The 144179-nt window shown below is 38.7% G+C and overlaps 2 protein-coding genes across 11 annotated transcripts; both read left to right on the top strand.

Moving 5' to 3' along the window:
- Window positions 1-32030: 32030 nt before the first annotated feature.
- On the top strand, window positions 32031-119465 carry CHD9 (chromodomain helicase DNA binding protein 9). 8 transcript variants are annotated; one of them, XM_041458609.1, is made up of 42 exons: window positions 32031-32310; window positions 34103-34191; window positions 40135-40212; window positions 41942-42030; window positions 47512-49114; window positions 67576-67910; window positions 77026-77137; window positions 80314-80463; window positions 81604-81672; window positions 81760-81815; window positions 83097-83214; window positions 83733-83819; window positions 85157-85294; window positions 87455-87576; window positions 88772-89015; window positions 90102-90278; window positions 91120-91263; window positions 91367-91622; window positions 92453-92663; window positions 94653-94848; window positions 95591-95758; window positions 96335-96514; window positions 97814-97924; window positions 98596-98792; window positions 99575-99774; window positions 100240-100399; window positions 101328-101417; window positions 102212-102315; window positions 102437-102554; window positions 103228-103285; window positions 103645-103687; window positions 103846-104065; window positions 104186-104388; window positions 104619-105527; window positions 107664-107827; window positions 108753-109025; window positions 109780-109948; window positions 110874-111013; window positions 111486-111707; window positions 112490-112618; window positions 114607-114711; window positions 116007-119465. In XM_041458609.1, the coding sequence occupies exons 5-42, from the start codon at window positions 47678-47680 to the stop codon at window positions 116868-116870; spliced, it is 8679 nt and encodes a 2892-aa protein (XP_041314543.1). In that variant the 5' UTR covers window positions 32031-32310; window positions 34103-34191; window positions 40135-40212; window positions 41942-42030; window positions 47512-47677; the 3' UTR covers window positions 116871-119465. The 8 variants fall into 8 exon arrangements, with proteins under 8 accessions (XP_041314543.1, XP_041314545.1, XP_041314546.1 ...); XM_041458611.1 differs by lacking the exon at window positions 34103-34191 and having other exon boundaries at window positions 107667-107827; XM_041458612.1 differs by lacking the exon at window positions 34103-34191 and having other exon boundaries at window positions 109807-109948.
- Window positions 119466-122681: 3216 nt separating this feature from the next.
- RBL2 (RB transcriptional corepressor like 2) lies at window positions 122682-142797 on the top strand. 3 transcript variants are annotated; one of them, XM_041458650.1, is made up of 22 exons: window positions 122682-122779; window positions 124596-124726; window positions 125912-126112; window positions 126823-126887; window positions 130115-130243; window positions 131056-131216; window positions 131322-131386; window positions 132048-132234; window positions 132931-133097; window positions 133588-133697; window positions 134598-134701; window positions 135076-135213; window positions 135442-135606; window positions 136166-136277; window positions 136824-137093; window positions 137400-137671; window positions 138246-138422; window positions 138590-138661; window positions 139028-139142; window positions 140164-140366; window positions 140566-140730; window positions 141117-142797. In XM_041458650.1, exons 2-22 carry the CDS (start codon window positions 124605-124607, stop codon window positions 141285-141287), a joined length of 3171 nt encoding a protein of 1056 aa, XP_041314584.1. In that variant the 5' UTR covers window positions 122682-122779; window positions 124596-124604; the 3' UTR covers window positions 141288-142797. The 3 variants fall into 3 exon arrangements, with proteins under 3 accessions (XP_041314584.1, XP_041314582.1, XP_041314583.1); XM_041458648.1 differs by lacking the exon at window positions 122682-122779 and adding an exon at window positions 122803-123165; XM_041458649.1 differs by lacking the exon at window positions 122682-122779 and adding an exon at window positions 123023-123461.
- The last annotated feature ends 1382 nt before the right edge of the window (window positions 142798-144179 follow it).

Raw genomic sequence — 144179 nt, 5'->3', positions numbered from 1 at the left:
GCCCTTGAATAGAAAGGAGGACACAGATAAATCCAAATTGCCTGAAGCAACCATTTGCTGTGACCACAGAACTTAGTAGAGGTCTTGACTGTTTGGTCAGGAAAAAAAAAAAGTGACCAAAAAAAATAGAAATTAATTATAAAGGAATAGGAGCAAATTACACAAATTACTCCGATGAAAACAAGTTGTATAAAACAGACTGCCAAATTTCCAACAACTCACTTTTCAGGACTTTGAGGAAATATTTCTCCTTGGAACCGTCCAAGGTTATATCCATCAAGAAGCCAGGCCACTTTGATAAACTTGTTTAGTACATTAACTGTGGTACAATCAAGTGCAAACAGAACGTTCCCAGAAAATTCGTGATAAGAAATAATGGCTGTATGCAGAACTTAAAAGTGAGGTTTCAAATTACTGAAGTCCTGAAGACAAAAGCAAAACTAAAATCTGAAAGCTTCCAAAAACCACTAACAAAATAGGTGCATTATACAGAAGAACAATTTATTGCTCTCATCTTCCATCTGAGAAGAGGTTAAAGTTATTAAACACAAGCACAGAACCATCAGTGGGGAATTGGGCTGATATGAGAGGTACAGAGGTGTTCATTGAGATATGACTAACTTATCCAAAGCATCTTGGTTATAGGCCCTGAGGCTTATCTACTTTGCAAACCCACTGTGTCATCAGCTGCTTCTTTCCTTGAGTCCCTGACTACATTTTAAAAATCCTAAGTCACCTTTCTAAACACTTCTAGGACAATCAGAAGTAAAAGTTCAGGTACCACAGTTTTTCCTAAAAGTGAAAAATCACCTCTAGGATACGGGAAGGTAGTAGTACATTGCCATATAAAAGGATGAGGTGCTTGGGAGTGCAGTTTAGAAGCTCTGCTTGGGAGGTAGGACTGCAGCTCGCACAGTTCAACCTTCCCCTTGAAGCACAACTGCTCAACCAACTCAGCTGGCCTTCACCTTGTTGATAAACCCAAGGTTCCAAAGGTCCATATGCACCTAACTTTGCACAAAAGCATCATCAATGATGATTACCATGGCTATCTGATGAAATACAGATAGCCATGGTAATTGTTGGGAGTCTTTCAAATGCAGGGGCTCTGATCTTCAAAAGGCAGGACATCAGCCGAGATTAAGACTTGGGATGGGACTACACTGAAAATCAACTACAAACTTATTTAAAGCCCATCCTTAGACAACCCTTGTTTCTATCTACTGTAAGGTTCCTTTGGGGGAACAGAAAGTGATGAATTGCATGCACATGGGATGGCAGGGTGACACCTCAAGCTTCAGAGATTTTTGTTAAGGCTCATCTTCCATATGAAAGAGGCAACTGGAAGGGTCACTCATGAACTCAGTTGTCTCTCATCATTTCCTTCTGGAGCACAGGCAAGATTCAGGTACGGGAGAGGATGCCAAAAGCGCTCAAGAGAAAAGGATGCTGTCCTTCCTTGTCTAACCCTTAAAATTTTGCTACTTTACCTGCATTTGGACAACATAGGTCTAAATAAGCTGGAAATCACTGTTATTTAAAAAAAAAAAACCCAAACTCAAACAAGTCACATGCTTCGCTTTCCTGTATAGGGAAAAATACAGGAAGAAATATACAATTGTTTGTCACACTTTCCTACTGATGAAATTCTCTTCACAATAAATTGGATTAATAAAACTATGTCACACTAGAAAAGTCATCTCCACAATCAAATTCAAAAATAATGTATATATTACAACAAAATAAAAATCAGTGTGAATCAAGCTAAAGAAATTTTGCAGAATTCAGAACATAAGATCAAAACCAAGCCATCTATGCATAACTACTGATTTTCAATAAGAATGAAATAGCCTCATGGTGATTTCCACAACATTTACAAATGTTTGGGGATCCTGATGGGTGAAAATTATTATACAGAGACATTACTGCAATTTTGCATCTATTTCTATAGTATATGTATTTTAAATCCACATATTCTACAAAATTCAAATAAGATACATTCAGAGAGATGCTCCCTAATTTCATAACCTACTCCCACTAACAAGGATTAGCTCAGAATGGTTTGCAAGGTGTAATGCTGGATTGTTGGTCCTTTACGACATTTTTGTACACTGTTTGAAACTGCAGGCTCTGGCATTTTCTAAGAATTACAGGATCATCATCTTATGACAGATGCTTGCGAAACCTGCACTTAGTTTAGTCATTAAGTTCTTTGGCAACTGCAGCAGGAGAAAATGCACAAATTGCAACTAGAAATGCCCACTCAAGAAAATCAGTGCACAAGTCAGCCATGCATTCATGCACCATATTTCAAAGGCCAGATATAAAGTGGTGATTTGGCTTTGTCTAAGTGAGGCAGATGAAGTACTTGGGTCAAAATTAGTCATTCCTTAGGGAGGATTGCCTGTGTTGTCAGTGAAAGTTATGCTGGAACCAGCCAAAACCACCAGACTGCTATGAAAATAGGATGATCTCATACCAGCATTATGGTATGAAGAAGAGGATTACAGTTCACTCATTAACCCAAATTTCTCACTTTGAAGACTTAAATTCACCTGGATAAGATGCACCATCATTATTCCATTTGCCTTTGAATGCCCAGGAAAAGCACTGCCCAAAACTGCTAAAAGTTCCCTCCAGGTCTACAGGCAGCAGATAGTGACTTCTGTCAAAATCTCGAGTGAAGACACTTGACACAACCAGAAAATTTTCCAAACTCTCAGGAAACCTGGAGTTTTACATCAACCCCAATGCAGAAATAACCACAAGCACAACATTTGATTCTCCGAATTTCTTCAATTATTTTAAAAATATGCTCTTTGGCCAGAGCATACTATAATAGAGAGTCTATATTGATATTACTGATTTATATATGCTCCAGTCACTTGGTTTTTAATTGGAAAATTTGACTGTCACACAACTGTAATCTTTAGGTTTGGAGCAAAGAAACTTTGTTTATTAGAGAGTTTGTGACTTCTCTTCAATGTCGTCACCAATCAGAGACCTTACAAAAGTTTAAAATGAGAGTACTACACACCTATGTATATAATAATCTAGGTTAAAACTACTGCTCCTCTAGGGGTAGTTTACACAAAGTATTCTATTAATGTTCATATTAGAAAAAATATAAGGTGGTAAGTACTGCATTTTTTAAAATTATTATTCACACAAAAGTACACATAATTGACATTGACAGGCTGAATTACATGAGCATATCAATGAACAAAAAATGTAAAACATTAATTAACTTAATTCTAGCTTACTAGGAGTCCAGAAAAGGAAATGTATTGTAAATACAGCAGCATCATGTCTGATCATGCATGCATGACCTTAAGATGTTATTTTATCCACTTTAATACAAAGAATATTTCTCAAGATATTAAATAACATATATAAAAGAGTACTTAATTTATATTCTATTTATTTTTTTCATAACACATACATGTGATATATGAAACACGTGAATATGTACACATTCCATATAAATACTCTTTTTTATATATACCTGAATGGGCTGAAAAAAATAGCACAAAATGTTTACATGGTCATGCCTGAAACAAACTACAATGAAGCTGGGGGCAAGTGGGGTTGTCAAGTACTTTTGGAACCCTTACATAAAGTCTAGTCCACCATCCTGCTCCATCAAGGATATTTTATGGAGCAGATTTTTCCACCAGTTTCTTAATAAGCAACATGCAGGGATTACACCCAAAAATCATGCATATGGAAATCTCACACCGCACAAAAAAATAAGATTACCCCTGACCCCAATCCTAACAATGAAGGGCTGGCACAAATACTTCTACTGCTGAATTAAGTAAATGCTCCTCAAGCTGTACTAATACCTTACACTTTCACATTACTTTTCATCCCTGTCAAACTTTTGCACTTCTAGACCAATTCTTCTTCTTTGTGCTGTAGCATCATACAATTAAGATTAAGCATTTTCCATTAATTTTTTTTACTTCATGCTCTGACGTTACTATATTCACATAAAAGTAGCATAACATACTTGATTTATTCTTGGATGCTAGGGAATTTAAATACTTGAGATACTGGAAAGTTACTTTTGTTGTTAATTCTGGGATTCGATATTTAATATTGCACAAACTCAGTGCTTATACGATATGGATGGAATTGAATGGTTGTTTTCCCTCCACTTGTGCAAAAGAATACAACAGTCAAACAATTTAACCCATTTTACACACCTGTTACTTGTACACTACACTCATTTATCTAAAACAAAGCAATTAATTAATTAATTTGTAAAGAGCTGCTCTCTTATCTGGGGAGAAAGCATGAGAAGTGTAAGTCAATAGGCAGCAACACAGATTGATTCATGCAGTGCAGAAAAATACTTAAGTGTGAAAAAATGCCCTAACACTGGATCCACCCATTCTGGCATAAAATTCTGTAAAACCCTTTTTAAGCAATTGTTTAGGTATTCCACAGAATAGGGCAACACTTGAACAAGTTGTGTTTCCTGTGTACTACAAGCCATACTTATACATTTATGAGCATGTTGGTAGATACCATTCTTTATTAAGCTGGTGAAGTATCAAAAACATATATAGACAGGGCACAAAGTACTACAGGACAAAGAAAATACATTTTCATCACCAAAACTCCCAAAGTTACATTTATGGAGTTTTATTTAAATTAAACTATAAAATATATTCCATTCTGAAAAGTTAAATTGTCATCTTCAGCCAGTTTTTCATATCCTGACATTTTCTTCTATTGTTAAATTTTTCCAAGTGCGGTCTTATGTATCTTTAGCTAATTAGTAATATAACCTCAAAGGCAGCAGTGAATAGTTCTACCAACTATTACCATGAAAACATTTATTTTTATAGCTATAAAGACTTAAATATTGACTCAAAACAGTAACAGGCAGGAAGAGAAGTGATTACAAGCATACAATACTTTTCTATCTTTATCTTGTCATATTGAGGAAAAATTGTAAGAAATGTAAAAAACCTCTAAAGCTCTGAAGAGGTACAAGCTACATATGAAAATTGTAGCACATTGCATGGATCTTCAAGTTACAGGCAAATGTCTGCCTGATTCTCCTCAGAAAAGGTAAGGTTTTTAACAAAAGAACCTAGAAAAGGAGATCTGCAGAACAGCAAGTAGAGATGCATTACTTTACTGTTACTCTTTGAAATAATATTCTGTGAATAAAGACCCAATTTTACACAAGATTCTCCATCCACAAGAGATGTGGATGTTACAACAATATCCTAGATCTGATCCGTTGTTTATGCATGTTTATGATAAAACATAGAAGCAGAGTTATCAGTTTACATTCTCTGTAAACAGTGAATACTTAGTGCTTGGCCTTCACATCACCCACATTGCATTAGCATCCAGTCATTTACACAGTACAATTCAGAGGATTACATGTTACTAAACATATTCTATTTCACAATACTATATCAGCACTATATTACAAAGTGCAAATTTAAGTTGTATAAAATATCAGTATTCCTAAACACTGGGTTTAATGTAATTGTATTTTTTCTCAGTTAGGAGATGAGACAGCTCATCACTATATGGATCAGCTTACATAACATTAAAGAATCTGAAAGCTGTGACTCTTGAATTTGAAAATTACTAAAGTTTGAGAACCTGAAAATTTAACAGCTGCTAACTGCTGAAAAATTTAACAGCTGTTTATTAGACAGTTGTCATGCATCCATTTTAGAAGTTTTAATACACACTGACCTGAATTCAGTGTTGCATCAGTTAAATAGTTGCCTTGAAGTCTATCAAACAGCATCATGGGAAAGATTGGCCTGGAACAACTTCAAAACATTACAAAATAGCATTCTCCTACTCTATGTCATTTTTACTGTCTGTCAATTTTCTTCATATCATCATTTTAGTGCACATTTTTCTTCAATTATTACAACAAAAGCTCCTTTCAAGTCATATCAAGTGATTTTATTTTCTTCTTGCAGCAAGCAGCACTAACAGAAAGTAGCAGTGATACTAAACATTGTCTACAATTGTTATGGAAATATATTTATCTGCATCCTGTTGTCAAGGAAGCCAAAGATCAAGGCATACAAGCTACATGCAATAATTTATACTGATTTGAAAGAACATTTCAAGGAAACATTCAAATGTATAGCTCTATAAAAATCAGACTAGTTTCAAAGGCACTAGTTACCCAAGGCATGATTCTGAGAGAGTGGTATTTCAATCAATATTAAATTCATTACTTACATCCTCTAGGTTCTATTAATATCCACAGTACAAACAATTTAACAGCTCAGGCACTCTCAAACTTCTAGTACTTTTCTATCCTGGCATTAGACCAATTTTAGCAATGCTCCAAACTACAGAAAAGGACATTTGATGACATTCCACATTTGTTTCTTTTTAATAAGGCAAGGCTGTTACTTCTGTTGTTTTGCAGTTGACCAATTTTCTAAAGTGGCAAATGCATGTGCAAGTTTGATTCCCCGCAATATGGACCTGCTACTCTTTTCTAAGTTATGTTCAGTTTGTCCCATTTTTACTCTTCAAAAAAGGAACACTACCACTTTTTATGTGCTAACAATAAACACTTCCTTACAACAAAATAGTCTTTTTCAAGGTGTGAAACATGGTTTTACCAGTCTACATGCATAACCACTGTTCCTGGAGAAACACTGACTGCCACGTAGCATTTTATTTTAGAATCTTTATGCAGAGTAAAACATGATACAAATGTAGTTTTGTGAAATAATAATGCATCCATTCTGTTTCACCTGCTATTCAGGAAAAACTCCCAAGCATTAAGATTACTAAACCAACTTTAAGATTTAAAAAAACCTCACCAATGGTTACCTTTACTTCCTGTATTAAACGAACTCCTTAGGGCCACTAATAAAGTAGAAAATATTTAGTCTCTTCTATTATGACTATTATGTCATCATCCAAATGAGAAATTGGGGTATTACACAGACCTGCATTAGAAGGGCATTAGCACTTCAGTTAAGTCTACTCGTCACTGTGACTACATCTGATAACTGGAGAGCCATAATTAGCTGATCATAAGCTTACACCAAAGTAATTCTAGAACTGCTAATAGCAGTTGTAATTAATCAAATTGACAATGCCACAACTTCCACGCTCCACACAGGTGATCTGAAATTGTTTTGAATTGTATTGTAATATGAACCAAAAATGGAAGTGGTGATGGAATCACATCAGAGTCTGTTCAATCTTGCATTCCATAAAATGGTGCTATTGTCACAGTGCTGCTATGATGCAATACTGCTATGGCAGAAGGATTTAATCCTTTTCCTGTACCACAGTAACACAAGTTAATAATATATGCACAGTTCTAAGCTAACAGGATACTGAGAGAATAAGATATATTACCACATTTAAAAAGTTTGCAGTATTTTATAACAATTCTAGCTTGGATTTTTTTCCAAAGAAGTTCAACATACTAGCACTCAATTATACCTGTGCTAGGAAATTCCCTTCCCACAAAAAGCGGCCTAAACAATGACAGGAACACAGAGACTACAAATCTAAAAAAAATTCAATATATTCAATATTGGTTTTGTGCAAATCTGCTCAACAATGTTCTGGCAAAGAAGTGTAAAAGCAGCTCTACAAATAAAGAAACTTTAAAAACACCCCTCCCAGCTCAATTTAGTAAAGGAGTAGAAAAATGTTACTCATGACAAAACTACAGAATGGAAGCAGAATTATAATCCAGGTATGAGTAACAGGATTGTGTCTGATATTACACATACAGAAAAAATCTCTACGCTTACCAGTTGCATGTCATCCAAAAATCTGTCCTCAATTATTCAAATCAAAGCACTCTAAGGCCTTCTAGCCATATATTTTGACTTGCTCTATTTTTGGTTTTGTCTAGGCCACTATTATTAAGTCCATTAAGGTAAAGCAATCTCCTCATTGAGCAGACTTTCCCTTAAAATGTTAATAATAGTCATAAAAGTTTACTCAGAAACATGATATGCTTTTCATAACAACAATAAAAATTAAAATGCCAATCATACAAAAGTAATCCTTCACTTAATAAATGCTTCAAGTGCACAAAGACAGCAAAAATTAATTTTGGAGTGATCCATTCCTGAATTTAAATGGATATAATTATGTAATCATTAAGTTACTTAATGGATTTCATTAGGCTTATTTCTGGGTTTGATATAATTTTTCTTTCCAATTAACTCAACTGTTAAGATTAATTTTTTATTACTATAAAACAAAAATCAAAGCCAACATTTACACTACTTAGGTTCACAAAACCACACAGCACCCAAATCTATCTTTCTTCCTCAGTGTAAGTACAAATTCACCATATCCTTACAACAATAACAACACTTCCTACAAACTAACATTATTTTCATATTGTTTAAATGAAGCCTTATATTAAGCCATTCAACTACATTCATCTTATGGTTTAAGTGCACTTCAGTCACATCATTTAAATGCCTTGTTTTCAGATATGAAGACAATAGATGACATCTTAGGTTGTTGATACACCTGTAGCATTAATACCATAGAAAATGTAGCATGAAGCTGTCATACAATTCTCAGCAACACCACAAAATAGTGGGAATTTCATATATCCTGTCCTGATTTGAAAGAATCCTTACACATAAACAATGCACAGGTACAACATTACTTTAACAAAACATTACCTCTGCCACAGATAGGGAAAAATAAATTTCTGAACCATGTCATTTTCAATCTTCAGTAATTATTTTCCAACTAGGATTTATAAACCATCAGGATGATACAGGTAGTATTATAGAACAAGGAATGTGAGAGAAATACAAGGGAAATTATAATGAAACATCAATATCCACCATACAGTTGCATATGAATGCTAATCTCCAATTAAAATCCAAAAATCATCAGTGTATAACTTCTTAGAATTACAGAATATCCCAAGTTAGAAGGTACCCACACAGAACTCTGACTCCTGGGTCTGCAGAGCACGGCCCAAGAACCCCATGCTGTGCCTGAGTATTGCCCAAACACTTCCTGAACCCCAGCAGGTTTGGTGTATTAAGCTGTTTCCAAAATATTGGGTTGCACAATTTTAAAGATCAACTGGTTATTTCCAGCCCCCCTGTCCTGGGCAGGGACACTTTCCACTACACCAGGTTCCTCCAAGTCCCCTCCAGCATGGGCCTTGAGCACTTCCAGGGATGGGGCATTCACAGCTTCTCTGGGCAACCTGTGGGAGTGCCTCACCACACTCACAACACAGAATTTTTTTCCTAATATCTAACCTAAGCCAACTCCCTCTCATTTTAAGATCATCCCCCCTGTGGCCTGTCACTACCTGCCCTTGTGGAAAGTCCCTCCCCAGTTCTCTTAGAGAAGGTCTATAATAAGATCTTCTCAGAAATGTCTCTTCTCCAGGCTGAACAGCCCCAACTCTCTCAGCCTACCTGCAAAGGAAAGGTGCTTCAGCCCGCTGAACACTTAACAGAGAAGAGCAAAATCAATATAACAAAGGAGCCTGTCATATTCCAGTGCCAGATGTAACTATAGGCAGCTAATCAGTTCCCTTGTAGTAGGCACATAAATTGCCATATAATGGGAGGATGGGTGAGAGTTACCACCTACTTTGTTGGCTTATTCACTGACTCTTGCCAAGATTTACCAACTGTTCTTTTCAAGCAAGAAGTAAATATTGTATTTGGTTTGTATTTCAGCACAAATACTCACGTGCAAATGTATGCACACATACCAGAGGAATGCTGGGTTACTTACATTTGTTCACATTCTGTAGTAACATAAACAGCAATACTGTTGCATCAAAACAATCAGACTAAGGAATAAACTATATACCCTTTGCATTTTTCATATGAAATGAGAAAATAACAAAGTTTTGCTATGCATTTAACTGACATGTGCTATTATGTCCCCAAGTTCCTGCTGTCAAGAGAACCTATTCACTATTTATTTAATTCTCCAGGTAGTAGTTGAGAAATTACCGGAACATGACAATGAATTACAAATAGATGCTCAGTAATATAATGACAAGGATATTTCCTCTGCACTTAAGCGAAAATATAAACAACCTCAAGAACTCTGGAATCAAATAAGTACAAACAAGCTCTCACACTGCTGCCTCATTAAAGAGAGAGCTTTTAATTAGTACACAAATAATAAAGATTTTGTCTTAGCCTCTTGTTTTTGTGTCAGATTCCAAAAAATGACACCGATAAACTCTTAAGGTAGAAAATTTAGAACTGATATTTTGAAGAAAGGATAACAGCAGAAAAGAGAAAGAAATTGAAACATTCAAATCTAAATATGATCATACATTAATATTTAATACTGTTATTCCAAAAATCACTTTAAGTTCTTATGTAAAAGAACAATAGTCTTGTTCAGATTGTTCTTCTTCAGAACACCCTACTCAGCTCATTTTCACAGTTGTGGAGTAACTTAGAATATTTAACTGTAATTTCCAAGTATTCAGCTATTTCAAGACAGGCATAGTCACCTGATTCAGCCACAATTTTAAGACACAAGGCAGGAAATGGAAATCTGAAAAAAAAATCAAACATTCTATGCACAAGTCAGTCATCTGCAGGATATTTTATTTTTCTTCTCAACTGATTCAGGTATCAGAAGTCAGATCAAATGCAGTACAAAGATAATGAAGCCCTAGGCTGGAAAGAAAAAAAGAGTATGACAAATCTTTTGCAGGAGATTTAGCTCCCTCTGATGAACATTCAATAGAGCTACAGAGTGTGAGGAATTCCAGATCAATAAGCAGATTTGCTGCAGCAATTTAAAAAGAAAGAAGCTGGGGAAAGCATCAGCAGTAATAGTCTCCCTAAGCAGATGCCTACAGAGGTCATCTTTAGGAAGGACTGTAATGAGTTTACTCTTACTCCACCTAGCCTATCCATAGGGGTTGGCTACTAATGATTGTTTGGTCCTTTTGCAGCAGTTAGTGTCGTATGCCTCACTAGATTAGATAAATGAGATAATTAAGCATCACGGGGAAGAGCTTGCTAGTGATTAAAGCAGACATTGAACCAGTTTTCTATTTATTCCTCTTCTATACATTTCAGTTCTACCCAATTTACATCTGCAGTTGTGTAGTTGTGAATGATCAAATATCAATGGGCAATTTGCCTTCACCTCAAATTCTACATTTCTCACACACAAGAAATGTAACTAACTCCAGTGTATATGGCTTGGCAGATATCAGGTATCTGCTCAAATACTGGGCAGTAAAACTGATACTTGATGAGAAGGATACATATTTCTGAAGGATAAGAACACTCTAAAAAAACAAACAGGTAGCCATACACCTATAAGCTGTAATGGCTCAAGAGCATCACACACCAAACATATTCCCTTCAAGGCAGTAAGTTGTTATAGGTTCACAAAATTCTTTCCTTGTACATTCTTTTTGTCAGCTGAAACAGTTGGTAAGTCTCTTCTACACATGAAATGCAAGACTGTGGGTTTGAGTATATGACCAGGATGTTTTGTTCTCCGTGAAGAATGTATTATATGAAGTTAGGTGACAAGTTCATCACAGTGCCTGTAGAGGCTTTCCAGTTCATCACCCACTTGAAAGCACTGAACTAGTGTTAAGGAAACTCCCATGTCCAACCACCCAGAAGCCACTCTGGCAGTCACACTTGCTGGGATGAAGCCCCTGGCAGGAACACCACCCACATTCACACAGTCAGACCAGGTTTCCTTACCAGCTTGACCCCAGGATTCCTACAGCAGTCTCAGACATTCTATCCCTTTTAATAGTTTCATCTTGGTGTAATAACCAAATAAAATAAGAGCTGGTGTCTCTGAGGAAGGACTCTGAGCAAAGGAACATCTGAGCCCATATTTCCTCACAGTCTGAGTATTTGGTATGGAAATCTCTTCTGATTTCCAGAAATGTCTGTCTACATTCTGACTATTAGAAAATCTAAATGTAGAGGCTTACCAGTAGTTGCAGAACTCCTAAATTAAATTTCAATACTATCAAAATGAAAGTTTGCTTCAAAAAAGTATCCATTTAAAGCTTCAGAAACACTGAAAAGATTTTTAAATCCCTAACAGAATTACTAATTTTTATTTTTTCCCCCCACATGACCTCATTTAGCACAGCAGAAGACTACTTTTCCTCATCTATTAAGACTTCAATGAAATAATTCATTTACAGTTAACGGCCACAGTATTCACATTTAAACCTGAATATTAATTGACTGATAATGAGATGATAAAACTGCTTTTCTCTGCAGGTGCACCAATCAATTTCAATTAAACTGAAGGAGTATTTTTTCTTACTGCATCTACAGTTAAAAAATCATTTTATTTTCTAATAAAGTGCTTTACATTGATCTTCTGGAAAAGTATGGTTTCATTTTCACCTTTTTTGAATTATATTAGTTTCTGTTTGCATGGAAATTATTTCCCAATACTACTTTTCTCCAACTGGCAATTAGCTTCCATATGATTAGCTTTGCAGAATTCAAAAATCACTCCAAAAAGCTCTCTAACTTCTGTTAAACTTTCATATTATTGGCTGGAAATCTTAAACTTTTATAAAAGAGACACAAGCATCAGAATAATTTTTAAGCAAGTATTTCTCTTGGACTTCTCCATTTGACCAACAGTAAATAGTTGGTACAAGGTGCCTCCAAAACTACGATATTAAAGACTTTTGACAGTCATCAATAATAGAATCCAGCTTGCAGCAATTCAAAGTACTCATTATCTATCAAAAATTTTTAACACATGTTTGAGCAGAGCAATCAAATTTCACTCCAACAATATGATTTTCTTTCAAGTGCTAATAATTAAGAAGCAATAAAAAGAACACCCTATTCTGAACATGTTTTCAGATACCAGATTCACCATAGAGACCATGAAAATTTGGTACAGCTTGTTCAAAATCAGGAGACCACAAGAAGAATGAAAATTTGTGATACATGTAAAACACATAAAACTATAGGCATAAGTATTACTACAAACTTGGAGAAACTAAGGACAGAAGCTTGACCTCAACTCCTTTGAACTTCAGAGGTCTGACACCTCACTGGGCACAGGTGGATAACCAAGCTGCCACTCATGGTATGTGCAAACAACACTGATACTTGATTAAAAAAAGAAAATAAAAGTTTGATGCTCCAGTATGTGTAGATAGAGGGTCATTGATTATTAAGAATGCTCTGAAAGAGAAAAGCAATTTTTTTTTCACTGAACGAGAAGACATCTCCAGCATTCTCAGTGACTAAACTGACTAATCACGTGAATGTAACTGCTTCTGAAATTGGAAGCAATGTACAATTCTCCTGTGATCTTAGAAAACTTTTTAGAGCAGTAAAGACTGCACTTGCATGTTAGACACCAGAGTCCTAGATCTAAACTCTGGATCTTCAAGTGACTGCCATCCCAAATCTCTCGCCAAAACAAATACTTCATAACATAAAACTAGCTTTAGTTAAAACACTGAAATTAAACAACCAATAATGGTCAGTTCTAACATTGATTCTACCAGATGACTGAAGCCTGTCCAGATGGGATCTGATGTGAGCACTGTAGACAGCAGCCACCCCCGAACAAATGAAAGGGAAAAACTTGCAAACCAAGAAGTGGCATTCTTCTGATAATCATTGGGTAAGCAGTCTGACAGATAATGAAGGAGAGACAACACAAGAAGAAATGTTACTTACTTTTCTTTTTTAAAGAAAAGTAAGTAACATTTACTATGACAGCCTTTAAGTATACTTTTACATATACTTTGCGGGCAAAAAACAAATAGTCTCTAATTTGAGATCACTTCCACTAACTGCAGAACTGCATGATAAATACAGGAAACAACTTTCAGTTAGAAAATCTCCTTTACAGAATTTATTATGTTTCAAGTATTCTCAAGCTACGTGCATAAACTCATGAATAAACCATAGTTAATTTTTCACTGATCTAATTATTTCATTTGAAGAATTTAGTTTCTTTATGGTATGATCTAGCTATACCACACCTCTATTCATTGAAAAGTAATTATTTTTCCTAGTGCACTGTAAGAGACTGAAAAATGTTTAAACTAGAACAGATTTTAATTCTAGTATTTTCCATGACACACCCAAACTTACTTATCTCCATTTTATTAAGAATCATCATCTAAAGACAGCAAGCCTAAACTCATTACAATTGTGCATAAAGAATATTTTCTTCTCACATTTAAGTACACAGCAGTTTGAAACACTATAATAAAAATCTGACATCTCAAGCATTATTCTCAACTCTCCCCAGAGTGCCACCATCATATTTCTGTAAATCAAAAGTAGGTTTTTTTGTCCACTGAATAACAAAGGAAATGGTAAGCTCCAAAGTAACTGTAGTTTAGAGGTAACGTGTTTCCTCAAAGGTCTCCCAACAGGATTCTCTGCTGAGCCACTGACCTTATCTTTCACTATTGCTTAGCTCCAAATTTAAAAGTAATTTGTACCCTTTTGGAGTCGTAATTGACACAACATCAAAAACGATTTAAAGGAGCTCAACATATTGGAGTCACAGAAAAAGAAATCTGCCTCAGGATAGTCCCCGTGGCAGTGCTACAGGTGCCCAAAGGTGACCTACAGGCCCTGCTTCCACAAGAGCAACAATGACCACAGAAAAAGCTTGAGAACACAAGCACTGGGTGAAAGACTTAAAAGCCTTCAATTCAGAACAATGGCAAAAAATTAAATCAAAGCCTTGACAGTTAAATCTACCAATCTGAACGGCTGCATATTTTAAGGGAGCTATGCAAGGTTAGTGTTTGCATTCTTTCTTTCCTGCTGGCCCTCAGCAAGGATTCCCTAAGGTGGGACAGCTGTCAGTGCTGCAATTCCTTTTACAACACTGCCCTCCAGTGGGCTTTGCCGGCAGAGATGTTCTTAACCAGTAGCTTAAGTCCTTTGCTTCAGAGATTGACAGAACCACAGAACAGTGAAGAGACCCAGCAGGATCATCAGGTCCATGAAGGGCCCATATGGGGATGGAACCCACAACCTTGGCATCATTAGCACCACACTCAAACCAACTGAGCTCATCGCAGGGTCATTAGCACTTCTAGAAAAATGTAATAGGGCTCACTAAGTATGTTTGGAGGCACTAAGTGTCCTACTCCTAGGAGAGGAGAAGGATATGGACGTAAGATTTCACTTTATCTAACCCACCTTTCTTGGAATTTCAGTTAATTATAAAAAGTATTTTTAAGTGAAGATGGCAAGACTTAATTCCAAAAACTCCTACCACATGGATCTTGCCACCAATTTCAGAGTTCAACTGTTATTTATACTCAAAAGTAATTGCAAAAGAAACTGTTTCAGAGTCAGGGAATTAAAACATATAAATAAATGTATATTTTGGCTTTTGTTGTAAAACCAGTAATGTCCAAGATTTAGGGCCTCATTGATTTCTGTGAGATGACTTCAGATTCAGCACAAGTTCCCAGGAGGATATGTTGACAGCAAGGCTTCTCATAGGCTTCCTTCATATTCCTGCAGTGAATTCATCAGCTGAGATAGCAGATCTCACCAGTGTCTGTCAATGCAGATTTCCTTAAGATCCAATTCAAAACCTGCCTTTAGCTCCAGTGTCAGTAACACAAAGATCAATCCTTTCAAGCACAACATGCCAATAAACAAGTTGCTTACTTCATAGTTACAGTGTGTATTTGGAGCACATCAATATCCAATTTCAGCCTGTTCAGTCACATTCACTGTCCTTTATAGCATCAGCAGTTGTTTTTGTGCCAGGGTCTTAATTTTTTTCTTCTCCCTCAGGCTGGCCTCCAAGCTTCTGGACAGATTCCACAACTCTTGCGCTCTTACTGGTATTGCAGCCCATTTAGTCTTAAGCAGTAAATGAAAATATTTATCTTCTTTTGCAGATGCCTACAGATGGCTCCCTGCATTGCAGGAATGAAGAACAAGGAAAGGAACTCCAAGCTAAACAGCCTTCACTACTGAATTGTTAAGATCTAGTTTCTGTAACAACTCACTGATCCTGCTACTCAAACATCAGCTATTTAAGGGCCATGGTTTACTGCAGGTTGCAAAAGAAAAGTTTTGAGAGTAGGAAACTGTTTTTCAGTAATATTTTTTCCCAACAGAGTAACTCACAATTTCTTTGCCCAAGAAAGCTTATTTTAACTTTTAAATATTCTAAAGCTCTATACTAGGAAACAGTGTCTGAAAAAGGGGAAAATGAATGTTGTTAAATTAGCAAGCTTGTACACTCTTGTAAACATCTTCAGAATAATAATTTATACTGCTATATAATTAAAAGTTACTTTAAATGCACAGTAACACCTTCATTGTTTTGTTCCTGTTGTTTTAATGGCTTTGAGTCCAAGACTTTCAAGTTTCAATGCAATTTTTAATAGAACTCCTCGACCCATTCATGAGGGATAAATAATTTGCTCAATTCACTTATAAAACCAAATTTACTCATTTAAGTCACAAAATCAGTGTTTCATGGCAACTTCTTTAGGAAGAACCTGGGCTATTGGCATGTCTTTCTGTTGACAAATTAGACTCTCATTTTGACACAGCTGTGAAGCAACAGTAGTGTAGTGATCACTAACCCCATCACTAAGTAGATTATTTTCTTGGTTTAGCACATGCAACAACTTGTATTTTTCTCAAGGTAACTCAATGTTTTTGTTGTTACCAGCACCAAGAAAAAGCCTCAAGAATAGGGAGGCACGTTGCTTGAAACATTTGTCTCAGAAGTGAGAGAAGTCCACATGCCCAAACCCTCATTAAATATAAGCTTAAATCTTAGACTTAAGAAATGCAAAACAAAACAAATAAGTCAAACACACCCCCCCCCCAAAAAAAAAGGAAATTTCTCAACTCTGAAGTATCTTGAAGTTTTCAGTTGAAAACAAGCCTGAATATTAAAATATATACTTAAAACCCAGGCCTGTCAAATAGCACATCTCTACCAGATTCTAAACCGACAAGCTAACTTATAGTCTAACCCACAAGAAATCTTCTAGTGAGTGATACACAAAGAATTCAAAGGGACTGGCCCATACTGTCATTCATCCATACAAACTAGCTACAAGCCAGTAGCACCCTCAGGTACAAATGGACCTCCAGTGCTTGGTTTCCCATGAATAAAAGTCTCTTCTCCATTTTTTAAACAGTTAACTACAAAGGTGTATTCCTCAGAACTCTGTCCTAGAGAAGTACTCAACAATACCAGACCTCATAGCCATCCATATCTCCTGTGTGCTTCCACACACTAATTTAACTATGGAAGATCCTCCCTCCTGCACAGCCCTCAATCAGCAATGCATTGTAGCTGAGCTGCAACTCCCATAATATACCCAGGAGTCTAGAGAGGACAACCTCTGACAAACCTTGATCATTGTAGGAGACCCCCCTCTATCGAGTCCGAAAAGGATTTAGGAGGAAAGTTCCAGAACCCTTTCCATCCTAAGGCTAGAGCTAGTTTAATCTCTGACAATCAAAGGGCATGCAGAATACAGTTGTTCCAGAAGACAAAGAAACCAGCTGAATGCAAGTATGAGGATTAGGCAGAGAAGATCTATAGCTGTGCTGGAACATTTTGCCATTACTCTTTCACTGTTTTTAAACACAGTATGAGACCACATTTTCTCTTTCTAGTACACAAAGTGAATTTCAGCCAAATCCTCTAAACCAGGATGAGTTTCACCTCAGTTCAGCCATCTTGGCTATACTGGTAATACTGGAACATCCAGCCTAAGGGGCTTTTGGAGTGAGCTTGGTTTAAAATTACACGTAGTCATAAATGAGGTCCACACAATCTCAAGTGGAGCCTCCAGGATTTTGATCTGAACTGAATCAACCCAGCATGTCCCTTTTGAAAATACAAGACTGGATGAGGGAGGCATTCAAACTCTAAAGTAACACATGTGTAATTTTTGTTTTTATAAGAAAACCCCAGGAACACAATTTCACATTTCTGTGTTTCACCATTTGTATTCTTCATACACTTCAGTATCCTCCCTCCTTTTAATTCAGGTTGGTTTTAATAGTCAATATGGTCTTACTTGTAAGGACTACAGTCCAACAAAAACCTCAGCAGTTCCCTAAAGTGCAATACCCGGACAAGTACTAATTACTCTGGAGTTTTTACTGGTCTGAATTTTCAGAACACTGTCTCAAATCCTCCACTAGATGGTAGCTGAATACTATGATGATAGTGCAATATTATACAGTCTGTGATAGCCACAAGAGCCACACCTGATGACCATGACTTTTCAGGGTTAATCACGGTATCTTAGGTTAAATGTAAGACGTGCTCAGAGATGATATTATCTTAAATATTTAAGAGTAAGAGATGCCTTCAATTACACTATTCTGCTACTTAGGACTACTGTGGTCTCACAGCATTCTGCTTTTCGTTCAGTTTTGCGTTTGTCCACTACTGAAACCATGTTTGCCAGCCTTCAGGGTCAGGCATTTCCTTCAAATATCTATTTAACACATTTACTTCCTTCACCTGTTGAAAGACAATGCTTTTGTTTTCTGTAAGGCTCTTCATTAGATCCTTGAAAATGCTGAACAATTTCAAAGCTGATTTCTTCAAATTAGGAAATCATTCACCTGAAATACTAATGGCCTCTTTGTATTATTGGCCACTGACAATAAATAAAAAATCACTTTACAAAAGAATATTTGAAAATGGCTAGAGCTGTTATTGATTATACTTATATCCCATTCTCTAAGTTTCTGACCTCCCTCCACTCCAGACTGGCTACACACTGGTTTAGCACCTGGGCAATAGTCCAGGTACTGATGTGCTACAAACTCCAACAGTAACAACTTCTATTCAATTGCACAAAATTACTGTTCCCATAGCAACAACACTAGTTTTTTTCCATCCCATATTTCCTTTTCAAAGCTGGAAGTACATAACAGCCAGAAAAATGAGAAAGTATTTCCAACTTAACCATGCAGTAGTCCACTAATTTTTATTAGATACACAAAGACAGTTTTTGTAAATGAACTAAAAGACAACTTCTTTCCTTTGTCTACTTATTAGACAGATTATAACTTACCAAGTACTTTTACAGAAGCATGCTAAAAGCAGAACAAAAAAGTCCTCACTGAAACACATTATTCATTATATTGTGCTGTTGTAATTAAGTGGTTGTGTACCCTTTATTTCTCCTGACAGCAAGGGAGATCATCTAATTAATCTCATAACTAGTCCATCATCTCAAATATTTCAATGCTGCCAAGTAGACTCCATTTACAAAGCAATCTGATTTTGACTATGCTTCTCCCAGTTTGAATGGACAAGCTTCCATCTATCTCCCCTAAAACCAGAAGAACACCTTCTCTCAAACCTTTTGTAGCAAGTTCCATGCAAAGTCCAAAGATGAAAGTCAAATGCACTTCTAAACCAGGCAGGCCACAAGCATGGCACATTAGTTCAGCAGAGGAGTTCTAGGATTTGAAGAAGCCAAGGCACAGTGACTACTAAGCCAGTTAGTCATGAAGGGTCATCTGCATAAATTTCAGATATTCAAGCCGGTAATTGAAGAAACATTCCAAACTCTTAAAAGGAATTTTCCAGCACAATTTGTGAAAAGCATGCAGCACTTGAATAAATTATAATTTAAATGATAAAGTGATAACTGTACAAACAACACCCTGAGTCTAACTGAACAATTTTACTGTCATGACAAGAGAGAACAAAGGGGTTTGGGTCCCAATTTACTTAGGATAGACTGAGAAAATTTACAAGTAAGAGAGACCAGCCTAAGAAGTCATATAAGCACATGAATCTAAGCATTCCCAATACTCCTAGCACAGTTCTTCTGGAACAACTCTTCACAGCTTTAGCTAGATTCCATTTCAAATGGCCATAAAATGATTTATGTTCATGCTTTCTCTAGATCGTTTCTATTTTCATCCCAGCTTCTCACAGGAATTTTCTCTAATCAATTGCATATTTTTTACAGTGAAAAATTTAAACAAACTTTGAGACTTTAAAGACTTCTTCCTATTTTTTCATTAAAGAAGTACATATTTATTCAAGTAGCATAGAAACATTCTCCCAGAATCTTTTCATAAAGAGGTGAATTCACTCACATACAAGGTCCTCAGTCTAGCATTTATCATACCTAGCTAAAATGTGGAATTGCTTTGGCACTAACAGTAACTGAAAAGAAAACAATACTTGTTCAAACCAAATTATCTAACATTCATAGCAAGCCTCTACACCATAGTCAAACAGCTAAACTGAAAAAGTTTTTCTTCATTACCACAGGTAACAAAGTAGAAGGTTTTGCAGATATGACCCCTAAAAATACAGGAAAGCCAAATACAGTGTTTAAACATTTCAGGCTACTTCAATGAATCATACAGGAGCACATTATTGATTTCATGCTATGACTACAGTCCACAGTAAGATATTAGACCTACAATTGGTTTTGAGCAGGAAGACTCAACTTCTTATAGAAAATCCAGCAATCTTCAGTTTGAACCCCTGTGTGGAAAGATTTTGTATCACAAACAGCCACATCTTGCCACAGCAAGAAGATATGCTCAGTTTGTTTAGCACATCTGAAAAAGGTTTCCATAACATAAGAGCTGTCCTCTGCTCCAGTGACAATGTTTACCCAGCACTGCACACTGATGACAAGGCTCATTGACATATTCTGCAGATTCACTTTCTGTCATGCATTCAGCTAATGCTTTTACATGTGTTACCTCCTAGTGACCAGAGTTTGATAGCCAGCAGCCAGATCCACTGGTCAAGCATTTCCAGGCAGGAAGAAGAAACTAATTACATTGCAGGTACACAACCAAGATACTTATATTTTGGGTGTACTTCATATATTACTTCCTTCCCCACTACTGTGCTCTGCATTTTCAATGAAAATACAAAGGAAGTGTTAAAACTTCCAATGGCACACAGTATATACTTTCATCTCTGTATTTATCAGATCTTTTTCATTTGAATGGCTAAACAAGACTTGTAATATTCTCTATCTATATTATGCTTCTCTAAGAAGTTGTCTGCCTACCTCAGCTAAGTAACCTTAAAAGATTTTTTTAATGAAATTCATGTCAAGTATATATTAAGTGCCAAATAGCAATAGGAAAAGACACCATTTCCTAATTATTTTTCATTAGTAAATATAAAGGATTAATTTGGCAGTACACTCTTAAAGCAATGTCTACTTGCTATTTATTAACTTGTAAGAATAAAAAAGCACATACTGATGAGTGTTCTCTCAAGCTATCTTTGTGCCTCCATCCTAACGTGCTGCTCTGCTGCTGTCAAATACGCCTGTGTTTCTGTACATGAAGGAGAAGGAACCACGACAATCTGTTCTCTCTTTAAAAACACAATCTGTGTTTGGCTGGCTGAAAGAAAAAACAAGAAGTGAATATGTTACAGTACTTGAAAATTCCACTGAACTAAGTTTAAGAACTACGCTTTTAGAATTCCTAAGAGTTGTTGCTCTAAGATTCATGTGCAAGCTTTTTCAATATCAGTAAAAGGTCTACTGAATTGTTAAATGCCAAATTTCTGCCAATTACCATGTGATGGAGAAAGAAATAGCAAGCCTACAACATGAAATATGATAAAGATCCTGAGATTCTAAGCTTTTGTCTATTTGCCAAAGATGTTACCTAACTGGTGACATTGTTTGCTGTACATACACACACTTGGTCAGCTCACACTTAATATACCATTCTCTTTAAGACTATACAAAAGCCCTCCGTTTAATACATGCTATAAATCTCACAAGAATCCCATTCTGACAAGAAAGAATAAAAGTTCCACACATTCCAGCAAGATATGACAGACAGTAACAGCCTGACCCAGTACCTCAGGAATCAGAAACTGCAGAGCAAAACAAGGAGAAAGCCAGATGAAAAGCCAGTGCAGGTTTACTGCAGTCTAAAGCTTTATTTTTATGAGTTTCTAATCACTTACTTTCAAATCAGATCTTATCACTTACTTTCAAAGAAAAACAACAAAAACCCCAGGTCAGTCTATCTAGACATTCTTACTTAAGAATTATTGCTCTCCCTCTGTTTCAAAACTGCACCATAACAAGTCTGTCGCAATAGCTGTCTGCTCAAAATTCAAAATTGTGCCTACCTCTCACCAATCTGAAGTTCTTATTGTTTAAAACAAAAATTATCTTCCTTTTTGAGATCACCTTCAGAGCACTGTATAAAAACCAATTTTAATTTTTTTTTTAGCTAAATCTTGTCCTGAAGATCCCGAATTCATTCTGTCATCAGAAGCTTTCCTTTCTCCACTGAAACGCCTTACACTATTTCTTACTCATTTCTTGTAGTCATCTGTTTTTCTCATTGTACATTTGGGTGTTTCCTGTAGCTTTTATCAGATCCCTGCACCCCCTTCATAAACCTATAGTATATGTGCTTTTCAGAAGCATATAATAAATTACATAGAAGTATAGATTTTTTTTTTCCATGGCTTTTTATGGACCCATCAGCTATTTGCAATGTGCCTCCAAACCTGCCTTGTTTATTCAGTGACAGAGACTTTTACATAACCACGTTTGTGACTTTCTATGCCATTTAATGAGAAGTAATATCAGAAGAGAAGGAGCCATTATGGAAAATTGTAAACCCAGCTTGTTATAAGAATTTCTTCAGCAGGTAGACACTAAAAGCCCAACAATTTTTGAGTTGCCAGTCTTTCATATTTCCTCTGAGAAAAAACATCCTAAAACAAAAATTATTCAACAATTATTCCTAAATACAATAAATGTATAGATTAAATACCAGGAAAAAAAAAAGAAACAAAACCCCATGGTGCTTTACAGTTCATGCACTATTAGAATTATGTATTCACAACTTTGGCATGCAATCCAATACTTAATTTTGTTTTACTCAAAGCACAGAATTAAATACACACCAAAAAACAGTTTGCAGAATTAGAAACAATTCACCCACATCAACTAATTATTCTTCAGGAGTCAGACCTTGAGGCAAGAGAATGCTATCAAGTGTAAAGACAAACATGTTCCTCCAGCTGTTTGACATACTTATTGGACATAATAAACTTGATATGCTGGAGGCTATAATTAATCTTTACTAACTGAACACTCCTCTCATGATGACTTGCCTACTGAGCTGTCTAATGACACTTAAGACTTTGATAAGTAAATAAATTAGTTCATTATGGTCAGACAGTCTTCTCTTTTTGTTTGAATGAGATCACAGCTTTCTTTATCTTGCTTGTCTCACTCAGTCATCACCAGCTACAATACTCTGACCCTGTAGCTGACAAAGGGCATTCCATTCAACGCTCCCAACGCTAATTTCTGTATTACTTCCAATGCCTTAATTTCTGCTTAAAAACAAACAAACAAAAAAAAACCCAAAAAAACACCCCAAAACAAACCACCACAACCAAATTGGCAATCTATACTGGTAAGAGCTTTGTTTTAAAAACGGACTTGAAAATAACAATATTATTTCCTTTTCTGTTGCTAGATCTCATGGCTCACAATAACATGCACAAAAGTAGAGCTGCAGTGCCCTCTTGTGAGCAGTCAAATCTCATTTTTGCGGAAGTAGATTTAAAGATATTATGAGGTTTGGAAGAATTTGCACTACAAACTGCCTCTTCTGAAGGCGTGGCACTGTATATATACAGTTTATATATACATACACACATCTCCTCCATCTAACTGTTCTGAAACTGATAAAAGATGCTCACAGAAAAAAGCAAAATACAAGTATTTTTCTTTTTATTAAGTTCAGTAGAATTTAGGTTATTTATTTGTTCCTAACTTCCAAATAGGGGAAGCCAAAAACCAATTTCTTCAGAGCCGTAATCAAGGGGCACATTCTTATTAAGTGTTACTGGAAAAAAAAACCAGAAAACTCAACAAAATTTAAAAAACCAAACACCAAACCAACAACAAAAAACGTTAGAAAAAACCCCAGAGAAACAAAAAAAACCCCACCAAACCACAAAACCCCGTGCATGTGCGGACATCCACAATTCAAGTAGCCTTCCAATTTAGGCATCAAATAACTCAGCTGACAAGGACTGGAGGGAAAAGTAACTATTAGAGGAATTAAAAAAAAAAAAAAAGTAAAACAGTAAGTAGTAGGGAGAGCAAAAGCAATAAAGCAGCTAAGAAATCAAAACCAGTATAACCAAAATGCAATCCTAATTCCTGTATGTCTGTGGGGAGCCATTAGAAGATGGTGATGAAAGTCTATACAGGTTTTGCATACCTAGTTAGGTAGAACAAATATTTTAAGATCTCATTTTTTGTGAATAACAGAAGTTCACCAAGTCAGTTAAGGTCTACTAAGGTCAATTTTAGTAGTCCAAAGCACTACAAAATATAAGATCAGTTACAAATACCTCAGGAGTTACTAAAGTTTAAAGCAGCAATAGAAAACTAAACAAGTAACGCAGAAATAGTACCCAACATTGATTCTGTTGCCCAGGAATCACATTAGAATTAATTTTCTAAAAAGTGATGGCATGTTATCTCCTAGGCAATGTTTTGCTAAGACTCAAATTTCTCATTTCCTTGGCACAGATCTAGTTTTCTGTATGCAGTAATCTTCAATCATTGAGCAGACAACCACTAGTTGCACACTTAGGCTGCACATTACTGCTTCAGTGATGTTTCCACAGGTACCAGTTATAAAGGCCTTTAAGTTTCACTTCACCATATTCTTCCAGTTTGTGACTTGTAAAGAACTTTTACAGAAGGGAAGCTGAGCAAGAAATGCAAGTCAAAACATTTGCACCTCTTTAAAAGTTCATCTTACCATATTAACTAATCACTTGTAAGCAGATGTTAAATATTTGACTTCAGCCTAGAGAGTCAAGGTCCAAAGGAACTTCATTTGTTTAGGCCCAGATTCAAAGAACTATTTCAACTGAATTTAAGCAGATATGTCCAAATTACCACAAAACACCAACAAACAAAACCTCTCTTTTTAGGCTTGCTAAAATCCCTGGCAGGCAGACACATCTCTGTTCTGCCCTCACTGCCTCTTGGACAGTGTCAGTCCTGCAGATGGGCAGAGCAGTCACAGTCTGTTTGTGTGGCTCTTACAGTACTCAGGATTGCCCAAAGCACTTTAGCCAAAAGACTGCTGAATCCCACAGAGCTCACCTCGAATCAGTTCTCAGGAGAAGATCCTTTGGGGCACATGCACACAAACTTAGGTTCAGAAACCTTACAGTCAGTATCCTGCTGCAAACCCTATGGCAGGCACAGCAGTCCCACAGAGCCACTCTGGAGGTGCACTGCACAGACCAGTGAGATTCCTGGTCTAGGGCAGAGGATGCAAGTTAAAATATATGTGCTGCAGTAATCAAGTGCTCAGCTACACCATTCACAGAACTCAGTAACATTAGCAGTTACTGCATCATACCTCAGGAACTCACAAGACAACCTTTTGCACCAGCTGCATGGTACTGATCAAGCTTACAGTAATAAATTTCTTTTACACAGGTGCTGAACTACAATCTTTCATCTGCATGTATTCAGTTAAAAGCAAGGAGAAGAAAGTTCATTTTAGAAATGATTTGTATTATTGAAACCAAAAAAAGAATTTTTTTTTTCAAATTTGCCAGTTGAGTTTTAGTCTCAGTTAACAGTAGAGAATTATAAAAGAATTGAACTCATGAACTCGTTTTCAGTTTCATGATTACTTGGCTATTATCTCAGTGGAAATTTGAGGTTTACTTATTGAAGCCAACACTGACAAGAGACTTAATCATGGGTTTATAGTTTCACCACAAATTTTGTAAAGCAACAAATTATAACCCACGTTTTTCATCAAACAAAGACTTAACTTGTTGGCTTGGCATATTACATTATTTAGATTTATAAAACAAATTTCTCAATATGGTCAAGATACCACAGGAGATACCAGATTCCTAGAATGGGTTCAGATATTAGAAAACAAGCTTCAGGAAAGCACATCCTTGCCAGTCTTGTCTAGATCTGAGTGGCAGCCTTGTCATCCAGCATGTCACCTGACCCTACCCATATTCTTGTCACCTGCAAACCTCTCTAAGCAGCTAATAAAGCTGTTAAACAGAACTAGTTTGTATCCCTGGGGTATTTTTTCTGTTACCAGCATTTGTACAGAGTATTAAACACTCTCCCATGCCTGTTCATCCAATTTTCCATTTATCTGATTACTTAGCCATTCAGAGCATGAAATCCTAACTTGGACAGATGAATACTGCAAGACATGTGATGAAGAGCTTTACAAAAGCTGGGATAAGTGACATCTACTGCTGTCCTGTCATCCACAAAGGTAATTTTACCACGGAAGAACATACCGTATCCTAGAACTAGCTCTTTCATACAGATAAAGACATCTTTTAATGACATTTTACAGGCAGCTAAAAATTCAGCTTTAAAAGAAAATTAATATTCCAGTAGCTTCAGAACAAGCCCGCGTCAATGGGAAGGACCACAGGAGGGCAGCAGGACCTTTCTGCACGGAGGAACGAGTGGGTTGGGCACACCGGGCACAGACCATTGCTCGGCCATACTCGGCCTCCCTGTCACACACAAGTACTGAATTAAAATGCAACGTTTTAGGGATTTATTTCATATGCTGCTCACAGCTGATATATGGATACCCACTTTACATAAGACAGTATCTCCAGCTCAGTTTTCACCAGTGCTTAAATGAACTAATAACCAAGGGGAAGTTTTATGTTTTCCCTCAAGTTTAAGGGATTCCAATGTTGCCTAGTTTTACAGCTAGCTATGGACTGACTGAAAGCAGTCTCCAAGCTACAGCCCCACCCCAATCACCACAAACTGTGTGCCTGCACTATTCAACTATTCTGAAGTGTTGTGTGATCTAGTATTCAGAATTGGGTAATACACCGATATTCCCCCACACTTTACCAAACTTTTACTAGAGGCTTTTGTATGGAAAATCACACTATGACAAGCCAGTGTCCACAAGAGACAGAGGAGTCCTGTATCTTTATTCCAAAAAAGGGAGAGAGTCCAGTGGGGCCCATGCCCGCACAGTTTTCTCTCTCGAGGTTTCAGAGGGCGCACCCTCCTTTTACCCTAAACTCCCAGCCTCATGGTGCTCTCTTCCTTTTCCCACTGGCTGAGGTACTTGGAAGCTGTACAGCCTTCCCGAACCACCTACCCCATATTCACCCCTCAAACCTGTCATTTTACCTTAAAGTTCAGAAGTTGAGGCTTGCGCAGACCCAGCTTGTCTGTTTCAGGAGCCAGGCTGACTGGGCTCTGCAACGAACCTGCTGCTTGAAGTCAGTAGAGACTAAGTGAACAGACATGAACACCCATATCTGCACCCATCCAATTGCCTGTAAAGACATCGGCACACATCTTCCCTTTCACAGACTGTAGAAACAGCAAAAAAACCCACATTTCTACAGCTATAATTGATGTCTTTCTCTCCTGAAAACTTCCCCCTATTAAAACCACTCTACTGAAAACTGCAAGGAGGCCTCAGTGCTGCCTTATGGAGACCAGAGAGAATCTGGTGATGTGAGATCCAAGTGGTCATCAAAACCTTCAGCTGGGCTTAACTGGCTATTTTCTTCCTAACACAAGAGTCTAGAGGAGGTCCCTTCTTCTTTGAAAGTGATCTTTACAGACTACACTTCAAACCCCAACTCACAAATCTCAGCTTGCCTAGATTCACAAACTGATCTCAGCCTATCAAGATACAAACTTATGTTCTTTCTAAAGACAATGCAGAAAACCTTTGCTAAAAGTTTTAGCACCCTAAAAATATGGTTTAGATTTTTAGTTACCCTAAAAATATGGTTTATAAGTTTCTTAATGAAAAACATGATACGGTAGAAAAATAACTTTTCAGTAAGCTCAGTTTTAAAATGTTCTTCTTTCATGCCTCCTATTTCGTGACAGATTTCAGTACTATCATTAGGGTTTCATCAATTAACAATGTACTTGTGGCTGTCATTGTGGTAAGCAGACACAGATGTAGGTGTTTGAGGAAATAGCAACAAAAATAGTTTCAGAAATCAGCATTCTGATGCCTTAACTGCAGGTTTACTCAATTTACATCAGTAGTATCCAGCTGCCAGGTAAACTTTTAGGACATATTAAAAGTAGAATATTCTAGCTGCTTTCCATTTTATAAAACAGATTATTTGCACATTTAATTAGCAACCAGATCTTTATTTGTAGTTATTTATCACATTATGAAAGGTTTATATGCAGAATTCCAGCTTCTCTTTCTGATCCATATATCCTTGGATGCAATTGTTCTCAAGCACTGTGAAAGAATTAAATTTTGTTCTAATCTAAAAAGATTTATGATATCCTGGTTTACACCTGCCTCTGCTAGGACATGAGAGAAACCATCTGCTTCTGGGTACTTCCTTTGCATCTGCAGTGTTTCAGATGTGCAGGTGCACAGTATAGCTGCTCCCTGCAGGAGTTGCAATGCTCATTCCAGCTCACACAAACCCACAAACTGCCACATGACAGCACAACAAAACAAGCAGAGCTCCCCATTTGAACCTTAGGGGAACATGTGACTTTGAATATATTCACAGGCAAAATTATGTGAGCAGAGCCCCTCACCTTGCAGCGTTGTTAACAACTCCAGAAGCTACCTGGAGAAAGTGTTGAGTTCCCTGCTCATGCTGCAGAGGCACACACAGAACAGCCGAACACCTCAGCAAGGGCTTGTTTTGTGTGGCACTGCAGGTCTTCAGCTGCGTCCCAGATCCCAACCAGGCTTTTGGAGCACATCAGCAAGGACGGGGAGAGCTGCTCCAGCACAGCGATCTGTGCACTCACTGCTCTCTGCTTTCCCAAGACCCACAGGGTGGCTACAGGAGAAGGATCAAAGCAGTCACTGTGGCAACAGAGGAATCTCAGTTAAATGAGAACTTGATTGCTCTCTCCAGCTACCTGAAGGTTGTAGTCAGGTGGGGGGGAAGGTTTCTTCTCCTCAGTAACAAGCGATACCACAAGAGGAAATGGCCTCAAATTGTGCCAGAGAAGGTTTAGATCGGAGATAAGGAAAAGTTTGTTAACCAAGAGTGTTGTAAAGGATTGGAACAGGCTGCCCAGGGAAATGGTGGAGTCACCATTCCTGGAGAGATTTAAGGCATGCAGATGTGGCACTGAGGAACGTGGGCTGGTGGTGAGTTTGGCAGTGCTGGGGGAATGGTTGGACTGATCTTAGAGGTCATTTCCTACCTAAATGATTCAATGGGTCATTTGAGCCCTGACCTCAACACCTCTGCAGCAACTTCCATGGATTACCAAAGTAAAGGAAAGTACAGCACCTGATTTCCTCTGTTAAGAGTTTTTCTTGCAAAATTTTATTCCATGCTTACAGAAGGATAAAGGATGAGTGTCCTTGTTTTGAGTACAGAGGACCTCTCCCTCTACAGGCTACAATGGTTACAAGACACATATGGTAAATCCTAAGGCAGAATAAATCACTATAGTTCTGTGGGAACCAAGACAATTAAAAATGCATATGTTCTAAATCTGTGGTACATGAGACATCTGAAGAAATGCATTAAAAAAAAAAAAAGTGTGGAGGGACAAAGCATTCTTTCGCTTCTACCAAACCCAACATTTCAAAAGAGTGACCAACACACTGTGATCAAGACAATGCAATTACCTTGTGAAGCAGTGCTGCTGAGAAAATAAAGATACCATAAAATGTATAAAAGCTGTTCAAATTATGATTGCTTGAAAAGACAGTAGGATTTCAGGGTGGTGATGTAAAATATCAGAAGGTTTGATGGCAATAAAAATTAACACTGTGTAAAAGCCATCTCCAAAACTGATGAAACACAGACATGTTTATGAAAATGAAGCCTAAAGCAAAAATCACCCTTTAATTCTGTATATTTATGTCACCTATTTGTTTTCTAAATTCTAAAAGGATACATCCAAACATTAAGTGCTCGTGAGTTTCAATGGCCTTTTGAGCAGCAGAATAACCAGTCACATGATCCTATTTTTGGTCATTCATGTGATTTACGAGTCTAAGCTTGTGCTCTGAACGTATGACACTGCCATTCACACTATCCAGAGCTGAGAGCCCTTCACAGCGCTACACTGGTGTTGACAGCTTTATTAAGGAAGTACTACTACTGGCTGGCTAATTCTAATTAAAGGGTAAAGGCCAACTTTTTTTTGAAGTACTTGCTTATTTCTTTATCGGGGCTAGAGGAGCAGAGAAATCGAAGTTTTGATTTAGAAGCCATTAGGATTAAAAAAGCCCAACCAAACAAAAACACAATAGCTATATTTATTTTTTAAAGTTCTTTTCAATTGCTAGTGAGAGAAAGGGAAATTGGAAAGAAACAGTCCATAGGCCTGGCTAAAAGAAGAGAGCAAACACAGAAAGTTTAGTGTAAATATTAACAATAGTCTTCTGAATAGTCTGAGAGGAAGACTGGAGTTTTTGTGATTAAGGAATTGAGAGATAGGAAGAAAGATAAAGGTACAACATAAAGCTAAAACATTGAAGTAGCTTGCTTAAAGGCTTGTCTTCTAAACTAATGCTGAGTAAGACCCTGCCTTATGCTTGTAGCTACAGAATCTCAGTAGAGAAACTATTTAGAAATTCTGTACTCAATTAATGAATTATAATGCATAATTAAGCATATAAGATACACAACAAATCTGATACTTAATATAATTTGCCTTAAATAGTATCCTACCCATAGAAGCAACAGGTTGGAGAGAATCAGAAATATATCCCTTGTTCCCTGCTACCAAGGAATGGAAGACCTAGGGTGAGATTTCTGATTGCCTCTGTGCCTGTAGTCCTCACAGGCACAATATCCAAGTGTATGTAATTCTGACTGGGAATTTTCTTGTATTCCTGGAATTTTTAATTGAGTCTTTAGGTCAGCTCAGAAGAGTTATGTAACTGTTCACCTAAAGTGTTTTTTTTTTAACTTTTTTTTTCTCTACTTATTTGCCACAGTAGATAAAGCTATAGGCAAGACCCAAAAAGGTTTCTCACTTCAGCTGTGCTAGAAACTCCTTCCTCAAGCTTTTTGCTCTGCTGTCCTGCTACAGAGAAATGAGTCCTGTAACAGCTTTGTAGCATGACACTTCAAAAAGAAAAATTATTTCAGATAATATTGAAGTGTCTTTGGCAATCAACACTTGTGGTTTAATGGACTTCATCTTAATACGTTTGAACAAATATTATGTAAAAGAAAAGGCTTATAGTTAACTTTGTTGGAATGTATGTGCCCTGTCAGCACGTTCAAGAAATGTATTCCCAAGTGGCTTGGTACGTGTACCTGCTGCTACACTCGTCCTGCCTGGCATCAGCCTTTGCCTTTAACAGGCGGGAATTCCCCTTGCTCTCCCCACAAGGCCCCGGCTTTCAGCGGAAGACCTGGTGATGCCACCGCTGGGTCAGACGAACTGAGCTGCCAGCTCACGGGCTTTGCCTGGAGAGAGGGAGGGATAAAGAGCCTTGGCTAGCGAGCACCATGCCCGGTGCCGGTGTCAAACGCGCCCCGTGATTTCCTAGAGCGAAGGCAGCATTCCCGCTGCTGGGCGCGCTCCCACGGAGGCACGGCCGGGCCGCCCAGAGCGGCTGCGTGAGCGCCTCGCCAAAACGCGCCGGAGCGCCAAGTTTCCCTTTCCCAGGGAAAATCCCCGCTCCCTCCGCCCCCCGCCACCGCCCGGGGCCTGCCCCGCATCCCGGCCCGGCCTCCGCCGGAGCCTCCGGAGTAACCGCGCCCGGGATTGGCTTCTCCCGGCGCAGGGGCCATATTGGATGTGCCCAGCCCGCCGCACGCACCGCTTCGTCGGCTCCGCGCCGCCCGCCCCCGCCCCGCCAGGGCTGCCCCTCCCGCGGGGGCTGCGGCGGGAGGGCGAAGGTGTCTCGGGAAGGAAACTCGCACGCTCCCGGGTCCCCTCTCCGCCCCCCGCGCATCCCCGCCCCGCGCACGCCCCTTCCCGCGCCCCGTCCCCGCTCCGCCCGCCTCTTCCTCCCCTCACGCCGCTCCCTCCCTCCCTCCCTCGCCGAGCCGCCGTGTCAGCGCGCGGCGGCGGCCCCCGCGCGGGCGGCCAATCAGCGCGGGGGTGACAAATATGCAAATGCGCCCCCCAGCCCGTCCCCGCGGGTTCGCTGGGGCCGCTGGGGTCGCGGCGCGGAGCGAGTGAAACTTCGCCCCCCGCCCTGCTCCCCCCCCCGCGCGGGGCCCCTCCCGCGCAGCGCCCGCGGGGAGGAGCGGGGAGAGGCGCGGGGACAGCGCCGAGCACCGCCCGCGCCGCCCGCACCGCCCGCCGGCCTGCGACACCGCACGGTGAGTGCCGCCCTCGCCCGCCGGCTCCCGCGGGGGGGACACGGGGGGAATCCCCGCGGGGGGGAGGGGAAGCCGTCGCGCCCGCCCGCGGCCGCCCCGGCGCGGAGCTGTCACAGGCGTGGGGCATCGCCGCCTCCTGCCAGGCAGCGGCGGCGGCTCCGTAATGGCGAACCGGGCGGTGAGTACGTGCGGAGGGACGGGCAGGCCACGCTCCAGGTGCCGGAGACACCGGGCGGCCCCGCCGGCCCTGCCCGCCCCTGCTGCCGCCGGGGTCGGCGCGACGCGGCCTGCTCGGCACCCGGGCTCTCCCCGCCGCCGCCCCCGCCCGCTTCCGCCCCTCGCCGACACCGCCGGGCGCGGGGCTCCGCGCCGGCCCCTCGCACCTCGCCGGCGGAGGTGGGAGGAGGAAGGGGGGCGGCGACGAGGCGAGGCTTTTCCCGGGGGCGGCACGGGTGGAGCGGGCAGGATGGAGACGGCAGGGGCGCCCAGGGATGCGGGCCCCGCCACGGCGCCCAGGGGTGGCCGGCGGTGGGGGTGAAGTTTGAGGGGAGGAATTGGGCCTTGCCGGGATCTCAGGGTGGGGGAGAGCCTGAACGTCCTGCCCTCTTACAGGTAAGAAGATGGCAGGGCGAAGGGAAGAGGGCTGGTCTCCTTAGGGAAGTCAGAGGAAAAGGCTGCATGTCCCTCTCCCCCACCGAGGAGGTGGCAGTGGGAGAAAAGGGTTGGGTGGATGAAGGTAGGGAAGGCAAAAATATCCCCGGCCACCTTCTGTCGTTTAAGAAGGGAGTGTGAGGTAGGGAAGGGATGCAGAGCCTCCCAGGCAGAACAGTGGGCATGGCAGACCTGGCTTCTCACCACATAAGAGAATAGAGGTGGGTAGAGGGAGGAATTAAAATAATTTCCCAGGGCAAGAGAAGCAGTAAGAAAAAGAGGAGCTGAGTTTGGCAGCCCACTGGCTTGGATTGACCGCAGCATGATCCGTGGGAGCAGGGGAAAGGAAGGTGACAGGGGAGGGTTGACAGTGGGTGAGGCGTGTCTGGCAGAGATGGAGGTGGGCATGCAGTCTGCTGTCCTCCTGGGCTGCAAGATTTCTGGGCTGAGGAGAGCTGGTGGTGCATGGCCACAGGTTCCCACTGCATGGGTGGAGACTTAAAAGGGGATTTGGCTGTCAAAGTGCAGCGTTAGAATTTACAGACTGGCGTTTTCCAGGAAGGGGCTGCAAGCTGACCTCCTCTGGGGATGACAAGGAGAGGATTTCGAGGCCAGTTTGGTGCTGTTGGTAGATGGCACTGGGTGGATAGGTGGCATGCATCTTTATTCCAGTGAATTGGAGAAATTGTCACATTTCCCACTGAGGCTTAACACACTGAAAGGTTAAAATATCTTCATTTCTTCTTTACACACAAATTTTTGTGAACAGGAATAAAAACCAGCTGGAAGGGATTCTGAATTCTCTCATTTTGGCTGGATAGCTTTGACAACAAGCTTGGTGCACACACTTTCAGTTTATAAGAAATGGTTTGCTCTCCTCACTGTTGTAACATTAGTGCCTTGAGTATTTAGCAGCTGAGAACTTCCTTCAGTTATGAAAGCCATTTAACTTCATCAGTGTGAGAAAATACAGCTTGGTCTCCCTCCATTATGTAGAAGAGAGCTGAACTCTTCAGTGTTACAATCCCTGCTCATGGGGGACAAAGTAACAAATTGTGTGACAGGATAGGGTTTCTAGTTCTTTTGTGTATTTTTTGAGACTTTTAAGAAGTAGCCTTAAAAAGTAACTCTCCTCTCTCAGGAGAACTAGGCTCCTCCTGAAAGCTCACTGCAACTGTTTTTAAACCTGGATCATTCGACACCATCGAGTTCCCAGTTGGCAGGTGTGAGGTAAAAATAATTATTTCACCTTGTTTTACATGTAATCATTTGTGTGCAGTTATACATGTGTTTATAATTCAAGGCAGAATATGAATATATTTTATAATATATTAAAATACATTAATATATTTTGCTCATTTTTGAGGAAAATCTGGATTTTTATCCTATCTCTGAATTTTAGTTTGTTGTTGCACAGATCAACTTTTTGTTAGTTTCACAAAGTAAATATTTTTAAATCAATAGTTATTCCTATCTTAGACTTTGTGAACTGTTAAAGAAAGAGTAGAAATTATTAGCGTTTTGGTTTACTGGTTTCTAGACAGCCTCAACACCTTATACCTCTAACTAATAATGACTTTTTCATTCTTCCCACATCTGTCAGATGAGGCTTCCAACGTGCCATGGACTTCAGTGCCCAGATTGTGTAAACCAGAGAGCAAAATTTAATAGACATGTTTTTGAATGTTAACCAATTCAGGGATCAGTGTGCCAGGCCCTTTGCCCATAACTCACAGGCTCATGGAGAAGTTGGTGGGAAGCAAGGTAGGATGTGAACTTCAGTTATCAACAGCTCTGTGGTTAAGGGCCATTGTGGACTCTCTTACCTTAAAGTAAATGCGAAGGAGCTTTTTTTCTTTCCCTGTTAGTGAGTAAGCTGCATCAATTTACTTTGCATTTATAAGATGACAAGGGCAGGCACCTAAAGAGTTACAGTGCATCTGTGTTGGTTTACTTTGTGCTAACTTGCTTATTTGTATTTAACCAAATTTTTCTATTTATACAATTTTATGCTGCTTTTCATGGTGAAGCCATACCAATTCATTTTTACTGTAAAAAGAAGTGGAATTTGAAGTTTAAGAGTTCTTCAGGAATTCTGAGGATTCTCAGCACATTCTCATTTCTCATGAGCTGCTTGTGTGAAATGCTCCTGAAGATTAGTCCAGGAATTCAGTTATGCTGAAATGTTGATGAAAGTGGAGTGTGGTTTTTGGAAAGTATTCTTAGTGGTGTTATCTAAAAGATGCATGACATGAACCACTACTGAGAGACTACAGAGACCCCAAACCAGACAACTTTAATTTGTTTGCTTTTATGAGGGAGATAAGTTAATGATGCAGGCAGATTAAACCCAAAAGATTGACCTGCTGCTTTAAAATTGCTGTTTTTTGAAACCCATGAAGTAAGTGTACATTTGTTCTCACTTAGGTTTATAGGTTAGTTTTAAGGGTTTTTTAATCTATCTTACAATAAAAATATTCCCTGTATTTATGGTATATGTATCCTTCAGACACTTTAAAAGTACAGATAAGCTGGACAATTATATATTGCATGGGTTCAGATTCCTTACAGTGCATTTTTTTCTTCTGTATCAGTCTTGTAGAAAGAAGTGCCCGAAGTGTATTTCTTTGATAATTTTCATGCAATTTAGGATGAAGTCAAATGGCATATCCTATTCATCACTGAATAGGATGAATAGGAATTCATTCTCTTTGTTTCCACCATTATATATGAACTGAATTCTTGGTAATGTTTGGTACTTGCGTTTATAAATCATCCAGCTGAAACACTTCTGTGTCTAACTGAAGTCTGGTAGCCCATCACACCCAGATTCTTTCCTAACCCTAATTTTGTCAATACTTTATATTCTTCCATTGACCTATCTAGAGTTGTCCTTTTAATGGTCTTGGCTTTGTCAAACCACGGAGCTGTGAGCTTAATGAAGACTTTGAAATCTCACACTTACCTGGGCTCCCATTCTGTTTCCCAGTGCTCTTCCTGTAGTCAGAAGTGGAGCCTCAGGAATGTGGGGTATCTGAGTACAGGGGAATGGGTGATGGAGAAACCAGCTGTTTATTTAGTCAAACCTTCAAGAACTGATAGTTAACGTTATTATATTGTTGAAGTATTCTCTTTCTCCTTCAGCAAAAGAAATTGTCATGATAAGAAGTGATTATTTTGCTGATGAAACAGCAACTGAAAAGTATTTGCAGCTTTTGCTTTGGCTGAAGGAGCAGCAAGATTCCCATATTTAATCTTTCCAGATCATAAATGTGAGAGTCAACTGAACACACAACTTTCTTATTTACAGTAGTGCAGGGAGGAGAGAGAGTTTTTAAGCAGTATTTCTTTCTACAAGTGTTACAGGAGAAAAGCATAATGTGGTTTACAATGACGATGTTTTTGAGTAACGGCAGTGTTGAAAACTTGCAGAAGACCAATTCTAAATATTTTTTAACAGTGTGGGTAATGAAGATTTATCTTGACTTCAGAAACATGAGAACCTTAGGAGTACTTTTAAAATGTGTATGTAACAGAATTCAGATGTATACTCTGCTACCTCTTAGAGTGAGCTCTAGTGATGAAGTAAAAGGCTACTTTTGGATCCAAGTTCCACTTGCAGTGCTGACCCTACATTACATTCACTTTCTAAGGTGCAAGAAAAATGCTGTAAGGTATGAAGCATTTTTTTAAAAGTCAGAATTCAGCAGAAATTCATTGGTAAGATATGGCATCTGTCAGTGAGCAGATGTGTTGAAATGTTCAACTTCATTCAGGCAGATTATCCAGGTGCTGCCAAATATTAATGTCTTTAGTCTGGCAGTGTACATCTTTCTTTTTGTAAGTGATATATTTTTGTTTTAATCTCAAATCAAGAGTTAGAATTTGCAAGAAGATGGAAAAATGTTCCTGTCCTTTTTCTGGAGACAAATAGTAATTTTGACTTTGTTCTTTATCTGAGTCATATTAGAAAATGTAACTCTGGTTACCAAATTGTTTCCATCTGCAGTGTTTTCTTGGGCACTTTCCTTGCACCGCAAGAGCAGTATTGAAAGGTTTGTTCACTCTTTTATGCTGGTCACTAAAATTCAGGAATTCCTCCAAAATCTGTTCTGTAAATGGCTTTTGAAGAGAAATGGTTTTATTACATTTCATACTTAACACCCTAGTGAAGAAACTTTTAAGCTTTAGAAAGACTTCATTTATGTAATGCCATGAATATCTGATATGCCATGCCCATCTGATGTTCCACATGTTATCAGAAATCCAATACTTCAGTGCAATAAATTTGTGTTTTCAATTACCCTGTAGTAAAGCTACTGTAGTTATGGCTTCCACCTACATGAAAAACAGTGTTAGGTAAGACAATGGGCTTGAGTCCTTCTAATATGATGTTGCTGGTTTCAGCAACAGTATTTTTCAGTATTTTTTTGCTGTTTTTCAGAAGCTAAACCTAAATTTATCTTCAAGAGACAGGTTTTTAGGTAAGTTTGTAAGAATTAATTCATAAATACTCTTGACAAAGAGATGAGTATTGTCCCATTTAACTGGGGAAGTTTTCTAAAAGTCCATTTTGACTGTCAGACTCTTGTGACTGATTATTCAAGTCACAGTAGAAGTTGTCTGGAGTCTCTGTCTGTTGCAGATGAATTCAGGAACATGTCCTGACTATGCTGGAAACCATGAGACAAGATGAGAAATGATGTTTTGCTTGAGTTGTTAGTTTTAATTGATTTCCTAATTCAAGAACAGTATGCTGAACAAATTGTGAACTCAGAGTGTTTTGCTTAACATGTGCCTGGGAGGAACTCTTCAAGGAAACTTTCATATCAAATCTCCTTAGAAATACTTTAAAAAAACCTCCCAAAAACCAAAACAACAGAAAACTTGTATGCAGCCTCCCTCTGAATGGGGCAGACCTGTGACACAGATGAAACTCCTTACACCAGTAAATGTAGGATGTCTGAACCTGTTTTGTTTAGTGAAGTACTGCCATGTCCTAATCTGGCAGTGTCAAGACTTGAAATTGTGCCTTTTTTTTCCCTATGCAGATTTCTGTCAATGTCAAGCCTTCACAGCTGTCTGTACTCATCAGTCAGGACCCATAGGCATCTGTAAAACAGACACAATCCTTTGCAGTATTCTAATTGGTACTTCCAGGTTATAAACTTGCAGTAATTCACAAAGATGCTTATCAGGGTAGAACATGGGAATTATTGGAAGATATTGTATTATCAGATTGTGAATTCAAAGAGGGCTGTGCTCTGAAGTCTTCTGTCTCTTATGTTTTGTAATGAAATCTTGGTTTAGGCCACATGTGAAAATAAAAAGTTTATTTTCTGATTTTTAATGCAAATGTTTCTCTGAATCTTAAAATTACCTTAATGTTCCTGAGGAAAAATACTAGAATTCAGACACATATTTTGTAGGTCTAATTTAAGGTGTAACACTGAAATTGACAACAAAACAATAGAAAGCCTGTAATGTTTACATCTGAAATCTCAGCAGCACCGGAGGATTTTGTTTTTAAACTTACAAGAAAGTTTGTGTAACTCTTGCTAGTGATCAGAAGCAAACTGCAAACTATAAATACATTACACTAACTATGTTACTCTCTTTTGACAACTAAACTTCCAAAAGAGACATTTGTATTTTGTACAGATACACTAAAAGGAGAAAAAGTTGGGTGTAGTGGAATTCAAACCTGAAGAACAAAACGTGGCAAGTTTTTGTTATCGGTATTAGAAAGAAAGTGATTAGAAGGAAATCACTGAAGTCCTGAAATCTATGAAAATCTCTACAGGTACACTTTAGAGAAACAAAATTATAATATTGTATGAGCAGTACTGGTTACTAATATGGATTCCTTCAGTAGTCTGGTGGCCAAATGCGTTAACTTCTTAAGAGCTGTTTTCACTAAAATAAACTGACTTGGGGATCAATTTTGTTCTTTGCAATAAGGTATTCCCAACTCCTGGTATCTTTCTAGATTTCTTTCAATAGCAGCATATTAACATGTTGTCATTCTCTGTATTATTATTGTCCCTTTACTGCAATTAATGTCCACAAGATAAAAATGACAAAATAGAAGGTATATACACACTTCTGCCGTTTTCATGCAAAGTCTAATGGGTTTGTTAAACAGACAAGAGGAAGGGTTAAAACTAAATTTGGAGACTGTGCTGAAGCAGCAGATCCACACCTACATGTTTTGTTCTGCAGGTGTGCTTTGAGGGCAATAACCTTTGGCAGAAAGGTGAAGAAGGTAGTTGAAAATAATAATGTCTTCAGCTGATGCTGTTAAATTTTCTAAAGGTATTTGCCAAGATTGAAGAGATACAAGCACACAAGGATGTTGTGCAAAACTCAACTGTTTTATTAAAATTTACATGATGTTTTAAAAACGAGAAATTTGCGTAGCTACTCTCAACTAATTGAAATGAGTTATTTCCTGTTAGAAAATGTGTATAAAAATCTGTGGTTTAGTGTGCAAAATAAGAATCATGGAATCTCAGGATGGGGCAGGTTGGAAGGACCACAGTGGGTCACGGGGTCCAACCTCCCTGCTCAAGCAGAATTGCCCAGGGCACAGGGCTGTGTCCGGACAGTTCTGGAATGTCCCCAGCGAGGGAGACTCCACAGGCTCTGGCCAGGCTGTTCAGTGCTCGGGCCCTGCACAGCAAAGAACTCCTTGCTCGTGTCCAGGTGCAACTTCCTGGGCATCATTCCTGCCCCTTCCTCCTGTCCCATTGCTGGCACCAGGGGCAGAGCCTGGTCCATCCTCTAACACCTCCTGCAGATATTTAGAGAAATAGCCAAAATATTGTTGTTTGCTTTTTTTTTTTTTTTTTCTTTTTAGTAAGAGTAATGCTTAATATTTACTAAGAGTAATTTTTTAAACGTATTACACTTAACAGATACCTATATATGTGTATTTAAAAGTTCACATGCAACATAGCTTATGTGAGAATCTGTGGAGATAGATCCCATTTTGGAGCTTATAAAAGCTCTACATTCCTTTTGTGTGGCTTTTTCTTTGTAACCACTTCATATAATTGTTAGTAAATCTGTTGTCAGAATATTTTTTTGTATTTCACATTTAGAATAATGTATTGCAGACCTGATGAATGTATATCTAGTTACATATGGGTTTTTTTCTTCCTTTTAATGTAGGATTTTTCAAACTTTTAAGTATTCCAAAATTGTCTCCATATTGGAAGCTGTTCAAGCAAGTGGACACTGTTCTAAAGAGTAAGACACCTCTTTTTTTCTCTTTATTTTGAGGATTCAAGAACAATCCAATTGAGGAAGGATACACAGCTGTTTTAGCCAAGAACTTAAGATAGCATTTGTCTTATATGGCAGCTACAGGTGAATTAGGTTTCTTTTTTTACTATTGAACTCTTACAGGTAGAATAAATTACTTGATTGCAAGTTTTCAGTTTTTCTTTCTTCAAATAATAAATTTTTGAATGCCTCTATTCAGTCAGTGTATATATTGTAAAATCTTTATGCTTTGACTTATTTAGCCAACAAAGAACTTCTAAATAAGCAGAGATTGCAAGCAGAGAGCAAGAAAAAAAATAGATTAAAATGTTGCATAAGACCTGACAGTTAAATAATTTCAAACTCCTTTCTAATTTCTGAATGTGAAGAGGACTTGTGCATGGCAGGAGATCTGTTTGTATGGTGGCATTTCCAGTACAGAAAAAGGGAACATCTAGAGCAAGTTTTCTGTCTGTTTTGATACAAAATTCATATCCGTTCACATAAATGGTAAACAAAGTTAAAGATATTTTAGCAACTTCCCCCTAGGTATAGGTTGTGTACATGCTTCTCTCATACGAATTTTAGAAAAATACTTCTCTGCATCAAGTGTCCCTATTGCAGAACAGAGAAATTTTATTTAGCAACCTTGGAAAAAGTCTTGGGAAGTTACTGAATAATAGGAGGAGGATAAATGTAGCAGTTTATGTACCAAATTAGTACCAGATGATTTTTTTTTCTGGAACATTGCAGGATTTGGTAGCTGCTATAACCAATTTATATCTTCCACGTACATTACAGCATTGTTTCAAAGATGTAGGGAGAGGAAATCATTGTGTTAAAATCTGCTTCTCAATGCAGTATTATGTGCTATGTTATCTTTTAACAAAGTTTAAGGTTTGATCTGCAGTAATAGTTGTGCAAAAGCGTTAAAGACTTTGGCATCACCAAACTGTATTTAGGAAGAGAGGAATCATTGTATTGCAATAGGAGGATGTTTGGTGCCTTGGACACAATCATATTTTTGAAGTGGAAAAACACACTGGTGTAGAATATCAGTTCATATACAAACCTTCTGTCTGTCTTTCAATGTTAGAGGGTAGTTTTGTGTGCTTTGAGGCTTTTATACAGTGGCCCTAGAACCCCTCCATGCACATTTTCCCTTAAACTTTGTAATGTTTTGAAGCCTCTTTCAGATTAAGAGAACCTCTTGAAACTGAGCTCCTCTACCTACAGCCAAGGCAAGGAACAGGATAAAACTGTCATGCAGGTATTCTACCCAAAAGGCACTGTCAGTTCCCATTGAAGTCCGTGTCAGAGTAGAACAGCTCACTGCTGTTAAAAGACATGTACAGGGCTTCTCAGACTGACAGGTTTAAAACCTAACTTCAAAATTTTTCTTTTTGCTGTTGTTGGTTTGGAATACTTAACATCCTGTCTTAAAGTTAGCCTGAATTTCTTGGTATTGTGGCACAAACTACCCTTCATCTTAAGGGGTTTGTAGACTTCAGTTGGTTTTAGTAGTCCTACAAAATGAATATGTACCTGTTTACCAGACACTTAGAAAATCATAGCTACTAGTGATTGTGTATTAATTCTGGTGTTCTTGGCTTTATGGTATCTAGTGATAGTTTTTGAGTTTCAGGTATTGCATTTGAACGTACCCTCCTGAAGCTGGTTATTGTGTGACTTGTTTGACGTGCTTCGTTTTCAGGTCTCTGATGATGAGGTATCCATCTGGATTTAAAACACAGCTCTGAGCTTTTCAGTTCTTCATTAAAGAGATGTGTTCTATATTCATGGGTAAGAATATTTTTTATTTTGACTTGGACCATTTTCTTAATTGTCTTGTAATATATTTTTAATTTAGAAGATTTCAGCAACTTAGTTTCGTCTTAAAGGTTTATCAGGAACTTCTACAGTATAGGGTTCATTAGGTGCTAGCTCTTAATTTTGACCCAAGCTAATAACTAAACTTTGGAATTCATATGTCTAAAGATTAATGCTCTAATTAAATCACTAATTCCTAGTATTACAGACAAACAGTGGCATACAGGTAAAGAATTTATAAATTGGTCTGTGGTTTGAGATTTATTTTCTGATATATATATATATATACAGTCCTAAGGACTTTAACTCTGCATCTTGCCATACATCTTTGGAATTTAGAGTTTTGGAAAGAAAGTGATTCTAACTTGGAATGCAACCAAAGCAAAGGGTCTGAATTTCATGCAATCAAAACAAACAACAACACTTCTTCTCAATAGCATAAACCTTACTTAGTCTGAAGAAACTTTGTGGTATTACACACACCTGCACTTCAAAACAATAGGGGGAAAAAATACCCACAAAAGACTCTATAGAAAATATCATTTTTTTCAAAAAGCGATTGGTATTTTTAGTTTTTGTAGGTTTCTGAGGAAAACTAAGTTTAAGCTATGTTTACTTCCTACATTACAGAATTTCTTATTATGTAGTCTCTTCATATATTAAGTATGGCTTGCTGAAATATCATTTTGAGGCTTCATAAATTTACCTTGAGTTAAAAATTAATGTTAACATGGATCTCTTAATGAAGTATAGTAAGTAGCCTAAGCATTGCTGTGGGGCCTTTTGATACCATGTTGTTTTATACAGAGTTCTGTGATATTTTTTCTCTTTGGGCTGGTTTTGTTCTGTTCAGCTTAAGCAAAGTTGTTCTCATTAAGGAAGATCTGCCATTCACAGTGAAGGCAGACATGGTGGAGAATGGTAGAAATTTGCCTTCAGTTGCATTGGAAGATGGATTTTCTACCTAAGTAAAATATCATTCGTGTTGTTTGCTGCTTTGAAATTCCATGAACAACCTTAACAAATAAATAGCTACTGATGTCCTTTTTTTTTTTTTTCTTATTTACATTTGTTACATTTATTTCCCAGAGGCTACCTGCATGAAAGGAGGAGAGGTGGAGAAAGGGAGTTTGTGCATGTCTGGGGAGTAGAGAAGGGAAAGTGTTACATGGGGTGTTTGGTGCAAGCAGGATCAGTGTAGGTATGGCAACAGACTGCTGTGATTAGTCTGACAGGCACACACAAGCCAGTGTGCTCCAGTTCTTTGCTCTTACTTGGAGCTGGAACTGTAGCCATGGACAGGAACTCAGTTCTGAGAATTTAGTTTAAGCCCATATGTTTCAAATCTTCATAATCTTCAAATTAAAATTCAAGGTACTTGAGTGATCTTTTGAATATTTAGCATGATGTCTGTGAACTCTGTAGCAGAAAGAGAATTCTAAACAAAACCAGTGTGTTGAGGGTATGATTTTACTAAAGGGATGGCTCATTACTCAAAAATAGTTAGAAATGCATAATTAGAAATTCATAGAAATGAAAAGTAATTTTAATCTCAAATAATGCATATGTATATATACAATTGGATGTATGGGTTTTTATTTGGGCTACCCAACCAGGTTTTATCCAAATTTTAGTAATTACAATAAGAAAATGCATCTTTTCAATCCATATTTAACTACAGAGATACCATGGCACTCCAGTACAGGCAGTCCTTTCTGTTATGGAATGAAAGAGTTTATATCTACTAAATGTTCTTTTTTAGTCTTTTATATTACTGGGATTTTGAGGAACTATTCCCCTCTGTGCCTTTTAAATTTAACATGTACATTGATCTTTAAATCTATGATAGAATATCAATTATATTGGCACATGAGCAGGAAGTAACTTCTGTGTTATTTAATTAACTCAGTTTTTTGAACTTGGCCAAAGCTTTACTTAAAATCTGACAAGTAATGATAGTGTAGTTGTCTTTTAATATTGGGAAGGGGATGTCTCATTTCTAAATATTGTGCAGAAGTGATCAGTTTTTTGAGTGTCTGGGTTTTACATCTTTTTTGATGCAGTATTCCATCTGCTAATAAATGGGCAAATCACAGCAAGCCACAAAGCTGTCATGTTACATAGCATTTAGCAAATACAGTGATTTCTTCAGTCTCTAGCAGACTTCTTGTTTGTTATGCCTGGTTGCATTGCTTCCCTAAAAAATCCCCAAAACTAAACCCTTTATAAGCATATAATGTAAAACTCTTCCCTAACTATGGCTCTGTGTCCTTTTCCCACAGTCTGGATTTCTGTTATGTCATGCTTTTATGTCTTGTTTTAATTCCTTGTGGTTGCTAACTTGTCCCTAGCTTCTCTCTGAGATGGCTTCTGTTATTTTTCTGAATAGCCATGGTTTCAACTTCTTTTGAGAAAAAATGGCCACCAAAGTCCCTGATTTCTCTTATCTTTGGTGCTGTCACACATCAGTCATGTGAAGCAGTGCTACCTCGTGTATCAAAGTTTGAAAGTGTGGCTATCATGGCAGAGTGCTTAAGCTCCACCTGATTTACTTGGTTATAACTAGAGTAGCTTGTGTTCTGTTGTCACTTCAGCAAAAGTAATCAAAAATGCCATGAAATAAATGAAATAAAACAAAACACATTAGTATTTTTTATTACATTCCTTTTACTCCTACCCCCACTTTGTTTTCAGAGTGAAATTTACTATCTGTTCTGTTTCTGTATGAGTTCAGGTTTTTTGATGTATTCTGTGAAATAGATCTTGTTTTTCTTTGCTTCTGGTATAAGACAGACATGAAGTTTCCTTGAAGACTATGGGTAAAAGTACTTCCCTGGTCAAACCCCAAACTCTCTTTGCAATAGACTTGTGTTCAGGCTATAGATAGTGGTATTCTTTCCAAAAGAAGTTTGGGTGGTTGGTTGGTGGGGTTATTTTGGGGGGTTTTTTGTCACTTTACATAGAAGGTGTCTTCATAATAAATTTATGTTGGTCTAATTAGCTGGGAGAGGTTTCTCATGTATCTAGCCTTCATATTTCTCAGTTTGGAAATTCATCGATGCTATCCAACTTGCTTGGATCCTTGAAGCAAAGGTTATGTTTCATCTTCAGGTTATGTTTCCTATTTATACCTGCCAAGATTTATTTGTGTTATAAAACCTTTGCATTTTAAAAGGAGAGTTCTTATTATTTCACTATTCACTATTTCCTCTTTTGTTTTCCTTGTACTGAAAGGAAGTAGGAAAAACAAAGATGGAAAGTGTTTCTTGGTTTTTGAGCCAAGAAGTAAATTTCAATGAGGCCAGCTCTGAATGTGCTGCAGTAATTCCAGCTGTTCTGCAAGCTTTTCGCCATTTCCTTACTGTAAAACAGGAAGAGGTTGTCTGGTGCATGTGACTTTTAATACAGGGTTCTTTTAGTCCTGTTGAGTAGTTCTAGACTTTTATAGTTAAGAGTATGTATACTAGTTAAGGATTGTACATCCTTGATATCTATTTTGCTGAAGATAGAAGAAATACCTCTTTTCCCCTCTCTTTTTTCCAGTTTGCAAAAATTGATCAGACTCAGTATGTAAACTTACTGATACAGGCTTCAAATTTAAGATTTTTGTGAGTATTTTTATGATAGCCTGGAATATGACATTTTACCCACGGCTACCATAATTTCCATCTTATCTTTCCTCAGGTGAGGTTTCTTGAATTACATTTGTTCTGTCTCTATGATATTTTTTTCCTTGTACTTAATCTGAATTGGTTTTCTTCTGAGCTACAGTAGCTCTTTCCTGACTTATCTTTAGTGTTAAGATAAACTAGGATGAGATATCATTATATTAGCAGTGTTGTAACCCATGCCAGACCTTCTACCTGGATCCTGCTGCTTGTTTGTCATCTGTTGGAAGGTGTTCCATTCTGGGAAAGTTGTTATGTTGGTTTTCATCATAAGTAGACAACTTAATCAGTGCTAAAAGATAATGAGGTCTAATTTATATTAATGCTTTCTTTATCTTGGGACTTTAGGACATCCCAACTTTAAGCAATAACTTGCAAAGGTATAATCTGGGGTCTACAGCAGCTTTGCTGTGCTAAGGTGTCATCTTCTAAGCTTCTGTCACTTCTTTTTTATCACCCTTGTTCTCCTCCTCACTGACACCATACCTGCTTGGTGTCTCTCAGGATGATAGAGGATCCCTCTGGCCTTTCTCTGTACACACCAGAAGGTGTACGCTTCTAAACCCTAAAGGAGGTTTGTGAATTTAAATCTGGCTTTATTCTGACTATAGTCACACCACCCTCAGTGGCCTGGGAGTATGTGCAGAATGGGTTTTCATCAGCTTGCCAAGAAGTACTTTGGGCTTAGTAGGTTCAGCACGAACCTTTTCCATCAGAAAATATTTCAGATTTACAGGGTGTTCATTTCTGGAAGGATCCTATACTCATTTTATGCTTAGGAAAATTCAGTAATGATGAATTGCAATTTCAGGTGAGCTTTAATATGAGGGTCAGGAATTAAAAGTTATGTCTGGATTTTTTTTCCTTTTTTTTTTTTTTTTTCTTTAATTAGACACATGTGTTGACAGGATAAAGGAATGATTATTCCATGAAGGTGCTCATTTAAAGTGATTGCTTCCCTATTCTACAGAGGTACCAGTTATCTGGGGAAGTACATTATCACAGACACACATTTTCAGTCATTTCCCATTCTGTTTGATTACACTATAAATGTGGGAGTTTTTAGGCTAAAGTTAAATTTACCGTGCTTTTCAATTCTCCTTAAATCCCTCACTACAAATCAGTTAATTGGTGATCACTCAGTGATACTACGAATAAATAGTTTCAAATGTTTCACAACTAGGTGTGCAAACTCCTTTGAACCAAATCTTGTTCTTTTTGTGTTTTCTTTGTATTCATTCTCTTGTCTTTCCTTCTAAGAAGAGTCTGTTATGTCCTAAGTGTGATAAAATACAGTTTCTCAGGACCTTGCATAGTGCAACTTAAATAGAAGAAACAAAGTATCCCAGTTTCTCCTAATGAAATTAAGCCTTGATTTAAACGTAGTTTTTAATGTTTTTTGTTTAAATATACAGAATTATTACATACATCTCACATATGTATGATTTTTTTGCTATAAACAAATTCTAATCCTGGAGTACTAAAACCCAATTGTGGTGCAATTTGGTAGTTTTAATTAATACAACCAAGGAGAAACTAAAACTCTGCTTTGAGTGAATAAAACAAATGAAACCATTACATTAAAAATGTATTTTTATAAGGGGCAAAAATTATAAAACCTGCACAGGGCATCAAGTATAAGCAAAAATAACTTACTTGATTTTTGGTGTAGCTAAAGTTATGAGCAAAGTATCAAATAGCCTTAAAAGTGCTCGGAAGGGTCAGGAAGGATGAGGAGAGTAATTAAATTTTTCCTTTTTTTTTTCCTCTCACTCCTCTCCCTCAGGATGCTTTAACACCTGAAGACGGATGTTTCATTGGAAGCACTAATGGCTGTTGGCATGCCTTGGATAAGGTGGTGACCGCTGGATGTCATTTGTTTCTGTTCACTGTGGAGAGACAAAATTGACTCCATTTGGAGTTGAGAGCAAAAGCAGAACAGACCTCTCAAGATGACTGATCCTATGATGGATTTTTTTGATGATGCCAATCTTTTTAGTGAGACCTTAGAAGGTTTGTCAGATGATGCCTTTGTTCAACCTGGACCTGTTTCACTTGTTGATGAATTGAATTTGGGTGCAGAATTTGAACCTTTGCACATAGACTCACTGAACCATGTGCAAGATGCTCAAAATCAACAAAAGATGAGTGAGTTTGATCAGCTGAATCAGTATGATTCACTGAAGCTTCACTCAGTAAATCAGTCTTTTAATAGCTCAGCTGACAATGTCTTATCACCACACTCTCAATTCAATTGTTCACCAGTTCATCCGCAAAACCAGTCCAATGGGATGTTTCCAGATGTGGCTGATGGCAGTCCTATGTGGGGTCATCAAACTGCCACAACTGTTTCGAATCAAAATGGGTCCCCTTTTCACCAAGGACATTCTCAGTCTATGCAGCAAAACAAAAGCTTTGTAGCACACCATGACTTTGCCTTATTTCAGGCTAATGAACCACAGCATCAGTGTGCCTCGCTACGGCCGCAGCAGAGCAGGAACAACACGGGGCAGGATGCTCTGAGTCAGCCAAAAGACTTCATGGAAGTTAATGTGTCTACTTCCCTCAGAGTCAGTGTTAACCACCCACCTTCAGTTTCTAATCCATCGACTTCACAGCAGCCTCTGTCTGTTCAACAGTTTTCTCAAACTGCAAGTGCTTCAATACATTTTTGTGGGAATCAAGAAGGAAATTTTGATGGACAGTCCCCAACTATTACTCCATGTTCTGTCAGTAATAGTCAACAATTTTCATCTCCGTATTCCTACTCTAATAATCACATTTCTCCTACCAGCCTTCTTCAGCCTACAACAGCCCTCTCTACTAGCCAGCAGACACACTCTATCTCTGACTTCACTGGAAGCGATGCCTTTACATCTCAAACAGGGACCAAGCAAGAAACAACCGAGCACATGTTGAATCCTAACACAACTTTGAATTCAAGTACTTTTCAAATGTTGCATTCTGCGCATCCTCAGGGCAACTTTAGTAGTTCGAAACTCTCTCCTGTGAATATTAATTTTCCAGCTTCTACTGGTTCTGCTTCTCAGATAAGCCATTTCACCGACCCTATTGAAAGCAACGGTTTTACATCTTTAGATGACAACTTACTTCATCAAGTGGAGACTCACAGTGAACCATTCACAGGACTTGACCCAGATGACCTCCTGCAGGAAGACCTTCTGCCACAGTTCGATGACTCTGCGTTTGTTCAGGATAGCACAAGCCATGTTTTAGAGCATGACCTAGAACACCACATAACCCCACAGCAGGTGACACCGTCATCCGAACTTGGTCAGGCACCGTCTCAAACCCAGATCCATCCTTGGCATTCTTCAGTTTCTAATCAGCACCTGCAAGGCAGAAGTCGTGCAACCTTACAAGGACAGGTATGTAGGGATTTGGGCAGTGGGGGTTTGAACCATCTGATTTGGTTGATGGGATGAAATGAATAATAGTGACTGGTGCTTCAGTCAAAGCATAACTGAAGTCTCTGAGCTGTTATTTGAAGAAGTCTAGTTTAGGAGGGAAAAAAACTTCCCAGTTGATGCAGACATTGCTTGCTCCTGTTGTTTTCCTATCACTGCAGAAAGCAAGACTACATGATCTTATTCAGATAAAATGGTGTTGCTCCTTCTGCTGCTTGTACTTCTGAAGTACAACAGAGAAAATTTACTGGTTTATGATTTTGATGTGAATATAATGGCTTATTGTCTTGAAAATTACTTAGAGAAACATGTTTTTAAGACCTTTGGTATGGTTTGTATGGCTGATTTCCTGCAAGAATTGTGGTCACGTTGCTCTGTTCTTTGCTTTGTGTCTTTGTGCTTATGGTCATTGCCTAAAAATACACACTTATTATTCTTAATTTTCATGTGTTCAATAATAACAGAAAATGTATAAAAAGCTGTATGTTGGATTTTGTTACTTTTGGCTAAACCAAAAAATTCAGCAGTTGTTTTAGTATAATGTGCCCATCTACTGCAAGTATTTGAGTCCTCCACGAGGAGGACAAGATGACATAAAAATTGTTTGCTATTTTTCAATCTGTGCATTTCAAAACAGATGCAACTCTGACATCAAACATAATTTACAGCAGACGGCTTTAAAAAGGTTTTAGTAACTGTTACTTCTGTATTCTTGCTACCAATATTCTCTCTACCTAAGAATATAGAGTGTTGCCTTTCTGGAAAGAAAAAAAATATGGGGAAGGCAAGGACCTTAACTACTGATTTTTGCTTCTCTTAGTTTGTAGGACACAAGCCTGTGAAGACAATGTAGCATTTTTCTTTCCCCCCCTGTTAATTTTAGATCATTAGCGTAGAGATAAGGGCTTAACACGCTTAATCTTTGGTCTTGGTTCAGTAGATTGCTTCTCCATTACAACTTCTGCTTATGTTTATGGAGCGTGTAATTGTCAATTCCTACCAGTGAAACTTTTTCTGTAAACTGTGATGTGATGTTAATGGAACAGGGATATCCAGCAGTGCAGTTCAGATGAGCTTGATTAACTGAATGATGCAGTAGATGCAATCTGTTGGTTTTGATAAACATTTCCTTTCTCCTTCCCTGCCTAAAAAAACAAAAGAGGATGCACCCAAGTAGCCACTCTTGTCAGAGATGTCTGTAAGCTGAAGACAGGGGCTGCAGCAGCTCGCAGGGGACGGTGAACCTGTTGGAGTGTGTGTGCAGTCCTGCGGTGGGAGCAGTGCCCCATTCCCTGCCAGGCTCGAGGGGCTGGGAACGGGGCTGTGGAGGCTTTTGGGCTCCCTGAGCATACTTGGGGTGAAGAGGAAATGGATTCCAGGAAATGTGGGGGTGGTGAGAAACCCAGGGATTAGTATCATTTTTGAGGAGCATCTGGGATATAAGCCAGGCAATGGAAAGCAGGTCTAATAAAACTTTCTGGTGCTGTGACTTTTGTGTTGTAGTCATCAGAACCTTTTCAGACTTGCTTCGATCTCACCGACATCAGTTTTAGCATTTTGCTTTGTATCAAGGAATAGAGGGAAAGTTCTGAGATACGTGGAGAACCTTTAAAGTTTAGGGGTTTGGTTTTGTTTTTATCATGGTGTGAAAACAAAACAACTTTGCAGTATTTGAAATTTTCATGTTTTTCCTCTTTGAAATGAAACAGCCGGAAACCAGGTAGTTATAAAATTGCTTGGTTTGGTTTTTATTATTTTGGGGTATGCAATAAATTGTATAAATTGGATTCTGACCTTGAGTTTATCTGGTCAGACAGATGTTTAATGTTTCCTTCCGAAACTGGTTGTGAACTGGTAGCTGTCAAACTGTTGAGGAATGTACAGAAGCAAACAATGTAGAAGCCTCTTTAAATCAGTGGAGTATGTAGTATGAATAGTAATGGAAATGTATGGCAATTGCTGAAGTGTTTCAGATCTGTCCTTTGACTGACTACAATTCTAAGAAGGGCTTTAGTTGTAATTCTCACTTCTATTCTTTGATCTCTTTTTAGAATTTCAAGTTCAAGATGAGTTGGTTCTGTTAGAGGTTTTTACAAATGGGTGCAGTTTAACCAAGGAGGAAAAAGATGAGGTATAGGGAGAAGGAATTTTGATTGTCCTGAAACTGGCTGGCTTTAGGCAGGAGTGAGTTGGGAAGGGATTTTGACAAGTTTCATATGTAGTAGTTACGGTGAACTTTTAATTTTTTAACAAGACAGTGTTTCACACTGGCATTAGTACATATGGAGGAAACAATTACTAGTGAATTTAGTTGGCTTTTTTTCAACAGTTTCAGTTTGATAATGGTTGATGCTTTCTCAGAAAGAATAACATTATTTTATAAAATAGTTAATGAACTGTAGGTATTGGAACAGACCCAATATTAGACAACCAAAGATCTTTAACTGTAGTTAGACTGAGGTTATTTAAATTAAGGAAGAACATTAAATACTTGTTTCAGTATTTGAGAGCAAGCATACTCATAACATTTTTACTTGTATGGTTATTCTTTTGATGGAAATTAATTTAAAAATTAATACAGTCTTCAGTGTAATAATGCTGCAGAATTAAAGACTGTCTTATAGTGCTAATATGCTTTCTGCTGTAATTAGATCAGAATTGTAAATAAATTGCACCCTTAATTTTACATCATGCATTTTTCATCAGAGTTAGTTTGAGAACAGAAAGTAAAGTGAAATGCCGAAGACTCCTGTAGCCTTAGCTTTGACTAACACAAGACTTCTGTTCTCTTAGCTCCACTTAAAACTGGTTTGAGTTTGCTAAGGCTAAATAATCTATTTGCTTCTCAGAAAGATAAAAAAAGGCTTCAACATTGTTGTACATCTTTAGAAGAAAAAGGAAGTTGAAAAGATAATGTAAAGTATAAACTGTTGGGAAAATAATGTGAAGTATAAAGTCTTGGAAAGATAATCTTAAGTATAAACTGTCTTTAGAGAAGATTACGGCTGTCTCACTGTGTATGTTATGTTTTCTGGCTGCACACATGAAAGCAGAGGAATTGAGATAAAAATAATATAAAAATGAAAAATATACTGATGAAAAATAACATTTCATTAATAATATGAAGTGCTATAGGATGAGGTGGTAGTCTTAGTTCTTGAATCGCATAATTTTTTTTTTTTCTTTTTGTGACTAAAAGTTTGGCACCTAACTTGACAATTCAGTGTATTCATGAATTTGTGTAAAAACTGACTTGAAACATGCAAGTGCTTTTATGCCTGCAAGCCTGAGCTGTCCTACAATTTCTTTTATAGAAATAAATGACACTCATTTTTTTGAAAGAATTTGTCTTGCCCTTGTTGAAAGTTTGGCAAAGTCTGAACCTCATAGATGATTGCTTGGGTGGTGTTGTACCCCAGGACATCTGTATATATCAGAGTGGCATAACCTCATATATGAGCTTATCATCAGAGAGGGAATTAACTCTCACCAGATCCACATCCAGATTTATGTGCTGCTGAGATGTCCTGAATTGTCACAGGCTGCTCATGTCTGACTCTGCTATCAGATAGCACTTTTATAACAACTCTAAGTTCATTGTAGACATGTATCCCTTGGATTACTCCACTTGTAAAACTCTTATCCTGTTATTGGTTGCTGTTCTACTTGTATATACAATCGTGGACTGTGAAGTTTTTATGAGAGATACACATAGTAAGCGGTGATGTGCTTTCCTGGCTAACTGTGAGATCTAAGTCCATACAGCTGCTTAATATATAAGCAGTTATGGAAATGGATCAAAATAAAGGATACAGGATTTGTATGTACATGTATATACCCTATATTGTATAGATATAGTGATAGAGTGTGTTTCTTATATTCTGTATGGTTCAATTTTAAGTAAACCTGTAACAAGGAATATATTAAATTAAAGAATTGATCATACTACACAGAACTTCTCTGTAGTTTTGGCTGGCTATTTTGCATAGTAAGTTTACAGGTTATGGTTCCTGAGTGTTGGTACAATACAAGATTTTAAAATTATGGTGCTGCTAGGTGCATGTGGCTTGGGAAGCTGTGCAATATTCAGTGAGATTGAGCATAACAAAATATACATCTGAAAATCTGTCCTAGTTTGCATGACCTCACATCTTTGCATCTAGTCAAAAGTTGGACTTGATGATTTTGGGAGTCTTTTCCAACCTTAATGATTCTGTTATTGGAAATCTAGATGTTTGTTCCAGTAAGCATTTGGGTTCATTACAAATCATATCTTGTAATTTTGATATGTAAAAAACCTCCATACCCCTACCATGGATTATTCTTCCTAAAGTGCTGAGTAGTGCTGGTATAATTCCCACTAAGCATATCCAATGTTCTTACATTTTTCCTTTAATTAGGGTCAATTTTATGGGTGACATCAAATTAACAAAGTAAATCTTTGCCTGAAGCTTCTTTTTAAGCATTTCTGCAAGTTGTATGCACTGGATTTAATTTTTTGTGCCTCAAGAATTTTTTACCTTCCTTGTAGGAACTTAAATCCTGTACCACAGTGAGGCAGCAGAATTCCCAGCACCTAATAAGTTTATCATCTATGCTGAAGTAATGAAAACAATCCCTCCACTGATCACCTTTATGCAATATTTTGCAGGGTTTTTTGCTTTATTTTAGTGGTTTGAGAAAATCCTGCACAAACATGTGGGATTGACCATGGCAAAGCTGTGTCAAATGTCCAGAGTTAAAGTAGGGCAGCATCTCTAAGCCTAAGTAGTGCAGTTCTTGGAATGAAGTTCTAAATTATAGCTGTATATAATAGAATGTTTTCATTATTAATCTATGGCTTTTTGCCAATAACATATTAATCATGTAAAGACCAATGTTTTGATAGCTTTATTTATAGTTGAATGTGTATGAAGCACTTGCTTTTGTATATATAATATATTTTTATATAAACCTTTCGTACATTTTATTTTTTAAAACTGGAAATTGCATTGGTTGGGGAAAGAACGTACATGTTTGTGTGATAAATTTGTAATACATTTATTGAAGAGTATAATTTTTATTGTCTCCATTTTTATTTCCCCTGTTTTGGATTTCAAAATAAAACTGTATAGTAAGGGGAAGACAAAAATTGCTGGGCTTTTCAGAACACTGAAAATGTGTGTATGCCAGAGTATCTCTTCTACAGTTCTAAATGCTTTATGAGCTTCTTAGTAATTTCTGATGAGTGGAATTCTTTTTTTTCACAATTTTTTGGATCGTGTTGCTATCATGAATGCTTTTCTTAAACCTTTTTTGAGAAGGTCTCTCTCAACCTTCATCACTTGTCAAATAATTAGGCTGTCCAATTCTTTGTGTATGTTTCCTCTTTAAAATTAAATACTTGCTGTTTTAATGATTGTCATAATATAATAATATTTTTTTCCCTGAGAAAATTGAACACTCATTAAATACCTACTATAATTGTCTTTGAAATGTGCCAAAAGAGAAGCATTTTTGTAAAAAGTAGTTAACAGATGGCAGGCATAGGAAGAAAGCTTCTGGCTGGGTCAAACTGCAGGAGTAAAATAGCAAGGTGAGACTAGTTGATAAAAATAAGTTAAATTGATATTAATGTTTTAATGACAATGCAGGGTAAGTGTGGTTGAATAATCTAAATAACTGTTTGGAATTAGGTGTCTTGTTAACATTGAAAAACTACAAAGCAATTCATTAATAAGAGAGTACTGATATAAAAGTGGAATCGTAGTGTCTGGAAGAAGTGGTACCTAATTACATAGAAAAGAGAAAACAAGATCCATGTTAAATTGTCTTTTAAAGACAGCAACCCATTCTATAGGCTGTTCAAGCTGTAGTTCAATATATGCCTAAACTATAATAAATTATCAGGAAAAAAACAGTTTAAAAAAAAAAGCTCCTATTCCATTTCACTCCTGTTTCATTTTGTCTTGTGTTAATGCAACATTTGGGCTATGAACTGCATGGGGTAACTCTTTCAGGTACAAAGAAATACAGAGAAACTTAGCCATTTTTTTGTCACGGGTGTTTTTCCAGAATACAAGTTCCTGGTTCAGTTCTCTCAGTTGCTCAGGATCGTGTTCCCTAGCACAGTGCAGGGGGGCTTGTCAATGCACACAAATACCTGAAGGTGGCACGAGCACAGGACCAGGCTCATTCCAGTGGTGCCCAGTGATAGGACAAGGGAGACAAACTGAAACTCAGGAGCTTCCATCTAAATATGAGTAACAGCTGCTTTACCGTGAGGGTGACATAGCTTTGGAACAGGCTGCCCAGAGAGCTCCTGGAGTCTCCTTCTGCTCAAGAACTGTCTGGACACCATCCTCTGCAGCCTGTCCTGTGGGGTTGAACTACCTCTAAATGAACTACAACTGCATAAACTACTTCCCTTCCCCCAGCCATTCTGTGATTGTGTGACAGAGGAAGGAGTGGGAGGAATTATTTTCTGCAGTACAAGCAAAATAATTGTGTGTGGGTCTGCAGCACTAAATGCAAAGAGAGTGCAAGTGGACTCATTGTGGCGCTGTCCATTGGCTCCAGTAACCACTAACCTGTTTTAACTAACACTGTTATCTAGACTCTGCATTTTTGAGTGGCTAGGAACATATCATTGCCTGTAAAACTTCCACAACAGCATTTTATCTTGAGACATCTTATAGAAAATCAACACTTTATGAAGTGTTAGTGAAGGGTTATTACTGAAAGAGCAGCAGAAGTTGTAAAGATGTTAACCAGTAGTGTGGTTTTGAAGCCAGAAAATCTGACACTTTTGGAATTCATGTGGCTTTTCTTCAGATGTCTGTGTGTTTTTGTGCACTCAGGTTTTGCAATTTCTTTTAGCTGTTATGTTACTTCTAAATATATAGACAGATCAAAATAATTTTCAACACTTTGTTTCCCAAACAGCCTCCCACATCTGCAGAGGTATTGTTTTTTTTGTTTATTATCAGGTTAAAAAAAAATTGCTCAATTTCTTGGTGACACAGATTTCTAAGAGAGTGTTTATCATCAGGCGCTGAGTGGATTGAATTTGGGAACTCTTAAGGCTAATAAATATAAATTAGTGGGATTCTTAGGATGATGAGACAGAGAATTCTAATGCTGATTTCAGTAAGCATGATAAATGAAGCAACGAATGTAGCTTTAGGCTGGAAAAGATGACAACTCTTACATTTTTGAAAGCTGTGTAATTTGTAGCAGAGATTGATTTTTCTTTCATAAATGTGGCAGGTTTTCTTTTGTGTGGATTATTTGGCTTTTATTTGTACTTGAGTTTTTTGTTCCCTTGATATCTTGCTGTGAAGGCAAGCATTTTAATTTATATCTCCTGAAATTGTTCCTATCTTTTACAAACTGCCTGCTCAGGAGTTAGCCCGTATTTGAAAATAATTTCAATGTCAGCAGCATATCATGTATGTGTACATAATGCTGTTGAGCAGCATACTGAATTGCAAACCAGAATTAATTTCATAGATTAATATCAGAATTAGTTTAATAGATTATCTTTTAAGAGATACTCATGACCTCACAATTTAGTTTTAGTTGATATCTTGGAAAGAAAAGACAAGTTAGCCTTAGCATTAAAGAAAACATTGCCAATATTGTGGTTTTGAGATTTCTGTGTATTTTCTTAGAGTTTGAAACATTGTTTCAAAACAATAGCCCTACTGATAAGTTTTTTAAATAATCTTAAATAATCTTAAAAGGGATTGTTTCACTGTGCCTTACTTTTTTAATGAGCACCACAATACAGAGATTTCTTTAATAGTATTTTAAGCAAACTCACAAGAAAAGCATAGCTCTTGTGCTTTTTGAGACTTGCAACATGCTATGGCTTCCAGTACCTGTTTGTATTCCTCAGAAGGATAAGAGATGCAGTACATGTGCATTGGTTTTTATCTTTAAGTCATCGCAGCAGTTGTCCATGAGGCCTAGGCATGGCCCAGCCTGATGTGTAAACTTTGTTGTAGCAGGAACTTTGGTCCTTGAAACTCTTAAAAGCAGAAACCAGCTGGTAGAGAACCCAAGCCATCACAGGGAAGGCAGGTAAATTATTTAAGGAACATCTGAGTGACAAAACCAGATGTGTCTTACTGTCTTTGAGTTCAGTAAGAACAATTTTTGAAATAGATTAGGCAAATTTATTTTGATGTCTCTCTGTTGTAGCTCCTATTTATATCATCCTTTGGAGGATTCTTTGACGTGCAGTCACGTAGTGTTTGAAATCTGATCAACTCCAAACACCACACAAGAGATGTGTTTTCTGGTGCCAGCCCAGTGTGCTTTCTTACTTAATGTGGTTTAATTGCAAATGCGTTCTGGCTTTGAGTGATTTTAGATTTCAGAAATGGTGACCCAGCCTTGCTCGTTGGGGACAAAGGTACAGAGGGGCTCCTGCTCCTGTTGGTGCTTGGGGATGCCCCTGGCAGCACACTGGTCTCTAACCAGGCTGTCATTGCTCTGTGTTGGTGACAGTTTCTGCTGACTTCAACTGTGCTGAAGATAAGAATTTCTCTTTTCTTGGCCTTTACAGTGGGTCTAGTCCTGCCGCTTTTGCTAGTAGCCAGACTTAGTTGAGGTTAGAAACATAACCGTAGCAGTAATTTTTCAAAACCTGTCTTGCAACTTTTTTTTTTTCCACAATTTTTTCTGTTTGATCCTTACCAGAAGTTATTTTATGGTTATTACGGTGAAGTTCTTGGATGCTGTTCTTTCTCTAGAAATCTTATAGAAATTTATTCTGGGGAGAAAATAGTTTGGTCTGTTTGCTTTTTGGGTTTCATTTGCCTGAAATCAAACTGTTGTTCTCCAGTAGTATCCTCTGACTTGAGACTTTTTTCGAACCATCACCCTTTTTGATAAATTCCTTTTTTTTTAGGCATCTTGTTTTAGTCCTTAACTAGGGGGAAGGATTTTGTTCATGAATATTTAATTGAGAAAACTAGATTCAAGGAATGTAGTTTCATTAGGTTAGCATATATGCTAAAGGACTCTTTTGAACTGAAGATTCTGGCATAAAAAGCTGCTAAAGTAGTTCATTGAAGCTGAAACAAAAAATATGTAAGTTGTTTAGAATTGAAGTGGAAGAACTATGCCCCCTCTTTGATTTAAATGGAAATATGCTGTGCAGTCAGTACTGATATTAGTGACTCCCCAGCTGTTGATGTTAAAAATAATTTTCCCAATTTCTGTCATATATGTTTAGTGTTAAGTGCTGGGTTATTTTAATCTCACTGAAATTATGAATGCTGAAAACATTTTGGATATTCTGTAAGGTACTGAGTAATACTACCAAAAAAAAAAAGCCACGTTCAAAGATTAGGTAAACTTTTAAACTTAACTGCTTCTAGGGAATAAAATTATTGTACAGAGAGATGTTACATGCTAGACTTTGTAAATATGCAATCTGTTTTGATTTCTTTCATGATTGGTATTTCACTCTTAATCAAATGAAACCTATTTTTCACATCTGTCATCTTGTCAACAATACTTCACTGTTCTCCTACAAACAAGCACTTAAAATGCATACTTTAAAAACAGGAAAAAGTTAAAAATAAGGCTGCCAATATTATCATAGGATCATTTCCTGGGGACTGACCAAGACAGTGATCATTGCATCATGTTTTTCCAGTAGCCTTTATACTTTGAATAAGCTGGTTCACTTACCTTCTAATTGAATTGGTTTTTACCATTGCACTCCATGTATTATAAAATGTGAGCGGAATTTGGTAACTGGGCTATTGAAGCATGCTGTGGAAGAAAAGCTACCTCTGTGTTTTGTCCAATGTGTGGTTGTTTCTCTGACCTAGCCTGACTTCCCTTTCTGTAGGTATTTGCAGAAGTGAGGCACTGAGACAAAAGGTGGGCAGCTTCCTGCTGGTTCTGGAGAGTTCTTGCCCACTTGCCCTTCCTTTCATCCCTTCAGCAGGTTCAGTGACTCCTCTAAGCTGCAGGATAGTACCAAGAATAGGCCATTGAGGGTTGTGCAGTTTACAACCCTTCACACTTGGAATGTCTTCCCAATCTGGGCTGATAATAACTGAGGGAGTGGAAGAACTGGGGGATAGTGGAAAGAAATACGGACAGCAGTAAACTGCCTAAGGATGAAAGTGGGTTTTGTTTCAATCATAAAAATGTGTTCTTACAAGGCCATTTCCATGAGAGATGTAGAGGAAACACTGTAACTGAAATTTTACAAGAACTAATGACTATTAAGGTCCTGTTGCTTTTTCTTGCTCAGAGATGGATGCTGTGCTGGTTTTTAGTGTGACTGGGGCATGCATGCTGAAGCTATCTGGGATGTTTGGTCTACGGGGAAAGAAAGCTCTTTATGTGATGTTCTTTTTGAAGGTAGTTTGGGTGGGTTTTTGTCTTCTTGTCTTCTTCTCTGTTTGGTAAGAAAAAACCCATGAGAAAGTGACTTCCTCAGTGGCACACAAAAGTGGTGGTCATATAGAACTTGGGTGGATAAGTGGCAACTTTTAAAAATTCAGTTTAATTTTGAGTTTGTTGCAATTTTGTTTTCTGTTCTGAAGACTTCTGTAGTCAATTCTTCATTATTTTACCTTTAAATCATCATTTAAAGGGATTTTGTCACCTTAAATTAGAGCAGTTTCAGCTAATGTTATGTTTTTCAGGAGTTTAAAAGGCCATTAAAAAAAAAAAAAGCTGGGGATAGAAGCTATCTGGGTTTATGTGTTAAATAAACTTTTCCAATTGTAAAATCAGGCATGTGTATGTGCATATGTTCCAGAAGAAGCAAATTCTTATCTGTATTGTCCAAGAAAGTGTTGGATGATACTAGATTTCAGTGGATCGATATATTTTAGAGTTTTACCTGAGGATTTTGAATCCTAATGACTACTTTTTTTTTGAACAGAAGTATCTGTTTGATTTTTCTTGTCTGTAACTATTTGTTGAAGTATTTTACAGATTTATTTCCATTGCCCACATAAGACTTGTTTCAAACAGTGAACTGAAACCTGAATTACCTTTTTATAGAGTAGAGAGTTTAGTCATCCTTGTTGTTTAAGGAGTCAAGTGATTACAAAATTTGTAAGGTTAAGATTAGGCAGGAATGCAAGAAAGAAACAAGATTTTTGCTGGACCGTTTTGGCCCTTAGTTTAAAGAAGAAAATCTTAAAGTACTGTGAATTTGATCTAAGTTTAGTAACTCAGTGGTGGTGCATCCACTGAGTGCCTTGGGTATGATAATAACATTTCTTTCCTAGACAGGAGCCCATGGTTTTCTCATGGTAAGTGCAGTGGTACTGCCATAGTGCACCACAAGGCGTGCCCTTAGGCATCACACTTACATGCAGGCCTGTTCTGGCTCTGCATGTGAAAGAGAACACTGAGAAGTTTTGCTGAGGCAGTGGCTTGTGTTGGCATTGTCTGCCATTTTCCAAATAGCTCTTACATTACAGACTGGAACCCAAGAGAAGTGGGTACATGATGGGCACAGAACACCAAGCCACTGAAAACTGAAACACATTAAATGCAGCAGCTTGGCAGAGCAAGCAGGATGAAGTTCTTAATTTCTTTCATTTCCTGGCAATTTAGCATGCTCCCTTACACAGAGCCTCCTTTAAGAGTTCCCGTGCAAATTACACACAGTTTTCATACCACTACTAAATATTCAGAAAAAGATTCTAACTATAGTTGGCACTGAGCCCCAAAATACTTTCTTCAAACCATCTCTTCCAAATGGAAGCAAAATGTGTGCTGCAGACTCATCCTGTAACTTCCAGTGCTGCCTCTGCAGCACACCCAGCTTAGCAGCTGCTTACATGGACATGGTTTGATCTTCCCCCCATGAATGATAAGGCAGGTCACTGGTTAAGAAGCTGCTACTAATGACAACTGTGGTATCTTCACTATATTGGCATGATTAGCTACTCTCTGTAGCACTGAGATGTGAAACAACACATTACGTTGAGAGAGTGTGACGTGCCAACAGGTGCATGTTTCATCTTAGAAACATGACTAGTTTAAGGTTGCTGACCCTTCCATTAGTGTTTTCATTTCCACAGAAATTTAAAATTTGGTTATAAGCATGATGCTAAGTGATGCCTAGTGAGGCATAAACCACATGCACATCCCAAATCACAGATGTGTGTTCTGAAGTGACTGTTACACAAATAAAAACTGTTGTCTAGCCACAGTGCTGTAATTGTTAGCCATTCATTTACCAACATTGCAGATAACAAGTATGGAAGATGAAAAAGACAGACTCTCACCTGGTATCTTTTGTTTGGTTTTTTTTTAAATTTATCTGTACACGTCTATTTTAATTTGGGTTAGGTTTTGTAAATGTGTGTCGTGAAATTCTATACTCATTAAACACTGAGACATTCATTAGCAGTTATAATAAGCTAGAAAAAAAAGGAAGTATATTATCAGCATATTGAAAGAACCACAATTTTGAATACTTCATTCGCTCTCTTAATAGTTCCATATATGCACCAAAGAGAATGGAAAAATGATAGAACCCCACAGACTGTCATTTGCCAGTGCTCTTGGCTTTGGGAAGCAATCCCAGCAGATGGTGTGGGGCAACTGTTGAACAAGAAAATTAAAAGCAGTTCAGAAGGAACTCTGAAGGGAGTTGTCTCTGGAGAAAAGAAACCCTATTGCATATTTAGGTGGTCTTCCCATTTGTTGTGCAGAAGTAGCTCTGAAAATCTCATTTTAGTTTATTGTCTAAAGAAAATTGCATCTTTTGCTGGGATTGCCATGCAGCAAAGGCGATGTCTTTCTGCACTGTTTATTGTCTAAAGAAAATTACATTTTTGCTGGGATTGCCATGCAGCAAAGGCGATGTCTTTCTGCACTCATGTGGGGTGACACACATGGATATTGTAGGTAATCTTCTTCAGATGGACTCTCAAGGCTGTGAGTTTCTGGGGTTTTTTTTAACAGATAACCTTTTTAATTATAAAATCACCATTGAAAGTCACTAGAGGACTTATTTCTGCAGACTATTCTAGAGTAAAGAAGTTCAGAGTGCTAGTATGGAATTCAGAAGTCACTGAGTTGAGTTTATGCTTTGAGGGTTTTTTAAAGTTGCATTCCTAAATACAATTTTATAATTCAAATGATGAATGGATGTATCTTTAAAATTTTTCACTGCAATGAGTTAAAAGCAACTGCAGTTTTCATGTGATTATAATGTGAAAAATGAGAATCTAATTTGGACAAAGTCCCCAAACTACTGATTATTGCAAGTCATGCAATTTATTTATCTGTACTATGGTTCTGATATTCATGCTGTTTTGGTGACTTGTCATGCACAAAGAGATGCCTTGTTTAGTAATAAACATGAACAAAAGTAATGTAGTAATGCATGGAGATCAAGTTTCCAGGTGGCTAATTTTAGATGCTTTTAGTGCAGTTGATGTCCAGGTCATCTTGATTTCCTGAGGACCTGATAGACTGTCAAGAACTAGTTAGGCTTTCAGGGCAGACAGTACTTGGTGTGAGCATCGTCCTGCAGGTGTGTACTGCTATCAGCAGGAGTGAAACAGTCACTCAAGGCATGTAAACCTTAGCTTTCTGTTGTTAGACTCCTTAGGGTCATAATTTAGCTTTTAGTGCTCTTAGCTTGTAATTCAGCTCTTAGGTAGCTAATCTAAGTGGTCGGTAGATCCACAAGTGAAAAACATTATTTCAATAAAGTGCTTTGTATAATTCAATCACAAATGTGTGACCCGTTAAAATTTCAGAGAAAAGCATTGTCAGTTCCTAGAATATATCAAGAATGGGTGTGACTTCAGGGAGATACTTAGTCTGAAAGGTTTTGTGCACACATAGAATTGAAAGTAATGCTACTCTACTGTGAATGGCCATACCTACTGTAGGAAAGGCATTCTTACAATGGAAGCCATGTTTTACTATTTGAACAGATAAGGCAGGATTTGGGAGGGTTTTCTAGGAGGTAGAAGTAGTTTCAGTGTTAAACTCATTTTCTCCTTGGGGCTTCCTCTGTAGTAATATGCAGAGGATGTGAACGAAGGACTTGTGCAACAAATGAAAATGGGTTTAGGCTTTAGAGGAAAACCTGATGTAAGTGTTGAGGATGGTGGTTTGTCCTTGCTGGGGGAAGGACTGTTATGCCAGTGAAGGTCTTCAAATGCATGTCCTAAGCAACCACAACAAAGTGTTGGAGGAAATGCCTTTCCTTGAAAAGCCTACTCAGCAGAGTACTGTTGGCTATTGGAAAGATGCTGTCATGATTCTGCTTCTTGATATTGCCTGGTAACTTGACTGCTTTTACATTGTTTAACTAAGAAATCATTCAGATATGTGAGGGTACCTTCTACTCCTGTGAGACAGCATGTCAAATTCCCTTGAATAGTGCCAAAAAGATGCTCCCCTGGCTAGGGATCAGGGCATGTGTGGGGAATTCTACAGCTGTCGTCTGATCTGTTCCCTGAGTATTTTTTGGGCCAACTGCGATGTGAGCACCACCAGGGCCCATACCTGCTGCTGTTGCTAATGGCTTTTGGAGGCAGCAGCAGTGGTGTGAATTTGAGGTGATTCCTGCCAATTTCCCTGCTGCCCAGAGGATTGTGTGGAGCAGCAGGGAACTGACAGGAGGCTTGTTTCCTGCACTCGGCTGCTGCTTGGCAAAGCCATTAGCAGCAGCAGCAGATACCCTGGAGCTCCCTCTGTGCAGACTCAAAAGACAACATTGCATTGCTTTGCATTCGCTCATCTTTGGATGGTTATCTTAGCAATCATGAAAGTACAAACCTATTTTTCTGAATAAAATCTTCAGGTTTTAAATATGTGGTGGCCTCAGGGTTTTCCTTTCCACCTTCACCTATATGTTTGTCAATTTAAAAATTCTTTCTTATTCTAGATGGAATAGGTTTGTAAGCCATTGGTGAGAGGATATATTCCTTTAGCATGTTTTATCTGCGTTCTGTCTCACTGAGGGGGAGGGGTATTTTCAGCTTGCAAAAGGTTTTGCCCTTTTTTTGGCAGATGCTTGAGAACCTTTGAAATGGTTTTCATTGTGCATGATGATTTACAACTGTTCAATCATTTTATAGCCGTGCATGTTTTCAAATCATGAAATTATTAGCAGAATAAAAGAGGTGCTGGATTTTTGTTGTTAAGTACACACAGATCCTGTCCTCTGTAGTGCAAACATGTTTCATGTTCTAATCTCAAAACACTTGTGTGCTTTCCAGTTTTGGTTTTTGTGACAATGGTGACTTTTAAGGTTTCCTTACAGATTTATTTGGCTTAGAATGGCTGGCTGGAGCCTTCCTGCATCTTCATTAATGTAATATTCATATGGTTAGAAATGTCATAGCAAAATTTTAAAAACCTCATGGTCCAGGATTTCTAACAAATAGCTTAATGTTTGTGCAGTGCAGGAGACAGAACTCGGAAGGGATAGTACAGAGCAAGACGCAGAGGAATTATAACATAGAGGAGCCTCGTCCAGCATACTCACAGCTCTACAGTAAGAGTGTAGTAAATTTTGTTGAGGAATAAATTGGGAAGCAGCTTTGAGCTCTGAGAAAATGCAGCAAAGAAACTTTGTTTTAAAAGAATAAAATATCTAGAAAGAGACTGTAAAAGGATTAATGAAAAAGCCACCATTTCTGGATTACCTACTTAATTATTAAGCTTTTTTTGTTTGTTTGTTTTTGGCCCAGGAATGTTCAAAAACCGACCAATGTAACACTACTGGCTTTAGTAGTATTTGGCTTTTAGAGCTAAAATTATACCCAGCGTAGGTTAGGAATGTATTTTCTTTTTGTTCAGCTGATCTCAAAATGTAAAATAGTTTATTAGTAACCATTTTTACTAAGATATTAAATAATCACCCCAAACGATAAATCCCTGTAATTTACTGTAAGCATAATGTAGAAACATATTGGCTAGAGTTCTCAAAAGTAAAATCAAAATGTGGTAATTTTCCTTGTAATGCTGCTGCATATTTACAGAAATATCCTTGAATTTAAGCGTTATTGTTAAGAAAATAATAAATTTCAAGTACTGGTGCCACTAGTGTTTCTACTGGACAAGGAACTTAATTTTGAAATTAATCTTAAATAGAAGTGAAATTACCTTTTAGAGTAATGACTAATCTTAGCAATCTCAAAATCTTTGCCATATTTTAAATTTTCTATAGAAAAACATATATCTTGCAAAATGAAGGTATATGTATATATTGAGAAAAACAGAAATCAGGTCCTGATCTTTCTTCATTCTTCTTGAGTGGGCTTTTGAGATTCAAGGGTATTGCTAGGATGGAGCTATGCTGTCAAAAGCTTTTTGGTTTTGGTTTTTTTTTTTTTTTTTTTTTTAAATAACCTTGCAAAAACCCCAATCTTCTTTTTGGTTTTATTTGACATGTTCACAATACGTATTTTAAAACTTGTCTGATTTTTTTAAAATAGCACTTTAACCCAACCTGGGAATGAAGAGGCGCTTACCAGAGAGCCGTGTCCCGAGGAGGTCTCCACCGCAGGGTCCCGCAGGTCTGGGCAGAGGCAGAGGGATAAAACCGAGCAGTTCTTCCATTTTCTGTAGGAAGCAGGGAAGCCTGTCAGCAAAGGATTTACAGTCACTGTTACCACCGTATAGTAATAAAGTAAATGCAAGAAAAATAATTTAAAAAAAATCAAAAAGTATATTGGAGAGCAAAATCTGTTTGTTAAGGCCACAGGCTGGGATTCGGCCGCTGTCCCCCCGTGCCCTCCCCCGGGGCTGGAGCCGCAGGGTTGCGGTGCAGCGCGGTCCAGCGCAGCACAGCGCCCGGTTCCCACGGTTTTCCAGGGAGCGAGCAGCCGCTGTGGGCGGCGCTGCGGGCGGGGAGCGCGAAGGGTTAAAGCCGGTCCCCGCGGGGGTTAAATGTGGAGCCTAATGGAATAATGACGGGTAGCACCATCTGCTGGCCTAGTTCCGCGGGGAGCGGGTCTAACCAGCGCTAATATTGGCGCTGATGCCTTTTGATGCTTTGTGCGTTTCTTTCCGCGCTTTGTTGGGATCCGGCGGTCCGCGCACGGCGGGGCCGGGCCGGGCCGGGGGCGGCGGGTGCGCGCCGGGCAGGGCGCGGGGATGCTGCTGAAGCGAACGAGCGCTCGGCGAGGGCTGTGCGCGGCCCGGCTGCCGCTCGCTAAATAGGCCATTTAGCAATCTTCTCCCCATGCTTTTCTCCTGAGCACTGCCGGGGGTGCTGGAAAAGCGGAGGGCAAGTCTTTGTCTGACGCCAAAAATGTCTTCAGTGAAGAGGCCAAGAGGAAGGGTAAGTGAGAGCCTGAATGAGTGGGAGGAGGAGGGGTTCTTTGGGCTAAAAGGCTAATGGGATTGAATAACCTTCCTTATTACTGGCTGCTGCTGCGGGAGCCGCATCGCCATCTTGAGCTGTTCCCGAGCTGGGTCCGGCTGTTTGTTCCAGCCCCGGGGCTTTAAGGTGGCATCGGGAGCGGCCCCGTCCCTGCCTCCCGCCCCCGCCGCCCATGAGGCACCTATAGAACATGTATCCCGGGAAGTGCACGGGGTTTGGCCAGAAAATGTGTTTGGAAATTCCTGGTGGCTTTTCTTCCTGCTCTAGGCAGAGGCGCATTTACGGGTGAGAACGTAACATAACTGTTATCTGCTGGGGTTTTGTGTTTGAATAGGAAATTCTTTCCATTCCTCAAAGGGGGAGGGGAGGAAAGCAAAAACATGTCTTCTGGCTGGCTGCAGGAGAAGCTCATCAGCCCCGTAAACAATTCCGCGTCCATGAAACGGGCATTAAAATCCCGAAGATAAAAACAAGTTACGTCTTTTATCCGAGGCATGGAGTCTGTGTTGATCTAAATAAAAGAAACGCTGCTTTCTGATCCGTTTATGGATATAGAGCTGTGTAATTTTAGTTTTGGTTTTATCTTTTGTCTGTTTTTTAATCTTGGTGTTGTTCGAGCATCTGTTGTGTTCATCACCGAGTTAGTCCTGTAGATCATTCATCTGCTTTAAGGGAACTCTGGTTCTGGTATCCTTCCAAAGGCAAAACACTGATGCTGTTACCTTCGGGAGCTCTTTGCTTTTTCATATTTTACTGAACGTGTTGGATGTGTGTGTCAAATGTATGGGAATGCTGCAAAGGTTAAGGATTGGTTTCTTTAATTACAGAGGTGGGGAGACGGCTGAGAGAATTTCAGAACGATAATTTTTACTGACTTTGAGTACTGGGATTGGTTGTTTAAAACCAACAGTTGATGTAGTTATTTTGAAACCCACGCCATTCTGTGGTATAAATGGAATTCCTCATTTTTTGTGTCCATACAAGTCCCTGGCAGTTACATTTTTTAAAAATGCATATCCCTGTCAAAAATGTTTGCACTTTTTCTTTCTAGTTTTAAAATAAGGGGATTTAATTTACTTGTTGTTTCTTGCTACAGCCTCCTTCCAAGAAGACTGATGGTTCAGGATCCTATACTAAGTTGCAGAATACCCAGGTGAGGGCAATGTCTGAAAAGAAGCAGAAGAAAAAAACAGACTCGGAAAGTAAACAAGAGAAGGCAAATCGCATAATATCTGAAGCAATTGCAAAGGCAAAAGAGAGAGGAGAGAGAAACATTCCACGAGTAATGAGCCCTGAAAACTTCCCCAGTGTTTCAGCTGAAGGAAAAGAGGAAAAGAAGGGTAGAAAAGTTAAATCCAAACCAAAGGATAAGGAGACCAAAAAGCCGAAAACTGGTTCCTCATCCAAAATTAAAGAGAAAACAAAAATTGGGTAAGTAGATTAAAATATTGCCTTCTCTTTAGACTGTAAATCCTTGATTAAAATGGAAACTGCTTACTGATAATAAAATGTTCTCCTCTGCTGCCTACACAAAATTCTTCCTGATTAAGTCCATGTGTGGACTCTCTCATTCAGGAACAAGAATGCTCTGTTTTCTCTTTAGATAAAATCACTGTAGGAGTGTCCTTTTGAAAGGAATTATTTTCAATACAGATTCTAAAATATTCTGTACTCACTTTGAAGCATAGACTGAAATATCTTCTATCTAGTTTTGTAATCCATTCTGACTCCAAACTGAGTTTTTCTGGGTTATAAATGCTGTCTTTATCAATTTTGGCATGTAGCTTCAGTACAGTGTGCTTGATAAACTACACAGGGAGAAATTGGAAGTTTAATGAACTTGTAGGCAGGGGAATATTCTTACAGGTACCGCATGTATTAAAAGTAAAGCACATACTGAAAAGATAAAATTTTAAGAACTTTGTAGTCTTCACTCATATAATTTCAATCTGCCCTCTTAAATATTTTGCAGACTCAGCTGGGTCAAGCTGGGTGGATATCTTGGTGTGAGGAGCTTTTGGGGTGCTCATGGGGTTTCAGGAACTGGCTCATCTTGGGACTCCAGAGTTAACCTATGTTGTCTGTTTACTTTTAAAGGAGTGTGTGTGATTTCCAGTGTTGAGTACATCACTCAGCTTGAAATAGAAATCTTAGTTACAGTCTGATTTTTAGTCTAAATAAATGCTCTTTTTGTAGTAGCAGAAATATTAACTGGCATATCTCTGAAATTTAAATGTCTCATATCCATATATATTTTTTAATATATGGAGCAGAAATGAATGTTATTTTAATCAGCCTATATCTCTGCATTTTCTTTTTTTCTTGTAGAGATCAGTGCTTTTCTTACATGTTTGGAGTAAACAATTTTGAGTAGTTATCCTGTAGTTTGAAGGTTACTGCTCTATACCCAACTTCATTCTTAACGTGAAATTTCATGATGTTAATTTCTTTCTGTTCTGTTTATGTGTTGGCATGTGGTGCTGCTTGTAAGCGTCAAGTGGTGCTTCCTTTTCTTTTTTTCTCCATCTAGTTTAAGGTGGGATTTCCTATGTGTACTTTTGTGAAGCTGATTTCACTTTCATGTTTCTGAATTTACTTATATTCTGTAACAAACATTTTGTGGGTCTGTCTAATCAGAAAACTTACACTGTTGTTCAGGTAATGTCAGTTTCATGAAACCTTGTGGTTTGTCCTTAGTGTGCTTTTTATTCATTCTTTTGGGTAATTGACAAAACCTGCCAAAATAACACCATTATGATATACTACATAGTTGCCATAATATTTTTACTTTTTTTTTAATGAAAAAAAAGTGAACTGCTACCTACAATTTATGATTGTGCAGTCAGTTTTGTCTTGGGGAAATGCTTTGCTGTGCACATCACTTAGGATCACTTTCCAGGATTTCATCAGACAGTGTCAGTTGAGAAAGAGACGTTTCTCAAACTGTTTTTATCTGGTGTTTGTGTTTGATGCAGAGTACATGCAAGCTGCTAGAGGAGCTCCCATTTAATTATTGTCAATGTTTCGTCATTTTGCATTGAGCTGTGAAGGTTTGTCTCCCCATTATTTACCAGCTTGATCAGCTAATGCCCCAGTAGCACTCTGCTAACTTAGTCGTGCTGCTAGGCATTGCTTTCTTTATAAAGGATACATTCCCAAAGATGGAGCAGTCAGGTCCCGGTAAGGAGTGGTGAAGACTCTTCTAGAACCACCCCATGTTACAGATTTCCATTCATATTCACAGAATTCCATTTTATTTAGATGGACAGCAGCAAGTCAAATGCTTTGAGACATCAAGATGTTTCATTTTTGTATTCAAAGAGATTATTAATATGTTGTGTTGAATTAGCACTATTGTATATTATTCATATAAATAAATAAAATAATAACTGCTTAACGAGGAATACCCCAGGGATTTTATAGAGCAGCAATTGCAATAAGGCCTTGATTTTTTAAAAGAACAATCTTACCAAACCCTGCTTTCTGTGCAAGAGTAACTGCTGATATTATAGCAGAATAATTATTACAACATCACTATACTTCACTACATGGTCTTTTCAACCATGGTTCAAAAAATTTTGTAATTAATAAATTTTGTTTTATTCAGAGAAAACCAAAATTGAAGAATAAGGAGTTTGTAAGACTAAACAGCTCTGGTAAAGGTTTTGTCTTGTCTTCTGTTCTTAAAAAAATATTTCTTAATGAATCTAAGCACGTCCTTGGAATCATTAAGTCAAAATAGGATTGGGTTTTTAAGCGTGTGGGTTGCTCCGTTGATTTTTCTCGTTACCTTAAAATAAACTTTGACTGAATCCTGGAAGAAAATTTTACTATGCTAAAATAATACCTGTAAAAGACAAGAGCTTTATTGGGCAGGAAGGGAAGGGAAAATCTCAGTTCAATGAAAATGTTTTTCTTCTTTGAATTGAAAGATTTTTGAAATCTGTTTAAAGTGGGATAAAAAAGAATTTAAATTCTGTTTCAATCAATAATGAGAAAAACTTTATAATATAAGTATATATACATATTTGTATATATGGCATTCCTTGCATTTAATCAGAAAACAAAACCTGAAGTCCCCCCTCATGTTATAAAAAGATAAGAAAACAATTTCCAACAGTTAGAAGCTATTATGAGCTAATTTTTCTGCCAGCAATATAGTTGTGAGTGAAACCTTGAAACCAGTAAAGTTTTACAATAATAAAAAAATAAGATCAATATACCTTTTTAACAGTAGTGGAGAATTTGTTTGGGTGCATCTGCTGTTCCATTTTAGAAGGAGATCTACTGCAATATGTCCATCCCAGATGAATAAATTTCTTTTCAGTCAGGGTTTTCTGTAGCAAACTCATTTAACTTCCAGGAACTGTTAAATTTGGTCCTTCAGTTTGTATTTGGAGTGTCAGAGCAATGCAGGAGGTGATGCAGAGTTGGGTGTGTTTGAGAAGATTTGAAGTCACATGTATGTCTTGGGTGACTCCTGTTTCATTTTTGCAGGCCAACACAAAGCTGAGTGATCTGAAACATTAACAAATATATTGATTTCTTCCTTTTTTTTTGCTTTTGAGAAGTGTTTGAGAAGTAGTTTTAATTTTCATATCTCTGCTCGCAACAAACACAGCCTATTCAGTAAGAGCACAGTTGTACCCTCTGTAGCCCAGAACTCAAACAGCAAACTTTTCTTTAGATTGTGATCATAGACTTTGCCCTCTTACAGGGCTTCATTCTGTGTAGCAAGTTCAGTGTTGCTCTGGAGGAGGATTTTCAGAGTAACTGTTGAACTGTAGAGCTGGAACACTAATTGCTGAATAGACCTTGATAAAAATGCCTGATAGCTATCAGTTAAAAAAAAAAAGGTGCTTTAAATTGTAATGTAGTACAACAGTACAGCTTTTACTGACATTGAGTAGCCCTCATCTGGGATTGAGATGAGTTTTAACTACTGGGTCTAGAGTTAGGGGCAGGATGATTTTTCAAAGTTCCTGTTTTTTGCTGCTCAATCAGTTTGTGTTTGGTGGCTTCATGTTAACTGTTTATATTTTCCTTACTGAGTCTCTGAGATCTACATGAACAGGAAAAATGTATAGCATAAATCATTTCAATTTATCATTGCTAGTTAAAAATTGCTAGCAGCTACTTTCAAGGCAGCCTGTAGTTTCTTTCTAAAGGTGAGGATTAAGGTTTTATTTCTTGGAGCTGTGAAGACAGAGAAATAATGCTTACTCATTTCAGTCAAGTCTATTAGAACTGGATTCTGTGGTTAGCACAGTTTCTGTGCCATAAGTATTGGTGAAGATAAATGACTAAATTATATTATTACCAAGGACATTGTAAGGGTATGACAGAAATTCTTAGAACAATGTATATATAATATATTTAGTATTACCAAAGTTGCTTTATGCACTGATTACTGTTTAAGTTAATTCTTCAAAATTTGCTTTACAATTACTCTGCAGACAGCAGAATCACTTTTCATATCCTGGCTGTTTACTAAGGTGTGTTGACATTTAGGAATCTGTTTAAACCCTTCCATATTTTTGCATAGAACTGGTTTCCATTTATAAGCTTTTTCTAATTGATTCTACTTCTTCCATCTAAGGTGATGCATATTTAATCTAAAAAGTCTACTTCTTACCACTTGATGTGAAGAATTATGAATTTGTGAACATTCTCTTGTTCAAAAAAGTAGATTGGCATTTAGGTTTTATAGCTCTCAACGTATTCCCACCTACTCAAACATAAAATTAAATATCACAAGCCTGATGAAAAGCAACAGCTCTGCACTGGTGATGTAAAGGACAATATCAGTTGAATACATTTAGGTAATTTCTTTTTTCTTAATCACTGCATAGTTTAAATAAGTCCCCCAAATTCTAAGAACTCCATTTACAAATGCTTGAGTCAGAGTGGTAGTCCTTCAGTTCAAAACTGCTGCCAGAAATGGCTGTATTATTTCATGTGTTAAAAGAGCACTGGTGGATTTTGTTCATTAATCCTTGAATTATGTAGCAATGAAGCCAGCAAGTGGGATGTGATCCTGGGCACTGCTGAAATGAGTAATGTCCTTGTTGCCTTGTACCTCGAAGCAGGCCTCACAAATACTGTTAACAAGCAGTTTTAGAGCCCAGCACTCTGACAGATAATCTTTGCTTGTTGATCTGATAGTGTTAAGATGGTTTGAAACCCTTATAAACTCAGGTGCTGCCTCAGGAGACACGGGCAGAGGGGTGGAGAGGAGGTGGTTCTCTGTCACCCTGATGCTGGGGTAGGTGGGGGTACCTCCAGCTGGGATCTCCTGGGAGGGAGGTGCTGGCACTTCTCCTCCTGTTCCCTGCCAGCCAGGCAGGTGCAGGGGAACAGCTCTGTGGCCAGAAAGGAGGGGTGCTCGCTGAATCTTTGAGTTGTGTTAGATCTCTTAAGGTCATTATCTTGTGTCCTGATTAAAATGGCAATAAATTCAAGGTTTGGTCATTCTTCTGGTATGTAATTTTGTTTATTTGGCCTTACTGTTTCAATGTGGTGTGAGCTTGAACCATCTGATGGTTCCAAAAAGACTATTAGGAGTGTTTTAAAAACTGCACAGTCCAGAAGTTATTAATTTGAAATACAACTGGAGATGGAGACAGTGGCTAATATTACTGTGATAGTATTATTTATTAAACATATAAAAGGATAAGAGAAAATGGTTTTATACCAGCAAATTAACTCTCGTTCAAGAGGATACAGTATCCTGTCAAGGAAACTTCTACTTTATATTTTTAGCAAAGTTTATAGTGATAAAGAATTGCTAATACTGTTGATAATGTAGGAGTTTTATTGTTAGTAATTTAACAAAGTGCTTTGGCTACAAATGATAATATTTGAGAGATGATTCTGGACTACTAATAATTAGTTACTTGGTGTTTTCTCTTTTGGGAAAATTGAAGTAGAATGATGTATTAAAGGCCAGCTGTACTTTCTATTCCTGACGTGCCTAATACGTATTTGTTGCCTTTTTCTTTCTATCCTCTTTAATATTTCCTTTTTCATTCTTTGGAAGGCTTTGGAAAGCATTTATCACTTTAAAGCTGTTCAGAGTACTGTCAGTGTTTCCATCATGTTCCCTGCTATAAAACAGAAGGGGAATGAAGTACATTCTTACTGGTTTTCATTTATAAGAAAAAAGTTGCAATGCTCTTCAAGTAGTGGTTATTGGTAGCTCTAAAGCATGGTAGGAGTCCTGTGCTAAGGATCGGAAGTAATACTGGCTCATGAGAAATCTTCTTTTTAAACCTTTTTTGTGGTGTAAGTTTCTCAACATCTTTAGTTTGTAATTATAGAAGAAGAAAATATGTAATGAAGAAATCTACAACATCTAATTGTTGAAATATTTGTCGATGTTATGTAATAAGATAAATATGAATTTTAAAAGGCAAGAGAAAGTGAAATTGGAGTAGAGTCTGGTGATATTATTTATTGCATGTCTACAGTGTGCTGTTAACTTTTCATAGAAACAGAATAGATAGTTTCTGTTCAGAACAGTTTGTTTCAGGGTGGAAAAAGGGATTTTAGCCAAGGATCTTTATGCTTTCATGCAGAAATTTATAAACTGGCAAGAGAACTTGTTCGCTCAATGAAAATTTCTCACAGAATTGATCCAGTTTACAAGCTTCTGAAAATTATTGTTTTCACATAGCAGATTTTTTTAGAAGTTTTTGGCCAAAATATGAGCAGATTGCATTTTTACTGATAGAAATGTATGACTTTAGCACCATACTGTTGTTCAGCAACTTTTGATAGCAAGGAGCATTGTGATTCTGGGCACTGGATCAGAGAGAAGTAAAACTGCATTTGTTCCTGTCATTGGCACCATATCCATATAGAGGAAGAAACATTCTGATCTACAGCATGCAGAGATGTGTAGAAAATTTCAGGGAGATGCTTTTGAAGTACTGGGGGTGGGGAGTGCAAGCTCAAAGCAAAACACAGAAGCTGACAAATTGTGTGTAAGGCTGCAGGGGCTGAGCAATAGGTGAACCCAAGGAGGGATTAAAACTAAGAAAAGGAGAGGAACAATTGTGCGAGGAAAGATGTAGCTAGAGCAGTCTAATCACAAAATACCCCGTGTTCTGAAACAGAAGATCCTTAAAATCCTCTGCTATTCAATGGACACCACCAGAACCCATAGTAAACCCTATATCCCTTAATATTGTGCTTCTTGAATACTAAAGGACCCTTGATTCTAAAATAGTAAACAGTAGTGCATGAAGTGAGAATGAGCTGTGGTTGCACAGATACAAATATTTAACATAGCAACATGCATTTAGGAATTGTTTTAATCTACCATTTCACAAAAGAGGATCAAAATTTGGAACAGATTGCCCAGGTACCTACCAGCTGTCAGCCTTGGAAATATGTGGAATTTAACTGAGCTGAGCAACGTAAAAGCACTCTGAAGTTGGCCTCGAGTAGGAACCACAGGTCTTCCCAAGACCTCTTCCAGCTTGACTTACATCTTAACGCTTGCTTGATTAAAGAACATTCAGTTTTCCTTTTTCTTTGAAGGAATTTAAGAGCAGGGAAAGCATATATTGATACTTCCTACCATTTTTCCAAACCCTCAAGGTGTAAACCAGGGACTTGGTGGGGTGGATATTGTTTCATGAATGATCTTCCAGGAAATTCTCACTCAAGTTTACCAGGTTTCCCTTTAAATGCATGTTAAATTTTGGCATCTAGAATTCCTTTTAACAACAGTTTCAGAAGGTCAGTCACAATGTGCCTCGTCTGCATCATGTTGGAATATATTAGCTGATTTGACATATTAGTGACAAGTGCTAATGTAACACTTAAATTTTATGAAACACAGTGAGATAAAAGTGGAAAAAAGCGATTATCCGAGTCCATCACTAGAAAGTGTCATATTGGACAAATACCCGAGAATACAAGTCTTAAAATAAAAACCAAGAAAAAAAGAAAGATGATTCCTAATCAGAGCTTGAAAAGCAAGGGAAAAAAATGCTCAAACTAACCTTGAAGTCAGTAGGGAAACCAGTGTGTTCATTGCTGAAGTTATTTCCTGTGATTATGAAACATGTTTTCTAAGTAATAATTAAACTGAGAATACCTAATGAAAAGCCAAGGACCAGAATTTACTTGTGAACAAGCAGCTCTGTGATTATGCTGACTACAGCTTCATTTCAACCTGCATCCATCAGTGCTGTTCACTTTGTGCTAAAACTGAAAAAAAATTGGAGTGGAAAATCTTTTGTGGTTTTGGTGTTTTTTAGCCTTTCCACTGAATATACATAGTGATTAAATATTGAAAAGCAATGCAAATATTTATTGCTTCTGAAGATATACGTGCAGTCTTTTGTAAGCCATGGTCCTTAAACTTTCCATAGTGTTTTGGTAATTTAACATGCTTATGTTCCATGTGAACTGTTAGTCTGGACATAGTAAATATATGTGTGTTCTCTTGTTTGAGCACTTGCAAAGAGAAGTAATAATTGTTAGTTGTGTTTCAACAATTAACATTCTCACCAATAGTGTTCTCATTATGTGGCCAGTATATTTGATGTTATATTGCTGTAAAATAACTTGTATTGTCTGTATAAAGGCTAAAATCTTGTGCTTAATTTGTTTGTAACATGGCAGAAGCACTTGTATGCTGGAACACTTTCCTCATTCTCTGTTACAGATCTAATCATAAGAGACTGTATGAAATACATATTTTAGGACAGCTCTCTGTGTGTGATTTTCTTGACTAGTTTGTCATTCTACAATTATGCCGCAGTAAACACATTTAAAGAAGTGTATTTGGCACATTTCAAATATGGAAAAATATTTTTACACCCTTTAGTTAGAAACAAATCTGATGATTTACAGTGTAATTTTTAAATTCAAACAGAGGGGTAATTGGTGCTTTTTCATTAGAGTTTAACTAATTTATTCAGCACAATGGTGGTTCTTAACATACTCTGAGAGATTCTAAGATTGCTTACAGATAAAACCACCAGATTTTGGATATAGCTTCTTTTTTCCCCTAAGAGAAAAAAAATATTTGTTCAATTCCCTTATTTTTACCATTGAGTGACTTATTTAAGGATAAAAATTTTGCATGTCAAACAGCTCTGGATGATTTTTAGATTGTTCTCCACAGTTCATTTTTCTAAGTAAAAATAAGGGAAGCTACATTTTACAATGGTAAATTTTTTATGATAAATCATTTAGTGTTGTCATCTGCAGATGTTATCTCTGCTAACCTTGTGTAGTTTACCACTGTGATTTGGTGTAAATGTTGGATTTTGTCTTTCTGTTTCTCATGTGAAAGTTTAAAATGTATATGATAATTAGGAATTTGTGATAGCAAGGTAACTGTAGAGAAGTTCATAACGCTAGTGATCAGTGCTGTCCGCTGTAGGGTATTTGAGACCTGTTACTCCTTTTTCAGACAGTGGTGCTGGGTTTTCTGTTGGGAATATGGCAGTTGCTAGTGATTTGCTCCTGAAGTTACACACACTGGTGTACAGCATTCACTCAGGGGCTGGGGTTTTGTTTCTGACAGAAAGCTGATCATCACCCTGGGCAAAAAGCAGAAAAGGAAAAATGAATCTTCAGATGAATTGTCTGATGCTAAGCAGACTCCACAGCGGCCAGTGAAAGATGAAGACTCACAGGTAAGTAGTTGGTATTCTTCCTTGATAAATGTCTGTCTGTATGTCTACAGAACTTTTTTCCCCTGTCTCCAGAAAGTTACACTTCCTTGGATGCAGTGACAGTTACTCTCACACTTCCGTGTATCTCATAGGTAGAACTTTTCATCATCAGCCAGTTTTCTCAGTTGAAAATCAGAAAATCCTACAGGGTAGGATTTTTCCATAATGGGACATCAATGCCCTGCTTGTATCTGTTTTATTTCAGTACAGAAGCCCATAAATTTGAGATTGTAAGTACTTAACACTGAGCTGGCAGTTAGACCTGACCCTTACTTTGGCTGAGTGTGAAAATGCAGAGATTGCCTAACAGGCAGGACATTTATCAGTGAAGCTGGCTCTTTGAGAACTTTTAAAAGGGTTGTTTCAAGCTTTAAGGTGGGTTGTTTTTTTTTTCCTGAGCTCTGCTTCTGTAGAAACTGAAAGAACAGATTTCCTGCAGTGTTGGATCTGAAGGCAGCAATGATCAATATGCTGATGGGCTCTAGTTGCTTGTGGAATACTTCTGAAGGAAGTGCCCGATGAAGAATTGAAGTGGTTGAGTCATTCCCTTGAGGAATAGCTCTCTTGTAACTTACTTTCTGCAGTTTTTTCATAGATTGCCCTGAAATAACAGTAACATAGCTAATTATTTTGAAAACTTGTGCACGAAGAAATAGGAACTGTTGATAAGAGATTATATTCTATTTATGTTTGCATTAGTAACAGAATTATAACTTCTTACTTTAGGGCAGTCTCCAGTAAGGAGTAAGGTTATATGCTGGAGCTGCACAGGTTTTTATCCTGTGGCAATTTCATCCACAGAGGCAAAATCAGTATTCAAAATAAGGTGCTGTTGAGTTAAAATTAATTGCATTAGTTGCTGATAGTTTTCAAAAAACAATTATGAGATACTGAATTGCCCTCTGGTGTTTCACAGATAATAATGCTGGAGGGGAAAAGGGATCAGAAGCCATTTCCCAGAATGACTTCTCATTAACTGAAGTGATAGCTTGTCCTAGGTGAAGGTTACCTGAAAGGATATGTAACTTTTTAGTCATGTTCTGTTATCAGATAAACAAAAATTTATAGGCCAACAAATATAATATGAAAGAGTGAAGATCAGTTCTTTCCTGGGAGTATCATGAAATCAGCTGCTCGTGGTGTGAAGGGAAAAGAGGGTGGAGATAATCAGGGGTGGCATGAGAGAGAAATAACTTTTGTTGCAGAATGTCACAGCATTGCCCTCTTCTCTTTGAAGGAACTGGGGAGAAGCAGGAAAGTCATAAATTGCTTCACTTCATTAATTCATTTTGTCTTTAGTTTTCGAATATGTTCATGATTCTATTTTCAAAGAGCTGTTTCTAATTTCTGTTGCAAATAGCTGCTTCAAAGCTCTGGGGGGCAATTTTAGGCTTTTTTTCCCCCTAATGCATTTTGCATGCTTAGTTTCACATCAAGTGTCTTTCTTAAGTAGATGGATTTTTTAAATTATTTTTTTTTATTTTTGATGTGTGGTGCTACTTCACTTTTTGTGTTAGAGCTATTTGTTTATGACCATAGTTCTCAGCTCAGGGAAATACAAAAGTTTTTTTCCAAACAGCTCAGATTATGTATTAATGTGTTGGAGAGCATATGTTGATGTTTTGCTAATCACTTCATACTTTAAGAAAAGACACAGTGAGAAGAATTGAAAATGCCAGTTACATAATCTTGCATTGCTCATGTTACCTGGCTTTTTTTTTTTTTTTTTAAACCTACTTCTGTCAGCAAACTATTATTGATCTAAGTATAATGTGACATTAGTGTGTCTTTACACTAGAAATTCCTTCTGGTGATAGCACCTAACACCACACACGTTCATGGAAGAATAGTTAATCTACATAACTGTGGAAAGCTCATGAAGGGGTTTCATTTTTGCAGCTTCTCTAGAGGAATGGTCATAGCCCTTCTTGGACTTGTACCCGTAGGTTACTGCTGTGTTTTTGCAATGTAGTTAAAGTACAGCTACGTCATTTACCAGATACCAGCCAGACCAAGGGCTCAATTAACAGTCAGGAAGAAAAGTTCCTGTGCTGCAATCTCACTGTTACTTAACATCTGCTCTGCAGAAGCCATTGTGACCACAGGATTTAGGGTTTTGTCCTCTTCACAACTTGTTCTCCCAGCTGAGCACTGCAGTGTAATATAACTTGCGACCTGCAGTGGATTTTCTTCCACAAAAAACGCTTTTCTGTGTAGCTCAATATAATAAATTTGTTTTGTAGAGACTGTTTTTGTTTTGCTGTTTTCATTTTTGTGATGATCAGTTCTCTGAAGCAGTTCATAGTGTTTTCAAATGTTAGCTGACTAGTTTGATGCTGCTATTTTTATCCAGTGAATCCAATTTACAAATTAATCTTACGGTTAAATAGGCAGTGTCTCATGTTGGTACTGAGGGGTAGGAAATGTTATGCAATATCCTAATAATCTTAGGTATTTGAAACTGTGAGTGAGAAGGAATTATTTTCTTTTGACTGAACATTATTTCTTCAGCTGGAATTTGTTGTCCTCAGATTCTTGGAGAAACCAGAATGATAGGTTAGAGAGAGAAACTGCAAAGTAAGCCATATAGTGGTGTTAAACAAGCCTTGATTAAGGTGGAGGAGAAAATACAGTAACAAAGCAACAGACTTTATTAGTCATCATGTCAGATTTCATCAGCAATCTGACCAATATGATCTAGTGAAAATCTTCATAATCTTTTTGTATAGCACCATTTAGTAGAGACACGTCAGCTTATTTTATACCTTCCCTTCTGATGCTGGAGTTGGACAGTAACACTCTGCTGTTACACTGCATTAGGAAATCACTGTTGAAATACTGAGGCTCATGGAAGATCTGTTATGTATCAGCTTTGCTCCCATACCTGAAAGAGTGCTTCATGTTTGCTTTTGAGCCCTAAAAATAAAAGTATTGTATGCTTACATGAAAGAGAAAATAACAGTTTAATTGAACATAAGTGGATTACAGAGGTACTTTATTTCATGTTTGTTATCAGATGTTGACCTTTGGTTGTAGGTACAGCTGAAGTATTGCTTAGAGTGACCCAGAACGTGCAGCTCAGGTTAGGGGGAATTTGGGGTAAAACCTCCATCTCTTTCCTTTCTCCTCCATGGCAGAAGAGAAGATCAAATCGTCAAGTTAAAAGGAAAAAATATGCTGAAGAAGGAGAAGGGAAACAATCAGAAGAAGAAGCAGCTAAAGTTTCTGTTAAAATCAAGAAGAATTCTGCCCCTTTACCTGCTGAGCAGCCTTTACAATTATTTGTGGTAAGTAAAAATTGGCTTGGTCTGTGGGAACTTTCTATTTGTCTCGGGTAGTTCAGTGAATGAAGCTCCTACCTTGTAATACATTATTGTTTCTAAGCCACAGTTTATTGTGACATTTTTCTAAGATCTTCAAAACTGTAAGAAATTACTTCTTACTATTTTTTTTTGTATTCCAAACATCTGTTGATTTAATTGAAGTTAAGAATAAGACTAAAGATGGATATAGTTCAAGTAATGTTTTATGTGGCATAGACGTATGAAAAAGCTCTGTTCTGATATTACCATGACTTACAGAAGCATCAAATTATTTGGGGGATTTCTGCTTACTGAGGTATTTAAAAAGGATACCCTTCCTCTCCCCACAACCCTTTCAGGTTTACACTTCACTGTTCAGCTTGGACATTCAAAGTTACTGTCGAGCCATTCGAGGTAAACAGAGTGGCAGGGAAGAAACAGGAAAAGTGTTTATGAGATGCTTGAAAAAGTGCCAGAAATTGTAAGGGAAGGAGAATGATGATACAATTGGGAACTAATCAGACAAGAGGGAAGGTGGCTGACTATTGCAAGCAGCTGTACAGATCACCTCTGGCTCTGGGAGCACAGCCCCAGTTGTGGCAGAGCCGTGCAATCCCATCTGTGTCTCATCTCAGCCCTGCTGGAATTCTCAGTCACAGCCTCCTCTCTCTGATTCCACAGCATGGTTGTTGCCTGTGTGCAGAGTAGATGGATCAGACTGAGTTTGTCAAATTCTGGGTTTCTTTCCTCTTTTTCCACCTGTCAGAGTTCTTCTCCAGTTGTGTATAACTGAATTCTGGGTATGTCCAGTGCATCAGTTTAACTCAGCAGGGCATCCACAGTGTCTGTCAAGCATCAGAATCCCCAGTGCTTGCACAGAGTGTGTTTGGCAGGTGAGCACTGCAGCTGATGCTGTTTGGAAGTGCCAGCCTTGCTGTACTGCTGCACATAGCTCTTTCTGGATTTTAAATTTTACTCCCAGCCTGTTAGGGGATGCCGCTGGTGGAGGTCAAATTTCCCTTTATTGCTCATCTTCTGACAAGCCACATGTGGTTGAAGGTTTAAGCCTGAGAGAGAGGGCACGTACTGCAGTTTTATAATATCATTGTTTTCGTGTGTTTATAGGAAAATCCAAGTGAAGAAGATGCAGCAATTGTAGACAAAATCTTGTCCTCCAGGGTAATAAAGAAAGAAGTAAGTGATTGTCATGGGATAAAATGGTTTATTTGAAAAGGGGTTTGCATCTGTCATTTTACATTCTCCCTGAACTTCCTTTTCCAGATATCTGCTGGGATGACAGTAGACACAGAAGAGTTTTTTGTAAAATACAAGAACTAGTAAGTATTAAAAAGTTGGAGTATCGTATTTATGTACTCAAGTTTTGTATTGTTTTAAGGTTATTTTGTCATTTATTGAGATTTTTCATTACCAATGTAATATTTAAATTTCTAAGAATCTTTAATATGGTAGTAATAATTTTAAAACTATGAGGACTGTGAAACCAGCACTGTCCAATAAGCTAGCAGCCTTTATTTGCCAAAGAACAGAATTTTTTAGAGAAGATATTTATAAAATTGAGGATATATTTATTAAGTTCAGCAGGGACTGCATGCCTGAGGCAAATTTTAATTTAATGAATTTCAGTCAGAGGTGTTTTGTGAACCTAGATCAGATTTACAGTGTCATGCATTTAGGAGATGCTGATGTAGTAGTTGGACTTACTGTTTCAAAAAGAAAGAAAAAACCTGTGATAGAAATGAATTTAAATCAAAAGAAATAAAAAATTGCAGGTAGAAAAAAGAACTTTTTCCATATTTTATTTTAAATTTAATATCTGTTTTCCTGCCACTACTCAATTCTTGATGCTGAAAATCCAAGCTTATTTTAAATTTTGCATATGTGAATAATTTAATCAGATTTTTGCTATAATAAATTAATTTTTTTGAGACTCTGACTCCACATGTTGTTGGAGAACATTTACCTTGTGTTTTTCTGAAAGGGTAAAATCTGTTTTTTCATCTGAGGATGAGTAATCCCCAGCTGTACCTTATTTCTAGCATATCTTTAGAAAGCTTAAAAATGATGGAAATACACTAAAAAAGGGGTGTGAGGAAGAGATATGTGTACTTCTGTGATGTAATTTCAGAAAGGCTCTCCTGGGGGACAGGTAGGTGCTGCATCTCCTGGTGCTGCTGGTCCTTTCTGCCACGGGCTCTGCTGCTCCTGCTGAGCTTCCCTTGGGCTGAGCTCTGTGATCCAGCGCTGCCTGGAGAGATGGTCACAGGGGATATATGGGAAAACCACATCCAGTATATGAAGTAATTTATATCTCTGGGTACTTTCTGATAGAGGTGTCAGATTCTAAACTTGACTTGTTGAAGCTCACTTGAAATAAGCTTGTTTCTCTTCTTAGGACACATGAAAGAAATTTGTGAATCTATAGAGTTTCACAGATTCCAGCTCAAAACCACTGGCTTAACTAGGTGCTGCAAGATGATTATTTGGAAGAATAAATCTTTGATCTTTATGGTGGATTCTGTTATTTTAGCTGTATATTAAAAATAGATAGTAAGCTTTTGCTTTCACCAATGTGTTAATGTCAATCTCTGTGATTTTAGCTCATATCTCCACTGTGAGTGGGCCACAGAACAACAGCTTTTAAAGGATAAAAGAATCCAGCAGAAAATAAAGCGATTCAAAGTAAGGAAAGCACAAAGAGCTCACTTTTTTGCAGATGTGAGTATGAAATAAAAATTAAATAAGCTTTTTTTTTTTTCTTTTTCCTTGTAAAATTGTGATTAGTAGTTTGCTTTTATATGGAAGAGCTGATTGTTAGGAACTAAAAACGAGCCATTGGTGCTGGTTGCAGCAGGGGGTGGGTTATTTAATGTAATTTAAAGAGTAAGTCTGCTGGAGTTACTGAACTAACCTGACTTACATGGTCTAAAAGTGGAGTTGGTTGATTAACTACTTAGAAGTGGTAAGGAGGGAAGGATTGTGTCAGTATGGCTAGTTTCTCTAGGACTTCCACAAGACAGCACTTCATCCCAGAGATCTGGTGTCAAATCCCTCTTCAGTGAGTGTTGCCCAAGAGAGCCAAGGGGTTGTGTGCAGGGGGCTGGTGTGGAATTTAAGGTCTGTGCAAAAACCTCAATTTCCAACTACCAAATTAATTTTGTGTATGATGAGACCAAGTCTTAGGAAATACCAACTGTTCTTGCCTCTCTACTGATTTTATTCATCTTGGGCTGCAGATGGAAGAGGAACCTTTTAATCCTGACTATGTTGAAGTAGACCGGGTATTAGAAGTGTCTCTTTGTGAAGATAAAGACACTGGTGAGGTAAGTACGTCTTAAAGCAAGTCAGGAAGGTACAGCTCCAGGTAGTGTTTGACACTTGTAATTTTATCAGATCTTGGAGTAACACTTAAATGATTTCAAAGCTTCAGTAATGTTTTTAATAAGACATGACAGTCTTGTCCTTTCCTGTGCTACCTGTGAATTTGAAAGAGATTTGAAAGACAAGTCAGCACTTAATAGCTTATATTTTTATTAGTTTTAATAGGTCATAGTAGGCAAAGCTTAGGTATTGACTGACATAAATGTCAGGTTCAATAATTGTCTTGTGAGTTCCATCAAAAGGCTGATCCCAAATACTGTCCTGTCTCTCTGATAGTAGCATGGGGTCACTGGTAATAAAAGCTTTAGGCACCCAGTGATTTGGAGTGCACTGATAGCCACCAGTGAACCATTCCCTTTGTATTTATCAAAACTCATTTTTTTAATTTAAAAGTACATCTTCTGGAAAGCTATTACACAACACAAAAAACATTCTGAGATTTAAAAAAAGAAAACAGAAGAGCAAGTCAAGCAATTAAATTGCCAAAATTCAGAGAGTCTGACAAAAGTGGAGATCAAAGACTGAGAAGAAAGTTGTTGATTAAGGGTGTTGGAATATCTTTAATGCTTATTCTGCTTGTGTGGATAGCAAAAGGAGCAGACTTTTACCCAGTGATTTCTGCATTAATCTTCCTAAGAGTTGAGAGTTAGAATGACTTTTCATTGTATGAAGCAGATTTGTCATTATTAAATTTTTAGAAAAAATGTGTTGTCATAAGACTTTCCCCTCAGCTTCTGAGAGGATGACTCTTTATTTGGTTTTTAAATATTTACATCTTGAGTCTAAGTAAGATGAGCTGCTTTGGTTCCATTTTTTCTGTATGTTGTTTATCAGGTTTTAACTGTAAAGTTTTTTCAGAGTCTTGTTGGTAAGACCTCTGGTTTAGGAGCTCTAAAGGTCTGGTTTAGGCCCAGGTAGCAGATTTGGAGAGTGGAGGAAATGTCCTGGATGTAGCACTCTGTAGTTAGTTCTGCCACCCTGCCCCATTTCCACAAATATCACAAATACTGTAATTTATCTTTGCTGAGACTAAAGCAAGATTCACTTGTGGGTAAGAGGGATTAAAAAAGCACTCCAGAGGTCTACGGAAAGTGGCAGAGTGTTGGAAGCCAAGGATAAGTGGGTAGATAACAGGAATCTACATGGAACATTTAAAAAATTTTCAGAAATGTGATTTTGATTCCAGCTCTTGTGTAAGCAAGCTAATCTAATAGTAAGGCATATTAACAGTCTGTATACTAAATTAAAAACTGATAACATTCAGAATTTTCTTCTGCAGCCTGTTATTTACTATTTAGTAAAATGGTGTTCGTTGCCATATGAAGACAGTACGTGGGAGCTGAAAGAAGATGTAGATCAAGCAAAAATAGAAGAATTTGAACAATTGCAAGCTTCCAGGCCTGACTCGAGGAGATTGGTAAAATTATATCTAATTTACTTGTCTGTCTTGGTAAATCTGACTTAGTTTTCCCAACTTTAAACTCCTGTGTTAAAACATAAAGCTTATTGACATTCTGTGTAAAGCGTCTGTGTGCCTTGTTACCTAGGAGTAAGAAAACATTCAGGTAGGCATAGATAAGTATTCTTAGCTTAGTTGTTACTCTAAAAAAAATGAATGCTTAGGAAAAAAAACTGAAGTGCTGTGACTTTCTGAGTTTCTAACTGAGCAGTGAGCCACAAGTTGAAACTGGCTATCACAGAACCGAGCACCTTTAAAATGAGCAGAAACCAGGATGACGTGTTAACGCCCTTTTATAGAGAAGAGAGTTAAATTTTGTGCTTCAGCACTGAAGGGAATTGGCAAATGAGATCTGTCAAACAGGTTCTGTAATTTTTTCCTGCTGTTATTTTTCTTCTTGTTAAAGAGCTAGCTGAAAGGAAGAAAAACATGTGTAATTAGGAAATGTGTTTTATCTTGAAATTATCAATCTTCTGTCTCTTAGAGCAGGAGAAAGCAAAATAGTTCTATTTCAAGTTCTGTATGTCATTGTCAGAGTAGGACATGTGTCCTGCGTGGTGTAGTACAACACTTGTTCTAACTTACTTCTTTTACATAACTAAATATGCACAGTGTTTTAATTTGGAGGCTTTGGAATTTATTTTAATGGTTTTTCCATCTACAGATAATGACAGTAGTCACGATTAACATCTTCATATTATATTGAGTTCATTTTTGTAGTATTTATTTAAAATCCTGACATTTTGGCATGTGGGAAGAAGAGCTGTTATACCTCTGTTACCATATTTGGCTGTGAGAGAAAAAGATGATTAAAGCGCAACTGTACAACTGACAGTCATCTCAGCATCAGCAACAAGTATTTTTGCTTCAGGCTCCAGCAGCTAGAGGAAATTATTTGCTGACTGCAGCCCTGCAAGCAGGAGCATGGCTGCTGCAGGAGTGGGGGAGTGGACAGATGGCAGCTGGTGGGAGAGGGGAGGAAGCCACAGCTGCTGGGGAGGGACAGCTCCTGCTGCACCCAGACCTGGGCTCAGGTGATGCTGACGCTGGCAGGGCAGAGAGAGAATTCACATGGAAAATTCAGAGCTGCCACATAAGGCCACATGAGTCTAAGTGAACGCTAGCTTTTATAAATGCTGAGAAATGGGGAGGGAGAGGGGGGGAAGTACGGCTGGTGAGAAAAGCTCCTACTAAAATTACTTCACTTGAATGTGTGAGTTTGTTCACATTGGGATGCAGGAGCTGTCAGAAGAGTTTTCTGCTGGAATCCTACCTAGTATCAGTCAAAAACTGCATGATTCCACCTGCTAAGCTAGAGGCCAGGCTGTTCTGGCTCCAGGCTTGGGAATTTGTGTGTTTGTATATATACATAAATATTTTATACACAGTCTCTCAGCTTTCTTTAGTTTGTGAGGGCCCTGAAGGTGATACACCTTGATACGCTCAGTCTGTTTTGTCATGGTCTTTGTATCTTGACTCTGCCTATGCTGATGCTGTTTTGATCAGATCCCTTGGGGAAATCTATTCAGGACACTAAAGCTCTCACAAGTTCACTTTTTTGTACTACTGGCCCTGGCTTCATGCCTTGGCAGTGGGCCAGAGTGATCAGCAGTGCAGGGCAAGTGCAGAAGGGAAAGGGCAAAATCACAGTAACTGTGTAGATGCCCAGACTGCTTCAGCATCAGCTTCCAGAGCTGCCTTAGACTTCAGGGATGTTCTTAATCCCTATACTCAGTTGGCTCTCTTGTAGGTCAGCTGTCTGTTCTTAGAGCTGCCAAAGTGAAACTTCATGTAATCTTGAAATTTCATATATAAATGAATTTGTGTGCTCTATTATTCCTGCCAAAGCATTTGTGTTCTATTTTTTTGGAAACCAGTTGCTTAATTTAATTATCATACAGACTTAATTTTAAAAATAGCAATTCATACAGAAAAATAAATACAAATTTCAGATTTTTGCAGACGATTAATTAGTAAGTGGTGTTAACAATTACACTTTCAAGGTTGAATAACAACATTCTAAATCTAAAGTGATACACTCCCAAAATAGCGGGGTTAAATATTTTTGAAAAATAAAGCATGTATCAATCTGTACCTGTATTAATCTTTCCCTTAAAGGACCGACCACCTCCAAACTCCTGGAAGAAGATAGAACAGTCCAGGGAATATAAGAATGGCAATCAGCTCAGGGAATATCAACTGGAAGGACTTAACTGGCTCCTATTCAACTGGTACAATAGGTATATGCATGGAATATTTTTTAACGTAGATTTTAAACCATATGGAGTGAAACACTTATTGCAGCTTCTCTGCTTATAGCTAAAAGGATGTGACTGCAGCAAATTTCTCTACCTTTGGGTGTGTAAGGATGTTTTATCCACAGAAATGAACAAAAATATTAAAATAATGCAGCTAACATAACTGAGGGTAAATTTCAATGGCTATGAGGAAATTAAAGCAAAAACAATGAAAGCGCAAGCTTTCACAATTTTTGAAACTAGCAGACACTTGTATCTTTCAAAGTGATTGCTAGAAATAGTATGATAAAGTTACCCCTCTTCAAAAGTAAGGCTAGTAAATAATTGCGTTATCTACTTTAAGCTAAAGTTAACTTCTGTGCATTAATGCTATGTGTTATGAACAGAAGTATGATCACTTGGAAAATCTTTCCCAGAATGATGTATTTTCTGTTTCTAAGTTCATTTTCTTTTAATGTACCTTCTGCTTGCTGTATTTCCAAAGTACCAGTTGCGTGTCCCATATAGAGATGACGGCAGTGCAGTGGGTGTAGCATTTTACCATGCATGTTATTGATCTGCAGAAGGAAATCTGATTTTAATTCTCATTCAAGCAATGCAGAGCTGAGTGACATCTGCAAACAGAGTGAAGGTCTGGAAAGTATGGCTGAGGGCAAGCATAGAGTGGTGCTTCATGCAGTAATTTAGTTATAGGCATCTGTCTAGTTCTGGAATCAAAAAGGGAAATTTGTTAATGATGTTCTAATGCACTCCTTTTATGTGAGTGTAGCTGGGATATTTCCTATGTGTGATTTCTAGGGAATCTTCATTAATTCCTAGTTTTGTCAAGGTGAATGTGCATGTAGGAAACCTGCTTAATTTAAATTCCTTTAATTAGGGCAAAGGTAGTCCCAAAAGAATACTTCTTGAATATTTTTGTGGAACTTCATGGAACATTCTGTTCTCAGGTTTTGACAGTGCTAAACCTGATGCAAAGCTTTACACAAAGGTTTTGTGCACATTCTTTCACCTTAACCAGGGAATCCTTTCAAGGATCTTTTTGCAGTTCCTCAGTTTTTACTGTTGTTGTAGACTGGTGTATTTGAGCTTTGTTTTTGTAAATTGTTCATTTTATTACCAGCATTAGGGTCTGTACTTTATTTGATGATAGCAACAAATAAAATGTTTTTGCTTTCAGGCGAAATTGCATTTTAGCAGATGAAATGGGCCTTGGCAAAACCATTCAGTCCATTACGTTCCTGTATGAAATCCTCCTGACTGGTATTAGAGGCCCTTTCCTGATCATAGCTCCGCTTTCCACCATAACAAACTGGGAGAGGGAGTTCCGCACGTGGACTGACCTGAACGTCGTGGTGTACCACGGCAGTATGATCAGCAGGCAGATGATCCAGCAGTATGAGATGTACTTCAGGGACTCCCAGGTACTGTAACGTCACTTGTGTGCAATAACTCACCCTAAACATGGCTCAGGTGGCAGCAGTGACAAGGATACTTGACATTATCTCTCTTTTTATCTTGGTGAAAGTCACTTCACGTTCCAGGATGTTACATTTGAGCATCTTCAGCAAGTGCTTACTGGGTGAATTTAGTGGCAGTGTTAGCAGCAAGATGAGTGTGTTGTTTCACTGTGCTGAGTAATTTTGCAATTGAATAGCAGTGATGCTGGTACTCTTGTGGAGATTAAAGTGTACACAGATGGTTGCAGTTGGGTCCTGAATTTGAAGAGCAGGGAGAAAAAAAATAATACTGATTAAGCTCTGCTACCTCTATGAAGCTGTTGATTTCCTTTTACTGGTGTTAACTGTGTACACTCTGAACTTGCTTTTCTGAAATACACACCATTAAATGACATGAGAAAAACTTGAAACCTGACTATTTGAAGAGGATTTTTTAAAAATATATTGTCCATAAATAATTTTTTATAATTGTCATGGTATATCTTCAAAATTGTTAAAACTGAGAACTTTTTAAATAGTGCTAAATATCAAAATGACATCTTGCTTGCTTAATGAGTTATTATGTACTGCCTTGCTGAAGGCTTTACATGTTTTCCTTGTCAGAGCAATCGAGTAAACTGGATAAAAAGTTTTCATTGAATTCTCAGGTGATACTGTGATTACTTACTGTATGACTGCTAACTGTATTAACATCATATATTGTGATTGATCAGCTGTAGAATTTTTCCTGTTGCTCATTCAGATTTTCTTTGCATTAAAAATGGGGTTTTATCTACATGCACCTTCTGAAACAGTTCTGTTAGATGGTTATATCTGTAATTTAAAAGGGGTTAAATTTTTCCTGTTGCTTAGATAATACTGAGTTTGGGTCTGTGAATAATTACTAATTAGTATTAGTTAGAGAGTTACAGAGATTATTAAGTGTGATGACAAAGCAATTTATAATGTAAAATCCAGTGTCTGGCTCCTGGCAAAATTTCAACAATGAAATGTGTACGTTGAGCAGATGGGAGGGAATGTAGCAAATTGTGTGTGTTGATGAATTTCTAGGGCCGTATTGTTCGAGGCACCTACAGGTTCCAGGCCATTATCACAACCTTCGAAATGATCCTTGGTGGCTGTCCAGAATTAAATGCAATTGAGTGGCGGTGTGTTATTATTGATGAAGCTCACAGACTGAAGAACAAAAACTGCAAACTTTTGGAAGGACTAAAATTAATGAACCTTGTGAGTAACTATAGTTCACTTTTTGGGGTTGATTTTAGTTTGGTATAATATGATAACAAATGAAAAATTGTCTTTACATGTCAAAAAAGACCTCTGAAACAGTGTTTCTTGAGGGATAACTATTCCTGATACTCTTCAAACATATGTGGTTTTGATAACTTATGCTGGTATATTTGTGATTAAACAAAATGTGGCAAGTTCTCACTGTAAGCACAGTCTATTTCCGATGATACTGTTGTACAGTTTTTGTTTTGATTAGGATGAAAATATCATTTAAAATTTGCTTTAGTTTTTGTGCAATGTGTTAAAATTTAGAAAGTATTTTAAGCAAGTTATTTAACAACAAAAGCATGCAAGTGGTAGAATTTTAAATAGACAGATTGTCTAGGCCTATAGTTAAAATTTTATTTTATACAACTGAAGATTTTTAAAAGCAGATACTACCATGTATCAGATGCAACATTACTAGTTTTGCATTTTTTTGTTGCTTCATCATTACTTTCCTGTGTGTTCTCACAAGTCATCTGAGTTGCTTTCTGATACATGCTCAGAGTATATTTTTCACACTGTAGAGAGGGAGGTTTATAAATCTGTGAATATTACAGGAAAGTTGAAGTGTTCACTCGTTCCTTCATTACATATGTAGGAAGAGAAAATTTAAAGGAAAGCTACTAGAAAATACTTATTAGTGTTTTTATTAATAATCTGCTTATTTGTATTCCCTGTGTGCTTAGTGACACATAGAACTGGTGTTTTCAGGTTTTGATGCTCAGACTTAACACAAACATTTTTGCAAATGTGTGCAAATAAGTTTATGCAAGGTTTTTTTGTCCTTTTCTAGGAGCATAAAGTGCTATTAACAGGTACCCCACTGCAGAACACAGTAGAAGAATTATTTAGCCTCCTTCATTTTCTGGAACCATTGCGTTTTCCTGCTGAATCTACATTCATGCAGGAGTTTGGAGACCTTAAAACAGAGGAACAGGTATGAATTCATCTGAGCTTTAGAGCTCAGGAGGGACTGCCTTTTCATTGAGCTACGGTGTTACCTTTTTTCATGTTCCAACCAACGGTTGTGCCTCCTTTAGGTTCAGAAACTACAAGCTATCCTGAAACCCATGATGCTCAGGAGATTAAAAGAAGATGTAGAAAAAAAGCTGGCTCCTAAGGAGGAAACCATAATAGAAGTAGAACTAACTAATATTCAGAAGAAATATTACCGAGCAATTTTGGAGAAAAATTTTGCCTTCTTATCCAAAGGAGCAGGGCAGGCGAATGTACCCAATCTGGTTAACACTATGATGGAGCTCAGAAAGTGTTGTAATCACCCTTATCTCATCAAAGGTAAATACTGGGAAAAGGATAAAGACTGGGGATTTTCGAGTTTTTTTAATTTATTTTTCACTTTTATTTAAAATATGTAAGAATTTTGTAATAATTCAATGTTTTCTTCAGATTTTCCAAGGATTGGATTAGGTGGAAACATTTTTTTGATAGATACAAGACAAAGTTGAGAGACATTTGCATATTTGAGGCCTGAAGCTTGAACTTATTCTGTAGGATTTCACAAAACATTTAGAAGCAATTATCTCATGGAAATGGTACAGCTCTTTAAAAGCAGAAAGAACAAGAACTTCTAGGTCTAAGTTTTAAAATGAATGGTTCTTTAAAGTGATATGATCTCTGTCAGTCTTCATTGCTCTTCTCACTTAATAACAACTGGTGTTTTTCCTGACTTGCAAGAAAATACACTTTACACTCCGAAAGTTTTGGCTGTGGTTTCAGAAGTAGTATTCAAAATACTGTTTTTTTTGCAAAGACTTGTGATCCATTTAAAATATCACAAAGACAAAAAACTTTTTTTTAGTAATCTTTTTTTACAGTACTCGAGAATAAGTGTTTCAGATTTTGAATTTTGGAGGATGGGGGTTCACCTCATTGAAGGTGTTCTTTCTATGGTGTTCTGCTTAAAAAATTAAGACTTGTTGTCAAAGCTGATAAAAATAGATGTTCTTGCTTGGACTTCAGATCCATCCAGAACTCTGTTCTGTCTCCATCAGTACCTGAAGGAGGATATTGAGGATACAGCACTGATTTTGGTAACTTAGATTTGAATGAATTAGGAGGTATTTGTTTAGATACATTCACAGATATGGAAATATATTCTTTGATAGGTGCTGAAGAGAAGATCCTTGGAGAGTTTAAAGAAACATACAGTCCAAGTGCTCCTGACTTCCACCTGCAAGCAATGATCCAGTCTGCTGGTAAATTGGTTCTTATTGATAAGCTTCTTCCAAAAATGAAAGCAGGAGGCCACAAGGTCCTTATCTTCTCTCAAATGGTGCGCTGCCTTGATATTTTGGAGGATTACCTTATACATAAAAGGTAAGATTCATCTTCTCTATGCTGTGATATATTGTTCTGCATGAATGGTGGAGCAGGATTAATGACAGCAGCCCACCAAAGCTGGAAGTTCTGTTTTCTTTGTTTGCTATTCAGTGCGTAACTTCGTGTTCTGTGGTGATTTGTTCATGACTAATTAAAAACTTCAGAGAAAAACTAAAGAGAGGTTGTCCCATTTGAGTAAACCATGTGCCTTCAGTCTATTGCTTTTTCATTAAACGTTCAGTTACGTATATACTGTTTTTACATCTTCTGTCAGAAACCAGGCAAGTTGAAGCTTATCATTGCTTGCCCAAACCCCAGGAAGCCCTGAATGTGTTCTTCACTTACATGGTGTTGAACCAGGACCAGGTGGGTCCAAGATACAGCTCCTTACTTCCAAAGGAATTTACACACAAAGCAATAAACAACTGGGGATGTGGTTTTTATTAATGTAAGAGTGAAAATATTCTTCCTATCTTTGCTAAGTTACTGCTTTGAATTTTGCAGCAGAACTGAGCTGCCAGCCATAAACTTGCTCCTTAGGCTGGCTTTTGCCATCACGTGTAATTGCACCCTCTGATTATTGCAGACTCTTGACTCCATGGAAACTGTTTTTTTGAGCATGTGACTAAATAAATGCATAAAACCTTAAACTGGGTTGCAATTAATAGTTGCTGTATCAACCTGAAAATCTATAACAAGGCATAGTTCTTGTTGTTTTTTGTGTTGCAATGTACATACTGCTTTGAAGTTTGTAACTGCCAGTGAACTACATCATAGTAACACAGAGTTAACATGTTGAAAAACAAAAATTATTAGTGTTAAGCCTTCCTGCAGTGGATACTGGAATACTGTATATTAGATTATTTTAATATCTGTTTTAGTGATAGTTTTATATTAAAGCTGTCTGTTTGAACTGGAAATGCAGTGGTTTCTGTTTTATTTTAAAATATTAATTTTAACTTCATAGTGATACTTACAATTCTTCATGGAAAATTTTGCTTTTTCTGCAGTGATGTTACATTTAGGCCAGTGAGTCATATCTACAGGTGGAATCTTTTGAAATCCATAGAAGCTGAAATTTGCTATGTGCTGCCATTTGATTAGAAATGTTAGAATGCACACATGATCAGACTTAGCACTTAGCAGAATTTGGGTCTGTAGGAGATAGATGGCTGCCTGCCAGAATGCCTGTGGTCCTGTGGATTATCTGCTGTGCTATTTTATAGCTGATGAGAAGAAAAATGGTCGTGAGGCTTTTTGACTACTGGATGCACATTCAGCTTCTTACTCAGTGTACAAGTACAGAAGTATTTGCTCCCTTTTTAAGCATTTTGCTTGATTTCAGAAGTTTCAAAGCAGTCTTTGTAATTGTCAAAAGTAACAAATGAGAGTTTTACTTCAGGCTTGAAAATTTGTTCGGTTTAGTCTAGGAGGCCTTGATAAAGACTGTTAAAGGTACTGTCATGTCATTTTTGTTCCATTTCTCTTAATCTTTACAGAATCAATACGCAGTTTGTCAAATGACAGCTCACCAAGTTCTGGTTTCTGCTGGTTCCTTGGTTACCCTTAATGTGTTCAGGCAATCTGGTATATAATACAAGAGTCCACTGTCCTGCTTATGTGACCCTAGGCAGGGATCCAAGGATAATACGTGAAAAACTTGAGTGTCCACATAGGACTTCAGGTTAGGGTGTGTTTTAATGCAACTGAGTAATACAGGTATAATCACGTAGTTGCTTAGTGGACAAAATGCAGAAGAACTTGTCTTAAAATGCTCAGTGTTTGGACTTGCTGATGTGCCTTGGTGCTACAGCTCTGCGAGTTCTGACATGATTCGTGGTTATGTTACCCGCTGCTATTCAGAGTTAGTCTTTATCACTTTAATTTGCTGTACAGAATAAATGCAAGCAGTAGAGCTGTTCAAAGACTCTTTGAATTGCAGACCCATTTGTGAAGCCGTGTGTGCTGTGTCTGTGCTGTTTGCAGGTACCTGTACGAGCGCATCGACGGGCGCGTGCGGGGGAACCTCCGGCAGGCTGCCATCGACCGCTTCAGCAAACCTGACTCGGATCGCTTCGTCTTCCTCCTCTGCACCAGGGCTGGGGGCCTGGGCATCAACCTGACTGCAGCAGATACCTGCATCATTTTTGATTCTGACTGGAATCCCCAAAATGACCTGCAGGTAAATTTCTTTGAAGCGTGGTAGAGAGCCCTAATTAAACCCGATGGATAAAAATTTCATCGCTTTGAATATTGTCTCTGTTTGAACACACGTAATTTTGAAAGGTTCATGTTTTTAAGGCATGTGTTTAAAGTTTTTTGATGCCTTCAGTTCAGAGGAGATTTCATTTGGTTGGGAACTTTCCTTTCAAATCAGTTACTTTTGAAAAACACAGCACAGGTGAAGTCAGTGATTTGGTAACACCCTTAAGAATTGATGACACTGTGAACCCAGGGGCTATATTTTGCATGTACTGATTAACACAGTTTATGGAAATAGAGGTATTCAGTTGAAACATAGTATACAGAATAGGATTAATATGCATTAAGAAAAAGTGAATTAATCGAATCTAGGAATTGGATGCTGAAATATAAATAATTCTCAAGTTGCAACTCCTTTACTGTTTGTATCAGGAGATCAGCTCACTTAGGATCTTTTTATCTCGTGTTACTGCAAGGGAAGTACCAGTCAGGAACATTCAGCACAGGCCATTCAGCTGCATTTTTCTTGCTACACTGTGTTTAGAAAACTGTTCACTTTGTGGAAAATGTCTGATAGCTTCTGTTTGCTTAAATGTGTGTTGACTCCTTTTGAGTTCATGCTCCTGTTTTTGGTTTGGGCTACAGCAGAAACAGGTTTTTAAAAGATCACTATGTTATTACTAAGTATAAATTCTAACTGCTCTCTTCTCTTCCTTCCAAAGGCTCAAGCCCGATGCCATAGGATTGGTCAGAACAAAGCAGTGAAGGTCTACAGGCTGATAACACGTAATTCCTATGAGAGAGAGATGTTTGACAGAGCAAGTCTGAAACTGGGACTGGATAAGGCTGTCTTGCAGAGTATGAGTGGAAGAGAAAACAGTGTTGGTGGTGTATGTAGATTTATTTCCTGAAATAACCTTCCTTTTGCTTTTGTAATCATGTGGGAATTACTTTAAATTACAGAAGCTGCCACTTTTCCCTTTTTCTGTCATTTGCATCTCCATTCTGTTTTTTGATGTGAACTAGCAATATAGCTGATATAATTTTAAATCTAGTCAGTTACTCTGATAAATCTTTCACTATTTCTTGCCTCATAAAGTTCAAGGTAGATAATGTCCAAATGTTAAAACAAGAAGAAAAATTTCTTTGTTTCCCTGTATTTTCTCATTCTAAGATAATGTATTACTTTAATACAAGTATGAACAGGTAACTTTTTTAAAAATGCACATCATGGTGTTGAGAATAGTCAAAAAAAAAGAGAGGCATACTTTTAAAAATGGGTACTATAAGCACCTAATTTATTATTTCAGCTATCAGCTAGACTTTTCTCATAGCTTTTAATACTCCAGATTTAGGCTTATAGATCATAAGCACAGTTAGGTTGTGGAAAGATGGGAAAGAGGAAGAGAAAAGACTTCAGGGATTTTTTTTTTCTTGGCTGTCTAAACCTGATTTTATTTGCTCAGATCCAACAACTCTCCAAAAAAGAAATAGAAGACTTGCTTCGAAGAGGTGCCTATGGTGCCATTATGGATGAGGAGGATGAAGGCTCCAAGTTCTGTGAGGAAGACATTGACCAGATTCTGCAGCGTCGGACTAAAACCATCACGATCGAGTCCGAGGGAAGAGGCTCCACGTTTGCCAAGGTGCAGAGCAGCAGGGTGCTCTGTGACAGTACAGAGCTGTGAATGTGGATGTTGTAGAGCTTAAGCCTTACTTCTAACTTCTGTTTACTTGTGTTTAATGGGGGTATGTGTGAGGTACATATTTTGGGTTCTTGCATCTGTACATTTCTGTTAACGTGCGCATAAAAAGTCAGATTGCCACAGACAGATTCTGTAAACGCCAGGTGCAAGGAGTGTGCTTGAGCAAAGATGAGTAATAGATCTGTGCTGCTTTGGGAAAGGCTGGGGGTTGTGTGAGATATGATGAGCTGCATTAACCAAGAATATTAAAACAAATTTGCTTATAGATCTAGTTGTATTTAGGTACATTAAGGTCAGAGGAAAATATATATGGCAATAATTAATAAGGTTAAAAATTAATATTTTAAAAATGCATAAACAAAGGATATATTTTGAACCTTGAGCTTTTTTGGTAAGAATTGGAGAAGCAAAATAAGTGTCCTAAAATAGCAGTGAGTGGAGCATATATGTACATAGGAAGGGGGCTGAGAGTGTAAAATGTCAAGCAGTAAAACTGAGCTTGGGGTGTGGGCACTTCATAATTGCAATTATGAGAATTCCAAAATAATTAAAAAGGCAAAGGAAAAAGAAGACTTAAGATATTGTAAATGTATATTTATATTCTTAAATGGCAATATTTAAAAATATTATTTATTTATATGTTTGTTTAGGTTTTCTTATATCTTGCTGATTATGGCTTAAATAAGAAGTAGATTTCTAAAGATCATCATCACTGTCTTTTTATCAGAAGAGTTAGAAATTTTTTTATATATTTACTCTTTTCCCAAATGCAGTGTATCAGGGTTTTGTAAATGCCTTCTGAAATTAAGCCTGTTCCATGCACTCAGGCTTTGATTGTTGGCAGCTTAAACACCCCTTTGAAATTTCCCTCAAGCGGGTACTTCTGCATGAGATGAAATCCCCAAATGCTGATAAGCCTCTTCAAAAGATTCTTTTTTCTTCCATTCAAGTAATTTAGATTCAGACTTAGAAGCAGAAGAATCTTGCTGCTTAATGTTCTTCTCTCCTGATGGTGCATAAAAGTTCATTAGATTTTTCTGATATATTATGGATCTGATTTTTAAAAATTAAGGGGGAGGAGAGCTTTTGAGTTGCTTTGCAGAGTAAGTAACTTCTAAAGTCTTAACAGCTGCTTGGGAGATTTTTGATGAAATAAGGTCAGGCAATCTGTACAGTAGTGAGGCAAACTACAAACTTTTGATGTAAGATGTTGGTAAGCTTTAGTTTTATTTATTACAGGCTAGTTTTGTTGCATCTGGAAACAGGACTGATATTTCACTAGATGATCCCAACTTCTGGCAGAAATGGGCCAAAAAAGCAGAAATTGATATTGATGCTATCAGTGGTAGAGTAAGTACTTTTTTATTGGGGATTTTTATTTCAAGCATGTGCTTGCTGTTGAATTCTGAAATTGCAGGTATGGGATTTGTGGTGCTTTTTCATTAATAGTTCAACAAATCAACCTTTTTCTGCTGGCTTATTTGTGCATGAGCAGTCGGCCTGCTGAGAGCTGTAGTATTTCTAATTTCCCTCCTGTCCAGTGAAAAGTTTGGACGTTTCTGACTTTTGTCAAAGACCTGAAAATGATTGAAATTGTGAATTATTCTGATTGTCCCATTTCTCTTGTCTGTAAATCTTGGACTCAACTCTGCAAAATAAGTGACTAAAACCTGTATAAATTTTATAATACTGAAATCAGTGTCCTGTACTTGAAGACATTCCCCATGCATTTGGTTCAAAAAGGTTTCAGTGCCCTCTCTCTCAGAAAGACTGCAGAGTAGTCTGTGGGAGCATTCAGCTCAGATCAGATACTCTGTGTTGTTTGTAACTGATGTACTGGCATTAGCATACGAACTCATTTTTTCTTGCCTTAAACACCACAAATGTTTTACTTGCTCCATGGGTACTCAGTGTCCTCATGAAATAGCTGTGAAGGGCAGGAGGTAGGAATTGTTTCTGAACTGGAGCTGTGTGCTTGAGAAAAACGGTTTCCCTCAAAAGGTTTGTTTGCAATTTTGCAGAACAGCCTTGTCATTGATACCCCAAGAATCAGGAAGCAAACACGGCCCTTCAGTGCTACCAAGGATGAGCTGGCAGAGCTGTCTGAGGTGGAGAGTGAGGGTGAGGAGAAGCCAAAGCTCCGCCGGCCATGTGACCGCTCCAATGGCTATGGAAGGACAGAGTGCTTCCGAGTGGAGAAGAACTTGCTGGTCTACGGGTATTGTGGACATCCTTCTTCATTCTGTGAAGGGTTTTAAAAATACGGGTTTTTTCCATGTAGTAAATAGTATTTGTGGAATAACTTAACTCTAGATTGGCAATGACCTGGAGTGTGTGCAGGGAATGTTTTTAGAACAGGAATTTATCTTGCATCCTGTAATAAATGTTCCTGACAATTTGCAATTAAAAAAACATTAGGAAAGAAGGGTGAAAATCTTTCTTCAAATGAGATTACAGCATTTAATATGGGCACTACAGGAGTCTCTCTAAAAATCATTACAGTAAGGGCTGCAGGCAAGCTCAAGACTCCTTAAAAATGTCTGAAATAATGCCTTCGTTGGTAACTTGATTTTCATAATTGTAGAACATCTTGCACTTCTGTGAGGCACAAATAGGAACTGAGAATCTAACCAGTTATTTTAAGCATACTGAAATCAGATAACTTGATTTGGAAATCAAATCTTAGGTGTTCTCTCACCCATCTTAAAAGAAAAATAACAGCATTCCTGTCAGAATGAGTTCCCATCAGTTTTGTGTCTTTAAAGTGTAAAACAATCATCCATATTTTTTGTAAAGATGTGCTTCTTGTTTAAAACTCTGTTTTAATCAGGTGGAGTTATGTTGCAAATATTACTTTATTATTTCTACTCAGTAACTTAAGCTGAAAGAAAAAGGTTAAAAGCTAAGTATTTTAGAGAAGAATTCTCTTTTGTAAGAGATGTCTGTAGCTACCCCAGTGTTTCCTTTCCAGGCGCTGATTTGTGTTTCACTTTGGACTAGGTGGGGCCGATGGAGAGAAATTCTGTCCCATGGCCGCTTCAAGAGGCAGCTGAATGAGCAGGATGTGGAGATCATTTGCAGAGCCCTGTTAGCCTATTGCCTTGTTCACTACAGAGGGGATGAGAAAATAAAGAGTTTTATATGGGATCTCATCACCCCAACAGAGGATGGGCAAACACGAGAGTTACAGAACCACCTTGGTAAGGACTTAATGTGTTTCTGCACTTAAACAGCTTCATATGCGTGTGCCTGTGGCACTGGGATAGAAAGAGCAAAAAGTCCTCTCTAAACACATCCTACTTGAAATAAATGGGACTTATTTCAAGCGCACAATTCAGCTGATGGGCAAAGAAATGGCATTGCTGCTTTGCCTTGGATTTGATGGCTTACCCAAATGATGTTTGGTGTGAGCTTTCTTTCCAGTTCAGAAGAACCTGTTCTGTTTCATGGTAGGGACAGACAGCACACTCCTCTTCTCCCCCTCTCCTGTTGATCCTTACTGGTGATGTGTACTCCAGAGATGCTCTGAGACACAAGAAGACTCATATAAAGAGACTGATCTTAGTGTTGATCCCACACTGCAGATTCAATACCTGTATAGGATATGGGAACTAGAAATATTGTGGGCATCTGTATCTATACCTGTAATATTTTACATTATACAGGCTTATCAGCCCCTGTGCCTAGAGGAAGAAAAGGAAAAAAAGTGAAGACCCAGGCTAGCACTTTTGATATACACAAAGCTGAATGGCTTCGAAAATACAATCCAGAGCATCTGTTGCAAGATGAAGGATACAAAAAGCACATAAAACACCATTGCAACAAGTAAGCAGTCGCTGAACTGTGAATGTCTTTTGATGTTTGTTTTTTCTTCTAGTTTCTCATTGTCTTAGACTTTAAAATAGTCGTGGCAGTAGGAAGAAAGGAGTTTTAATGGTGTTAGTTTGATTAGAATAAATAGGTCGTGGTGTATTTGGAGGTGAGCAGATGATTTCACATGTAAAATAATTCTGTTACAATTTTTGAAGAAACTGTTTTTGTCTGTGGAGGGATCTCTTGCTAACATGTTTGGGATGCCTTGCAGCAGCCAAGGGACTAAAGACTGGGAGTGCTTATCAAAGAGACTGAAAGCACTGAAGTTGTTGCCCCTCAATTTTACATGCTGTTTCCCTGGCATGTTTTCTAGGATTCAAAGAATCTGAGCTACCAGTTTGTGAAAGCTTAGTCATTCATGGCAGTGAATAAGCTTGGTTTAGATAAACTATTTTTCTGTAGCAAAACTTGTCATATTCTGCTTGGGCAATTCATACAGCTGTAGTCAAGAATTGAGGTATAGCATGCAGAAGTCATTGGAGTCATGCACCAAATTGTGAGTGAGAAGGAATGGAAAGGTTAAGGGGAGGATGTTCATTGTCAGCCCACTCAGTCTTCTCTAAGTACATGTTCTAAGCAGGAAAAGGGAAATAGCACTTTGTTCTTATCAGTATTTTATGAAGCAAGTGAAGAGTGTTCTGCTGAACCTGGTCTTCAGGATTTGAAAGAAATTTTGCCATGAAACAATTTGTAAATGTGATTACAGTAAAAAGTCTTAGGTCACCTGAGCTGAATGTTCACCCCTGCTTAAAACTGAAGGAAGCATGTTTAAGGAAAATTACTTGAAATGTCTGTAGTATAACAAAAGACAAAACAAAACCATCCACAATTACTGGAAGCTTTTTGAGTTCTAATATTTGTATTTCTCTTTTTTCTTTAGAGTCTTACTTCGAGTAAGAATGCTATATTACTTAAAGCAAGAAGTCATTGGTAATGAATTCCAAAAGGTCTTTGATGGAACTGATGCCAGGTGAACTATAGAGGGAGTATTTTTACTTGTTTATTTCAAATGTCAGATGAAAATTCAAGAATCTGCCTAGACCTAAATAAGAAATGTTAAAACTAAGTGTGTTTATCCTTAGGCTGTGAGGAACATGTTTTTGTTTTCTCTTTGTTTACTAAACACTTCATCAAGTTGACATGAGGAAGTCCTGATTCCTCTTCATGAGTCTAGCTATATAAAGTAAAATAATATGAGTCAAATAGACTGAAAAAGTGAGTGAAAGATAGAATTATGCACTTGACATGATAATTGGCAGGTTTTCCCCTGCTTTTGATTATGTGCTGTGTATTCCATTAATGCCTTCATTTTTTTAAACATTTTTTTTGTAAGACAAGTATTGCTGTTTGGAAATTCTTGAGCTCACTGCTACAGGAGCTTGTGGCAGATAGAAAGTTCTAATTTGATTCAGAAATACTAGTGAGAAGCAGTCCCTCTCATGCTATTAAACACTAACATAGATAATCCTTGGTTTGCAATGTTGTGCAAGCACAGGCTGCTGGGAGTTCACTGGGTGAAGTTCACTGGAACAGGAAGAATGGTGTATACTGGTTTTGCTTTTGTATTCTTTCCCCATTACTGGTCTCAAATACAAAATACCAAGTTGTCTGGGTGTTTTGTATTGCTGGTTTTACTGTATTTGTGTGCTTGAAGAGAGAAGTTTAAAGTCCCATGTGAAGTAGAAATATACTAAGAAAATTTAAAAATTTATTTCTTCCTCTGAATCGTATTGATGTTGGTATGTTCTTGGTGATTCTCTTTAGTGAAATTGATGTTTGGGTTCCTGAGCCAGACCACTCTGAAGTTCCTGCTGAGTGGTGGGATGCAGATGCAGATAAATCTCTTCTAATAGGAGTTTTTAAACATGGTGAGTAACGAGGGTGACTGTGTATGTACTTCCCCACACCCTGAAGTAAAAACACTTTACACTCAATTTTTTTTTTGTTTACGATGGAAGTTGATTTTTTGCCACTTTTTTCCCATTACAGGTTATGAAAAATACAACACTATCAGAGCAGACCCAGCTCTTTGCTTCTTGGAAAGGGTTGGAAAACCTGATGAGAAAGCAGTTGCTGCTGAACAGAGAGCAAATGATTATATGGATGGGTATGGAAGGAAATGTTTTGGGGCCTTAAAGCAAATTAATTTGAGTTTACATGCTGTACCTTATTCTCCTCCTAACTGGTTTTACATGAGTTTGGTGTCATTGTTGTATGGGATACTACTTTGATTTTACTCCCATAGGGTGGAAAAGAGGACTGGTATAACAACTACTGAAGTTTGGGATTTCACAGTTAGGAGAAAAATGCAGCAGCTTGTTATTAACAAGCATTTTACCTTGTGTTGATATGTTAAAAATGCTGCTTAGACACTGAAGTGCAAAAGCATTCAGAGGTGGAGTGCTACAGACCTGTGCAACTTGATTTCAGGTCAGCTTTTGATGTCTTAGTCTTGCGCAGCTGACCAGTGACCCCAGTAGATCAATGTGAGAATTACTGGTAACTGCTGAAAGAGAGAACTGCTTTTGTTCATTGCCTCATCACTGAGGTTTTTAGTGGTGGTCACAAAGAATACTTTTGGATGATACAGTGACTTGGGGGGAGCAGGATTCAAGTCAAAGCTGCCATGAAATACTTTCTTCATTTCAAACAGAAAATTAAAATATAGTATCTTACTAAATTTAAATCCGTTTTGCTTAATTGAAAAGAGTGTAAGAACTTTTCAGTTAGTAGTATAAAATATTACTGAAATGGTTTCTTTTGTGTTGAAATTTTAACAGGGATGTAGAAGATCCAGAGTATAAACCAGCACCAGCACTGTTTAAAGATGACATAGAGGTATAGTAGGCACCAATTAATAGCTCTTTTTAACACTCGTTACTTAGACACTTCAACACACATTGAAATGTAATGTAATGTAATACTTCCACCTTTTGCTGAGCAAATTATTACTTTTTTTTTTCTGTATTTCTCTAAACTGATAAAGCTTACTCCATGAGTTTTTGAAGATGTCTGGGTGGGTGGGAATGGTAGGGAATTGTTACATGGTTCTTTGTGTGCCCTGTTAGCCATTTATCCAAACAATTTGTTACTTTTGTTCTTTGTCATGTTCAGAAATTGTTGTAAGATGTATGTTTAACCTAAATCTCTGGAGAGAGCTATATTTTAAATTGTGCCTCACTTCTGTTTTTTTACAGGATGATGTTTCATCCCCAGGTGATCTTGTAATAGCGGATGGAGGTAAGTCCATAAAACTTCCAATCTCAGCCAGTTGCTGTTGTGTTTTGAATTACTTAATTCTTGTCATTCTTAGCTCAAACGTAATTACCTAGTGTGGAACCATAGAAACCAGCAATAATCAACTTCTTTACTTTTCCCATGACTTGGTTTTCATACAGATGGACAAATGATGGAAGGGGACAAAATCTATTGGCCCACTCAGTCTGCCTTAACAACGCGTCTGCGCCGCCTGATCACCGCTTACCAACGGACGAGTAAAAACAGGCAGGCCCAGCAGATCCAGCCAGCATTCCCAGTACAAAGCAGTATGATGCAGCTGCCATACGAAGAAGCTGCACTAAATCCAAAAATGGCTGCCAAGATTGAAAGACAGCAAAGGTATGTGCTGCTTGCAAATGTACTTTTTGAGTCCACCCTTACGTAAAAAATGATAAAGACATAATATGTGAAACAATGAAGAAATTGACAGAATTTCACATCTTTTGCTTGCTGGTCAAGATGGACAAGAAGAGAAGAAGCTGACTTTTACAGAGTTGTGTCCACATTTGGAGTGGTGTTTGACCCTGAAAGGGGACGCTTTGACTGGACCAAGTTTCGAGCAATGGCTCGGCTGCACAAGAAAACTGATGAGAGCCTGGAGAAGTACCTGTATGCATTTATGTCAATGTGCAGGAGGGTCTGTCGCCTCCCCTCTAAAGAAGGTGGGTGTGTATGCTTTTACTTTTTAAATTTGTGTTGTCAGTGCTTACCTTGAAAAGGTTTTTCTTTCATGTGTTGGAAGATAAAAATGGGGGAGGAAAAATTAAGGAGACCTGTTGAGAGTAAAATTGGAAGCTTATAGTGGGGAGACGTATCTTAACTCATCAGTCATCTACTTAAAGTACTGATACGTTGGTTTTGGCAGATTCTCATTTGTTTTGTTTTGATACAGAACTTGTGGACCCAAACCTTTTTATCCAGCCCATCACAGAGGAGCGTGCTTCCCGGACATTGTACCGCATCGAGCTCCTGCGGAAAGTGCGGGAACAGGCTCTCAGGCACCCCCAGCTGTTTGAGAGGCTAAAGCTGTGCCAGCCAAACCCAGACCTGCCTGTCTGGTGGGAGTGTGGGACTCACGACAGGGATCTGCTTATTGGAGCTGCTAAACACGGAGTCAGCAGGACAGATTACCATATTCTTCGTGATCCTGAACTCTCATTTATGTCTGCCCAGAGGAACTATAATCAAAACAAAGTGGCTCTCTCAAGGACTTCTACTCCACTCTTGCACCAGTACCAGATGGCATTATCTGCTTCTCCTCTTACACCTCAGTCAAGACTGTCAGATGCTAAAGTGAATGCCTTTGAGGACACAAAAGCTAAAAATGAAAATCTGAAAGAGGACCCTCAGTCTTCTGAAGAGGAGTCTATGTCTACAGAGGAGACACAGACAATACTGAAATCTGAACCTTTGAGTCCCAAAAATGGCACCCCAATACAAATTACAGACCACAGACCTAGCGTGAAGGCTGAGACAGACAGGCGCATGGTGGCAGCAAGGACAGAGCCTCTAACTCCAAACCCAGCTTCCAAAAAACAGAGAGTCAGCAAAAGGGGGTCTGACTCTAGCTCTGACTCAGACTCTGACTCAGATAGATCATCCTGTTCTTCCAGGTCATCATCTTCATCCTCTTCGTCTTCTTCATCTTGTTCCCACTCTCGATCTGGCTCTAGCTCTTCATCATCCTCATCTTGTTCTTCAGCATCTTCATCGTCCTCCTCGTCGTCCTCATCATCATCGTCGTCATCATCATCATCGTCTGAAGAGAGTGATAGTGATGAAGAGGAGGCACAAAAACGTGGTATGTGTGTAGTGTTACTTCTGCAGTATAATTCTTTACTGAACTAGTTTATTCTTAATGGAAAAATGTCTTTAAAAGGCTATTAAATCCCACAGAAGTAAACTTTATTAAATATAACATTAAAGTAAATAGACATATTTGCTTGATTCTTCCAAGTGAATTGGAAGAATTTTAGAAATACTGCTTTTTGTTTGCTTCATGTCAATGCCTTGGTGAAGTACTCAGGATGTGTTGTGATCCCTAAGCAAGGTTGCTGTGCATGTGGTTCATGTGTGGGAGAGTGGAATGGACAGTGTTTTCTGGAAATATACTCTGTGTGTGTGTATTCCCTACTATGGGTTCTTTTTCTTTCTGAACAGACCCTTTAGGTTTCCCTGTTTGTTTTTTCCACTCTTGCTCACTTGTCTATGTAGCTTCCTCATATGTTCTTTCATAAAACCTGCAAGCTTCCTTCTGTCCAAACTCGAGTAATGTTGGCTGCTTTCTGTTGTGAACTTTGCAGTGCCCAAATAATGTTTTTGCACTGAAAATTTTCAAACACTTAAAAACTTTTCCAAAAATTCATTTTAAAAAAACCTGCTTAGCCAGGACTGAGGTGGCTGCAGCACATAAGACCATGTAACACAGACACAGTGAAAGCTTCAAACTAGAAGCAAAACTCTGATAAAGTGATTTAGAGTTTTTAACAACCCAACCATTCATTATTTAATATGCTCCTTACTTTGCTGCTGTGAAATGGCCTCTACTTCCCCCACTGAAACTCACAGAGTATGGAAAGATTTCTCTGTGTGATGCAAATGGTAATAGAGAAGAGAAGAAAATGAAGGCAGGCAGTGGGATTAAGAACCTTGTTTTTTCCAATACCTAAGGGGAAACAGCATTGTCTTAATCAGATGGATCTCCTTGTCCATGGAGATGACAAGTGGAAACAATGGGGTTAATTTACTGGGGAAGTGATTACTGGGCGAGTAAAATTCCACTTAGAAAAAATTACTAACATGCTGCTGCCTCTAGCAGGGGAAGGCCATTTTTAGAGGAAACAGTTGGTATGCAAACAGTAAAACAATGACAGCAAGGGAATGCTTATATAACATAAATATTCAGAGAGAGATTGTGGTTACCATAAGTGTGCTACAATTTCCAAATATTAGGCTTGTTTTGTACCAGCTCAGTCTGTTTAGACAAATAATCCTGCCTTCCTCAGACTGCAGAATCTCATAAATCAGTTGGCCTTTTTGTTTTGGGGGTTTTTTTTTTGGTGGTTTTGCTGTTGGTTTGAAGAGATTGGTAAATGCTGGAAAGTTCACTTAACTTCTTCTGTATTTTAATTTGAAGCCCAGGTTTTATTTCATTGGTTATTCAATGGCAATGACCCTTTGGCATACTTTCCGCATTTGAAGCATCTCTGAAGGGAATGCTGGATTCTATCAGATGACTCAGTACAGAGCTATTGTTAAGGACAAATCTAATTTCTGAAGAGCTGCCCCTCTTGTGCTGATGTAGTAATTATATTTTCAGGCAGCACTTTTTTTTTTTTTGTTGTTTCACACTGTTTGCCCATGTCATAGTGAAACTTCTGTTGTTGTCTGAATGGAGACAAAAATGAAATACTAATGGTGAAATATAAGTCAGAGAACACACTGGAAAGATAATATGGAAGAATCCTCAGTGATCAAAAATTGAACAACTGAATTATGCAGGCACACATGTTCAAGGCATGGAGCATCCAGTATTCCATGCAGTAAAGGAAATGGTTCTTTTAAAGTACTGTCCTAGTGGATATGCCATGTGCTGGTGATAGACACCTTTGATTTCAATTTAATTCTATGCTTTAGTGAATGTTGTCTTACCAAATAAATATGTTAAGTGAAGACTGTCTGTTAGATTACTTTGAAGCATGTCTGTTTCCAAATAGCTACATGTTCAACATCTTAAGCTTCAAAATACTAACAGGAATATGTGTGGAATTTACATCCCTAGAAAAGGATCAGCCTGAAAACCTAAGAGATTAATTCTTCAGGTTAACTTTGTGTTTGGACTTTCTCTGAACGTTGTTGTGTGTGTTTTGTTCACCTGGACCTCTTACAGTGAGTGTTTAATTCCCTTACAGCGTAATGATTTTGATGTTTTTTTTAGCAGAAGGAGCTCCACATATAAAAGCCTATGATGAAGAGAGTGTGGCCTCTCTGAGCACCACACAAGATGAGACACAAGACAGTTTCCAGATGAACAATGGGACACCAAATTCTGGTTATCTCCTACAAGGTGGATACATGCTGGCTGCATCCTACTGGCCAAAGGCAAGTTCATAATGCAACCTTGAAAATCAAAGTAGTAGTTGAAGGTGGTGAATATTCTGTTAAGTATTTTAGAGCCAAGAAGCAGGGGAAATAGCTGTAGGATTTGAGCTTCAGAACCTTTTAGATGTTATGTTGACTTCTGAAACATGCATTTAAATCTAGGTACTGCTCTTCATAATTTTTGAAGGGGAGCGTAATGTCACAGGTCTTTGGCGTATTGTGAAAAATTATATTCAATGCGTAAAAAGTTGACTTATATCAAATATAGTGGAGAGCCTTGAACTCAGAAATAAATGTTTGCTTACAGAACTTGTGATTTTAGCAAATTTATAGGACAAAAACCTGTGAAATTATCAGAAAATCCAGTAGTTTCTGTAGTACTCATGTACTTAGCTGAATTTATTGGGACTTGAGAGCTGTGTATTACGGAGGTGAGTGAAGTGTGATGTGTTTGGTGTCCAAAAGATGGGTATGAGGAATTACATGGTTTTGGATACTAAAAGGAGACATGAATAATAGTCTGTAGGTCTAGCTTTATAAATGCTATTTGCTGTATGTTATGGTGCTGCTCACAGGTTCAGATCCTGCTAACAGTGAGTCAAAGCCACACATACAAATACTGCTTTTGTAGTTAGCATATCTTTCCTTCAAAAATCAGGGAGATTGAAATACACTATATTTTGCCAGACCCTGTACTAATGAGAGAAATTGCATATTTGTTTATAGGTGCATAGTGAAATTAAGTACAGAAGTGCTTTCACAGATTTACAGCGATTCAGTACAAATCCAGGCGCTTCAAAATCTTCAAGTCCAAGTCCAGTGATAAAAATGTTGTAATTTCTCTTCTCTAGAATTAAGAGCTAATACATAAATGTAACAGTGCTGGTAAGCATCGGTCTTACAGAATGATTGTCTCCTATTTTAGGATCGAGTTATGATTAACCGACTGGACAGCATTTGTCAGACAGTGCTGAAGGGTAAATGGCCTTCAGCCCGAAGGAGCTACGACAGCACCACAGTGGCATCGTTCTACACCACCAAGCTCCTGGACAGCTCAGGGGCAGCTGCAGAGTACAGTGAGCCCAGTGCACCCACACCCCCTCTGGCAGCTGTAAAAGAAGAATATGACCAATCACCCCAGCTGTCAAAGGTGAAGAAGCATGTACGAGAAAAGGAGTTTACAGTGAAAATCAATGACGTATGTTTATTTTTATTGCCCTAGGACCTGGTTGCGATTGCGGTGTGCGGCATGCTTTACCTGCAAGTGGCTGCCTGCTCTCACTCTCACTTCTTCACACACTTGTTTGTGGGTATTTGGGTCTGCTGCTTCTGGGCACTGAGTGTTTGGGGTTTGGGATTGGTTTTTTGGGGAGGGGGGTTTTTCTGTGTTCTTTTTCCTTTTTTTCCTTTACTTAAGCCATTGGAAGTAATATTTTTTTTTTTTTTTCTGAATTGAACTTTTGCCATGCTGATGCTTCCTCAGACAGCTTGTTTTATGCTGTTTCTAACAAATCTGGTTAGTATAAAAAGGTATTTCTGCTGTTCAGCTTTTTTTTTAACATTTCAACAAGCATTTTGTTATTTCATGGTCTTTTAGAGGATTACAGGAAAATTTCCTGGTTTAAATGCAGGCTAGAAGCTTCAAACATTTTATTTTTCTGTAGTTCGAGATCTGTTTGGTGCACATAAAAATATGTGACTATTTGCTCTTGTAGTTGGGTCTAGGACTGGATTCAGGAGGTAAACACCTTACCAGTGTCTGGATTTTTCAGTTCAGATGAAATTTCTGTTCATATTCTGGTTTTACATGGAAGAACAAGATTGTACAAGGTCTAACACTGTTTTCATTCTTTCTCAAATCTGCTGGAGTAAATGTGTGTGAAAATCCTGATTGTGAAGTAGTTCTTTCTGCTTCAGCAGAAGCTCTTCTAATCCTGGCATTTATTTAACAGGAAGGTGGTTTGAAATTGACTTTTCAGAAGCAGGGAATGTCTCAGAAAAGGCCGTTTGAAAGCGAGGAGGGTGCATTGGGTCAGCAGCAATATCTGGCTCGGCTACGCGAACTCCAGAATGCTTCAGAAACCAGCCTTGTCAACTTCCCAAAATCACTTCCCAAATCAGGTACAAAAAATGTCAGAAAGAAGAAGGGCAATCTAGTATTAAATCTTCTGGGTTCTTCTGTTGATGTCCATGAATTGGTAATGGAGAGAGATGTTTGCAGTGTTGTTCTAAACTGCAGTCTGGAGAAATTCTCTCCAGCGTAGAGACATTCTCCCTGATACTTTATCACAATGTCAATTACTGTAATGTTAATTTAGTAGAATGATGCCATTATACACTGTAAACCCCCTCCAAAGAAGATTTTAATAATTATAAAGTGCATCACTGTACACTGACAGTAATCAGTTTAACTCAGAACTTAATGTGGCTACTTTGTAAATAAAGATGAAGAGTTCCAGATTTATGCCTCTGCCAATTTGGACTCTTCATAATCTTCCTTATGTCTCCTATAAAGAGGCCGTGGAGGACAATTAGAATCAATTTTTGATTTATAGCTAAAAACTTAGAGCTTGTTTCATAACAAGATAACAGTAGGTATACTGTGACAAATAAAAACGAACCTGAAGTAAGGAGTTAACAATTGGACTAAAATGTTCGAAATGGGTGCTTAACTTAGACCAGCTTCTGCCTAAATTTTGCAACAAACCATTAAAGTCTTGCTGAACATTTATTTAGGGATGTCTGCCTCTCTGTGTGTATATCAACAGTTTTCAATGGTCATCATCCCTGAAATTTATCCCAGATAATTTGGAGGGGGTGCAGGGGCAGTAATGAAATTTTCATAGTCAAGTGGCTTTCAGAACCTGATATTCATGATCCTTTAAGCATAAAACAAAGGGTAATTTATCTTTGCTGTTACATGTAGAAATTACATGCTTAATATTACTTGCAATAATTCAAATAATTTTATTTCCTTTTTGTATTCAGACATGTTTCTCTTTATAAAACAAGCCTCTGACTCAAATCTGATTGCATCATTTATTAGGTACTTCCAGTCACTTAACAGCCAGTGCCAATGGAGTCATCCTTGACAGTCAGCCTGTAGTCAAAAAGAGACGAGGAAGAAGGAAGAATGTGGAGGGGGTTGATGTCCTCTTTATGAATAGAAATAAACAGCCTAACCATGTAAGTAAACTTCATTCTGTATCCAAAAAATAAGATCAAAATTATTATTATTATTAGTGCCTTAACTGAGCATAACCAGCTGTCCCTGCTCCACAAAAGCTTGTAGTCAAAACTTTCAGGTTTGGGATATTTTTTGCTGATAGTTTATGATTACACAGATGAAAACTGGTGGAGTGTCATTAAATATTAGATATATACAATAGCAATAACTGTTTTTAAAATGTAACTTTAATTCTGATGAACTTTAAGAATGTATTACTAAAAATTTGTGGCTTGACATAGCAACACTTGGACATACCTGTAACATCTCTTATGGGACCTCATTGGACAGTGACTTGGATTTCTGTGGCATGAGCAGTGCCCAAGTCCTTGAGTGTGATCTGCAAAACTGTGGCCTTCATTGACTCTTACATGAAATAATTGTGATGGTTTGTTTTCAGTGCAGTAAATCGGATGTTTTTAATTTCTTCAGGTTAATCCAGGTATTAACTCCTGCCAGGTTGCTGCAGGAATAAACCCAGCACTCAGTTACACACAGTCCCAAGGCATGCTCGATGCAGAGAGCCCAGTTCCTGTTATTAACCTAAAGGATGGAACAAGGCTTGCAGGTGATGATGCCCCTAAAAGAAAAGATTTAGAAAGATGGCTTAAAGAACATCCTGGATATGTTGAAGATTCAGGAGCTTGTATTCCTGTGAGTATTTCTTTCACCTCTCCCTAGCTAAATAGTGCAGTATTTCACATATTATATATTTTGGTTTGTGTTCTGTGTTACAGGGAATTATTTTCTTGTTCTTCTGTTCCACATACAAAAAGGAAAACGTCTGTTTCTTTTTACAGTGTGAGGTCTCACAAATGAAATTGTCAAGAAAAGCAATACCAAATCAAGACATTTGATCTTTGTATTGTTTCACTTACTATTTAAAAAATTATCTAGAATAAGAAAACTCATTACTGTGATACCTATGATAGGAGCTGAAGATGTGTAACAGTATATTTAGTGATGTTGAAAAGGATTAAAGAACTTACTGTGGAATGCATCTCATACCTACAGTACAGTGCTATGGTAGTGGTGTTTGTGTGGGTATGATCTTCTCATACTGTTACTTCTGAATTTGACATTTTGTAATGTTTAGCAGAATATAAGAAAATCATATGTGTGATATTTGGAATAACAACTTTCCTTCTCCAGGAAGATAATACAAAGCAGCAACAATCTTCCAGACAGTTAAAGCACTGTTAAAAACTGAAAAATTAGTAAAGCAATGGGCAGAGGCATCAGAGAGATGATCTAGTGCTGTTTGCTGGGCTGCTTATTAAATGATTGTGATTAGTGAGTAGGTACTGGTATTAAAATTATTTCTGAAGTTGAAGTTGGCTTCAAATAAATGCCTGACTCAAGAGAATACACAGAGCTCTTACTGTTTTTGAAGTTGTATCAGAAGAATAATTGGCTTTTTAATTCCTTTGTAACAGAGGATGCAGCTGCACGATGGGAGACCCAAACAAAAAAGACACCGTTGTCGAAACCCCAATAAACTGGATGTTAACAGTTTGACTGGTGAAGAACGTGTTCAGCTCATAAATAGAAGAAATGCAAGAAAGGTATTCTCATACTCCCCAAATGAAAAGTTACTCCAGATGAAGAACTTGATATGCTATACTTGCTAAAATTTTCCCAGTATGCAAATGAAAGGTTTTTGTTTTAAAGTTTTGGCACAGAACAAAAAAGTAAATTACAATCTTCTAGTAATTTTTTTGCTGGTATGAAAATATGTAAGATACAAGTAGAAACTTAGCCCATGGTTTATAGAACTGAACACTCGCTATGGTGCAGTGTTTGTGCCATTGACTCAGAGGCAGGGCTGCTAAAATACACATTGAAAATATGTGATCAAAGTGGCAACGTTGTCAGAAGTTTGAGATTTTTTTCTGTGATCTTCCCATTACTATTTTTGACACAATTAAAATTGTTTTGGTAGTCTGTCTGGTATAGAAACTTGTACTTTGGAATTGAGACAATCCTCTGGATGATTTTGCTTTTTTCAGTAATGTCTGGCATTTGCCCTTTATGGATCCACCAGTAGGTATTGGCTGTCAGTCACATTTCTAGGTGAAGTGGTAGGGGAACAGGAGAACAAAAGGAGAAGGGGAATTCTTGTGTGAAAAGACAGCAGTGGAAGATGTGAGAGCAGGCATTGAATTGAATTTTTGTGCAGGTGGTCAAAGTTTGGTAGCAGCACAATGCATTTGAACAGGCTCTGGGGACGGCTAAAGGCAATATTCAAGAAAAGCATGCAGAACATTACTGGTGTCTGTTGAACAGATCTGGCCAGATGCGTTTGATGATGTCTTTGAATGTCAGTGTAGCATCAGAGCAGCAATCCAGGGGGAATCTTTGAGCTGTTGTGTCCATGTATGGAGCGTTTTCCCTTTCCCTTATGGCACGGCCAGCTTCTCTTTTTGTTAGAGCAGCTACAAGGGAAGCAGGATGGAGTTTTTTTGTATGCTGCTATATTAAGGTCAGGAGCCTTGTCCATCTGTACAGGAGAGCAAGGCAGAATTTGAGTCTTTAATCTCTTCCGTGCTTTGAGACAGCAGCTCTGAAAGGGAACCGGAATGGTTGTGAGTCTCTTGAAACTGAGATCTGTGGCTGCTCCTCAAGAGCTGTGCCCTGAGGGATCTTGTCAAAGTTGAAGATCAAGGAGTGAGAGATAGGATCTCTGTTTACTGTGAAAACCTGTGTTTTCATGATGGTTTTTTTTCCTCTCAAATTTCCACTCCATAGTTGATACATGGATACTTAATTAATATCAGTTTTTCCATGTATAAGTTGTCTCCCATTTCTGTGTATCACCAAACTGGGTTTTTTTCATTTACCTTTTTAGTTCTGTAATACTTTTGAGTAGCAGGGAGTGAGGCATCAAAAGTAACCTAGAAAATAGGAGTTTAAATTGCAGTTTATAGAGAAAGTTAAGCAGAAACTGGAAAATTTCATTTTTTTTTCTTTCTGGATCTGAATAATAGTTGTGATTAATTTAAAAGCTTACTTTCCTGCTTATATGCTCTTATTAGGATAAGCTGTTTAGTAACCTTAATTTGGCCTTTTTTGCATGAAAGAAACCTCAAACCTCAAGAACTTACTTCATGATGGCAGAGCCTCTTAAAATAAATAATTTTAGAAATTGACTGAGATGAGAGAATAGAATTTATATACTGAATAAAGGAAAAGTTTAACAGGGTTGTACTTACAACCTTCTTGGTAATACTTGGACACTGTTCTCTGTTCGTGTTATTGCTCTTCCATTCATTGCATGTCTAAATAAATATTAAACATCAGGGGGAATGTCAAATATTGTAGTCTTGTATTGAGTTCAATAGATGGGCTTGAGTTTAGTAGATTTAGAACAAATCACATGCACATCTATCACCAGGAGTCAGCCAAAAGCTGCATCATGCTTCATGATAATTTGAAGTGAGGCTTTATCTGTACTATTTAACAGGAAAAAAAATGAAACTATGTCAGGTATTAATGTTGCCTTTTTTCTTATCAGTTGTCACATATTTACTGACTTCTATCTTCTGCTTCTCAGGTTGGAGGTGCATTTGCTCCCCCTCTGAAGGATTTGTGCAGGTTCTTGAAAGAAAATCCAGAATATGGAGTGGCTCCTGAGTGGGGAGAGGTGGTAAAACAGTCTGTGAGTATTTGCAGAATAAGATGACATGAAATGTATCTGAAAGGAAACAAGGCAAACAGAAAAAAAATGCATGCCAAGAGGTGTGATTTTCATTTTTGGTATTACATTAACAGCAAACATGAGTCAGTGTCAGCTTTCTGCAAGCTTAGTTCAGTAAATGCTTTGCTGGCACAGCTGGAATAAGAGAAAGGGGGTGGAACAGTGACTGGCAGCCCCAAATTAGAAATTTTGTTGAAGATGCTGTAATACTGTGACTTTTCATGTCTTAAATATAGCCCAGTGGCTTTTAGGAAAGATATTAGCCAAGAAATCATGTAACAATAAGAATAGTTTCTCTGAAATTCCAGTTAGGAAGAAAAAAATGCTTAATTTCAAATATTTATTTTACTTTTAGCGTGCACCTTTGAGAAATCAGGACAGTGAGGATCCTATCAGTTAGTCTTGCCTTGAAGATAAGGACAAATTTTGAACTTGAAGAAGTTGTATTGTATAGTGTATACCTCTGAATAGAAGTATAAATACTAGCATAATTACTTGGAGAAAGTAGTTATCTACAGTAGAGAAGAACACAACTTGAGTGCTGAATTCCTCTTGTTGTATTAAGCTAATGTAAATCAGAGTTACTTGCTGGGGAAAAAAGGCAGTTGTACTATGGTGTTGAGTAATATTTGATCTTACGGTTGCCATTTTAAAAAGGAAATTTGAAGGGGATATTGGTATTCATTGCAATTCTTTGTTGTTAGGTAGGAGGTCTTAAAGTGGTGAAGCAATACTATACAAATCCTAAATAGAAGTACTGTGAATTTAATTTAAATTCAGTTTGAGTCTTTATTGTTTTTTCTTCAGTTTATGGATGAGATGAAATATGAGGACATTAAAGAGACACTAGCAAAAATAAAAATGGCTCAGAGATTGTTGGTCTGTGTTCAATCACACAGATTTAACTTTAAATTGAAAACTAGTTAAACTGTCAAATGATTGCTGTGTGATAATATTTCAAAGCAATGCTGGTTTAGATCTTAGATTGAGCTTGCTCCTATAATTAACTATGTTTGGCTTGATGTGCCGGGAAATCATGCAGGGTGAGTTAGCAGAGGGTGTGAGAAGAGCCATGTGTAGTGGAGATGGGCCTTAGACATTGGGGGTGTGGTAGCACAAAGTCAGCACAAATGCCAGGGGCTTGTCTGGAGGTCAGGCCTTTGACACTGCTCTGTACACCTGAGTTCTCTGTTTGCTTTTCCTTTGCCATCTTCGAGCTGCCAGAATGCACTAAAGTGCCGCTGTGTCTCTCTCAGGGCTTCCTCCCCGAAGGAATGTTTGACCGCATCCTGACGGGCCCGGTGGTGCGGGAGGAGGTGAGCCGCAGGGGCAGGCGCCCCAAGAGCGAGATCGCCAAGGCCACGGCGGCTGCGGCCGCCGCCTCGGCCGCCAGCGTGTCCGTGAACCCCCTGCTGGCCAACGGGCTGCTGCCGGGAGTGGACCTGCCCAGCCTCCAGGCCTTACAGCAGAACCTGCAGAGCCTGCAGTCGCTGCAGGTGACGGCCGGACTGATGGGAATGCCGGCTGGCCTCGCTGCCGCGGGAGAGGCCAAGAACGTGGCTGCCATGTTCCCCATGCTGCTGTCAGGGATGGCCGGGTTGCCAAACCTGCTGGGCATGGGAGGACTCCTGACAAAGTCCACAGAATCCGTTTCGGAGGAGAAAAAGGGAAACGATTCAAAGGAGACAGATGCAAAGAAGGAAAGGACAGAAGACCAAAACACGGATACTGGTGGTGAAAACTCTGTTTCGAGTTCTCCTTCGACATCCTCTGCCGCTGCAGCTGCCAATCCTCTCTCTCTTAACCCTTTACTTTTGTCCAACATACTTTACCCAGGGATGCTTCTCACTCCAGGCCTTAATCTTCATATCCCAGCTTTGTCTCAGTCTAATATTTTTGATGTACAGAACAGTGAAAGCAATGACACAGGCTCAGCCAAGCCCACAGAAGAAAAGGAGGAAAATTCTAGGGTTAGAGATCAGGAAGACAAAGGGGGAACAGAGCCAAGCTCTCACAATGAAAACAGCACAGATGAGGGTTCAGAGAAAGCAGATGCTTCATCTGGATCTGACAGTACATCGTCTTCATCTGAGGATTCGGATTCGAGCGATGAAGACTGACCCCAGACTCTGCACTTAAATTATAAACTGATTTTGAATTTATTCTTTAATTATTTCATTGTAAATAACCCAGTGTTGAGTGCATCAATGATTTACTGACCGAACATTTCAGTATTTGTTTAGAAGTGCAAACTGCTTTCAGAGACGTTTTGCATGTAATATTTCTTGAAGTTCATAAGTTTCTGAACTTGTATGTACTATCAAATACACAATGGTGTAAAATTACAACAAAAGGCATTATAATTTTGTTGGGGGGTTAATTTTATGAAAATAATGCTCAAGTAAGAGCTGTATATTTAATATATTTGCAGTGAACACAGAATACTTTATGCATATTATTGATTTAATTTGAATATAGTTTTACAGCCTCCTTGACACTTATAATTTACAGATCAAAACTCAGCAATAATTTGGGCAGCTAATGAATGTCATGAAAGCTGTAGAATCTACATCACCATCCATTGCTTTAATTACATGAAAATGCTCTAGTGTTGTGATGCACTGCTGTTTCCAATTCAGGTACAAGTGTGTTTAAAAGAAGATAAATTTTTTCCCAATTAGCCAATTAAACTGGCTACCTGTTACCTCAGCTGAGTTAGTTTAGGAAGTTTACATTGGTTTCTATTACTTGTTTTCAGGTTTTGTTTTGTTTTTTAAAGACATCCTGTATAGCATGTTAAAATCTGAGTTACTTGAGGTAAGACTGTTGGGGTTTTCTTTCCCCCTTATTGCAGCTGTTCTCTTTGACAGCAGTAAGGGGAATGTAAAGCAAAAACTGTCTTACCTCATGCTACTTGGCACCATGTAGGTCTATTTAGTTTACACCTTGCAAAGTTTTGGGCTCCCTCTGCAGAATTAAAAGTCCCAAAATGAGGAGTAGTTTCCCCAAGACTCAGAAGAGGCAAACTGTCATAAAGTGCCACTGAAAAGACCTTTCAACACTGCATAATTCATGTAAAAATGTTTGTTTGCTTTGTTTGTGTAGATTTCTATTTGTGTTTTATGTCATAAAACCTCCTGGAGTTCCCAGTTAATAATGGTAAATAAAGTACAGATAGTTTTGAGCTCCTTTTGAGTTTAAACTTCTCTGCAGATTGAAATCTGACTAAATATTATCCAAAATCATTATTGGGATATCACTTCATATATTATGCTGAGTTACCCACTGAAGAAAAAAGCACTTTGAATAGTAAGGAAGACAAATTATTCCTAGAAACCACAGTAACAGGGCATAATGCATCTGTTTCAAGTCCAAATCCTTAGAACCCTTTACTATATAAAATCTGTCTAAGATTTGATGTGTGATATGATTCCTCCTTCTTCTTAAGCTGCTATTACTCTGACACGGTCGAGGCCCAGATTCACATTTACAGAACTTCTGAACTGACTGAGACTTCAGGTGACCTTGGTTACATCCTTTGCGGTCCAAGAATAGGCAAGTGTTAAGAGAAAATAGATACAGGTACTAGTGAAAGTCATGGAAAAAGCTTTACAAAGGGATAAATTTAAAAATAAAAAACAAAAACTGTATATTTTGATATAGTTCTGTTGCTTGCTTGTACAGTAAAACAACTGTGTTGTTTTTTATCAAGAACTTTACCAATGAAATATAAGTTTCTATGTGCAAAATAACTAGCCCCATGATTAGAAGCAGTATTAGATGTAATTACACAATTATACAAGTACCATTTGGATTGTGCTGGTTACGTATTTTCCCAGATAGTATTCTGATTTTTGGCCCTTCATGCAGTGTCTTAGCAATAGTGAAAATCAAAAACTGCCAAGAGAAGGGGGTAGCCAATTCTTCATCATTAAAAGAAAAAGTATTTCATATTTAATATTTTGCCCTTTGTGTAATATAGCACTTTTATTTAACTAGGATGCATCTATGAAATAGCCAAAGTTTTACAAGCAGTTATTAACTTCGTTTGCTGATGGAGTATGTCAACAATACCATCACTTCCCACCCTTCCCCCACAAAACAAGTCCTAAATCTTGTGGCTAAAACCTAATTTATATCAGATTTATGAAATAAAGTATTTTCCTATTATGGTCAAGTAAGTTTGGTTACTGTTCTAGTGATTCTTTCTATGTAATAAGGCAATTACAGTTTCAAGTAATGAAGGCTGATGTAGACTTGAACATAATTATATTTGGGTTATTTTTCATCAGTTTGATCCAGAGGGGGAAAAAAGTGTCCCACTATCAGCTAAACTATATGCAAATACGGTTGTATAAAGTTAAGGGTTATAAGGAAACCTCAGTAGAATTACACTAATACTGAAGTTAAAATTAAAAGGATATCCAAGGTGATGATAAAGTGTGTGTTGGTAGTTACTAAAAAACCTTAGCTGTTATTGCCTTGTATTTCTATCCCTTGTTTCAGGCTTCATGATCCAAGTCTTAGTCCAGGTTTTTTTTGGACATTTGCAATATTTGCCAGTTGTGTTCTGTGTAGTCTGAATTTGCTTTCTGTAGTTGAACAAGCGTCTTAAAAAGTCATTTGTAATTTATTGAATTACTTTCTATGATGTTCTATAGAGCAAATGGAAGTTTAATTATTTTTTATTAAACATATTCTTTGACTACCCGTGATGTCGGCCTCAGTATGTGAAAGTAATGCTGTGTAAGGATTAAACATGGATCTTCCAGCAGCAAAGCTCAAGTTTCAGTGCTAAGTTTTAAAACTGAAATTATTCTTAAGACCTTAAAAAACCCTGCAAACAAGCCAAGGACATGACACACCTACTGCCCAAGACCATGGTTTACTCTTGTATAATTTTACTGGGAATCAATTGTCTCTAATTCTCTTATCTTACAATCAAACCAGCTGTTAGTCCCACCCTTCAGTACTTATGGTTAGAAAAGAATTTATGTTCTAGGTTCTGGGCCAAAAGGTGCCTTTATTTTTAAATAAGCATGTTGGCAGTGAAGTAAGTACATTTTCAGTCTTTTTTTTTTTTTTAAAAAAAAACCTTGCATTACTTTCCACATCCTTATTAATGTTTTTAATTGTGTACACAGCACTTAACTATTGCATGTATTTCACACAGGTCACAGACATTGCTCCTGAACCCAAGTTGTCTTCTGCTTGTCCTGTGCCACCTGGCATTGCATTTGAATGATACAATGGTATTCTTATTTATTTCAGTCTGAATTTTGTCTTCATGTCCTGGTCATCCTTTTTGAGCTTCTGCAGATGTGTACACAGGTGATAGAAGTTCACATATACTTGAACTCTGTTCTCGACTTCTCATTTTTCCATGGAAGTCCTGCAAAGTCTCTAATAGTATTTTTTAAAATTAGTTTTAGAATCCAGTCTTCTTGGTCTATAAATTAAAACATAAGGATCTATTTTTCAGTGAAAATATTCCCAAGGACAGGTGATCTTGGCACTATATTGGTGGTTAATTTCTGGCACTCCTTTGAAATTTTTCCAAACAGTATATGGGGTATGATGATTAGATAAGACTCTTAACAAGGTGTCCAGGGAAAATCCTATCCTATTTGTTTTATTTTGTGTCTGAAAAAATTATTTGTGCCATGTTGTTTAGTAATACATTTTTCATGGGTTGCTCAGTGTGACTGTGCTGATCACCCATTAAAATGAAGTTTTGATGAGGGTCTAATGCAAGCTGTAACAAGATGAAATGTGCCTGGTGTTCAGGGTTAATATGAAAGGATCTGCACAGTAGTGTTGCATTAACTTATTTGTGATGTGCAAGTTACTAACAGCTAGTTTTATAGGCAGTTTCTGATCTAGTTCTTTTACACCTGCAATTACCTTCCACATGAGCAGGCTGTTTCTGTGCAATGTGGGATTTACACTGCTGTAGCTGACCAACATCTAAAATTTTACATCTGTGCATTGTTGGGACCTTGGGCTGGTGGTGTTGTTTGTAGAGCAGACTAATTGTACTGATGTAGCCACAGGAGTTTACAAAATAACTGTCCTGGCTTATCTAAATGTCCCTAATGTTACACAAACAGGCAGTATAATTTCTTTGTTACATTTAGAGGAAAAGAAAATAAAGATAACAGCTTTCCAAGTTCTTTTTATGATTTTTTTTTTTTTTTTATCGAATGCTGCCTCCTTTCAGGTTCTTTCATGCAAGGAAGGAAGGAGAATGTAATGTCCAAGATCCTTCATGAAGTTAAACTGGAAAATGAGGACTCGTTTGCTCTGCCTCCTGTGTGCTTCCAGTGTGAACAAGACCTGACAGTGCACAATTCTCATTAGTGCTCCAGGTAAGGTCTCATGAATCAAAGGGAGGCTGGTTTGGGAAATTCTTGGGATCCTGATGACAGATACAGTGTCATCATCTAGAGAGATGAGCACTTTCCCTAGTGCTCATCAAAACTGGTAACAGTCCTCACACTTCCCTGCTCTCAGACAATAAAAGCATTTGATTTGTCAGCTCCTGTGCTTGACGGTGTTTGACCTGTGTGCAGCAGCTCAAAGCAGGGGGCAAGAGCATGCTCATGGGGAAGATTTCTGAGACTACAGGACAGTAAAAATTGGATGTTACTGGGGGCTTGCCAAGCAGCTGTGAGGGACTTGGGCTGAGATGGCATTCATGGCTGTTACTTGTCATACTGGTAGATCTAGCATCTAGCAGTAGTCAAAATTATTCAAATACTTAACATGCTATATGAGGGTAACTCTTTATTATTCTTGTATCTTTTTAATGGATGAGCAGGAGGGGAAGAGGGGAGAGGTGGGCAAATAAGTGAAGCTAAGGCCTCAGAGATAAAAAAGATTTCACTAAAATGGTTCTTGTCTAATTTTCAGTACACCATTAAATGAAAACTTTTCAAAAGTTTTCTACACAAGAGCAGTCAAGTTAAACCATTTCTTCATGAAGTCCCGATGCATGAAACCATAGGGAAGTAACAGGTGTAATCGCACCATAATAACCTTCCCTTTAACCTCAACCCTATCTTTCAATATTGTGAGGGTTTGATCTTCCCTTTTTTTTATATGAGGGGTTTTTAACGAGCAGATGAATATTTCTCAGTAGAAATTAAATGCTGTAATAAGTTATTGCTGCTTTGTGTTTTAGTAGATACTGTAAACGTAGCTAAACAGAAAAGCCCTACATCATTTATATAGACTTCTGGATGGCAGAGAGCATCCCATCAATGCTCTGCATAATTCAGAGCAGGAACTTGGCCCACTGCAAAGTTCACAGCTCCTCTGTGTCATAGAAAAAGATGTAAGATTAAATACAGCCTAATCGCTCGTGGTTAATGTAAGTTGTTCTGGTGGTTTGGGGGGGACCCTGCTGGCATCACCACCTTCCAGTGCCAGCTCGGGCTTTCTGCAGTTCTCAATGCTGGGTACCAGTGTGTATTTGTGTCCTGAATCACATCTCGGGTCAGTCACATCTTTTCTTGACATTTCATTTTTTTTTTTCCCCTGAAGCTTTCAGCATTTGTCAAATACCAGTATTACAAATTCAAGGTGACAGAATCAATAAATCTCTTTTAATCAAGTGCAGCCTGTTTTCCTGATCACTTAATTGACAAGTACCTCCTCTAGGGCTTAAATCTTATTTTTGGCAGTCTCCTATCTGCTCGGCTGGGACTTGACCAGTGGGAGCTATTTCTGTCTCTCTTTCCTACCCCTCCCTGCCTATGTACAGCCTGTACCCCGCACTGTGTGTGTGTGTACAGCCTGTACCCAGTGTACATATTTGCGTATGTATTTGTGTACAGCCCGTACCCCGCACTCTGTGTACATATTTGTACATATTTGTATATATATTTGTGTGCATATTTGTGCCCAGCCGCTCCCGGCCCTGGCCGCTCTCTGCCCGTTCCGGGCTCCCCTCACGGCCCCGGCCCCGCCCCGCCCGGGGCTCGCGCGCCGGGCGCGCTCCCGCTCCGTGCCGCGCGCGCGTCTGGCGGTGCGTGGTAGGAGCGCGCGCCGTGCGCCTGCGCGCGGGCGGGGCGGGCGGTCGCCCCGCGGGCCAATGAGCGGGCGCGGCGCGCGGCGGGGGCGGGGCCCGTTCCTCTGTGTTTGGATTCGAACGCGCGGGGCGGCGGCGCAGGCGCGGTGCGCGGAGCGCGGCGCTGCCCCCCAGCGGCGGGGTGAGGCATGGCGGGCGAGGAGGCGGCCGGGGCCGAGCCGGGTCCCGCGGGGGGCGCGGCCGCCGCCCCGTCCCCGCCGGGCGAGGATGGCGAGACCCGGCAGCGCTACGAGGAGCTCTGCAGGAGCCTCAACATGGACGAGCGCGCCCGCGCCGAGGCCTGGCTGAGCTACCAGAGCATGAGGCGCAACTACACCCTGGAGGTGACGGGGGGGTGACGGGGCCGCGGCCGGCCGGGGGGGAGCGCGGCGGGACGCGCGGGTGAAGTGCGCAGGGAAGGGACGGCGGTGGAGGCGCGGCGGCCTCTCCCTCGCACCGCCCGGGCGGCCGGGAATAACCATCGCAACTGGGAGTCATAGCGGCGGAAAGGTGTTAAAAATGGAAGAGCCCCCGTCGCTGTGGTCCTTCGGTTCCCCGCGGTTCGGCCGAGGAGCGGCGCGGTGGCCTCAGGCAGCGCCGCTCCGCAGCCGCGCGGGGCCCGCGGCGATGCCCAGCGCAGGTGGGATGGCGTTCCTTAGTTGTGTTCTGGGGGCTTGCGCGGCCGCGGCACGGCCCGGGCTGCGGGGTGAAGGGTACAAGGTGAAGGGTAAAAGGGGAAGGGTTGTCGCGTCGTTCTTGAAAACAGGAACACGCGGTGACGCGCCCGGGAGCTTCGGAAGCGCCTTTTATCGGTGCCTTCCTATAGCGAAGGTGGCGCTTGTGATAACCCCCGGCAGCTCCCGGGTCCCCAGCGCTGCCCTCCGGTGACCGGGCGGCTCTCGGGGCAGGGCTCGGTCCTGCGGGAAGGAGCAGCCGCTCCGGCAGCGCCGCTGTCACATCGCGGGCGGGCGGCGATGCTCGCAGCGAGCCTTGCCTTGCCTTGCCTTGCCTTGCCTTCCTTGCCTTGCCTTGCCTTGCCTTGCCTTGCCTTGCCCCGGAGGTGTGCCTCACCCGGGCCCGTGGCACCACGGAGCCCCACAAAACCACAGCGTCGGGTTCCGTCTGGCCCCTTGTTTTACCCGTCCTTTTTTCCACTGAAGTGTTGCTCTTTAGTCAAAGACGGAGAATAAAATTTCAAGTGCTCATTAGAATTAATTTCTGTCTTTAGGTACCAAATTGAATAATTGTTCTGCTGTGTAATGCAGAGCAAAATGGAAGTGATGTTAGTGATGTTTTTCTTTTCCTGCTGTCTGTTCAGGGCAGAAGAATGTTTTGGTTGCAAGAACTGTAGCCTTTTCTTTTTCTTTCTTTTTTTTTTTTTTTTTTTTTTTTTTTTTTTTTTTTTTTTTTTTTTTTTTTGTTGCCTTTTTCTTTTAAACCTGAGCAGTACAAAATGCTGTAGAAGAACAACACTAAAAATATATTTTCATATACTCAAAATATATTTCACACTTTGAGTCAAATGTGAAATTTATAATGGTCACTAGTAAGTTTAGTTTTTATGCAGTTCAGTGTTTAGTGTCTATTTAGCACCTGTTTTGTTGCAGTTAAAAACCCAGAGCACAGCAGAAGTTTGAAACAGCGAATCAACTTTCTCACTGCTTGGACTTCATCTGTTCAGGACACAGTGCTTTTCCCCGATGTTGGGGTAGCTGAAGAGCATGTTTTTTGTTTTCAGTGCAGTATTTTAGATGCCTGGTGTTTTGATTCACAGGGAAATGACATGCATTGGCTGGCTTGTGCCTTGTACGTGGCTTGCAGGAAAGCAATTCCAACTGTGAGCAGGGGAACAGCGGAAGGAAATTATGTATCCTTAACCAGAATCCTGCGCTGTTCAGACCAAAGGTAACTTTTATTCTTGCTGATTTTTAGACACTTACAAAATCTCAAAGAGTGCTTATCAACTTGTGAAATTGGAAATAAAGAATAAAAGCTAAATGTGTTTCTTGTTTCCTGCTTTTGAAGACAGACTTTATATCCCCAGCATGTTTGTGTTATAGCTCACTGCCACAGAAGTAGGGCAGCTCCTTTGGCTCAGTACTATGTTCATAAAAACACTGGTTTTCAAAATGAGAGATTGACTTCCTTCAATCAAAGGAGCAACAAGCCAGTCACTGAAGAACAGTCAGTTTTGGGGGTGTGCAGACTGTGAACTTCTCACATGAGAAACCATTTGTAGTTCACTGTGAAAATGTTCCCAAGATTTATCTCTGTTTTTGCATAAGAAAACTTCACCTTTCACATGGTTTTGCTAAAGTCACTAAAAGAGGTCAAAATCTGATCAGCAAATTTGTGTCAAATGTTTGTGTCCATAAAGTAATAAAGAAAAACTTCTGAAATAATTGGATTTATTTATTAGCAATCTCATTGTGTTCTAAAAATTCCATAGATTGTCACAAAATAAAGAATGAATGTTCTTACGTACTTCTTATCCCATTTCCTCTACTGTTGAAGCATTGCTGCAAAAACGTTCCTATATAAGCTTTTGTTTTCCAAATTCAAAATTCAGGGTATTACATGTTGATATATTGGTTCTGTAATCTGGGCTATCAAGACTAATAACACTGAAAAAGAAGGTGTACATAAAGAAGTAGAAAAGGAATTAAAGCCAGATTTGCAAAGTGCAATTTACTGAAACTTAAGAGCTTATTTATACTTTGTAGAATATTATTAGCATTGTAGATCTCACAGGTTGTTTTATTTAAATTAATAAAGTATTCAGAAAAACAAGACAAGTCTGATTTCAGATTAATCTAACTGTTGGAGTTGATTTTGTCTTTGTGAGAAGATGCCAGACCTGTGAGTACATAGTTAATGGTTATCAGCCAGGGATCTAAAAATATTTCACGAGCTGTGAGCTCAGCCATGTTTATGGGTGAAGGACTGGCTCTGAGTTCATTGTCATGCTTTCATTGCCACCATTTCATCAGTAGTTTGGGAGTAGAAATTCCACTTTTGTTGGAAATGTAGAGTTCTTTTCTGCAGGAGAAACAAACGGCCTTTCTGATCTAACCTGTTCCGTATTTGCAGCTTGATCGAGTTTTTTAACAAGATGAAGAAGTGGGAGGACATGGCAAATCTACCATCCCAGTTCAGAGAGCGAACTGAGAGACTGGAGAGGAACTTCACCGTTTCTGCAGTCATTTTTAAGAAGTATGAGCCCATTTTTCAGGACATTTTCAGGTATCCTCAAGAAGATCAGCCTCGTCAACAGAGAGGAAGGAAACAGAGGTGCGTTTCTGTTCTTTCCAGACTGATTGTAGAGCATTGCTTTAGTGGAAATATAATGAAGTTGCTTGGTTGTCTTAGTTGTATTTTGACTGTATTTTCGTAGTTGTTGTTTATAATATTAGAGTTGGTTTGTTCTTTCTTGCAGTAAATTTTTAATCTCTTTTTCAGTTTCAGATCTGACAGGGGCAGGAAATCCCAAAGCTGCTGAGTTTCTGATGACTTGGGGGATGGGGGAGAAGGGAGAGATTTCAATCAGCCTGTAGGCAAGGAAAGCACTAGTGTTGTAAAGATGGGAAAGACAAGAAGAATCTGATCCTTTTATGATCTGCATGGCTTTAATAACTCACAGTACTGCTCAGTCTGTTTCACTGCCCAGTAACTCCCGTGGATTTGTTCATGGCTGCAGATCTTGTGGATATTTTACTTTATAGTAGAAGCTTTGTTTCTTTGTTACTGTTTGTATTTGGAGTGCTGTGGAATTGAACTTGCAGACTGAAACAGAGGTTCCAGTTGTGCCTACACTAAACCTCTTTTAGGTTTTGTGCATCTTTCTGTATTTCCTTAGTCAGGGGTTTGTGGGAAGGGTCTAAGATTTTTGCCACACTGTGTAAAGTTTAGTTTTCTCTTTAAATTCGTGATTCTTGTATGATGTTTTATCAGTTTTGATTCATTGAGCTCATTGTCTTCTTGCTCTTTTTTTCCTCCAAAAGACGACAACCATGTACTGTGACCGAAGTTTTCCAGTTTTGTTGGGTCCTGTTTGTTCATGCAAAAGGTAAGGGATCTGAAAGGGATTAAATATAGCAGACATAGTTTTATTAGTCATTATTTTATATCAGTCCTTAAAACACCCAGTAGGTGCAGTGTACATACAATCTTTATTGTAAGAGCAGCCTTAAAGCTTATAAGAACAGTAGAGAATTTCAGATGTTTTTCTTCATAGTGACTGTTGGGAGAAAAAGGAAGGAACAGGATTAAATCCTCATTTGAGGCTTCAGTTGTTCAGTCACAGCATGTATAGTCTAAAATCTTTCCTCATCTAATCTGTGTCTTAAAGAGTTTCCACATCCCAAGGCCTTGTTTCAGGTCCTGCTTTGGTGAGTGTTCACTGTGAGTGATGTATAAGTAAGGTAGTGCCTTGGGGAAAGTAAAGGCAGGATTGATATTCCACATGGAATGAGCATCATTGTAGATCAGATCCGCTGGTAATGTCCAGTAACTTGATTTTTTTTCATAATATAATACCTATCAGAGGAAAACCAATATTTTAATTTCTTCAAGGAAAGGGATAAAAGGAATTTTTTTTTGGGGGGGGGAGTGTGTGGTGGGATGTGTTTTTTCAAATTTAAAAGTGAATCAGTGTTAAGATTCCTGCAGTGCGCTATGATTTCCTTAACTGGATGATTTTAAGGCTAGGACAGAGTAGGCTGTGGTAATATTGAATGGCCTGGCACTAATTTTGTTCAGCACAGAACTTTGTTTGAGCCTTTCTTTCAACACTGTGCCACACTGCAGAGCTGGATCCTCAGCACCACAGCCCTGAAAAAGTCAGGAAGGGTGTGCTGGGGCACAAGTGCTGCTCTGAGCACTCCATCCTTTGAGGAAGATGCCTTTTTGTAAGGCTGCAAATTCCACCTTATTGGGCAAGAGAAGTCTTTCCTAAACAAGTGTGGTGCTTTCAGCCTGAAACACAGCATGATTTCAGGCACTGATCCCAGCAGAGGTAGTACTGTACTTATTTCCAGTCAGTCAGGACTTCACTTCCTTAGCACAGGTAGGCAGCTGACAGGGTAAGTAGATCAGTCTGGAAAAATCACAGGTTTTTCTTTTCTCTTCTGTAAAGTTTGCACTTTAGTGGGAAGATGGGATGGTTGACAAGGTGCAGAGGGACTTTATGGTTCTTCCTGTTGCTGAGTTGGTGACTGTTAATGTTTGAGTAACTGCATCATCCATTGACTACATGTTAATTACAAGCAGTTTCAGATATGGTAACTAACCCTTATGGAGATTACCATGTTGATAACACATCCTATTGAATTTTACAAGGAAAAGAAAAAATTACAGTGGCTAGAAGCTGTGAAGTTGTTAAATGATTATTAAAGTGTGGCAGCATTTTAAAAATGGAAACTGAGTGTTGACTGTTAAGGCATTGGGTGTTGGTGTGAGGTTTTGTGGTTTGGGGGTGGGCAGTAAATCCTTATCACAGCAACCACACAGCAGTGGCAGGCCCAGGCTTGTCTGCTCCTGCAGCCCATTGCCTTCAGTTCATGCACTGCACACTGAGGGAGCCCCTTGTTCAGTGGGACTGCACTTCTGCAAACTGTTTGTAAGAATTGCTCTTCAAACTCTTGCATATCTTTCTTCAAAATTGATGGGGGAATAAAATCTCTGGGTTTTTTATTATTTGGTATGCGGTTGTGAAAGGGAGCCTTGTTTGAAATGTCAGCAACAAGTATTACTATGGAACTACTGGTACTGTGAAATTATATTTATTTTTGGGCTGACAGTAAATTGTCATGCTTGTGGAATTGATCCTGTGTTACAACAGTTACTTTGAGAAATTTATTGATTAAAGGTCTGCTAATAGTATTTAGGATTTTCATTGCTTTGCTGTGAACCTTTAATGATTTGGAAATAACTGAGAAGTGAGTAAAGTTAATTAAAATATCATCTAGGGTCCATTATTTTAAATCGTTTCAATTATCTACATTTGAATAATTTTTCTTCTAACAAACATGGAACCAGAAAATAGTACAAATTTGAACAAACTGGTATGTTACTGGTAAAAAAATAACAGCATAATTGAGAAAAATTCTCTAATCATACATCCATTTCAATGTGTTCTAAGTGAGTTTATTACTATATGATAAGTTTCCTCAAGAATTTACACCTGTTCTTCATAGTGGGCTCAGCCAAGTGATTTGGAGCTTCCCTGAGAAAAAAGGGAGGGTGGAAAGAGTGGAAGAGTCATTAGTATTTACAGAGTAATAGAAACACCATGCTGTGCATAAAAAGTGAATTGTGATTTATGTTATTGTAATTATATAATTTATTTACTAAACTGTTTTAGCTATGGCCACTCCTCTAGAGAAACATCATAAACATAAACATAAATGAGTTCAGTAAAGAGCTCTGATTGTAATCTTTGTGAAAGGTGTTAAAAGAGTGAAGAGCTTACAAGGACTCTTTTCTGCAGCAAAATGAGAGATAAAAAATACTTCATAAACCAGGTCCAGAGATAGGCACATTTTAGCTCTTTTGTAAAGCACAAGAGAAATGAAGTTATTACTGTTTATAATGAGTATGCCCCCAGCAAATGGTTTTGCAAGAAAACAGATTGTTGAAAAAAAAAAATCTGAGTTAAATACAGGTTTGTTCTGGGAGTGAGGGGCCGGGGCTGAAGGAGGGGGCAGTTTCTAGGCCATCTGAAAACCTGGATCCAGCCTTGCCAAAGCTGAAGTTACTTGCAGCTGTTTGCAGCAATGCAGAGCTGGGGAAAAGGGGAAGAGTTCTACCCCTCGTTGTCCTTCAGAGCAGAATTTGCTTGGGGCAGGTGCAGTGAAGGGAATCCAGTGAAGGACGTGGCTGTGCCAGGCAGTGGGGCTGGTGCTGCCACAGTTACAGAAGCGTGTTCTTCCTTGAGACAGCTTGCATTAAACAGTCAGTGCTGCTTCAAGTGATTTATGCACTGCTTAATGAGATTACTGTGAACAAGGGAGCAGCAATCTCTTATTTAGCAATGTTTTGGTAAGGTTTGATTTCAGCACAGTATATTTGGAGTCCTTCACAATTGTTTTTGAAAAAATATTTTACTTTTAAATTGATTATATGTTATTGTGAGTCTGCTTTACTGCCTGTGTTGCTATCCAGGTACTTACAGTCACCAAACACTGTGTGTCCAAGATTCCATTATTGATTGTAATACAAACATCAACAGTCTCATGGTTAAAAAATTCTTAAATCCTTGCTAATTTTATGTCTTATGTCTTTATAATGCTGCAGGAAATTTTCCTATGATCAGTGATGACTTGGTCAATTCCTACCATCTCTTGTTATGTGCTTTGGATCTCGTGTATGGAAATGCTCTGCAGTGTCCTAACCGTAAAGAACTCCTGAATCCTAATTTTAAGGGTATGTTGAAAAAAAGAAGTTGATTTGAAATACATGAGAACTAATATTTTCTGTAGCTGACTACACAGTTCCATTCCTGTTAATGTAGTATGTAATAACAGACCAGTAAACTTTGTGAATCATGCATTAGGTCAAGAATTTGATGTACAATGGAAATACCCTTGAAGGATGTTCCAGAGTCATACTTTGAGGTAATGAGGGTTAAATGTCAGTGGAAGAGTGCATAAAGACACAGCCATCCCTGGACACAGTGAGACTGGAATGTTCTGTGTTGCAGCAGTTTGGAAAGACCCAGGGCTCAGATGGGAGATTTGTTTCTCTCTCATTTCTGGATTGCTGCTGTTCTCTTTCTGAAGAGAATGGAAGTGTAGGTTGACTTGATAACCACAAATTCAAATGAATGGTGAGAAGTCGCCTTTGAATTTCTGATGTAACTCTTCCCAGGCTTGCACTTCATTTTCAGTGCTGTACAGGATTAGCCAAGTGGAGTGCTTTGGATGTGACCTGGGACTATTATCTCAAATAAATATTGTAGTTCACCAGTGTTTGATTTTTTTTTCCTATTAGAATTGATATATGTAATTTTTATCACTCAGTAACTAATGTTTTTAAATCTCTAACTCAAAATTTGCTTTTGATAACATTACCCAGTTAGTGGGCATTGTGTAATTAATAGTTCTTTCAAGAGAACTAATTAGTTTACTGTTCTAATTTCATACTACCTCGACTACACAGCATTTAAGAATTTAAGTTTAATAAGAAAGCAGAATATTAATTTGCAAAATTAAATCATACAACATTCTGAATTGTAGGTCTACCTGAAGACTTCCATAGTAAGGATTATAAAGTATCATCTGATCCTCCCTGCATCATTGAAAAACTGTGCTCTTTACATTATGGATTAGTTTTAGAAGCAAAAGGTATAAAGGAACATTTTTGGAAGCCATATATTCGGAAGCTTTTTGATAAAAAGGTTGGTCAGTAAATTTGTAATGTAGAAGAATCTCTCCTTTCTTGATATCTTCAAAGCCTTTTTAAGAAATGACATGCCCATCCTTTGTTCTTAAATGTCTTACAGCTTTTAAAAGGAAAAGATGAAAATCTGACGGGATTTCTGGATCCTGGGAACTTTGGAGACAGCGTGTAAGTCCCTGTCTGTGGTTTGGTTTGCAGGAGTTTCCCTCTGTGGCCCAGCTGATCTGAGCACTGGTAGCAGCCATGCCTTGTGTGCTCAGAATGGCCATCCAGCACTGCCTTCTGTTCTGGCACTGCTGAGGTCTGCTTGGAAGAGGAACGGTGCTTCAGGATGGTGTTACCTGATGTCTGCTTTTATTCTCATGTTTCTCTTTCCTGGATTTTTTGTTTGTGTGTAACTCAGAGTTATTATGAAAAAGCTGTGGGAGCACATTGAGTAGGAAGTGGGAGGGGAAAAAAATGGGTTTGGTGGTGTTTAGAGATGTTTATTTGTAGGACTTACTTTCTTTTAATGATATGAAAATGGTTCAGTGTAGTTTATGATATGATGCTGCGTAAATTTTGAGAAGTTTCCAGGAAATAGGAGTTCTCAGTGTTTTACTGTGTTCTTCCTGCAGCTGGATAAATGGCAGGGCATCAGATACATAAGGAAAATAATGTCCTTGCCACTGTCATGTGTAAGGCATTGTAGATCTTAAATGAGCTTCAGTGAGGGTCAAAAGAAATGGGAAGTAGACGTTCCCCAGGCTAGAACTGTGTTCAGTGTGTGAGCAGATGAACAAAGCAGTCTAAATAAAGGGGGTTTGTGTGCCTTTCCTTTCTGCTATAGCAAAGCCATCAACAAGGCCTATGAGGAGTATGTTCTGTCAGTGGGAAATCTTGATGAGAGAATATTCCTTGGCGAGGATGCGGATGAAGAGATTGGAACTCTCACGAGATGCTTGAACACACCTTCAGGACTGGAAACAGCTGAAAGGGTACAAGTGAAGCATAATTTGCAGCAGCATTTTGACAGGGTGAGTATGGCATGGTCTGTGTTGCTGTTTTTATATGTCACCCTCCCTGGCTGCCTATGGAGACAGAAATAAACACAGCTCAGAGTGTGGGGAGAAAATGGTCAGAATATTCGGAGCTGGACTTCATGGTGAAGAATGTAATGTATTTGTTAAAAGAAGTTACTGTGTGGTTAGATAATTAGAAGATGCATTGATTTTGCTGTGTTCTGATTGAAGGGATATCCTTGATGTTACATTATTTTAATGCAATGGCTTGCTCTGATGCAAATAAACTAAAATGCTGGTCAGAAGGACTTCTCGTGTTAAACCTTTTACACTTGCTGAAAGGAAGCCCTGGCTCAGTACACTTTTGCTATGACCTGCAGCTACCTTTGTTACTTGGGCTAGGAAGGGATACTGGGGTTTGGGGGGATTTTTGAGATTGGTCTAATTGTTTCACACTAAGTGCCAGCATCTGCATTTCAGCATAGATCATAGATCTGCTTACAGAACTGTTTGATACAAACATCTGAGCACCATAGACAAACTCTTCATTGCTCTTACCTGAGTCATGGTCTGGTTTGGGCTGTGTGATTAGGTGCTGTTTTTTTCCATAACAGAGAGTAAGAATTCTGCAGATTGATGTTTCTAGGTTATGAGCTTTATCAAAGTTTATGCAGAGTCCATATGTATATGTGGTTATTCTTTTATTTTCAGTCCAAATCACTGAGGATCACAACCCCCCTTACTGGCCGCAAGTATATTAAAGAGAGCAACCCATACGTGACACCTGTTTCCATAGCAACCTACAGCCTGAGCCGCCTGCACACGATGCTGGCAGGGCTGAAAAATGCCCCCAGTGAAAATTTGGAGCAAATACTCAGGTAAATTTGGTGTTTAGCCAAATAATACTATTTTCTATTCCAGTTTTAATAGCAAACATTAATGCTGAACAGTGTAAATTAAAAGGTGAGCCATCCTTTACTACTGGAGTGAAATGGAATCCAGAGAGACATTTACATTTGAAAGGACTGTTCTCTTTATTTAGACTCGTCTGTCCTTAGAGATTGATCAACATCCACCATTTAAAACCCAGCAGTTCTGAGATTCTCTGACCACAAGCTGCCAGTATAAAATTTTCAAGACTGTTCTTCATGCTTAACAAATGGCTCTACTTAGGAAATCACTCCATACTGTAGGAGATAAAAACCAAACTTTATTCTCCATGTGGATAAACTGGTTTGCAGTTAGACACATTTGGGTCTGTTTGTATTGCTGTGCAATATATTTCCATTTTTTATGCTTTCAACATTTAAAAAAATAGGGTGGTTTTGGTCTTAGTAGGAATTGAAAATATTTAGTTTTTATTTTCAGGTCATGCTCCAGAGATCCTTCTCAATCCATTGCAAACAGAGTTAAGGAAATGCACGATGTATACTGTCAGAGCACTCAGTCTGAAGGAGAATTCAGTAATTTTTCCAAAGGTGGGAAACATTTTACTTACTCATAAAATGCCTGTAAACACATCCATGTCTTGTAATTAAATTTTACATACAGGTTATGCTTTAGCACAAATGTCGTTTCTACTTCTTTTGCCTTTTCCTGTGTTCTTAAGACATAGCAAATTTCAGTGCTCTGTAAATTTTATAATCAGCCGTAGCTTGAATCGCTGGAATTTGATCATACTTTCAGCACTAGAGAAGTGAAATGAAAAGGACTTATAAGTGTACCACTTTTTCTCTCAAGTACAAGATTATTAGTGATGGCATGGATTTCTGTGCTGGTAAAGAAAATCTGAGTAACTGTAGTCTTTAAAAACCCAACAACATCCTCACATGTAAGCAACTTTGTCTTACATGTGAGGATGGATTAGTACAGGTAGTAAAATCCTGCCAGTATAAACACAAAAACATGATTAGCAAAGTTGTCTTGATAGCTGAAGTGCCTGAAGATGGATTGAATATAAGGAAGATGATCTTGACCTTGTTTCTTAATAAGGCCTTCCTTTGTTCTTGTCAGCTTAGTTGTGTTGCTGCTTTTTGTTGCACAGTGCAAGGTGGATCCATACAGGTGCATTTTCTGAATTTGCATTGTGTCTATTACAGCAACATTAAGGATTGTTCTTATACATGATGATGTAATGCTGATACCCAAAATCTGGGCTCAGTAGCAAATTACTCTGCTCTGCATTCACAAATCAGTGCAGTGTAGGAGAAGGATTCCTACATTAACTTGAAATTAACTGGTTTAGTCCTGAAAGTATTGTATCCACAGCAGCACACAAATCCACACAAGCTACTGTTGCATTTCTGTATGTGAAGATGAAGAATATAATACTTTTTAATTGCATTTTACAATATTGCTTCTATTTAAACTTCCTGCAGATGTTGCTAGTAAACATTTTCGTCGTGCTGAGACGCTCTACTACAAGGTCTTGGAGTCAATCATTGAGCAGGAGAGGAAGAGACTGGGAGACACTGATTTATCTGTAAGGAAAACTAATCAAAGGGTTCCTCACTTTTAAAGTTGGTCCTGCAAAAAAAGAACACAGATGTAGAGCAGAATTGTCAGCTGTTTAAAATGAGGGTAAATCTCTGAGAAGAACCCTGTAAGTACATCTGAATGGAAGAAAAAAGGTTCAAGAAATTGTGTTTGCAAACACAAAGATAGATGAAATTTTTAATGGCTCTTTATTTTTTAATGAGCCATTTTAAAGATGGCTCATTTTGAACTCAGTTCTGTCCCTTAAAAAACAGCTTCACTTTTTATAAGCTTAGAATCTTGCTGTTGAGACAATAAAAAGTGTTTTATTCTTCTACAGTTACACTGTAAAATAAACTTTAAAATTTGCAACTCTTGCAGGCAATACTGGAGCAAGATGTGTTTCATAAGTCTCTGCTGGCATGTTGCCTGGAGATCATTACCTTTACATACAACCCACCTGGAAACTTCCCATTCGTCACTGAAATATTTGACATTCCAGTTTATCATTTTTACAAGGTAATGTGTTTGATAGCTGGAAATGCTTACAGAGTCACGAGTGCTCGTTGACCTGTCTGACAACCTAGGATCGAGTCACAGTAATGCAGCCTTCATGCTTCTAATAGTCTCTTCCTTGAAAATCAAGTGTTGGAATTAGCGCTTTGTTTAAGAACAGATCTATGAAACAAGTACATTATTTATTATACATTATTATTGTACATATGATCCTTATTATCCACTGCACAGGTAATAGAGGTTTTCATTAGAGCAGAGGATGGCCTTTGTCGGGAAGTGGTGAAACACCTGAACCACATTGAAGAGCAGATCCTGGAAAGTATGGCATGGAAACGGGAATCCATACTGTGGGACAGGATCAGAGAGAATGAAAACAAAGTTCCTACTTGTGAAGAGGTGAGCACATCTTTCTGTGTGTTAGAGCTTTCATAACCAGACAGGATGGCAGAGAGAGGACTTTGTACCCTGAAGGAGAGGTCTTACATGTCCCAGTAGCAGTTCCACCATCCCAGCCCATCAGTGCAGGGAAAGCAGCAAGTGCAGGGTGCTCTGGCCTGGTCAGGACCATCTCTGTGGAGACATCTGCAACAGAGACAGGCAGCAGAGATGATTCTCATCCAGTATTTTATCCAGTATTTTATTGGTGTAGCAGAACAGTGAACAAAATGGTCAAGCAGGGAAGGTTTGGACCAGTAACTCTTGGAAAGATTTTTAGACAACAAATGTGGTAAAAAGTACACACAGTAGCCACAGAAACACTATTACAGTGTGTGTATCTTCCAGAGCAGTACCATCACTACTCACTACTGGTTTTGTTGGGATTAGGGTAGGTTTGTCACTTGTTATTTTTCCACAAAGTTTTGCTGTTCAAAATCTGTAGTGCAGTAGCTTTTAAACATTTGCTATGTAGTTAGTGTGTGATACAGAGACTCTAACAAAAGGATAAATATTTTAGGTAATGCCACCTCAGTACTTTGAGAGATCTGCCGGGAGCAGTGTTGTAGGCTCACCATTGACACCACGGCGAATAAACGAGGTTCGTGCTGAAAGCGGAGGACTGGGAAAAGGTGAGGTGTTTGAAAGCAGAATGTGCTGTACATTGCTTACTTGGATTGAACTATGCTTTAATGCCAGTGAACAGTTAGCTGCAAACACATTGGTGAAGGGTATTGCAGCTCGTAGAGTTGCATCAGACATCTGAGACTGATGGATTCATCATATACTGATATGATAGTGAACAGTACTGCTTTTTTGGGTGTTCTCAGGTGATGGATATGAACAGCATGTGTATGTGTGTGTTAAACTGTATTTATACATGCACACACTCTAATTGGTTTGCTTTATTGCTAAACTAGAAGAGAAACCCCACTGTGTATTAGGTAACATCTCAAACGTTTTCCACTAGAAAAAAATAAAATATAATGTATGAACTTACTTAGAAAAATACTAAATACAACATTATTGAAGATTAAGTAATCTCTAAAAGCAATCTGTATTTTTAAAATTTTTTTCCTGAAGAGCTTTGCATGACATATTTTGGTTTGCATTAGATTTCCACTACCTTGTAAAACAAGAGTTAAATAGATGCCTGTGTGTGTGCTTTTCCTGCCCAGGCCTCTCCTCCCCTCCAGCCACGCTGTATGACAGGTACAGCTCTCCCACGGCCAACCCCACGCGGCGGCGCCTGTTTGCTGACAATGACAGTGGCCCCGAGGGTGGCACCGTCAGGGTGCCCCCGCAGCCCGTGGTGAGCACGGTGCCAGTGCAGAACATGAGCCCCGAGGCCGTGTCCGTGACCCCGGTGCCTGGCCAGACCCTGGTGACAGTGGCAACAGCCACCGTGACAGCCAACAACGGGCAGACGGTGACAATACCCGTGCAAGGTGAGGGAAAAGCTGCTGCTTTTCAGGCTTCTTCCCATCTGGGTATTAGAACACAGCCAGAGAGAACTGCATTAGTATGAAAACCTTGCTTCAACTTCATTATCTTCTCATCTCATGATGCAGTTTCCAAAGTATTTTGATTAAACAATTTCATATATAATATACTAAATGTCTAGTTACATGTAGCTAATAAAAGAAGTACTGAATTATTTTTAAATACTCAAAAAAAAAAAAAAAAAAAAAAAAACCCACACACTCCCCCTACACAGCTTGCTCCTATTTCAGGCTCTTTTTGTTACATTACAGGTATTGCCAATGAAAATGGAGGAATAACTTTCTTCCCAGTCCAAGTAAATGTAGGTACCCAGCCCCAGGCTGTGTCTGGGCCCATGCAGCCTCTGAGTGCCCAGACTCTGGCTGGCACCCTGAACCCTCAGATGGCTGGGGCAGCCCTGCAGTTGCCAGGGCAGTTAACAGTGCAGCAGATCTCCCCTGGAGAGCAGAGACAGAGCCAGCACCTCAGTGCCACAGCCATCAGGCCTCGCAAGATGGGCTCCCTTGCACTCTTCTTCAGAAAGGTACTTTTTGATCTAAGTTTGCTTTGCTTAGTTCTTATTTTGGTAAACTTGCAGTAATTTTAAAAATACACACTTACTGGTTGTAACAATGAGAGCATATTACATTTAATTTATACCTTAATTATTCATATACACCTGAAGAGTAGTTTTCTCCTGCAGGCCACTTCTCACTAGCAAAGGAGTGTGCTGGCACATCACGACATGGAAATAGATTCTGTATTTAGCCAGCAGGCTCTTAAAGGTGTCCCTTTTCTTGAAAGCTCTTCCAAAGAAAGTGGTTAACTTTTGAGACTTTCTGGTTTATTCAATACTGGGGTTGCTGTAGGCAATACAGTGACCTTTCTGTGCTCAGGACAGCTTAGAATTTAATCTTCAAGCAAATGTTTTCTTAGTACTGACACCAGTACTGAGAATGTCTGTGCCTTGTAAGCAAAACAGTTAAATTTGAATTTAGTTATTCTTCTCTTGACTTAGCATTTGCACAAGCTCTACAGGTGTGCAAGCTGAGCTACTCTTTTGCTGGGTCAGAAGAGCAGCGTTGCTGTGGCCCTGAGCACAGTGTCCAATGTCACAGGTGTATCACTTGGCCAGTGTTCGTCTGAGGGACCTCTGTGCCAAACTCGACGTGTCTGATGAGCTGCGCAAAAAGATCTGGACATGCTTTGAGTATTCCTTGGTGCACTGCCCTGAAATCATGATGGACAGACACCTGGATCAGCTGCTGATGTGTGCCATCTACGTCATGACTAAGGTAAAGTGGGAGCAAAGAAAAGGCAGACAAAAATCTCCTTTAATACTTAATATTCCCAATACTACTTCCTGAAAAAGCCCCAAGGCAACAAAGAGAACCGCCCCAAGCCAAACAAATAACCCAGCAGCCTGCAGAACAACGGAACCTTTTCTGTGCATCCCCCTTAGGTTACTAACGAAGACAGATCATTCCAGAACATCATGCGCTGCTACCGGACACAGCCGCAAGCCAAGAGTCACGTGAGCACAGTCACTATTTAACCTTGTGGCATCTGGTTTATTAAATGCCTTCATTCTATTTTAGGAACAGATCAATTGGTAAAGCAATATTTAGCATGAAGGTTATGCAGTCTGTGAACTGTTCTCAAAAGATAGTGGTCATATCCAAAATCCTACACTACTGAAAGCTTTTTATGTTAAACTGTACCTGAAATAAAAAATGTTCTTAAAACCGAAGGAGGCAGTGCCCATGGGCTATTACTCCTCTTAGGAGGCTGTATTTTGCCCTGCAAGAAGCAGTTTGGTACCACAGTGAAGTGTCGTGCAGGCAGCTGTTCCCTGGCTGGCTCCACCGTGCCCTGCTGAGGCTGCTCCCTGTCCCTGCAGGTCTATCGCAGTGTCCTCATCAAGGGCCGCCGCCGCCGCCACTCGGGCAGCAGTGACAGCAGCAGCCAGCAGAACTCACCCACAGACAGGAGCAAGGACAGGAACAAAGAAAGAAGTGAGTAATTCCAAATGCCAGGTGTTTGGGTTTAATTCCATTTCCAAAACTGTGTGAAAATGAAGAGTTGGATTTTGTGTTGTTTCACCCCAAACAGTTCCTCCTTTGGTAAACTTAGACACAATTAAGAATACATTGATAACGTTCAAGAGTTGCTCTAACTCCAGGTTTTATTGCAGCCACTCTGACAGTTTCAAATCCCTCCCCACATGCACTTACCTTGGGAATTTGCTGTGCTGGCCTGAGCTCTGAGTTCAGCTCACACACGAAAGAACTTTGGAGTCTTTGCAGAATGAGGAAATCTGAGCTAGCCCAGGTTCACGGTTACTCTTATCACAACCACAGAGCTGCAGCAGTTTCTTTTGTAGCACTGTCTGCAGAAATGGGAACACCACCCACAGCATTGATTTCGGCATAGCTGACAGCTCTGGGGATTCTTCCCTTGATATGTGAACTGACACGTTTTCCTTGAATTAACTTTTATAAAGGAAACCAAAGAAGTGATGCTGTATATTCCTACCAGCAGTTTTCAAGGTATTTAATAGACGATGGTATAAGCAGTAGGTATTAATATTTTCTGTCAGAGGGAGTGGCAGGGAGGGAAGGCAAAAAAATACATATATTTTGCAACTTCCCACATTAAATTAGCAGGAAGTATGGCCAAGCCAAATATTTCTCCTACTGACAGAAAAAGACTGCCATTCTTTACTTGAAATGGTGCCAGGTGGCAACAAGAAAGAGCTCCTGCTAAAAGTATAACACAAATGCTGCAAAAAAGGAGTTTCAGCTCTTTTTATATTGTCATGCAACTCAGCTCCTACAGCACATCCCTTGCAGTTTATCCAGTAAGAAGTTAGAAATCAACAAAGCTTTTGTGTAAGGGACAATGCTCAGGGATCAAAACAGGCAGCTCAGGGATCAGAACAGGCAGCGTGCTGGTGGCAGCGGGATCCCGGTTGGTCCCTGTTTGCCGAGGGTGGCTGGCAGGGGCTGAGCCCTGAGCCGTGGCTGTGCCCTGCAGGCAGCCGTGACTCCAGCCCGGTGATGCGCTCCAGCAGCACCCTGCCCGTGCCCCAGCCCTCCAGCGCGCCCCCCACCCCCACCCGCCTCTCCGGCCCCAACAGCGACACCGAGGAGGAGGAGCGCGGGGACCTCATCCAGTTCTACAACAACGTCTACATCGAGCAGATCAAGGACTTTGCCCTCAAGTACACTTCAAATGCAGTAAGTTACATTCTGTGCTTTTTCTTAATAAACAGAGCTTTATCTTCTGACCATGCAGTGAAATTTCCTTAAATTAAAAATAATAACACAACAAAACTTTCAATTGTTGTACATTGTATGGATCTGTGTGGAGAAGCCTTGCTGCAGTGAGCCCTGAGCTCAGGCTGTGGCTGTGAGTGCCTCTGTTCTCTCCGAGCAGACAGACTCCCCTCCGCTCTCGCCGTACCCGTTCGTGCGCCTCGGCTCCCCCCGCAGAGTGCAGCTCTCCCAGCACCACCCCCTGTACATCTCGCCACACAGAAACGAGTCTGCCCTCTCTCCCCAGGAGAAAATATTCTACTACTTCAGCAGCAGCCCCTCAAAGGTGAGAGTAAAGGGTTCTAGTTTGATTTTTTTAAATCCTCAACTCTGCTTTTTGTTTTTGGTAGTGAAATTAGAGCAGACTCTGCAACACAAAGTCTTGCTTACATTGTCCAACACACACATCATCACCTAAGGCTCATCAAACTGCCAGTGCAGCTGCCACGGCTGTAGGGCTGGATGGGCCTTTGAGCTCTGCATGCAGTTACAAACTCCCTTAAGACTTACTCTGGTAAGGGAAAGACCAGTACAGTGAAGACAATACCTTGTTACAGATTTCCACAAAAGAGCCTGTCCAGTCCCACTGCAATCTGTCTAACAACACATCATACTGGAGCAGACACAAAACAGTGAAAGTTAATCCTTCTTTTACCCCCCTCCTCCCTCCAGAGGCTAAAGGAAATCAACAGCATGGTTCGAACTGGAGAAACACCCACAAAGAAGAGAGGCATCCTCTTGGAAGATGGAACTGAAGCCCCAGCCAAGCGAATCTGCCAGGAGAATCACACGGCTCTGTTAAGACGACTCCAGGACGTAGCCAATGACCGAGGGTCTCACTGAGCCTGCACAGCTCCTCCCTCCCTGACTGAGCCGAGCCTGGGCCAGGGCATGAGGGGGGACAGCTCTGGGGCCAGGCAGGATCCACCTCAGACCCACGACACAACCCCAGGCCCTGCTTAAGCTCTTCACAAGGCAAGTGACCCCTCCCCAGCCTTGCCTGGAGGACACATCCCTAACCCAGCTGTGGACCTTGCAGCAGGTATTTACAGCTTTGCTTTGCTCTAGTCACTGCTTCACCCTTGTCAGCTGTGGCCAGACAGGTCCAGGTGCCTCAGCATGGAGCCCTCCACCAGGGTACCCACAGACAGTGTCAGGGTTCCTCACTAACCCCCTCACAAACTAACAGCTAAGAGTAACATTCTCACTCAGCAAGTTCTGCTTGCTGGAAGGGACAAGGGGCATGCTTTGAGCCCTGCAGGAAGCTGGATGGATGGACTCTGTTCAGATTCAGCATGTTCCACATACCTTTGAGAAGCAGCACGGTGTTGAGCTTTAATGTGTGGCCCTTTGCTGTAACAAGGGAGGTGATTGTGTTGATTGGTTTGAGCTGTGCAATGTTTGAAAGTGACCTCATGTTCCCAAGGTGACACTTGGGATGGGGCTGTGAAGTATCATGTTTAAAGCAGTTGAATTTTGCTGTATATTTGCAATGGCACTTTCTAAATGTGAATATTTTTTGCCCAACTTCAGATGTCTTTCTGTATTGAAACAATTTGACTTTTGTATTTATTTCAGTCTGACATCCCGTTGCTCCTCTTGCCAGCAAATGGCATTTAGAATTCATTGTAACTCAGTGTATATGCAGCAATGAATGCAGGAAGCCAGGGATGTGTGCTTTTTTCAAGGAATTTTATATGCTTGTTGCTTTTCTTGATAGGCACTGTAGCCCTTGCTCACTCAGCAGCAGGAAGGTGGTGCCCATCTCCTAAAACATACACTTAGATATTTTGTTGGTGTTTATAGGACAGGGCTTGGCAGTTTGGGTTTGTGTTTTAGTTTTTGTAAAAGGCCTAAAGCAGGCTGCCTGGGAGAAATCCCTCCCCTACTACCACAATCAGCAGGTGCTGCACATAAACTTACCTACCTGTTTTCATTTAAAATAGGTCCAAAATACCAAACTTGTTAGGAAAGCATCAACCCTCTCCCACAGTACAGGATGCCAGTCCTCTGCTAGGGAGGGGGGGTGTTCTTCATGTAAAATGTGACACACAAGTTCCAGAAGGTTTTCTGAGGAAGCAAAAGCTAAAAGCCCTGTTTTCAGTCATTCCTGCCCATCTGAAGAATAGGAAAATGTAAGACTTAACTCCACTATAAACTCAACTAAAGTAAAATAAAAACATGTTTTTCTTACCTGCATAACAAAAGCTGAAGTCCAGAAGTTGTGTAGATGTTTCTGTAAAAATATTTATGGAAGTGTCAGACAATTCTTGTTGTTACTATGTTCCATTAACTTCACTTTGTATGAAAATATTGCAATTGTATTTTTCAATAAAGACTTTATAGACTCTCAGTTTCCTGTTTGTGTGTGAAAAGCATTGTATGTGCAAAGCTAGAATGCCTGCAGCAAGGACTTCAGTCCCACACTGCAACTGAAGGTTTAAAAATAAATAAATGATCACATCTCAGTCACACCACAAGGGAAAGGATTTACTCCTGCCCTGGTTGTCACTGTGGTTGTTCCATGTGTGTCCCCTCCTGCTGCTCCATCCGAAGGCACCAGGCAGTGCCAGGGAATGCCCCAGCTCCAGCTGCTGCTCCCTTGGCAGAGGAGGAGGAAGAGGAGGGGGGCTGCCTCACTGCACAGCTCTCGAGGGGCTCCAGAACAATCTGCCCTGCCTGCAGGAGCTTTCAACACAAATCTCACACACACAGTGACAGCAGAATTCGTTCCTGTGTGCTGGGTACTCATATTGCCACTGAGGGAAATTTCTAAATATTCCTAAGCAGTTAACAGCTCTGACCACCACTGGCTGGTGCTGTATTTGTACAGCTACAGATGCACTGGTTGTCCCCTGCCTTTTTACCTAAGGGTCTTGAGACTATTTCATCAACTGCTGTTCCTGTCTCTTTCTGAAAACAAGTTAAGTTACCCTCAGCTGTAACTAATAATAAAGGTAGAACTTGCAGCTTCTACTTCAAAGAAAAAAAAAAAAAAAAAATCTTCAACAGAGGTGTTCCAAAGGGGGGGAAAAAAAATCCTAAACTTTATATTAAAAAAGGCAGACCTGAAGTGGCTTCAAATAATTTCTTTCATTACTTAGAACAGTTTGGTTGGAATCCAACTGCAACCTCAGCAGGAAACTCCAGTGGTGTAACTTACAGATCCCTTGGAAATGTTCTTTAGAGAGTTCAGAGTTTCAAAGATGATATTCAAAAACATGCCCTTATCAAAGTATTCGCCAGATCTTACTCTTTCATCAAATTATGTACCTGTTCTAAGACAAACATAGCACAATCCAGGAGAAAAGGATTTGATTTCCATGGCACAGTTTCAGTACTCACTCACCTAGCTTGCTCCTGGAACAGCTTCTTTTAAGACACAAATCTTATTACAGAAGTACCCAGCATTCTCTCCCCTTTCCCAGTCTAACGAAAATACTAATTTTTCAGATGATTCATTCTAAACTAAACAAAATTCCACATTCTCTAAATAAAGAAAATTACTCTCAACAAACTGCAGTTAGCTGGATTTGACTTGGAGCAACCCAGCCTAGTGACCAGCCTTGCAGGGTCTGTGACAGCTCAGAGAAACAAAACTGACTCCACCAGCCATCACTTTCACCACCTCTTATCCTGTCACTGCTCTGTCCAACTGTGCTGTTTCCCGGCCAGCAGCAGCACTGGCAGCTGGGGCTGTGCTGCAGCAGAGCCAAAGAGCTGCCCAAGATCAGA

This window comes from Pyrgilauda ruficollis, unplaced genomic scaffold (genome assembly GCF_017590135.1).
Source record: "Pyrgilauda ruficollis isolate IOZ18807 unplaced genomic scaffold, ASM1759013v1 scaffold13, whole genome shotgun sequence".
NCBI lineage: Eukaryota > Metazoa > Chordata > Aves > Passeriformes > Passeridae > Pyrgilauda > Pyrgilauda ruficollis.
The sequence above is the reverse complement of the archived record's forward strand: the minus strand, read 5'-3'. Positions and strand labels throughout refer to the sequence as shown.

Bases quoted from the DNA above. Each gene is read 5' to 3' on its own strand.
- RBL2 (XM_041458648.1), top strand. From the start codon at position 122,971: ATGGCGGGCGAGGAGGCGGCCGGGGCCGAGCCGGGTCCCGCGGGGGGC. The intron at 132,235-132,930 runs GTGAGTATGGCA...TTTTATTTTCAG, and splicing joins TGCAGCAGCATTTTGACAGG to TCCAAATCACTGAGGATCAC. The intron at 137,672-138,245 runs GTACTTTTTGAT...CCAATGTCACAG, and splicing joins TTGCACTCTTCTTCAGAAAG to GTGTATCACTTGGCCAGTGT.
- CHD9 (XM_041458610.1), top strand. From the start codon at position 47,678: ATGACTGATCCTATGATGGATTTTTTTGATGATGCCAATCTTTTTAGT. The intron at 85,295-87,454 runs GTAAAATTATAT...TTTCCCTTAAAG, and splicing joins GGCCTGACTCGAGGAGATTG to GACCGACCACCTCCAAACTC. The intron at 105,528-107,663 runs GTATGTGTGTAG...TGTTTTTTTTAG, and splicing joins AGAGGAGGCACAAAAACGTG to CAGAAGGAGCTCCACATATA.